General features: G+C 45.2%; 3 protein-coding genes and 1 non-coding gene across 6 annotated transcripts; 2 read left to right on the forward strand and 2 right to left on the reverse strand.

Moving 5' to 3' along the window:
- Positions 1 to 5,820: 5,820 nt before the first annotated feature.
- Positions 5,821 to 25,268, reverse strand: LOC119975902 (stress-associated endoplasmic reticulum protein 1). 3 transcript variants are annotated; one of them, XM_038815837.1, is made up of 4 exons: positions 25,056 to 25,268; positions 20,523 to 20,639; positions 19,653 to 19,728; positions 5,821 to 6,871 (listed from the first exon to the last, which is right to left on the reverse strand). In XM_038815837.1, the coding sequence occupies exons 2-4, from the start codon at positions 20,604 to 20,606 to the stop codon at positions 6,831 to 6,833; spliced, it is 201 nt and encodes a 66-aa protein (XP_038671765.1). In that variant the 5' UTR covers positions 20,607 to 20,639; positions 25,056 to 25,268; the 3' UTR covers positions 5,821 to 6,830. The 3 variants fall into 3 exon arrangements, with proteins under 3 accessions (XP_038671765.1, XP_038671763.1, XP_038671766.1); XM_038815835.1 differs by having other exon boundaries at positions 24,965 to 25,230; XM_038815838.1 differs by lacking the exon at positions 25,056 to 25,268 and adding an exon at positions 22,868 to 23,078.
- A 327-nt stretch (positions 25,269 to 25,595) lies between these two features.
- Positions 25,596 to 80,764, forward strand: eif2a (eukaryotic translation initiation factor 2A). The gene is made up of 14 exons (XM_038816066.1): positions 25,596 to 25,658; positions 37,779 to 37,848; positions 40,067 to 40,141; positions 40,586 to 40,704; positions 48,293 to 48,392; positions 50,020 to 50,102; positions 52,773 to 52,846; positions 56,296 to 56,440; positions 60,840 to 60,956; positions 66,194 to 66,765; positions 76,326 to 76,436; positions 76,668 to 76,775; positions 76,963 to 77,028; positions 80,578 to 80,764. Exons 1-14 carry the CDS (start codon positions 25,631 to 25,633, stop codon positions 80,641 to 80,643), a joined length of 1,734 nt encoding a protein of 577 aa, XP_038671994.1. The 5' UTR covers positions 25,596 to 25,630; the 3' UTR covers positions 80,644 to 80,764.
- An 18,060-nt stretch (positions 80,765 to 98,824) lies between these two features.
- LOC119975913 (thioredoxin reductase-like selenoprotein T) lies at positions 98,825 to 133,850 on the forward strand. Its single transcript, XM_038815852.1, has 6 exons — positions 98,825 to 99,020; positions 120,355 to 120,465; positions 122,951 to 123,077; positions 125,873 to 125,960; positions 129,837 to 129,990; positions 131,622 to 133,850. The coding sequence occupies exons 1-5, from the start codon at positions 98,887 to 98,889 to the stop codon at positions 129,953 to 129,955; spliced, it is 579 nt and encodes a 192-aa protein (XP_038671780.1). The 5' UTR covers positions 98,825 to 98,886; the 3' UTR covers positions 129,956 to 129,990; positions 131,622 to 133,850.
- LOC119976878 lies at positions 114,729 to 114,928 on the reverse strand. Its single transcript, XR_005463039.1, has one exon. It is a non-coding gene; the product is annotated as a U2 spliceosomal RNA (small nuclear RNA).
- Positions 133,851 to 142,762: the final 8,912 nt, after the last annotated feature.

The raw sequence follows: 142,762 nt of genomic DNA on the forward strand, positions 1-142,762 counted from the left end.
TCGAATCTGCTTCTACCTCTGTTTCAGACGCTCAGAATTATTTAAACTATGTTCCAGTTTGGTTCAAAGATTAACTAGATTGTCATGCATAGAAACGGTGCTATGTCTTTTCGTCCGACGTCATTTCGTCCAACGACACTTCGTCCACGTCTTTTCGTCCAACGTCTTTTTGTCCGCCCGTCTTTTGGTCCTACGTCATTTTGTCCGGTGATTTTTTTCGTCAAAGATTTTTTGTGACTTTTTACGTGTTTTTGCTGGATGATTTTTTTTGTCAAAGACTTTTTGTAACTTGACTTTTAGTAACTTGCTTAGTAGCACCACTCCACTTTAACTTTTGTACATGGAAATCTTCTCTAATGCACATAATATACAATAAAGGATCTTTATTACCGGCCTCTTTCCTTTAACGAGCCTCGTTAAAGGATAGTTATTATCGTTCTCTCCCCTTTAACGAGCCTCGTTAAAGGATAGATATTATCTGTCTCTTTCCTAATCCCGAATTGGCCCATCCCGAAATGGCAAAGTTCATTGTGTCAACGAAGAGTAAGCAGAAGGTGGCTGATGGAAATAACTATATCTACGATTTTCATTCGAGCAGTGCAAACCTAGGAAAAGAATACTGGAGATGTGAGAAAAGAAGGCTATGTTCAGTGCGGATTCACACGGTCACGGAAAACAATGAGCCTAAAATTATTTATTTCTCTAATGAGCACCTTCATCCAGCTGATGTTGATTCGTTAAATGCTAGAAAAGCAGTTGCAGAAATAAAGCATGAAGCAGTGGAAAACATAGCAGCAAGTTCGCGTAGCATACTAGCGGCCAAGTTTACGCAGCTATCAGAAAATACCTGCTCTCAACTCTCTAGGTTGCCCGTCGTCTCAAGGACTATTCAAAGGTGCCGACAAAAAAATTCTGGATTTCCCGCTAATCCAGCGGCTAGACACGGTTTTGAAATACCTGACAAATATTGCAAGCTTGACAATGGCCAGCAGTTTCTGAGGTTCGATTCGGGCGTCGAGGATCAACAGCGCTTACTAGTATTCGCATCAGAAAGTGCTCTTCAGGATTTAGCATCATATCGTCATTGGGCATGTGATGGAACATTCAAGATTGTGCCACAACAGTGGTTTCAACTGTTCTGCATTCATGTACAAGTTAAAGGTAGCAGTCTACCATGGGTCTTTGCATTACTGCCGAATAAAAGGAAGCAGACATACGAATTATTCTTTGACCAATTGAAAATTATGCAACCTGATGCAGATCCGATTGATATCATGGCAGATTTCGAAGCTGCAGTTCACAAGGCAATTAATTCATCATTCCTTAATGCATCTGTCGTGGCATGTTTGTTTCATTTGAGCCAATCTGTTTCGAAAAATTACCGATTTAGGCCTCAAAGAAAAATACAACACAGACTCTGAATTCTGTCTTAAAAGTCGATGTTTTTCAGCATTAGCTTTCCTCCCCGTTGAAGATGTCGAAGAGGCTTATGAAGATTTGATAGACGATGAAGAAATACCTGCTGAATTCATTGTTTACTTCGACTTGACTTACATAGGCATTGTGAGAGGACGTGGTGCCAGACGAAGGAGAGAAACACCTACGTTCCCGACAGCTGTATGGAATGTTAATCAGCGTGTTCTACAAGATCTACCGAGAACAAATAATGCTGCTGAGGGGTTTCATTCTGCGATAAAGCGTTCGGCGGGTGGAGCTCATTTGAATATCTGGAGGTTAATCAAAACTCTGAAGAAAGAGGAAGGGTTAATAATAGGCAAAAAGGCTCAAATTCTTCGGGGGGATCAGGCGACTTCATGTACGCGATATAAGAAAATAACTGAACGCCTCAAAAGATTGGTCGTTGAATATGATCCCACAGCGAAAATTGATTTCTTGAGGAATGTTGCTCACAATTTACATCAATTTTAAGTAATTTCGGGAATTCATCAGTAGTAAACTTTTAGATCTTTTTAACTGCATTTTTAGATTTTTAAACTTTTTAACTGCATTTTTAAGCTTGCATTTTACTTGAATTTCATCAATTACTTGCATTTTAGCAATTAAATTCACTTGCTGTATTGTGCCTGCTTTCTATCAATTAAATGCTTTTATACGGAGTTGATTTGCAATTGGTTAATTGGACGAAGTGACGTTGGACCAAAAGACGGGCGGACAAAAAGACGTTGGACCAAAAGACGTGGACGAAGTGTCGTTGGACGAAATGACGTCGGACGAAAAGACGCGACACGATAGAAACACATCTACTCCCACCTCCCAAAACAAAATTAAAATCCAGTAAAATTTTCCGATGTTGCTTAAGGATGAGGCCACTTTATGTACTTAAGGGTGTGACAATACATTGTGTTTATTTAAAAAAACACTCAGTCTAGGGCAGATCAGGTCAATGCTACAATTGAGTGAAGAATCCAGTCTTATTCTTAGAATCATAGAATCCGGGTGGGACAGTGGCTAGCACTGCTGCCTCAGGGCGCTGAGGAACCAGGTTCGATCCCGGCCCTGGGTCACTGTCCATGTGGTTTGCACATTCTCCCAGTGTCTGCATGGGTTTCTCCCCCACAACCCAAAGATGTGCAGGGTAGGTGGATTGGCTATGCTAAATTGGCCCTTAATTGGAATTTATTTTTAAATAATTATACAGAAACAGAATCATAGAATTCCTACAGTGCTGAATGCCATTTGGCCCATCGTGTCTGCACCGAGCCTCTGAATGAACACCCTGCCCAGGCCCACTCCCCCTACCCTATCGTGTCTGCACCGAGCCTCTGAACGAACACCCTGCCCAGGCCCACTCCCCCTACCCTATCGTGTCTGCACCGAGCCTCTGAATGAACACCCTGCCCAGGCCCACTCCCCCTACCCTATCGTGTCTGCACCGAGCCTCTGAACGAACACCCTGCTCAGGCCCACTCCCCCTACCCTATCCACGTAACCTGATGTCCACATTATGAATATAAAGTGGCCAATTCTTTTTTTTCCCCCCAATTAAGGGGCAATTTTAGCATGGTCAATCCACCTACCTTGCACATATTTGTGTTGTGGGGTGAGACACCTAACCTCCACATCTTAGGACACTAAGGGGCAATTTAGCCTAGCCAATCTACCTAACCTGCACAGCTTGGACTGTAGGAACACACCGGAGCAGTTGGAGGAAACCCACACAGGCACAGGGAGAACATGCAAACTCCACAGTCACCCACGGTCAGAATTGACCCCGGGTTCCTGGCAATGTGAGGCAGCAGTGCCAACCACTGTGCCACCATGTTGCCCCACTAAGTCGCCAAAGACTGGTGATGATCATTCGTATCGAAGATGCTCTGGACTGTATTTTGGGAGCTGCACCCCAGAATACTTGCAGTTAATCGGCATGGGCTGGGAATTGGAGGTTGCTACCCAATTAAACTGTATGTTACAATTACAAGGTTCAAAAACTATATTTTGGGACGGTAGGTCTAAAGTGTGTGTAAATGCAGGTGACATGTAATCATATTTGAAGTCTACCTGACAGTAAGCCTGGGTGGTTTGATTGTTGGAGATCAAAAGGTGGCTTTTTTCTTTAAACCGAGAATGTGCAAAGTATTTACACTTGGAGGAGACGACAAAAGGCTCTAAATTTATGATGAGCAGATTCAGAGTTCCCCAAAGTTCCAGAAAGGTGTTATAGGTATCGGGTTGTAAATCAGGCTGCCTGTTCACTAGTAAGAGGATTTGGGATAAAAGATAGTTAGCACTGCTATAAGAGAGCAGAGGAAGCAATTTCTGAGATCGGGGTGGAATTCTCCAGCCCCCCCAGCCACGTGTGGCACACCGTTCGCTGGCAGGAGGATTCCCTTTTCCCACCACTTGTCAATGCGACTTCCCATTTAAGCCACTCACACCACCGGGAAACCTGCAGGCCTGGGTACGCTGCCAACTGGAAAAGAGAATCTCAACAGCCAGATGGCTATTACAGACTTCCCTACAACTCAATGAATATCACAGACAGCAGAGGTTCTGTGTGGTCAGCAGAGGTAAAAGGTTACTTGATTTTTATGAGCTTTGACAGCCAGATGAGGGAGGGAGACAGCCTCCAATCAAAGATGCATTCTGCAGCCTTCAACAGCTTCCAGGAGATTTGTTTTGACATGGCCAGGAGGGAAATTGGTTGAAACATGTTTTTTTGCTGGTGCGAAAGTTAAGAAACTTCCTGAAAACGGAGGAATACACCTGAAAACAACCACTCAGTTTTTACTCAGCGAAGCAGGGATACAGAAACCCATTCAAAGCTGGGAGCAACTATAAACTGTTGCTACAAACTACTGCAATTCCGTGGAGAGTATAATGGGCAAAAAAGATAAAGGGGAATATTCCTCTCTGTAAAATCTAAGCCGCCGACAAAAAGATAGTTTTGGTCAGTGATTTGCTACAGTAGAAGTCCAGTAGGTGAAATCTTGCTGCATCATTCTTTCAGCCGTTAGCTGGATGTCTGAATTATTTTTAAATGTTATCGGTTTCTACAGAGATCGCAACACCCAATGCACCCTCCATGTAACCAAACAGGTGCCAGAGCGCAGCGACTGGGGGATTTTCACAGTAAATTCATTGCAGTCTTGAGATACAAAAACATAATTATTCAAATCACTAACACCTGGCATAGATTTCTTTCCATAAATTTAAAGTACCCAATTCTTTCTTTTTTGATTTGGATTTGTTTATTGTCACATTCACCGAAGCACAGTGAAAAGTATTTTTTTTCCCAAATAAGGGGCAATTTACTATGGTCAATCCATCTCGCCTGCACATCTTTGGGTTGTGGGGATGAGACCCACACAGACACGGGGAGAATGTGCAAACTCCACACAGACAGCGACCCGGGACCGGGATCGAACCTGGATCCTCGATGCCGTGAGGCAACAGTGCTAACCACTGCGCCACCGTGCCGCCCAACACCTGTCATTGTTAAAGGATCATAAACTGGGGTGAGGATGGAAATATTATGAGAATTTAAATACACAAAAAAGGCAACTTTATTGGCAAGTATAACTTATTTTTGTGAATAAAGTCATTTTCTTTATTAGTTGTTGCAAACCTTCTTCACACTTTTCAGAATTTCTGAGACAGCAAGATGGAAGTTGACAGTGTTCTCAAAATAAAGGTTATCACTGCACCATTCGTCCCCCTTTTAAAAGGTTGTCTTCATGCCTCCTTGGTACTGCTTGATTGGAAGGAAATGGGAAGATAAACTACATATTTATTAGAAGAGTCCCTGTCTGTTCAGTTGTTTGGCTAAAACCAATCAAGTATAAGAGAGACATGCCAGTGCAATACAGGCTTGACAGCTGCAATACCACCACTGGTGGGACAATTTACATAAGGTAGATGGCACAAGCAGGCCATTTGGCCCAACCAGCCCATGCTGGTGCTCCACTCAAGCCATTTGCATTATGAATTCTTAAATCCACAGTTTAATAACAAAAACAAATTAACGAGGACTGAATACGTGATATAAAATGAGGATTGAATTACATTTGTCTGCCCTGTTTCAATGGTTCCACTATCCTTTAACCCCAGAAAACTACTGGCCTCAACTCCAAATGAAAAATCAGTATTGAGTCAGAGTTTTTACAGCAGAGAGGTCCTTCGGCCCATCGTGTCCGTGCCAGCCATCAAGCACCTATTTACTCTAATCCCATTTTCCAGCACCAGGTCCGTAGCCTCGTATGTTCTTATTAACTGATCCAAAAAGTCATTTATATTGGAGACTTCCATAGAATGGTACACTTCTATAGTTCCATGAGGGTTAAATGAGTACAATCAGTCAAATCAAGCAAAAATATATTTATTTGGGCGACAAATGCTGCAGCTGCTTACAGTCAAACACAATCGACTGGACCTGATAAGACAAAGCAGCAACCAAGCAGTCAAGAAATGTGGAGATTATCAGCATGCCGTGATTTACAACATTATCAGACAGTACAGTGTTGACAATGGAGAAGTTCCTTATATTTTGCTCATTTCGATTACCACTGTGGACACAACTTTGAACCGGCTGCTCTTGTTCCTCAAGAGAAGCTGTGGACTCCAAAGCCGCAAGGGTGAATGTGTTCCGCACCCGACTGCCGCAGGCCTCTTAAAACAGAACCCAACCTCACCAACCATTCTCATCTCCCTCCCAAAAGAATTGGAGCTAGTTATTAGATCGATCAGACACAAACATTTTAAGACATGAGATTGAACACCCTTTTAACCACCACTCCACGAAAACAGAAAGAAAAATCACAAATCAATTTGCGTTCCAAAATCAGAGACGTATTCCCTTCCAAGTCCTAAAATGGTTGTACATTTTAATACACAAAAGAAGGCACTTTTCCGGAATTATAAATTTAATTTAGAAAGATGCACATTTTGTATCTCAAATTGGACAGGGAGCAAAACCATCTTCTCTACAATTTTAAAGGATTTATGAAAGAACGGGGGAGGAGGAAAAAATCTGCATAAACCAAGAGGGTCCTTACCTACATACCGACTATATATATGATAAAGTATTCACATTAAATATGATCTTACAAACTATTTCCCTGATTAAAATATAAAATTAAACTGCTGGATGGCTTTTACTGTATCCTTGCCTTCTTGGGAGACACGAAGGAATGAACTAGACTTTTAGCAACACCATGGAATTAAAAGTTTCTTCAAAAGCAATTACAGAAAAGGTTAATTCTGTAAAATCCATCGTTTGTATAAGACAAAGGAAGTGTTGGAATGGTCAGACTCACAGCTGGAATTAACAGCAAGACACTTAAAAAGGTACAGAGATTTGAATTTTGTCCATTTCACATGCCCATCCGGATACTCTGAATAATCTGGAAGATAGCTGCGGGGTGGAAAGAAGAGAAAATTCAGTTTAACAATCAAGTGAAAAATAAGTTTCAAAATCTTGGGAGAATTAAGATTCGCCAGCGGGACTGGCAGATTTGCATAAGTACAGACAACATCAGCAGAGAGCTGACTTGAAGGAATCCTGGGGCTGCCAGGGAACTGAATTAGTTAGCACCTTCCGAAATGTGAAGGCTGGAGCAGCTTTACTTGATGCATTAATCCAATATTTTCACACTTCTGGAATGAACTACAAATGTGATCTCAACAACCCAAAGGGAGCTTCAAGTGTAAGACACTGTGCATGACCCCAGCTTCAATTAACATTTAGAAAGCTGCTACTGTGCTAGACAATGGTAGGCGACAGTGCAGGGAGAGGAAATACATGCTGTGGAAGTTAATGGCCATCTGTCGATTTAAAATAGGTTCCTTAGTGTAGAGCAGCAATAGCCACGAATTGCAGGATTTCTGGTGGGCTAATTCAAGGCGCACTCTTAGCAAGCTTCAAATGTCAAAAAACACTATTCTGCAGGAGGCACTGGAGAACCAAAGAGCATAAACCGGACCTGGAAGAATAATTCTGTAAGATGCTATCATACTACCATAGAATCCCTACAGTCCAGGAGGCCATTCGGCCCATCAAGTCTGCACCAACCCTCCCAAAGAGCACCCAACCAAGGTGCAAGCCCCCTCCCTATCCCCTACTAATCTTTTTTGGAGAAACACGGGGCAATTTTTCCATGGCCAATCTACCTAACCTACACATTTTTGGGCCTTGGGAGGAAACCCACGCAGATACGGGGAGAATGTACAAATTCCACACAGACGCAGTCACCCAAGGCCAGAATTGATCCCAGGTCTCTGGCGCTGTGAGGCAGCAGTGCTAACCATTGTGCCATCCTGCCGCCCCATCTAGCATATTTTGAAAAAAACTGAAGGAATTCATCTTCAATGTCAAACATGCCTTTAAGATCAGGGATAAAACCAACATAATGATGTATTTATTGGCTACTGAAACAAGCTAATGTTATTATATACAGAATCAGTGCTTTTTTCAAAGCATCAAATGCATGAATATACATTTAAAGCAATTCTTTCCCCAAAGGAAAAGTGGTCAAAAGATCCCAAAATGTGCTGATCTCTGCTCTTGTCAACTCACCATCTAATTGTGGAAGATGGGGCCTACAGCAAATTACTGGAGGATGAAAGAGATGGATATGAAGCTCTCTTCTTTTTAAATTTAGAGTACCCAATTCATTTTTGTTCCAATTAAGCGACAATTTAGCATGGCCAATCCACCTACCCTGCACATCTTTTGGGCTGTGGGGGCGAAACCCATGGAAACACGGGAGAATGTGCAAATGCACACGGATAGTGACCCAGAGGCGGGATCGAACCTGGGACTCAGCGCCGTGAGGCAGCAATACTAACTACTACGCCACCGTGCTGCCCGATATGAAGCTCTCTTGATTACAAATCTATTTATGGTGACATTGCCAGACAGTGGGCACGGATTCCACTATCGGATAATCAGATGTGACAAGGCCAGAAAAGGTTGCATTACTAGCGATGAATATATCCCAGAATCTTTAAAGTGCAGGAGGCCATTTGGCCCATTAAGTCAGCACTGGCTCTCTGAAAGAGCATTGTACCATACCCCACTCCTCCGTGTGATCCCCATAACCTTGCAATTTCTTCCCTTTCAGATAGCAATCCAATTTTACCTCGATCGAATCTGCCTCTCAGGAAGTTTGTTCCAGATTCCAACCACTCTCTGGATAAAAGAAGTTTTGCACACATCACTTCTACTCCTTTTGCTCATTATTTGGAATCTGTGTCCTCTAGTTCTTGAAGTACTCTTGAATAGAAACCGTTTCTCACTATTTGCCCTTCCACACCCCTCAGGACATTGAATACCACAATTCAGGCTCCTCTCAAGCCTTCTTACTCAAAAGGAACACAGACCCAACCCCTCACATCTATCCTCAAAGCTACAATTGTTTATCTCTGGAATTCTTGTGAATCTCCTCTGTACTCTCACCAATGCCTTCACATCCTTCGTCAAGTACGATGCTCAGAACTGAACTCAGTACTCCAGATGAGTTCTAACTAGTGTCTAATATAAGTTCATCTTCCAAACCCACAACCACTACCAACTAGAAGGACAAGTGCAGCAGATACTGGGAACACCACCACCTGGAGGCTCCTCTCCAAGGCGCTCACCACCCTGACTTGGAAATATATCACCATTCTTTCACGGTCACTGGGTCAAAATCCTAACAGCACCGAGGGTGTACCTACACCCCAGGGACTGGAGACGTTCGAAGTACAGTGAAAAGTATTTTAAAGAATTTGGCAGTAAATTCTGGCCTAGCCAGTGACATCCCATAAATTAATTGTGCCTCACCCAATTTTCCTATTATTAAAACCTAGGACACTATATGTTTTATTAACTGCTCTCTCAACCTGCCCTGCCACCTTAAATGACTTATGTACATATACACTGCAGATCCTTTGTTCATGCACTCTCTTAAGAGTCTCTCCCTTTATTTTATACTGTTTCATTTTTCCTGTCAAAATGAATCACCTCACACTTCTCGACATTGACCTTCATCTGCCTAATTCACCAATACATCTGTATGCCTTTGACGTTCAAGATTGTCCTCACCACAGGATCAACATTTTCCACTTCATATCATCTGTAAATTTTGACATCACACCCTACATACCACAGTCCAGGTGATTCTGTACGTTATCAGCCAGCCGACGTTTACTCAAAGCCTTCAGTAAGATGCTGAAATAAAGCAGCATATCACTGTGAAGACGTATATTCGGCTCACACTGTGAAAATAAACACTGGAAAAGAACCTCATCCATAATTGTTCTACTCCATATTGTCCAGTTTCCCATCCCTTATATTCTATGGGGCAACATGCAAAGGAGCAGGGAACCGTACAATCTTACTTCGAACCCAGGGTTTACTCCAATTCCACACATTTATGGCTTCTGGCACTGGGATCTATTCAAGATTTGGTTTTACACCCAACTGCCACATGGCAAGTTACTCAGCAAAGTAATGCAAGGTAACATCACCGTGACCAAGTAATAGGTCATGGATTGATCAACAGAGAGGAAAAGAGGTCCAGTTTGATCTGCTTGTTCACAGCACCCTCCCAGGACAAGAGCCTCTAACCCCCACACTCTTATACAACTTCCGAAAGACATTTTCCAGAGGGATGGAATCAATGCGCAGCTACAGCAAGGGGATACAGGAGTGGAAGACAGAAACAGGTGGTCAAAGGCACTCAGCTACATTTCAACAGAGCAAATTTCTGACTCCCATCTCCATGAAGGTAGGCATTCAGAAGGAGGATTCAATACCTTGACTATTGGAAGCATGCAGACAGTGCAGTGCTTTGTCTGGTGTTGGTGCTGCTTTCAATGAGTTCACAATAATACTGACAACGCATGGGAGCAAGTCTCTAGCCTATTCTTCACCTAGGTAGTGAAGGAAGACATTGGGAAGGAAACAAAATAAGGAAATAAATTGAAGAAAACTGTTCTTTGGGTAATTTAGGTAGCGCAGGATAGGTATACTGGAAGTATTTTACTTAACGTACCAAATGATTACTCCCTCGTACTCAATGGACAGTGTGTCATCTCGGTCCATTTTCCTGCACCCTCCCCCCCCCACCAAAATATTTACTACATAGAAACAGGAGTAGGCCATTCTACCCCTCCAGCATGTTCCATCATTCAATGGCTAATCTGAATCTCAACTCCATCTATCCATACTGACTCCATATTCTCTTCTAACCTGGTACTGCAAAATTCTGACAATCTCAAATTCAAAATTATTAACTGAGCTAGCATCTACTGCATTTTGTGTGTTCCACAACTCTACCTTGCTTTGTATGAAGAGATGTTTCTGGCCGTCTCTCACGAATAACCAGGCTCTAATTTTAAGGTTTTGTCACTTGGTAGTACAGCACTTTAATATTGCACTGAGAAGACAGACCTGTTGCACTGAGCGAGAGAGATATTGCCAAAGCTTTTCACCTTGCACTCACAGGACAAATGCAAGAATGCCAAATTTCAAACGATCACGACAATTTACTTGCCCCTTGCTTCAATCTCCCCCACCTGCGGAATAGTTTCTCTCTGGCTGCCTTGTCATTCCCTTTAAAATCCTTTTCTTTAAATTTAAAGTACCCAATTCTTTTATTTTCCCATTTAAGGGGCAATTTAGCGTGGCCAATCCACCTAACCTGCACATCTTTAGGTTGTGGGGGTGAGACCCATGCAAACATAGAGAGAATATGTAAACTCCATGTGGGCAGTGTGAATCGAACCAGAGTCCTCGGCGCTGTGAGGCCACAGTGCTAACCACTGCGCCACCATGCTGCTCGTCCCTTTAAAATCCAAAATGCTTTGAGCAAGTCACCCCTTAACCTTCAGTATTCCAGGGAAAACAAATAGCTTCATGTAATTTCTCAACAAACTTAACCCTGGGAGCTTGGATAACATTCTGTTGAACCCATCCAAGGGCAAAGGTAACTGTTAGTTGGGTATGAAGAGATCTGCGAAAATAGCAGAAAGCTGAACGTTTATTTGCAAATTATTTAATGTCATAAGTATTTAGTTTGAAAAACAGCAAGCAGATACGTGGCAAAGCTGTTACTGCATCCTGGGCAGAGAACAAAAATATCAATAAAATAGCATATTATGATAGGGTCAATGTGACCTTGTACACACAGCAGTAATGTTTAAACAGCAATGGGAAACCTTTGCCAATGAACACACATGACTATTAAAAGGAGAACTCCTACTCTAATCACCAATGCCTCCAGCTCCTATTTTAAACAGGTAAATTTTAACAGCCACTTACTTGGTGTGAAGAAATTCAGTTTTATTAAAACACTCTTCTGACAATAGCATTGACCCTTCCTTCAGGGTCTGCTTATTTCAATAGAAACTCATACAGGGGTGACACCTGCACAAATGTTCCTTCAAAGTGAGGTGACACTACTAATATAAGTAAACAAAATATTATTAACTAAAATGAACTGAATTAACAATATTCCTGGCATTGATGAGACACTATTCCCTACAATACCCACCAGTTTTAGAAGGCTCCAAGAATACTGTAGGTTTCCTCTCCAATGCTACCCAGATATGAATTAGACAGCAGGTAGGCAGTCAGAGTATCAATACCCCGCAGGCCACATTCATATCCTGAGCTCATGAATGGTGGTCTTTAGGGGCGGCACAGTGGTTAGGACGGCTGCTTCACGGCGCTGGAGACCCGGGTTCGATCCCGACCCCAGGTTACTGTCTGTGTGGAGTTTGGACATTCTCTCCATACCTGCGTGGGTCTCAACCCCATAACCCAAAAGATGTGCAGGGTTGGTGGTTTGGCCACGCTAAATTGCCCCTTAATTGGAAAAGAAAACAAAAAATATAGCGCCAAGTCAAGATGGTCAGCGGCTTGGAGGGGATTTGCAGGGGGTGTTACAAGAAACAAACCAGAGAACACAGATTTAAGTAAGTGCAAAAGAATCAGCAGGGTAAAGTAGCATTTTTTTAATGCAGCAAGTTATGATCTGGAATATATTGGATGAAAGGATAGCAGAAGCATATTTAAGAACTTTTCAGACAGGAAGTTTGACGAAACTTAGAAGAGGATAAAATAATAAAGCTACTGGGAAATATCAGGGAAGTGGAACTAATCAGACTCTCCCTGCACAGGCAGCATGACCTCCTTATATGCTGCCTGAGTCAATGATCAATGTATTCAAAATGAAACCAGTTTGCAATTAGTGGCGAAGAAAGAGCACTCGCTGCTGACTTCAAAGTTAGCCTCACTGACAGATCCAGTGATCTCTGCTAAGAATGACACCTCTACTGCCATGCAATACTAGTGCAACTAATTTTTGTGTTCCGACTGGACCAACACAGGTCCATGCAACCAACCACATTAAAAGGTTTTTCCCAAGGACACAAAAAGCCCTAAAATAAAATCACTTCAAATGTATTTAGTTTTTAGACTGAGCAATTTAAAGGTTGGAACACGTGTGAACACTCAAATATCTGTGGGAGAAACAGAGTTAACGTTTCATGTTGATGAAGGGTTGGCTCTTTCTCTTTACAGATGCTGTCTGATCTGCTGTGTATTTATAGCATTTTCTGTTATTTCAAATTAGTAGCAGCTACAGTATTTTGCTTTTGCATTCACATTTGCAAACTTCCTTTAAAAATAATAGATGAAAAATCTAATTCATCTTTCAATAGCACTCCACATTCATAAAGTTATTTTTTCAGGGCCAGCTCTGCTGTTATTTCATTAATCACATCACCATTAAAAATCCAAGTACATCTGAAGGGATAAAGGAGGTTTCAAACAGCGATGTGAAAAGTGGGAACATTGAAATCCGCATGACTGATGGCTCTGGGGTCAGCCACAGAACAGCCTCAAGGGACAGGCTGCAACTTCAGGATTTCTGCACTAACCAGGCACGTCCAACATCCTGAAGTTGCAGTAAATTTCAGAGGGACAATGATTGATTGAGATATTTATTGTCACATGTACTGAAGTACAATGAAAAGTATTTTTCTGCCGCCAAGGGAACATACACAGTGCGTACATAGTAGACAAAAGAATAATCAACAGAGTACATTGACAATGGTACATCAACAAATAGTGATTGGTTAGTGCGGAACAAGGGCCAAACAAGCAAGACATGAGCAAGAAATGAAAAAATGAAATGAAAATCGTTTATTGTCACGAGTAGGCTTCAATGAAGTTACTGTGAAAAGCCCCTAGTCGCCACATTCCGGCACCTGTCTGGGGAGGCTGGTATGGGAATCGAACCGTGCTGCTGGCCTGCTTTAAAAGCCAGCGATTTAGCCCAATGAGCTAAACCAGCCCCTAAGCAGAGCAGCATAGGACAATGACAGTTTGCCATCAATGCCCCCAGTGCCACCCAATCCTCACAAAATCAGGGATGTTAACCTATCTTTCTCTGGTCATCAACATCAGGAAGTGAAGCGTCATACACACCCATCTGCATCAATGGTACCGAGGTGGAGATGGTTGACAGCTTCAAATTCCTAGGTGTGCACATCACCAAAAATCTGTCCTGGTCCACTCACGTCGATGCTACGACCAAGGAACCATAACACCGCCTATACTTCCTCAGGAGACTAAGAAAATTTGGCATGTCCACGTTGACTCTTACCAATTTCGACAGATGCACCATGGATAACATCCTATCTGGCTGCATCACAGCCTGGTATGGCAACTGCTCGGCCCAAATCATAAGAAACTACAGAGAGTCATGAACACAGTCCAGTCCATCACGCAAACCTGCCTCCCATCCATCGACTCCAACTACACCTCCTGCTGCCTTGAGAAAGCGGGCAGCATAATCAAAGACCCCTCCTACCTGGATTATTTTCTCTTCCAACCTCTTCCGTCAGGCAGAAGATACAAAAGTCTGAGAACACACACTAACAGATTTAAAAACAGCTTCTTCGCCAATGTTACCAGATTCCTGAATGATCCTCTCATGGACTGAACTGATCTCTCTATGCATCTTCTCTACTATTGTTAGCACTACACTCCGTATGCTCACCCGATGTCTATGTATTTACATTGTGCATTTATCATATGGTTTTTATGCATGCAACGATCTGCCTGGATTGTACGCTGAACAATACTTTTCACTGTACCTCGGTACACGTGACAATAAATCTAAATCTTTCAGATGCTGATCTGATGTCAAGTGGAGATTCAAATGCGGATCAATGCACACAGATCTATGTCAGCTAAAGCTGAAGGTTCATGGAATTGAAAGTAAATTATTGACCTGGCTAGAAAATTGCTTGAGCAGCCACAAGAGTAGGGATAACAGACATGCAGATACTATAAATGGCAGGATGTGACTAGTGGTGTTCCATAAAGGTGTGTGTGTTGGGACCTCAACTATTCACCATATTTAATAACTTTTAAAAATTCATCTACAGGTTGTGGATGCCGTTGGTTAGGCCAACATTTATTAAATAGAGTGACAAGCCACTTGCTCAAGTTTGCCCATGACATAACAGGAGGTGGCACTGTAAACAGTGTATATAGAATCACAGATAAATAGATATGAAGAGATTGTGCAAATGGGCAAAACGGTGACAAATTGATTTTAATGTAGGTGAATGTTAGGTCACCCATTTTGGACCGAAGAAAAGAAAGAATTGGGTACTTTCTAAATGGCAAAGCTAGAAACTGAAGCAGTCCAAAGGGACTTGACAGTCCAGGTAAATAGATTAAAATATGCATAGGTACAAAAATAACCATCAAAATGTCTCATGGAATGCTGGGATTTCTATCTGGAGCACTAGAATACAAGGGAGTAGGAGTTACACTACAATTATGATCAGACCACACCTGAAGCACCATGAGCAGTTCAAGAGGCCACATCCCAGGAAGAATCTTTCGACCTTGGAAGGAGTGTTGCATAGACTTACCAAAATGATCCCGGGATTCCAACGGTTAAATTAAGTGGAGAAATTACACAAACTAGGAACATGTTCGCTGGAATTTATACGGTTCAGGGGCAATTTGATAGTTCTCAAGATATACAAGAGATAGAAATAGGTAATCCCAATCTACCCCACGTTTGGGAATCTAGCACTGAGGGACATTATTGAAAATAATAATAAGCTTTATTAGTGTCACAAGTAGGCTTACATTTCCACTGCAATGAGGTTACTGTGAAAATCCCCTAGTCGCCACACTACGTCGCCTGTTCGGAAAAGCACGCAGGCACGGGGACAACGTGCAGACTCCGTACACTGACCCAAGCCAGAAATGGAATCCGGGTCCCTAGTGCCCTTCGTCCTGATGCCCATCACTGGGATTTTGCATTTGTAATTAGTTGGGGCAAAATTTTGTACAGCAGTTTTAAAGTGGATTTACTGATTAAGCAGGTATTTCTGGGAGGAGGAGCCACTACCTTTGTGAAGAAAAACAGATGTTGCACAGAAGATATTTTTCCCAGGAACACAGAACACAAGAGTAGAGCCACAACAAGTAAGCCTGTCAACATTCACCATTCTAAACCTGACTTGTTTTTCCCCCTCAAGGTCACTTTTAGATAAAGCTAGTGAAATCAGGGGGGGGAAAAAAAAGTCAAGGTGACCCATACATATTCCAAATGCGAACAGTGTCATATTTAATATCTATGCTAATTAGCCATAGAATTAGATCAGCTTAAGGAGTATTTGATATTAGCGGTGCTATCAGAAAGGCAGCCAAGCAGAAATTAAATACTTCCTCAGTGGGTTGGCATGCTGAAAAGAAAGGAATTAAGTGATAAATGTCACAGCACAGAAAGAGGCCATTTGGCCCATTGCGTCCATTCTTGCTCTCAGTCCCTTGCTCTCCCCCATAGTTGAACAAATAATTCCTTTTCATATATTTATCCAATTCCCTTTTGAAATTTACTGGGGAATCTACCACTTCTACCATCTCCAAATCATGAGATAGCGCTGCATAAACAAAATGCCCACCCTTCTGTTTTTGTGTTAATTATCTTAAATAATTGGTTCTGACCGCTCCTGGGCGGCAGGGTAGCACAGTGGTTAGCACTGTTGCTTCACAGCACCAGGGACCCGGATTCGATTCCCGGCTTGGGTATGCCTGTACAGAGTCTGCACGTTCTCCCAGTGTCTGTGTGGGCTTCCTCCGGGTGCTCTGGTTTCCTCTCACAGTCCATCTTTGGATGTGTGCGGGTTCGGAGCTTTTTGCCCGTAGGGTTACTGGGATAGGGTAGAGGTGTGGGCTTAGGTAGGGTGCTCTTTCAGGGGCTGGTGCAGACTCGATGGGCTGAACGGCCTCCTTCTGCACTATACTTTCTGTGCATACCATACGGACCTCCTGATGTAAGGGGAGGATTTTCTAAAGTCTGGTGAACCAGCCCAGCCTTTTATCCAAAGAATAGCACATTTCCAGCTTGGAAAAATAATGAGAGCCTGATAGTCCAAGGGAACAGAAGCGAAGACTCTAGGGATTTGGACAATGGAGGTAACTAATATCTTCACTAAACCTGTTGCCAGTTATTGCTGGTAGCTTAATTTCACAGTCCAGGTGAAAGGTTTATACTATCGAGATCTAGATAGCAAAATGGCAATCGAAAAGCAATGCGTTAAAAGATGTGTAGAAGGTTCAGTAAGTCAATGGTTAAAGAAAAGTAACTGATTAAATTTTACGTAATCCTGGAATGGAACAATTTCCTCAGTTACCATTAAAACCTTTACATATTTAAAAAATGAAATCTCCATCAGCTCTAACTAAGTGCGATGTTTATCAGAATCCTCAGAGGGAAAAATGACATGCACCAAAAACAACCTGCACTGCTGCCAAGTTTCAAACAGATTGTATCATGTGCATGACCCAAGTATCCTGGTTAAAAAAATACAAATCTACCCTGTCATGCCAATTATTTACTTTAATGTCTTCCCAAGTCACATTGCAATGCAACGTGGCAGAAGTCAGGAGCCAAAATGGCAAAAAAATGCAAAACAATTTAAAAATCTTAGGTCGTTTCAATTAACTTAGCCACCTGTAACTTAGTTACAGGTTCACAAAGATATGTTTGGATGGGCAATAATTCCTAAACAGCCACAAACTACCTCTTGAATGACTCTTGTTAACACACGGAACATTTTTCCAGATAATAGCCAATGCATGCAAAGAGATGTTTTCCAGTTAACTTGTGCGGCACGGTAGAACAATGGTCAGCACATATGGCTTCACAGCAGCAGGAGCCCGGGTTTGATTCCTGGCTTGGGTCACTGACTGTGTGGAGTCTGCACGTTCTCTTCGTGTCTGCATGGGTTTCCTCCGGATGCTCCGGTTTCCTCCCACAAGTCCCGAAAGATGTTAGGTGAATTGGACATTCTGAATTCTCCCGCAGAGTACACGAACAGGCACCGGAATGTGGCGACTCTGGGATTTTCACAGTAACTTCATTGCAGTGTTAATGCAAGCCTGCTTGTGACACTTATAATGATTATTATCTTCTAAACTTACCTCTTATTGGTTTGCATCCATATCCCCATATACTGCAGTTATAGTTTAACTTGGAATAGTGTTCAGGATTAATTTCTATTCCATTTAGTTTCTTACAGAATTGTAAAGGTCCTTGTTTCATACACCCCCACCCAATGCTCAGGGTAGAATTTTCGAATCAACCTTCGCAGCTTTATTCACTTCTTTACTCCCTTTGTATCACTTCCACAGATTTTATGTTCATCTTTTTTGCCCAGACCTCAATTCAGTGTTCCTGGAATAGCTTAACTGGAATGCTATACATCGCACACGAGGGCCTCAAACATTTAACTCTACTCTCCACCTCAGCTCATCTAGCGTTGAAATCCTCATACATCGCTTCGGCACCTCCAGAATTGACTATTCTAATACTCTCCTGGCTAGTCTCCCACCTTGGACCTTTTGTACAACTTGAGCACATCCAAATCTCTGTTGCCCATATCTGATGTGCAGCAAGCCCAGTTCATCCATCGCTACTGTGCTTGCTGACCTAGGCTGGCTCCCCATCCAACAATGCCTTGATTTTAAAATTCTCATCTTAAGTTTTCAAATCCCTCCGTGGCCTTGCCCCTCACAACTCTGTAACCTTCTTCACAACCATCTGCAATTTCTGCTTTCCCCCAGTCCTGGCCTCTTGTGCATCCCCGATTTATATCGCTCCTCCATTAGTGGTGGCATCTTCTGCTCCATACTAAGCTCTGAAATTCTTAACCATTCCCCACTCTCTAATTCTTCTCCTTTAATATACTCGTGAAAACCTCCCTCTTCAACAAATGTTTATCCTAATGTCTTGTGTGTCTCAGTCAAATCTTGGTTGAAAACAGTACCACGAAGTGTCTTGAAACCAATTAATACATTAAAGGTGTAATACAAACGTAAATAATTGCTGTAGATTTGGCCACATGCTCAGCATTCTGCTTGCTTTGGCAATTGCTGATTCTCGATAACTGGACATGGTTCATCTCATATCAGATCTCTTTATGCCTCTCAATTTTTCATCACCATTCGTTAATTATGCTTCCTATCCCGTTCTCCCCAATTTAATACCTTCTAATACAATGCAATATCTGAATCCAGGTCACTTATAGAGTTAAACAGCAAGACAAAAGAAAGTCCAAAATTAAAAGATCTAAATGCAAGTCAGAGACACCAATAAATTCAAAAGGAATTGGAGAAACTTCTTAACTAGAGAGTGGTGAGAATGTGGAACTTGCTACCACAGGGAAAGAAGTAAATAACAGATGCATTTAAAAGGGAAGTTAGATAAGTACATGGAAGAGAAAGGAATGGAAGATTATGCAGAGAGGATTTGTTGAAGGAGGAGTGGGAGGCTCACGTGGAGCAAAAAGACCAGGACAGACCTGTTGTGCAGAATGGCCTTTGCTGAAAAATTCTACTGCAAGTGCCCCTAGAAACTTAGAAAATAGGAGAAGGCCATTCGGCCCTTTGAGCCTGCTCCACCATTCATTATGATGGCTGATCATCCAACTCAGTAACCTCATCATCCATGAACACTTAATTTCATCGGCTATTTTAATCTGTCCCGTCTTCTACTCTTCTGTTTGAGGGTTCTTGGCAGTTTTAGCCAGATTTAATGCACAAATGAGCAAAATGTCACACACTTTAAAATGTTAATTCAAACACCAGTTGAGTTTTAAAGAATAAGAAAAGTTACCTGATCCACAAACAACAAAAATGAAAAGTGCCAATAGCCAAGGACCAACCGATGATTTTTCATCTGGTGTTGTTTTCTGTAATGACAGATACTTCACTAATTATTTCACAACAGGGAATATGTACTCACTGAAATAAAACAGAGACTGGATAAGCTTACAATGCCAGATTCTCCGGAATAACTAGACAGGTTCAGTTACAAAACACATACTGCTAACTCTTATTACTGAAATACACAGATTAGATAATAAAACAGGACAATTCGACACAGAGCATTTTGACTGCTTGAGATGATGATGATGGGCAAAAATACAAGATCACTGTCAGTTCATCACAGAACCATTTTGGGAAGCATCAGGTTTTAACCGATGGGTATTGTGAACAATGTGGCAGGGATGCAGCTGAAAATCTCACAAATTTTATTTAATTTCTTTCCACCCTCCTGCTTGTATGAGAAAGGGAATGGTGACTAAACAGTGACAAATGGGCATGGAGTGTCTTTATTAATGAGATATTAGTGAGACATTAATAACTATCTTTCCATAAGCATATTTTTCAGATGCTTTTAATTTTCATTTTTTGAATTATACTAGCATTTTTAGACAGTACTTCAGTGCTGCCTGAAACTTCCTAAGCGGCAGAAAATCCCTGTTGAGACATGGTATATGAAAGGGGAAAGGATTTAGACTTAAAGCCCCAATTATTGCACAGTCTAATTATTGAACCACTTTGGAGATGTATATTTAATTGAGGCTTCTTTTATAATTAGCCAGAAATCACGCAATTCCACAGAACAAAGGATACACGTACACGAGTGACTTAAAATCAACTTTTACGGCACATTTGGAGAGAGACTCAAATCAATCCTTACCGAACTTTTGGGAACATTCCCTCGCTGTGTGATGTTTTTACTGTGCTTCTCATTTGCCATCCGGATCCTCTGTTTGGCCACCATTGTTTTGCAGGGCCAAAATGCCACACAAACTGACTAAAATTTAGCAAAGAAATTAATTAATTCCAAGTTCAAATGAAAGGAAACAAGGTTTAACATTTGAAGTGGTTATTTACACTTGCAGTAGAAACTCGATGTATTTTGAAAAGGGAAATGGCAACCTCAAAAGACCCACACTAATCTAAAGTTTACTCTCATTCTGTTCTTTTCTTGGATTCCACCCCCCTCCCCTTCCACTCTGAGCAGTTCCAAACCTTTACTAAAGTTGCTCTAGAATACACAAGCAATCAAATGCTCAAGGATGGTCCAATGATTTTTTTTTCAACCCTCTTGGGAAAAGTGGCTGACCTTTTACTTGTCTTCCCCTACAGTGGCAGCAGAGGCTGGGATCTACGTAGGAAAAACCAAGTATAATCCCAAAACCCATTTACATGATATGGAAAATTGCGGTGGGGGAGGGGGGTGAGGGACAACACCCCACCAGACTTCATTAACCTTCCTTCCACAAATGGAGCCTCTCACACAATTCTGCTTCATGTCCTGCCTCGCTCTGAAGAGTTCATTTGAATTTGCCCAGTAACGTTTTACTCAAGTCTATTGCAGTTTTTCATGACACAGATTGGTTAGTGTTTATGGAGATCGAAGGTAGCATTGTCAAAACTCAGTCTGGGCATGACAAGGCAGTCAACGCGGTTGGGAAGTAGCGAGGAGGGAGGCAAATAACCCAGAACCAGTGAATAAATTACTTGAATAACCCAATAGTTAAAAACAGACTGTAATTCCTCTTCCATTTTGTAGGACTGGTCTTGTATGATTTAACTTCTAGAATTTAGCGAGCAACTTTAACATTAAGTTGAACTTTGAACAAAAGGTATAAAATGGGGAGATAAAATGTATAACGAGACAAATGGTAAGAAGTAAACAAAATCCAAGATTTAGGGTGGGACATCACAGACTGGGCTCCAAACAGCTGGTGGCACAGTCACCAACTCAGGGGTGTGAAGCGGGTGCATGAAGCACCAGAGACAGACGAGTACACTAGGGCCATAGTGGGATAACACCTTGAAGCGATTTAATCATGAGAATGAAAATATAAAATGGGACGCGTGGGATTGGGAAGGGGAACCGGGAGCCGACACAGGTCACCAAGAACAGGGTTGGGTCAGCAAAACACATGGTAGGAAGAGTTTCGGGTGAATGGGAGGCATAGCGAGGACCTGGCCAGGTTAGCTATGAAGCAGTCAAAACTGGAGGTGACAAAGGCATGAATGAGTGCCTCGTTGACAATGTATCAGGAATTCTTATGTGAGAGGATATATGAGAAAAATACAGAGTACAGAGATTGCACTGTGCCTGGTTCAGCCCGAGACTGTGACCTTGGAGAGGGATGAGAAGGCAGTGAAGATATTCCACATTTTAACTGGAGGAAATTGCAGCTCATCCATAACTGAATATTGGACAAGTGGTCTGATAACAATGGTGATGCAGGGCACGGAATTAGAAATTGGTGGCCCCAGTGTAGTTGTGGAAGGCGGACCCAGGGTTGCAGATTGTGTTGCCAAAGGTCAGCCTGCAGCCACAGATTCAAGTGGGACTCCAGAGGTAACAAAGATGGGTGGAAAGAGAAACCATTGCTAGGAGATTCATTTATGATTGAGCATATGAGTGTGAAACTCATTTTTTTTTTGTTCATTCATGGTATGTGGGTGCCACTGGCTAGTTCAGCATTTATTGTCAATCCCCAATTGCCCTTGAAACGGTGGCAGTGAGTTGCCTTCTTGAACAGCTGCAGTCCACGTGGTGTAGGTACATCCACAGTACTGTCACGAATTTTGACCCAGTGGAAACAAAGTAAGGATATTGCCACTGAGCTGGATGGATAATGAAAGAGCTGAATGAGGGTTGTGTGGTCAACGGTGTCAAAGGTTGCAGAGGTCAAAGAGGGGTAATGCAGCATTCACAAGGGGCATAACATTAATCCTTGGTTAGGGTTGTTTCAGTGCTGTGACAAGGTCAGAAACCTGATTTGATAAGAGTTTATCCACCTTCACATGCAGCTGATTGTCAATTTGAAAACAGCTCTTACAAACTAATCGAAGAAAGCAGGAATTAAACTTTAAAGTCAAGATCTTTCCAGATGAAGGTGGCATATTTCAATGGAGGTTAGTCACATGAGCTAAACTGACTGACCCAAGGTAAGCATAAATCTCCAAGAATAAAAATAGGAATATACATCTCTCCAATTCCACGTGGCAAATTCCTACCTTCAATCAATTTCACGTTGGGCAGGGGAAGACATACAAAACAGATTCCAAATGTCAGACAGACACTTTCTCCAGGTTTTCACCCTCCCGCCTCCAAGCAACTGATTATAGAGCAGCAACAGCGTTCGGTGGGGAATGATACATGACATTTGAAGTGGGAAAGTAGTTCATTTAAACATAAAATCTGTTAGCTTTCATTTCATTTGGTGAAATCTCCCCTGCTCTTCCAAAATAAAAATACCAGAAATGTGTTTCCTCTTCTGGGGAAGCTTGTTATTGTGCTAGGAGGCTCACAAGTTCGACAACCACAGACCATGTGGGCACACACATGACCATCTTGGTTCAACCTCTAAACCATTGCACAGTCACAACTGACAGCTGCCGATAGCCAACTGTGTACAATACTCCATATGCGAAGAACACTCAAAAATCACACCTAGAAATAGAGGAAATATTGTCACAACCTGAAGCAGATTAACAGGTTTGGCTAAATTGGAAGGATATTTTTCATCAGAAGCAGAAGGTTAAGACTCCACGATCTGGGTACTTAAATACACTATTGAATAGTGGTTATCAAAAGTTTCAATCTTCGAGGTAATACAGTAAACCAAAGCGTCAAAGGGTTTTCTTGATTGCCCTGACAACATTGCAACCAATACCCACAAATAGCACTAACTGGTTATTCATCTTTTGTCATTTGTAGGATCCTGCTGTTGCCAAATAGTATTTGCTCACATTCCAAGAGTAACAGTCCAACATAAACACATTCTACCTGAAACTTTCTCAAAGTCAGGAGAAGGTAGCACACAAATACAAATTATTCAGTTTTGTCTTGCCTGCCTTGCCACCTGCGCAAAAACACGGAATACGGAATTATCAGTACACCCCTACTCTCAGCACTCTAATACAGAAAGATCCCAAAAGCATTGGGCAAAAGCAATTTCTAAACACAAGCAATGCAAAACAGAATGAAGATGTTAAACAGACAAATGAACACACTGATCTCTAACCACAAGCATGCTGTTAGTCAACATTAACACTGATATTAAGGAGTAAACTGGTCGACTAATTCCACAAGGAGTAAAACAAATTACGCGGATGCTAGAATATGAAACAAAAACAGAAAATGCTGGACAATCGCAGCAGGTCGGACAGCATCTGTGGAGAGAGAAATGAGCCAATGTTGCAAGTCTGGACGATTCTTCGTCAAAGTGTCATCCCGACTCAAAACGTTAGCTCTGTTCTCTCTCCACAGATGTTGTCAGACCTGCTACGATTGTCCAACATTTTGTTTTTGTATTTGTTGCAACTAATTCAACTATTGCACAAATAATTCACAACACAATGTCTTTATAGGCGGAGTGGGGAATTCTTAAGGCATTATTTAAAAATCTGCCCAATGTTGGTATCTACTGATTATTTGGACAATCTCAGCCCCTGAGGCAGGTTTCTATTGATTATTTGGACAGTCTCAAGCCCCTGAGCCCGGTTTCTATTGATTATTTGGACAGTCTCAGCCCCTGAGCCCGGTGTGTATTGATTATTTGGACAGTATCAGCCCCTGAATCCAGTATCTATTGATTATTTGGACAGTCTCAGCCCCTGAGCCCGGTTTCTATTGATTATTTGGACAGTCTCAGCCCCTGAACCCGGTGTCTATTGATTATTTGGACAGTCTCAGCCCCTGAGCCCAGTTTCTATTGATTATTTGGACAGTCTCAGCCCCTGAACCCGGTGTCTATTGATTATTTGGACAGTCTCAGCTCCTGAGCCCAGTTTCTACTGATTATTTGGACAGTCTCAGCCTCGGAGCCCGGTTTCTACTGATTATTTGGACACTGTCAGCCCGAGCCCGGTTTCTACTGATTATTTGGACAATCTCAGCCCCTGAGCCCGGTGTCTATTTATTATTTGGACAATCTCAGTCACTGAACCTGGTATCTATTGATTATTTGGACAGTCTCAGCCCCTGAGCCCGGTGTTTCTTGATTATTTGGACAGTCTCAGCCCCTGAGCCCGATGTCTATTGATTATTTGGACAATCGCAGCCCCTGAACCCGGTGTCTATTGATTATCTGGACAATCTCAGCCCCTCACCTTCGCCTCTGTCTCTCCCGCTGCCGCTGCCGCCCGGAGCTCGAGGAGACTGAAAGCCGTGACCCGCCGGAACCGGAAATATATACCTCACCCTCCCTCCGCCGGGAGAAAATAGTCCCTTCCAGCCTCACTCAACATCCCCGGGCGCGTGATCCCATTTTAAAATCAACTCTGACTTATTTCGGACGGAATGATATTATTGAGGGCCCTGCGTCTTCGGCTGACGCTGTTCCTCATCAGCCTTCCCCAAAGGGCTATCAGAAGAGGCGGATGGAGAGACAAGGAGACGCCGCTCGAGCGACGTGTTGTTTAACCTGAGGATGGGGGGGGGGGCGTGACCTCTCAACCCGCGGAGGGTGGGCGGGGCCGCAGCGAGGGGGCGGGCCGCAGCGAGGGGGACGCGGCGGCTGGAGCGGCCGCGGGGCGGCAGTCGAGGGGGCGGGGCCGTAGCCAGGGGGCGGGGCGAAGGCTGGGCGCGTGGCGAAGGCTGGGCGCGTGGCAAGTCGGAGGGGAGGGCTCGAGCAGGCAAGGGAGGAAGCCGTGGAAAGAAGTTGTCTGAGAGGCGGAGCTGCGGGAAGGGGGCGGGGCTTCTGGCAGGTGTGGGGGTCGCGACCTCGGAATTTGGCCGGGGGAGGGTGGGGCGAGTGACGATATTTCCGGTCAAAGATGGCGCACTCCACGCCGTTGTTGGCAGGTTGGTCATTTGAGTCAGTGCGGGTTTATTCAGCGGAGCTGCCCGGCTCCAGTTTCCTGCAGTTATCTATATCCATGTACCGTTTGTACTTTGTGAATGTCGGAGAGGTTGGCGAAAATGAAATATGTGTTTTAATTGAATATTTCCACAGCGGTTCTTCACTGCAGTAGTGTGGTTGAGGTCGGGGAGGCTGCAGCCTTGCAGTGGGGTTGAATCTCGATTGGGAGGCCCAGGGACCGGCTCGTGATGTCTTCGTGATTACAGGCCGGTCACTCTGGGCAGGCGGAAGGGACATCGAGTGGCCATTGAAACGTATAACGTTCTTCCAGGAGTTTGAGAGGGTTGATGCTGGAGAGATGGTGTCCTCCTGGATGGAGGATCTGGACCAGGGGAACGCAGTCCCAGGCGAAGGGGCATTCTCTCCAGCGCTGAGATGAAGAGGAATCTCTTTCAGCCAGAGGAGCAGTGGATCTTTAGAATTCTCTATCCGAATAAGACTCAGGGAGGCTCTGGCATATTCAAGAGAGATAAAGCTGTCTAGATATTAGGGATGTCCAGACAGTGTGGGGAAATGGCATGGAGGTTGAAGATCAGCCAGAATCTTAGTTGAATAGTGGTGCAGGCTCGAGGGTTTGTATCTCCTGCTCCCTATGTTCCTATGATTAACCTGGGAGAGGGTGGGTGACATCCCATTTAGAGGCCGGAAGTCTGGGTGAAGATTTGCTTTATTTTAAGAGGCAGAGGTGAGAAATAAGATGCCTAATGTTTGCTGAGTTGAAAAGAAAGCAGGCAACTCGATGGTCTGTGAAATGAAAAAGGAAAAGAAATGCTGGAAATACGCAATAGGTCAGACAGCATCTGTAGAGGGAGGGAGATGAATAAAGTTTCAAGTTGCCAACCTTTAATCAGAAGGAGAATTTGTATCTTGGGTTCATTTTTTCCCTATTTGTTTTTGATGTGAGTGAATTGAAATATTTTAATTGTTTCAGATCACCTGACAGAATAGTAAAGGAGCTTAGCCAGGTTCTAGTTCTTTTTAAATAAAATAATAAAGACTTTGGCTTCATGTTTACAATACATTTCTGATCTGGTCAATCCTTTATTGAATAAAATGTAATTTGCAATTGATGGGTGAGTCCAGCAAAGGTGTTTGTTCAGAATACATTAAACTTTGAAACTAAATAAACTGTAGAGGGCGTACAGGGATGCAGCATAACCCAGAAATAAAATCAGTGTTACTGATCTATATTTAGCACACAAATGACAATGGCAGGTCTACACTGATTGTGATGAAAGGTTTTTGGGCCATCTCTGTCTGACACTGGAACTTTCCTCTTATCACCCTCTGTCCCACTATTTAATGCTGCTTAAAATCCATCTGTTTGCTTTGGATCATCTTTTGAAATTCCTCTAATACTTTTCTGCTCTTTCCTTGTGTGCTTCCTTGTGTTGTTTATGCTATATAAGTGTGAGTCATTACCTTTGTTCAAATGGGTTAGTGTGTCACAGTTCTGATATGTGAAAAAAAGCTTCCTGACTCCCAAATTGATAAATCACAATGTTTGTGATTTTTAAAAATCACCACATTTGGAGATTTCCCATAGTTCGCTGGTGGCCTGCCTTGATGAAGATCTGCAAAGGCTGAGCCTTTCCATCCACATGTTTGTGATCTTTTGTAGTCTGTAATAATAGCTGCTGTCCCACTGCCAGTAATGTCTACACTCCAGGGACACTGGGTGGGATCTCTTTAAGCAGCAGGGGACCAATTCACTGACAAATTGGCAGCAAGTGGTTTGAAGATTCATGTTTATAAGTTATAACCAGGCTCCCAAAGGTCCTTCGGATCTCCTTCTCTTCCCAGCCCAGATCCTTCAGGGTCAGCTGATAAACCACAATGTTATTTTTCAAGAATGGGTGTAAAATCAGAGGAACAGGTAGTATTGAGGAAGCAGGAGGGCTGCAGAAGGGCTTGGGCAGGCTAGGAGAGTGGGCAAAGAAGTGGCAGATGGAATAAATGTGGAAAAGTGTGAGGTTATGCACTTTGGAAGGAGAAATGGAGGCATAGACTATTTTCTAAATGGGGAAATGCTTAGGAAATCAGAAGCACAAAGGGACTTGGGAGTCCATGTACAAGATTCTCTTAAGGTTAACGTGCAGGTTCAGTCGGCAGTTAGGAAGACAAACGCAATGTTAGCATTCATGTCGAGAGGGCTAGAGTACAAGAGCAGGGATGTACTTCTGAGGCTGTATAAGGCTCTGGTCAGATCACATTTGGAGTATTGTGAGCAGTTTTGGGCCCCTTATTTAAGGGAAGATGTGCTGGCCTTGGAAAGGGTCCAGAGGAGGTTCACAAGAATGATCCCTGGAATTAAGAGCTTGTTGTATGAGGAACGGTTGAGGGCTCTGGGTCTGTACTCTGAGTTTAGAAGGATGAGGGGAGACATTGTTGAACTTACAGAATACTGCGAGGGACTAAGCTTTAAAACAGAAATGAGGAGGAATTTCGTCAGCCAGTGGGTGGTGAATCTGTGGAATGTTTTGCCGCAGCAGGCTGTGGAGGCCAAATCACTGAGTGTCTTTTACAAGAGATAGATAGGTTCTTGATTAATCAGGGGATCAGGGGATGTGGGGAGAAGGCAGGAGAATGGGGATGAGAAAAATATCAGCCATGATTGAATGGCGGAGCAGACTCGATGGGCCGAGTGGCCTAATTCTGCTTCTATGTCTTATGATCTTAAACATTGAGAGTGGTGTGATTTACCTCTGAAGTAGTTTGTATGTGACTGTTACAGATGTAGTAAAGAGGAAGTGGCAGTTGTATTGTTTTTGAGATAACATTTTGTACATTGCTTCCTTTAAAGAAAACAAAATTTGTAGAAGTGGTATTTGTCTCACACCGTAAGTTTCAAAACTTTTGCAGGCAGTGACTTATTTTCACAATCCAAATAAATAAATATTTTACGTAGACTGTTAAGGAGGCAAATTGTCTATAGATAGTTTGCAGTCATGTATTGTTCATTCTGGTGTAGGGGCTGCATAAACGTTAACTGCCTCTGTGGAGCACGTGAACCCACAGTTAAGCAGTAGCTGTGCTCAATGTGGGCAGATGTTTTAAACCATTTTTAAAAAAAAAAATTGTTTTTATTCAAAATGTTTCAATAATTTTTGCAAACCACAAATAAAACAACAAAAAGAAAACATAGCAATAAAACAGAAAACAACTTAACCCTTTAACAATTTAACACAATAAGGTGGGATATCTGCCCTTTACAAATGAAATAAATCCTCCGCCCAAGCCGCCCCCCCCCCCCCCCCCCCGCCCCCCCCCCCCCCCCCCCCCGCCCCCCGGTGAGAAAGTCAAGGAATGGTTGCCACCGCCTGGAGAACCCCTGCAAGGACCCACGCAAGGCAAACTTTACCCTCTCCAACCTGAGAAATCCTGCCATGTCACTGACCCAAGCCTCTATGCTTGGGGTTTTGCATCCCTCCACATTAACAAGAGCCTTCTCCAGGCTACTAAGGAGGCAAAGGCCAGAACTCCGGCCTCTTTTAACTCCTGCACTCCTGGATCGTCTGATACCCCAAATATCGCTATCGCCCAGCTTGGTTTTACCCAAGTGGCGTCAGCCCACAGCTCCTCACCCAGCTCCTCCTCCCACTTGCCCTTCGGCTCCTCCACCGAGGCCTCCTCCGCCTCCTGCAGCTCGTGATATATTTCCGATATCTTGCCATCCCCTACCCACACACCCGAGACCACCCTGTCCTGTATCCTCCGGGCAGGCAGCAGTGGGAATTCCCCCACCTGCATTTTCACGAACGCCCGAACCTGCATGTACCTAAAGGTGTTCCCCGGGGGTAACCCAAATTTGTCCTCCAGCGCCCCCAGACTAGCAAAAGTCCCATCGATGAACAAGTCCCCCAACCTTTTGATACCCACCCTGTGCCAACTTCGGAACCCCCCGTCTATTGTACCCGGAATAAACCTGTGAGTATTCCGTATCGGGGCCCAGACCCCTGCCTCCCCACTGTGCCGTCTCCACTGCCCCCAGATCCTCAATGTCGCCGCCACCACCGGGCTCGTGGTATACCGCGTCGGCGGAAGCGGCAACGGTGCCGTTATCAGTGCCCCCAAGCTAGTATCTTTACAAGATGCTGCTTCCAACCGTTTCCACAAGTTCGGCAGCGCCAATCCCCCCCCCCCCCCCCAACCGACCGCGCTCCAAGAACAGTCTCTTAACACGCGGGGTCTTGTTTGCCCACACAAATCCCGCAATAATCCTATTTACCCGCTTGAAAAAGGACTTGGGGATGAGAATGGGAAGGCACTGGAAGACGTACAAAAACCTGGGGAGGACCGTCATCTTTACGGACTGCACCCTGCCCGCCAGGGAAAGCGGCAGCATGTCCCACCTCTTAAAGTCCTCCTCCATCTGATCCACAAGCCACGCTAAATTGAGCTTGTGCAGGACACCCCAGCTCTTAGCCAATTGAATGCCCAAATAGCGAAAGCTCCTCTCCACCATCTTAAGCGGTAGCTCTCCCAGGCTCTTTTCCTGGCCCCTCGCATGTACCACAAAAAGCTCGCTCTTTCCAACATTCAGCTTATACCCCGAAAAGTCTCCAAAATCCCTAAGAATCTGCATGACCTCCCCCAACCCCACCACCGGATCCGCAATGTACAGGAGCAAGTCATCCACATACTGTGAAACACAATGCTCTCCCTCCCCCCCCCCCCCCCCCCCCCCCCCCCGGCCCCCGCCCCTCTAACCCCTTAACCAGTTCCTCCATCTCGATCGGGGCCCCCAATCCCTCTACTCGTCCCTCCTCCACCTGTGGAAACCTCAGCTGGTCCAGGAACTGCCCCCCCCCCCCCCCCCCCCCCCCCCCCCACTTCGCCGGCGGTTCTGACTCGTATAGTTTGCCATAAAAGTCCTTGAAGACCTCGTTAATCTTTGCCGAGCTCAGCACCGTGTTTACCCCCCCCCCCCCCCCCCCCATCTCTAATTCCCCCAATCTCTCTGGCCGCCTCTCTCTTCCACAGTTGATGCGCCAGCATCCTACTTACCTACTCCCCATACTCGTACACTGCTCCCTGTACCTTCCTCTGCCTGCAGGCTCCGGCGCTCCTTCAACAACCCCTCCTCGGGGGATTCCACATATCTCCTGTCCACCCTAAGTATCTCCCCCACAATCTCTCCCTCTCCATCCTCTCCCTCTTCTCTCTGTGGGCCCGGACCGAAATTAGCTCCCCTCTGACAACTGCCTTCAGCGCCTCCCAGACCACACTCACCGAAACCTCCCCATTGTCATTGCTCTCTACATAGCTTTGGATACACCTCCGAACCCGCCCACAAACCTCCTCGTCCGCTAGTAGTCCCACATCCATTCTCCACAGTTAATCATAGATATCATAGAATTGGCCTCTCTCCTCCCTCGGCCCCAACACCCATTGCGGGGCATGTTCCGAGATCACAATGGCCGAATACTCCACTCTCGGGATTAGCGCCCTACTTACCACGAAGAAATCAATCCACGAGTACGTTTTGTGCACATGGGAGAAGAAGAAAAACTCCTTCGCCCTTGGTCTGGCAAATCTCCACGGATCCACTCCCCCCATCTGGTCCATGAACCCCCTCAGGACCTTGGCCGCTGCCGGCCTCCTACCCGATCTCGACCTAGACTGATCCAGTGCTGGGTCCAGGACCGTGTTAAAGACCCCCCCCTTTACCAAACTACATGACTCCAGATCGGGAATCCTACTCAACATACGCTTCATGAACCCTGCATCGTCCCAGTTCGGAGCATACACATTCACTAGCACCACCCGGGCCCCCTGAAACCTGCCACTCACCATAACATATCAACCCCCTTTATCCGCCACTATACCCGCCGCCTCAAATGCCACCTGCTTGCTCACCAAAATTGCGACCCCCCCTGTTCTTCGCATCCAGCCCTGAGTGGAAAACCTGGCACACCCATCCTTTCCTCAGCCTAGCTTGGTTCGCGATCTCCAGGTGCATTTCTTGTAGCGTGGCTACGTCTGCCTTTAGCCCCTTTAAGTGCGAAAACACACGGGCCCTCTTGACCGGCCCATTCAGGCCTCTCACGTGCCACGTGATCAGCCTGGTCGGGGGGCTACCCCCCTGCCGACTAGCCATCTTTTTTAGACCGGCCACGTGCCCGCGTCTCCCACACCCTCCAGCCCCCAAGGCGGAGGCTCCCCGTCCCGACTCTCCTCTTTAAAATCGATTCCCCCCTCAGTCAGCACAGCAGCATCCTAGCCCCACCCCCCCTCACCCCAGGCAAGCATCTGCTTAATCCCCCTACCCCCCCATTGCACTCCCGTAAGTCAGCTGACTCATTCTGACCCCAGCCGCACCCGTCTCCACCTCCTATACCCCTGTGGATTCCCCTTACAAGTCTCCAACCCCTCCCCCCCCCCACCTAAGTGGGGTAGAGAGAGAGCCCCCCCCCCCCCACACCCCATGTGAACAGAGAGAAAGACAAAACAAAGTACCGTACACTCAAACCCCGAGCTTCAGGTGCCACCCCCACCATTTCACGGGTAAACCGCGCTCCCTATCTGGGCCGACCCCACCTCCTGTGACGCAGCTCTTCCCAACTGCGACCTCGCCCAAAGCCCGAGGGCCCAGGATAAAGGGGCCACAAAAACACAAGAAAACACAGGGTAAACCCCAAACTAACATTCCCCCCCCCCCCCCCCCCCCCCACCCCCTTCCCCCACACCAACAACATACTGCAGTCCATTAACTCGAGTCCAGCTTCTCATTCTTGATGAAAGTCCACGCCTCATCCGGCGTGTCAAAATTGTGGTGCTGGTCCTGATATGTAACCCACAGCCTCACTGGTTGTAACAGCCCGAACTGCACCCCCTTTCCGTGAAGGACCGCCTTGGCCCGGTTGAATCCCGCACGCTTCTTGGCCAGCTCTGCACTCCAGTCCTGATAAATACGGATCTCAGTGTTCTCCCACCTGCTGCTTCGCTCCTCCTTCGCCCATCGCAGGACACACTCCCTGTTGATGAAGCGGTGGAACCTTACCACCATAGTTCTCCGCGGCTCATTCGCCCTCGGCTTCCTTGCCAGGACTCTGTGCACCCCATCCAGCTCCAAGGGACGCGGGAAAGCATCGTGGTCACATAGGCCCCAGCATCCGACCCCTCCACACCTTCAGGGAGACCCAGAATCCGCAGGTTCTGCCTCCTTGACCTATTCTCCAGGTCCTCCAGCTTCTCCTGCCATTTTTTGTGCAGCGCCTCGTGCGCCTCCACTCTAACCGCCAGGCCTTGAATCTCGTCCTCGTTGTCAGAGGCCTTTTGCTGCACCTCCTTGATTGCCGTCCCTGCATCTTCTGGGTCTCCACCAACCTTTCAATCGACGCCTTCGTAGGGCCAGCATCTCCGCCTTTAAATCCGCAAAGCAGGTTCTTAAAAACTCTTGCTGCTCCCGTGACCACTGGGCCCACGCTGCCTGATCTCCTCCCGCCACCATCTTGCTTTTTTGCGCCCGTTCTCCTCTCTTCTCCAAAGCCGCTTTTTTGACCGCCCCACTCCTGGTCCACCCCATACAGCGCTGGGGAACCCTCACTGTTTCCTTCGCACACCGGGAATTGTCGCCAAAGTGCCGTTGGAGCTCCTTAAAAGGGCCCAAAAGTCCATTATCGGCGGGGAGCTGCCGACCGTGCGACGTACCGAGGCATAGCCCCAACCGGAAGTCAGTTTTAAACCATTTGACCACTCAAAGTTTGTTTGACCCACTATAATTCTTTTGTAGGAAAAAGCTGTATTTTGGGGAAAAAAGCACATGTCCCCTGGTGTGTAAGAGACAAAAATAGGTTTCTCTGCAAAGATTACCTGTCCTAGATGCAACATGATTGATATTGAGCAACTTTAGAGAGGTTTTTGTTTGTACTCTTGAGATAAGAGGCTCATAATATTGCTCCTTTAACATATAAAATTGAAACGTTTAATCTTTTTTTGAATGTTTCTGTTGACTTTTTTTATTCATTGGAAGTGTGTAGCTGACCTCATTGATAAACTGAGTGGTAGGAACTCTCACTTTTAGTTAAGTGACTCCCAGTGAATAACTTAATTTTTACTGAAACTAATCCAGGTTCTGTACACTATTGCACTTTGTGCCTTTAAAGATTACCTACAGTGCAGAAGGAGGCTATTCGGCCCATCAAGTCTGAACCAACCCTTTGAAAGGCCAATCCCCCACCCTATTCCTGCAACTCCACCTGAGGGGCAATTTAGCATGGCCAATTCACCTAACCTGCACTGTGGGAGGAAACCGGAGCACCCGGAGGAAACCCACGCAGACACAGGGAGATTGTGCAAACTCCACACAGTCACCCGAGGTTGGAATCAAAACCGACCCCATGCAATATGAGGCAGCAGTGCTAACCACTGTGGTACCGTGCCGCCCGCCTCTGAATTAGTTTTTCCAGTGATGTACTAAATTTGTCTTTAAATGAAACTGCAAAAATAGACTTGACTATTCCAAAGCTCACCTGGCCAACCTCACATTTGCCACCCTCTGTGAATTTGAGCTTTTCCAAAACTCTGCTGCCCACACCCTAACTCGCACAAACACGCTCACCTCTATTAGCTTCCTTTTACTCAACACCTCAATTTTACAATTCTCATACTTGTTTTTGAATCCCTCCATGGTCTTGCCTCTCAAGACACGCCATCAAACCTACTTGTTTGAACAAGCATTTAGTCACTTACCCTGTTATCTCCTAATGCAACTTGGTGTCAATATTTTGTTCAGCAATCATTTCCACAAAGCACTTTGGGATATTCTACTACATTATGGGGTTCTATATAAATACGAGTTGTTATTGGAAAGTTGCTCAGGTTTCACCACTATTCTTTGTGACTTTAGTTTAACCAACAAAGCTGTTGTTTAAAACAATATCGTGGATGGTGGAAATGCAGTGGATATAATGTACGTCGAGTTTCAGAATGCCTTTGAGAGGTTGCCACACAGAGGACTTGTGGAGAGGATTAGGAGTAGAGTAGCAAAGTGGATTAAAAACTGTTTTGAAGGGAAGAAATGGGTTGGAGTGATGGTCAGTTTCTGAGAGTACGTGGAAATGAGTAACTGTGTTGTTTAAGATTGCACCATGTGAATTTAGAAGGATGAGGGGGGGGGGATCTTATAGAAACGTAGAAAATTATGACGGGAATAGATAGGAGAGATGCCGGCAGGTTGTTTCCACTGGCAGGTGAAAGCAGAACTAGGGGGCATAGCCTCAAAATAAGGGGAAGTAGATTTAGGACTGAGTTTAGGAGGAACTTCTTCACCCAAAGGGTTGTGAAACTATGGAATTCCTTGCCCAGTGAAGCAGGTGAGGCTCCTTCATTAAATATTTTCAAGATAAAGATAGATAGTTTTTGAAGAATAAAGAGATTATATGGTGTTCGGGCCGGAAAGTGGAGCTGAGTCCACAAAAGATCAGCCATGATCTCATTGAATGGCGGAGCAGGCTCGAGGGGCCAGATGGCCTACTCCTGCTCCTAGTCCTTATGTAGTGTGTTACCAGCCAGCTGGTTTAGCTCAGTGGGCTAGATGGCTGATTTGTAATGCAGAACAAGGCCAGCAGCGCGGGTTCAATTCCCGTACCAGCTTACCCAAACAGGCGTCGGAATGTGGCGACTCTGGGCTTTTCACAGTAACTTCATACTTGTGACAATAAAAGTTTATTATTATTATGTTATCACAAACTGTATTCCTATAGCGTGAAAGGCTTACCCTACATTCATCTCGCACTATCTTTTTCCCCAAATCTGTACGTTTTCCGTTTCCAATTTCCTTCCCTTTTCTCCATTCCACAATGCACTAACCCATTATGAGGTAACTTTCCATGGGGAAATGAGTGGCCCTCCAATAGTTATGCACTAGACCTTTGGGGGCATTATAAGTCTTTCTTTAGATTGATTTCTGGAAGGAGAGGATAATCCTATGGGGAGAGTGGGTAATATGCTGCAGACTTTACAAGAGTGAGAGGTGATCTCATTGAAATGAATGGCATTCTTAGACGGCTGCTTTCCCTGACTAGAGCATCTGGAAGTACAGGCTAGAGTCACAGGATATATTTAGGATTGAGGTAAGGAGAAAATTCTTCATTCACAGGGTTGTGAATCTTTAGAATTCACGATCCCAGTCGGCTTTGGATGTTCAGTTGGTGAGTATGTCAAGATTGATAGATCCTTGAACATGAAGGGAATCTAGACATAGTGAGTGGCACAGTGGTTAGCACTGCTGGCTTACAGCGCTAGGCACCTGGGTTAAATTCCGGCCTTGGGTGACTGCCTGTGTGGAGTTTGCATGTTCTTCCTATTTCTCTGTGGGTTTCCTCCCACAGTCAAAGATGTGCAGGTTAGGTGGATTGGCCATGTTTAAAAAAGCTGGAAGCCGGAGAAAATCTACGCCGACACGTGGAGGACATGCAAACGCAACACAAACAATCGCCTAAGGCCGGAATCGAACTGATGTCCCCGGTGCTAACCACTGTGCCGGCGTGCCACCCAGAATTTACAGTGCAGAAGGAGGTCATTCGGTCCATCGAGTCTGCACTGGCTCTTTGAAAGAGCACCCGACCCAAGCCCACACCTCCACCCTATCCCCATAACCCAGTAACCCTACCCAACACTAAGGGCAATTTTGGACACTAAGGGCAATTTATCATGGCCAATCCACCTAACCTGCGCATCTTTGGACTGTGGGAGGAAACCGGAGCACCCGGAGGAAACCCACGCAGACACAGGGAGAACGTGCAGACTCCGCACAGACTGACTCAAGCCGGGAATCGAACCTGGGACCCTGGAGCTGTGAAGCAATTGTGCTAACCACAATGCTACCGTGCTGCTTTGTCACTGGAAACCATCAATGAGTTCTCCATAACTGATGAGCTGAACGTCTATACTGCTGGTTTACTCTGAAATGTTGTATTAGGCCAGGAGGAATCATGGAGGTGAGGCAAATGTTCAACTGCAGTCGAACACTGCAGCAACAACACTTTTAATAATATGATAGTCACTGCAGCCCAGAAGGTATGAGGTGGTTTGAGATGCTACAAGAAAAAATATATTTTTATTTTCTATTTCCTCTTTACAATAATATTCCTAAAAGCAGAATAATACAATTTGCAAATGCTTTTTTGTTTTTAACCATATTTCCATCAGGATTTTGAGAACGTTAATTAGATTACATAGAACATACAGTGCAGAAGGAGGCCATTCGGCCCATCGAGTCTGCACCGACTCACTAAAGCCCTCATTTCCACCCTATCCCCGTAACCCAATAACCCCTCCTGGCCTTTTTGGACACCAAGGGCAATTTAGCATGGCCAATCCACCTAACCTGCACGTCCATGGACTGTGGGAGGAAACCGGAGCACCCGGAGGAAACCCACGCAGACACTGGGAGAACGTGCAGACTCCGCTCAGACAGTGATCCGGCGGGGGATGGAACTGGGATCCTGGCACTGTGAAGCCACAGTGCTGACCACTTGTGCTACGTGCAGATTCTAGTGAATGTTATTGGTTTGCTATTTTTTCACGCCTGGCTGATTTCCAGGTTATTGGATTGTACACATGCCTCTGAACAAATGGTTCTCAGAATTCACTAAGTAAAGCACAAGTGGTGAAAAGTAGAAATTGCCGGGAGGAGGAAGGGAGTTGTTGACGAGGGTTGCTTAACAGCGTCAAATATTATGCTGTTTAGTTTTTGGTAGAGTACCAACTTTCAAAGACACAAATCCACATTTTCTTTTGAAACCACTGGATAAAGTGTCAGACGTTGTTTTAAAAACAAAACGATGAGCAGTGTTCTGAAGAGAAAAAGTTTGAAATGAATATGTTTCAGAGCTGGAATGACTTGGTGCTGCCCTGAATCTCCCAATCAGCGAACCTCATATTGATAAATTACACGATCCTTGGCCTGTTAATGATCTTCTGACCAAACATATGTTATCGCTTGACTTGCGGCCATATTGATTGCCAGTTTTCACCCTTTGCAATAGTTAAGCCATCATTTTACGAATGGAGTGTGAAATATTTTTACAGTGGATCTTTCTGATTTTGTATTACAGTTCGAGGCTCTGAAGGAATATATATGCTCAATGGCCCTCCAGAGTACACAGAAAATACCTCTTTCACAAGGTATTTTGGATAGCTTTCTCATTACACTGGTGAATCGCTCATGAATTGTGGCACAACATCTCGATGAAAATGGCTTCAGTGTCAGCTGTGGGGCAGCACCCTGAGTCAGATGATTGTGGGTTGGAATCCGCACTCCCAAGGGCTTGAGCACAAAAATCTAAGCTGAGGGAGGACTGCACCGTCAGCCGTCCCATCTTTAAACGAGGCCTCATCTGCCCTCGTAGGTCCTTTGGCACCGTTTTGGAGAAAAGTAGGGGAGTTCTTCCCAGTGTCCTGGCCAATATTTATCCCCACTTAAACATCACGAAAACGGATCATCAGATGGGGATGATCACATTGCTGTTTTGTGGGAGCTTGCTGCCCGCAGATTGACTGCCCCATTTCCTACATTACAGTAGATAGAACAGTGATAACAGTAAGAAGTCTTACAACATCAGGTTAAAGTCCAAAAGGTTTATTTGAAATCACTAGCTTTCGGAGCGCAGCTCCTTCATCAGGTGAAGCTCCTGATGAAGAAGCTACTCCTCTGAAAGCTAGTGATTCCAAATAAACCTTTTGGACTTTAACCTGGTGTTGTAAAACTTCTTACTGTGCTCACCCCAGTCCAACACCGGCATCTCCACATCAGTGATAACAGAGACAACACTTCAAAAGTACTTCACTGTCTGTAAAACAGTTTTGAGAAAATTTTATATACCTTTCATATGGGCATAATAAGTAGCTAAAATTACAAGTCTCCCTGTCTATTTTTTTGAAGTTAAAACTTTGCCCAGTGGTACAGACCATTTGAGTGCTTTAGTATCAAATAACGGTAGAGGTAATTATTATTTTTTTCCAATTAAGGGGCAATTTCACATTGCCAATCCACCTACCCTGCACATCTTTGGGTTGTGGGAGTGAGACCCACGCAAACACGGGGAGAATGTGCAAACTCCACACGGTCAGTGATCCAGGGCTGGGATCGAACCCAGGTCCTCAGCACTATGAGAAAGCAGTGCTAATCACTGCATCACCATGCTGCCCCAATATGGGGAATTGTAACCGTGGTCCCAAGCCATAAATTCCTCATAATGATGGGGAAAGGGATCACGCGGAAGAATCAGCGGGTGGTTTGCTCTACATCTCTCTGATCTAGTCACAGTCAGATAAATGACAAAAGTTCACTGGTAGAAAGTTAAATTGGCAAGGCACTTAAATGCAGCCGGATTCGAAGAGGAATGGGTGACCGACAGGAGGAGGTGCAGAAGGGTGATCAGCCAACATTGTGACGACGCAGAGTAAAATTGGCGAAACCAAAAGTATGAGAAGAACGACAGAGGTCCAGAAGTAGACCAAGTGTCTTTCTGCCCCTCGGGCTGAAAATCATGGATTCTGTGAAATGCCACCTTCCGCTTTTGATCACAAGAAAGCCAGAATTAAATTAAGTTCAAAGATGCAATTGTATTGATTAGAACATAGAACAGTACAGCACAGAACAGGCCCTTCGGCCCTCAATGTTGTGCCGAGCCATGATCACCCTACTCAAACCCACGTATCCACCCTATACCCGTAACCCAACAACCCCCCCCTTAACCTTACTTTAATTAGGACACTACGGGCAATTTAGCATGGCCAATCCACCTAACCCGCACATCTTTGGACTGTGGGAGGATACCGGAGCACCCGGAGGAAACCCACGCACACAGGGGGAGGATGTGCAGACTCCACACAGACAGTGACCCAGCTGGGAATCGAACCTGGGACCCTGGAGCTGTGAAGCATTTATGCTAACCACCATGCTACCCTGCTGCCCTTATCATTGCTTATCATTTTACTTACAACAAATCTGTGGAACTCTTTGCCGCAGAAGGCTGTGGCGGCGAAATCACTGTCTTTAAAACAGAGGTAGATAGGTTCTTGATTAATAAGAGGATCAGGGGTTATGGGGAGAAGGCAGGAGAATAGGGATAAGAAACACTTCAGCCATGATTGAATAGCGGAGCAGACGAGATTGGCTGAATATCCTAATTCTGCTCCTATGTTTTATGGTCTTGTGTTCAAAATCATACATCGCCTTCCAGATGCTACTTCAATTGATTTCCTATTTTTTCAAATATATTGACATTTTAATGAATTTACTTGGGAAAAATTGTTTCTTAGAGGAGGAGCTTGGAAGAATATTTTCAGTGCATCCCATTTTGAATTCTCCCGGTAATTATGTTTCTTTTGTATTTTGCAGAGATGACAGGAGGAATTGCAAAGCCTTCACTTTCAGCAAAGATGGTTCTTTGTTTGCTTGGTGCAATGGGGAAACGTTAGTAGCGACCTTCAATTTCTAGTCACAAAGCCTTCTGTCTGTAAAATAAGTCACATACTTTAACTGTCCTTTCTTTAACCATGTTCCAGTCGCACCAAAATAAGTACGAAAATTGTTGAGCCTTAAGCTGATTAAAAGTCTCAATTTTTGGGGTGAGCGCAGCTTGATCGTGCCGCTAGGTTTTAAGGTGCTGTGTTGACGTCTGAATGAGGAGAAGAAAATGAGACGTTGGCAAACTGACAGACAAGATAACATTAGATGGACAAGGAAACCATTCTGCATGCATGTAACACTATTGCATTTATATATTTCAACATGTTGTAAGCATCTCCCAAACCAATTAGCCAAGTCCTTTCCTTTTTCAGTACCGTGTTATATTGATCACGCTGCAACCAATTCTGATAATCTTCCTTTGACAAATTTCTCCTCTTTTTTTTCCAGTGTCAATATCGTGGGTACCCTAGACGGTCAGTTGTTGCACTCTCTTGACCTACCTCGAGTAGCTTTGCTGGCATTCTCTCCTCAGAGCCACGTCTTGGTGACATGGCAACCTTATATTAGTGAGTAATTCAGTCTACCAGTAAGCCTGTGTTTGGCACTTTGTTGTGCCAACTAGATATTTGACATGATTGCTTGAAGGCAGGTGGGGTGGGTTACCGCTTGCTCAGTAATTTTTCTTTTGGTTTCGGGAAGTGTCAAAGCAGCAGTTTTTACTTTATTTCAATGCTGTCATGCTCCAATAGAATGGTAGAGTGTGACTGCCCCGTAAGGTGAATGCCTGACCTGTTGGGGGGAAAGTAATAAGCCAAGTGCTTCCACCAAGTGAGAGTGGGCAGCCAGAGAGCAAACGCCTTAGCCACGGCTGTCCAGATATTTTGTTTCCAACGACCACGTAAGTGGCTTGGGAGGGATAGATAAAGTTTAAACCCATGTTCTCGTTAACTTGTACATGTCTCGGGGAGGCACGGTAGTGCAGTGGTTAGCTCTGCCGCCTACACCGCTGAGGATCCGGGTTCGATCCCAGCCCTGGGTCACTGTATGTGCGGAGTTTGCACATTCTCCCTGTGTCTGCGTGGGTTTCACCCCCCACAACCCAAAGATGTGCAGGGTAGGTGGATTGGCCGCACTAAATTGCCCCAAAATTGGAAAAAAATAATTGGGTACTCTAAATTTATTTTTGTTTAAAACTTGCACATGTCTCAAGTTGGCTGAGCTGACACAAATGGATCTGACTTCAGATTTGTGCAGCAATGAACCAACAGTGTTTTAAAAAAAATAAATTTAGAGTACCCAATTAATTTGTTCCAATTAAGGGGCAATTTAGCATGACCAATCCACCTACCCTGCACATCTTTGGGTTGTGGGGGCGAAACCCACGCAAACACAGGGAGAATGTGCAAACTCCACACAGTCAGTGACCCAGAGCCGGGATCGAACCTGGGACCTTGGCGCCGTGAGGCAGCAGTGCTAACCACTGTGCCACCATGCTGCCCCTTTGGACCAACAGCAGCCTAATCCACCTATCAAAGCCCAAAAAGTGCAGAACAGGGTTAGGATCAGGCTCAGCTGTGGTGGTGCCTGTAGTTGAAGTATCTACTTGTACTCCCTTCAAAGTAAATGATAATGTTCAGTTGAGTAAGGCACTGTGGAATATATGTGAGCTGAGGAACTATACTCGAGCCCAAGGAATCCGTACCTTGAAGAAAGATAGGCCATTAACATGAAAATGAGAAATTTATTTTTGCTCTTCGTAACATGAAAGTACAAAAACGTCACACCTAAGTCACCATTGAACAAATATTTAGTCCAAACCCTGAGAAATGAATTGGTAACATTTTCAAAACCTTGTCAAAATTAAATGTATTTGGCAAAGTGGCAACCTATTTATTAAGTGTACAGTACAGACTTTATCTTCTTGTGAAATCCAGTGTCCCTGAGCATTTCCAAGGTCATTTAATGGAAAAACAAACATTAGTTATAATTATTCACTTTAGAGCTGCTAAAACTTGCAGCTTTTAGATTTTGCGGGAATAGCATTGTTTACAGCACATTGTTATTTCAGATTTACTTTGTCAAGTGGTCCGATAGATTGTGCAATTTTATTCCTGTTATTTATTGCATGTAGCTTTTGAAAGAAATGTGAAAAAGATGTGAGTAGTATGAGGGAATTCCTAATCATGAATCATTCCAGAATGATGGCATAGTGGTAATGTCATAGAATCAACAGTGCAGAAGGAGGCCGTTCAGCCCATTTAGTCTCCACCAGCCTTTGGAAAGAGCATCCCACCTAGGCTGCTCCCCACCCTATCTCCGTAACCCCAACTAACCTGCATATCTTTGGACACTAAGGGGCAATTTAGCATGGCCAATCCACCTAACCTGCACATCTTTGGACTGTGGGAGGAAACGGAAGCACCCGGAGGAAACCCATGCTGACACGGGGAGAAAGTACCAACTCCACACAGTCACCGGAGGCCGGAATTGAACCTGCGTGCCTGGAGCTGTGAGGCAGCAGTGTGCCCATTACTGAACTAGTAATCCAGAGGCCCGGGTTAATGTCTTTGTGTGATTGATTTAGATTCCAACTGTGATTCTGTTGTGCTCAGAGAGGGCGAGGGCGTGAAGAGTAAATAAATCAGCAGTGATTGCTTAGTAACGGGAGCCTTTAAGATTGAGATGCTTTTTAGTTTTGAATTTAGCTAATTTGATTGCAGTTGGAGATAGGTAGTGAGAGAAAGAGAAGGCTGTTCCCACAGCTCTGCTAGAGGCAGTTGGTTTTAATAATAATAATAATCATTTATTGTCACAAGTAGGCTTCAATTAAGTTACTTTGAAAAGCCCCTAGTCGCCACAATCCGGCACCTGTTTGGGGAGGCTGGTATGGGAATTGAACCGTGCTGCTGGCCTGCCTTGGTTTGCTTTAAAAGCCAGCTATGTAGCCCAGTGTGCTAAACCAGCCCCTTTTAGAAAGCTGGTTTTAGAAAGCTAAAGAGGAAACATCGCTCTCAGCCTTGCTAGAAGAAAAGTCAAGCTGTGGAGTAATGGTCAAAAAATCAGATACTGAAAATCTAAAGTCCTGCCAGTTAAGGAAACTAGAGAAATGAAAAGAAGTTTCCAAGATGTTTGGAGTTAAAGGAACAGAGGAAATTGGGAACGAGAACAAATTTAGTGAAATCACAGAGAGTTAAAAAGACAATGGATCATGAGAGGCTTGAAAGATATCTGCAGTAATGGTATGGTTTGAGAAATTACTGCAATTTGGGAGACAGTATTTGAAATAATTGGGGAAATTGGTGGCTGGGCGTCGAGTTTGTGTAAAAGACAAAGGAAACCTGAAGGAAGAGGTGTAAAACCTGAAAGCAAAACCTTAATGGAAGCAGTGGAGGGAAAGCATAATTTAAAAGCAGATTTGAAAGTGTCAGATTTGAAAGTGTCACCTTTGAAAGTGGAATTTGAAACCACTCATGTTGAAGCAAGAGTTGAGTGAGACAAGGTGACTCACAGTATAAGAATCATCTGGGAGGATGCTCACCTGAGTTCAGAGAGGAGTGTGTTTTACCACAGTTATCCTGTGTGCTTAAAAGGGACTTTGTGTGTTAATGAGACCATTGTAGCATAAAGTGCACTTTGTAATCCATGCTAATCTTAAAATCTGTGTGGAATTGTTAAAATAAGGGGGGAGTAAAGGAATATTGTGTCATAATCCAATTTTATCATGTTTAATAAAAACAAATTTTCGTTGACAAAATTAATTCGCAGACCTGTAATTCTGTTCCTCCAGGTTCTGTTTTTTAAAAAAAGTTACGGTCCTTTGAGTCAGGATGGCATTCTGCGAGCTTCCTGTCCAGTTATAACAGCAACAGCAAGAGTAGTAAGGGCGCGGAATGCCCTGCCTGCAGCAGTAGTGGACTCGCCAACATTAAGGGCATTTAAATGGTCATTGGATAAACATATGGATCATTAGGGAATAGTGTAGATGGGCTTTAGAGTGGTTTCACAGGTCGACGCAACATCGAGGGCCGAAGGGCCTGTACTGCGCTGTAATGTTCTGTGTTCAACTGGGATTGTTACAGCAAGAGGCGAAGATCTAGAATGCGGTTCCTGAAGAAGGGGGGAGGGGTGGTTGGGATGTGGTAGATAAATCCTTGAAGAGGAGAAGGTTTTCCAAGTTAAGAGGAAAGAGCAGGGGTGCAGCCTTAATTGGAAAGGTTTATCACTGGTCTACTGGGTTACGGAGATAGGGTAGATACATGGGCTTCAGTAGGCTGCTCTTTGTAAGGGCCGGTTGTTATGGGCCAGGGTTTAGAGAACCCCAAAGTGTATCATGGAGTTCACCTGACCCACAACTTTTAATAGATTGTGGTATGGGGAGCACACGGCCCACTCTACAGGTGTGGTACAACAGAAATGGAAAAGTATTTTTTAAAGCAAAACGTGTTTATTCTATGAACTCAAGTTAACCTTCTTTAAAACATACAGTGAACATCTTAGCAACCATTAATTCAAATACAACCCCCAAAGACTACAACACTAAGTAAACCTTTAAGCTTTCCTTTTTAACATCCATATGACCTAAAACACCGTTTACCAGAAGCACATCAGATTCAAGTCACTAGTGTTATTAGTTTTAAATCACCAGGATCAATTTACAGTCGTTAGAGTACAGAGAGAGATTCATACACCTTCTGGCTGTGACTTCAGCTATCCAGCTCTGAAACCGAAACTAAAACACACCCTGCAGCAAACAGCTTAAAACGAAAGTAAAAAGCTGACAGAAAGCCCAGCTCCACCCACACTCTGACATCACTGATACACACCCATTTCTTAAAGGTATATTTCTTAAACACCCATTTCTTAAAGGTACTCTCACTACGGATATTTATATACACACCCATTTATAAACACCCATTTCTTAAAGGTACTCTCATATGACACCAGTGCAGACTCGATGGGCCAAATGGTCTCCTGCACTGTAAATTCTATGATCAAAGAGCTGCCACTGTGCTGGATCATTCTATAAGACCAAGTGAATTAGGAAATAACAGTCGGGCGACACCAATACTGGGGGAACAGGTCAGGCCATTTACTTTCTGGAGTCCCTGGGAAATAATGAATGAAGGTAGGCATTGCTATATAAACAATGAAGTGGTGTTTAGCTACTGGTAAATTACTGCTGTGTGGCCATCTTAATCTTGCTGACAAATAGTGTGAGAAATAGTCGAGCCTTGAAGATAATGTTTTTTCCATTAGTGCAGAGAAGTAAATGGATTTTTTGAAGATTTCTTAAGTGCATAACTTTGATCGAAACCATGGGAATCCCATTTAAAACTCCATGACTGCAGATTTCCACTAATTACTATTTGTGTCTGATTTTATTGAACTTCAGATTAAACATGGAGGGTAGACAGGGTAAATAAATATTGAAATGATAAATCTAACTTTTTAGATTATTCCATTTATTTGATATTCTCAAAGGCGAGACAAAACCTGTGTATGGGTACATTATTAATCGGTTAATATTAATTAATGTTTCTTTGCATAATTAGCATTTCTGCCCTATCCTTGGCCAAAATAGTAACTTTATCTTGAGGCATTTATACTCATGAATATAAATTGTTCTTCTAAGTATCACACAGGAAAACAGTCAGTATATTTTACCAACTCTGCTGTGCTTTAACAGCACAGCAAAATAGCTACAATTTGCAAAACGTTCAATATTAGAAAGTTTTCCCAAGACTTTTACATTGTTGCATGTTTACCTGGGCAATTAGATTGCCATGCCAACTTTTTGTAAGAGAAATCCTGAGCTCTACAGAAATTAAACGTTAAAATTGAATTCTTAGATTGATATGAGATCAGTTGTATAAACTCTTATGAATGCAATAATAATCTTTATTAGTGTCATAAGTAGGTTTACATTAACACTGCAATGAAGTCACTGTGAAAATCCCCTAGTCGACACACTGTAGCGCCGTTCAGGTGCACTGAGGGAGAATTCAGAATGTCCAATTCACCGAACAAGCATGTTTTGCGGGATTTGTGATAGGAAACCAGAGCACCCAGAGGAAACCCATACTGACACGGGGAGAACGTACAGACTCCGCACAGACAGTGAACCAAGCTGGGAATCAAACCCGGGTCTCTGGTGCTGTGAGGCAACAGTGCTAACCATTGTGGTACTGTGCATGTATAGCATGCTCTTTCCTTTCTCAGTGTAAATATACTTGCAATAAAGCTTTACAAGCACACTGCGGGGTGGGATGCTGACACAGTGGTTAGCACTGCTGCCTCACAGCGCCAGGGGCCCAGGTTCGATTCTGTCCTCGGGTGACTGTCTGTGTGGAGTTTGTATTTTCTCCCCGTGTCTGCGTGGGTTTCCACCCACAGTTCAAAGATGTGCAGATTAGGTGGCTTGGCCGTGCTAAATTGCCCCTTAGAGTCCACAGCTATGCAGGTTAGGTGGGGATACATGGTTAGGGTGGGGAGCAGCCTAGGTGGGGTGCTCTTTCAGAGGGTCAGTGCAGATTGATGGGCTGAATGGGCTCCTTCTGCACTATAGGGATTCTACGATTCTCTGAATACCAGAACTAAGAGATTATTTACCAGGATGGACTGAACTGGACAGGGCTCATTTCTCTATAAATAAAAAGATTGAAGGGAGCTCCTTAAAATTTGATAGGATCGATATGGCAACGGTGTTTCCACCTTTGGGACCGATCAAATCTAAGTAGCAGATGGTCACCAATAAATCGATTCAGCAATACAAGCGAAACTATTTTACCCCAATAGTGGTAAGAATGCAGACTTCGGTGACAGAGGAAGTAGTTGAAGCAAGTGGCATTTATGCATTTAAGGGGCAGTTAGATAAAAATATGGGAGAGGAAGGAAGAGAAGAATATGTTGGGAAGGTGAGATGTGACAGTGTAAATGGTGTAATAAAGTCAACTCAATTTACTTATGGTCAGTATATTGAGTATATTGAGAGTGTCCCCTGCTCTGTTAAGCAAAGGGGACTTCCCAAGTATTAAAATGACTTGGAAATTTCTGTTCGCATTCATGTGTGGTAAAAGCACCGGAAGGGCCCAATATCCACTCCCCACCCTTCTATGACCAAGACTAGCTGAGTTGCACATGCAGGAAGATCCCAAACTTATTCTGTATTTGCTGAATGCTTCATTTGGCCTCCACAGGCCTGTTTTCGGGAGAAAATCTTTGCCTGGGGGTTCCTGCTCTCTCTCTCTCTCTCTCTCATCATTATCCAAGACACGCTTCTGGAACTGCATGAGTGAGAGCAGGATCAGGCTCGATTTTAATTTACAATGTGTATTATATTATCACAGCATGTGCAAGGTACTTAAATGACGCCATGTGACTTAACTTGATTGCTTTCTTCAATTATGGTGGACAAATGAAAAATAGTTTATATAATCAACAAATAAGGTTATGTTGAACTCGTATAAGAAACTGGAACGGTTGAGAGGAGGTATTCAAAATCATGAACGGTAGGGACAGAGTAGATCGGGAGAAACTGTTACCTAATGAAAAGCTCGGGCATAAGAGGGCACGCAGATTTAAAGTAATTGGCAAAAAAGCGATATGAGCAAAAAATGTTTACACAGCGAGTGGTTAAGGCCTGGAATGCACTGGCTGAGAGTGTGGTGGGGGCAGGTCCTATTGAAGCATTCAAAAGGAACTTAATTTGTTATCTGAACAGAAAGAATGTGTCGGGTTACAGGGAGCAGGTAAGAGTATGGCACTAAAGGAATTGCTCAGTCAGAGAGCTAGTGCAGACTCAGTAGGCTGAATGGCCTCCTTCCGCAGTGTAACAATTCTATGATGCTCCCCTTGTCAACTTCCCTGTAATACTCATCTCCGAGGCAAGTAATGGCCTCAACTCTAGAGCTACATCCCAGCAACAAATCAAATATAAAATGGAAAGGGGGTGACAATTGGCAAAAAAAATGATTTTTGAAAAGGTAGTACTGCTTAAAGTTTGATAACGTTTTGGAGGTCTTCAGTTTTGAGGAGATAAATGGTGTGCACGTGATAGAAATGTAGCTAAATGGAAGCCATCAAAAATAGCAACATGCCTTTACACAGCAAGAGGTTTTAAAGTTCATTGTTCTGAAATGCTTTTCTTGTCTTTAGCAAGCAAAAATAATCCACAAGGAGAACCAAACCTGCAGATTTGGGATCTTAAAACTGGACAATGTCTCAAATCATTCTTCCAAAAGAAAATGCAAGGCTGGTAAATATGATAGATTACGTGTCGATTATGTTATCACAGCAGAAATTGTTGTCAATGTGCACTTAAATGATATCATGGGACTTTGAACCTGATTGCTTTCCTCAATTATGATGTAGAAATGAAGGTTTATAACCTACTGTGTTGATTATATGTTGAACCTCTGTAAGGCATTCCAAATTCATGCTTTGGAAGACTATCTGTGTGGAGTTTCCACACTCTCATGTCTGCATGGGTTTCCTCCGGGTACTCTGGTTTCCTCCCACAGTCCAAAGGTGTGCAGGTTAGGTGGATTGGCCAAAGATGTGAAGGTGAAGTGGATTCGCCATGATCAATGTTATGAGGAAAGGCGAGGAATGGGCCAAGTGCTCTTCCAGAGTCAGTGCAGACTCAATGGGCCAAACGGCCTCCTTTTGCTCTGTATAGATTCCATGAATATTCATCTGAGATTACTTTAAGATGTGCATTTTGAGGAACAAAGGAATTGCTAGATGGAAAAGACCAACGCCCAAGATCTGTTTAGTTAGCCTTCTACAGGCCTGGTGGTTGCACGATTCCGTGATGGTTGAGTTGTGAACTAATCAAAGCATTCGGTTTCAATCACGTTCCTCTATAACAGACCCAGAAATGACACTGGAGAAATCTCTGGTTGTGCAGAGCTTTGGAAACCATAACGCCTGTTTCCCCCTAAACATGCTCAAATGGGGGCAGCACGGTGGCGCAGTGGATAGCACTGCAGCCTCACGGCGATGAGGTACCAGGTTCGATCCCTGCTCTGGGTCACTGTCCGTGTGGAGTTTGCACATTCACCCCATGTTTGCATGGGTTTCGCCCCCACAACCCAAAAGATGTGCAGGGTAAGTGGATTGGACATGCTAAATTGGCCCTTAATTGGAAAAATGAATTGAGGGACTATAAATCTTTTTTTTTTAAATGCCCAAATTACCATATGCCATTGCTCAGATAGCATATGTACTACATTTTAAAAAGTTTACATGTGTAATTACTTTTGTATTGGGAGGATGTTTTACATGACACTTTTTTGATTGTCGCCTTTTGCCTTCCCAAGAGCAATCCAGCACAAGTGCAGCAGAATATAACTTGGTTGTAGATCCTCACTTACTTACTTGGAACATCAGTATCAATGGCTGTCCTTCCATAAGCTACAGTGGAGCTGACTGCCTGATGTGGGAACTTCAAAGTAGTGAGGGTTAGGTAGACTGCCAAAATATACAGATTAGAGGACAATGAAATATCAACTGCAAAATCCAGATAGAAACTACATAGAGATTTCCAATTGACACACACTCTAAAACAACTTAGATAGTTTAAATTGATACCCATTCACATCTTAGAGCCTAACTAACTGTAGCAATGTTCTTACTTACCTGGGTCAAAATAGTTGCTCCTTCTGACCGATTTGAGCATCCATGTACTAAAGTAGGAAGCAAATTTTAAAAGATTTTAAAGAAATGGTGATTAGATAGCGGAGAATAATGACAGAAAAATGGAGAAATTATTTAACAGTTCTTCGTACATAGTACTAGCTGAGCAATTTTGAAAACATCATCTCTGCTGTTTTAGCAGTCTGTGTTAAAGGTGTTAATAGCTGCATTTTGTCTGGGTTTAGGTGCCCTTGTTGGTCAGACGATGAAACTATTTGCGCTCGAAATGTGAACAACGAAGTGCAGTTTTTTGAAGGCAATGAATTTGGTATGTGACCTTCTCCAGCTCACTAAGAAGCAGAATATTTTTGCAGAATATTAGTCAGTGAATATTATTGGTACCTTGTAGAAGCTCCAGGTTTAGGTCCCCACCAGGGCTTATTGGCAATGGAAGAAGCATCTATGACACAGTCCAATCATCCCGCGATCCTGTCACCACTTCCCACTATTCCCCAGAGGAAAACAAAGTGTGCGTGTGAAGATACTCTTAAAAGTAAATTGATAGAAAAAGTGAGGGGATGGGTACAAGAACCGGACGCAGATTGGGTACAAATGGAGGAGGCATCCTGTAAAGGAACAACCCTCGGACCCTGGCCACAGCAGCACTCCCATCCTCCTCAACAAGGTACACAACGAGCTCAGTGGTAGCGGCCACGCTGAGAACGTGGACCCAGTTGAGACAGCACTTCGGGATAACCAAAATGGCCCCCATCTGCAGCAATCACAGATTCCCCCCAGCTATGCTAGATACCACCTTCAAAAGATGGAGGCGGGATGGGGGCACACTGACGGTTGGGGACTTCCACGTAGGGCGCAGACTGGCGACACTGGACGAACTGACGAGGAAGTGCAAACTATCAACGGGACAGGAATTGAGACACCTCCAAATAAAGCACTTCCTCCGCAAAGAGACAGTAGGGTACCCTGGGGCCCCAGAAAGCATAGTACTAGAGGACCTGATAGGCACAAGCAGCAACAAGGGGGAGCTATGTCTGAAAATATATGGACAGCTACTGGACAGAGCCCGAACACCACTGGACGGGACCAGACAAAAATGGGAGGATGAACTGGAGACAGGTGGGATGGGGACTCTGGAGCGAAGCACTGAGCAACTGGCCAACCACACCCACATGTTTTGGGAAATGGGGAAACCACAAGGGAAAAGGAAGGGGAGGAGAAAGGGGGGTGGGAATATCATAGACCAATCCAGAGGGCAGCAAAATGTATGTACAGTTAATTAAATGAAGGACAAAACAAACCTCTCTGTAAAATAAAGCAAATTAGCGCGGGCAAGAAAAATGTAATGTATATAAGTAACAACTGTTTATAAATATGAGAAAAGCCAATAAAAAGATTTTCAAAAAAAAAAGTAAATTGATACGTCTTGAAGTTCTTTTCAGAACTGTTCATTGTTGAAGATCCATTCCCTTAATTAATTGTTGGCTTTTAGATTTATTAAGAAGCACAAGGAAAATTTGCGTACTGAGATTGGTGAGCAGATCAGATGACTGAAGCTCCCAAGAACATTCCCATGTTTTTAATATTCCGATACTGCTGGGCTGTCGGAATTATTTGTACTTGATTCCTATTTTGAGGATGTAGCGAAAGGACAGTGTCACTATTAAACACAGTGCAAGTCCTACCAATGTCTGCATTTTAAAATAGATGTTTTTTTCCAATGATGGTGTGGTCTCACTATAAAAGTGCTCATATATTTAGTCGTTTAATGGCCACCACCTAAAATAAGTGTTTTTTTTTTCAAAATATGCATTGTGAATTTTGTAAATATTCACCACTTAGCTCTCGACAAAAATGGCCCAAACATCCTTTACAAAAACTATATGAGCATCGTGCCCGCAATGTAGCGAAGTGTATCATCTGGTATAAACCATACGTAGCAGAAGATCGTTTAATTCAGTCCACAAAAGGGCGGCACAGTGATGCAGTGGTTCGCACTGTTGCCTACGGCGCTGAGGACCTAGATTCAATTTCGGCCCTGGGTCACTGTCCATGCGGAGTTGGCACATTTTCCCCGTGTCTGCATGGGTTTCACCTCCACAATCCAAAGATGTGCAGGTTAGGTGGATTGGCCACGCCAAATTGCCCCTTAATTGGAAAAATAAAATTATTGTGTACCCTTTTAAAACAAAAAAAATGTAGTCCACAATCTGCACCGAATTGATTGATCGCATTTGTTGGAACACCCTCTCTATACCTGAGTTAGAAGGAGGAAAGCAAGCCATCAGCCAGGATTCCCATTGCTGCTCGAGATCCTGTTGATATTCACTGGCTGTCTCAAAGAGGACCTCGGAGCCTGAGTACCTTCACAAGAAACAGCAAATTTTAAAGCAAGGCTGGAAGAAAATTAAGATTTTTTTTTTAATGGTCACTCAGAAATAATTTTTTTAATTCTAAAATTAAAATCAATTTGTGTAGATAAGAGATTTGGTGGAAGCTGATGAGAGACACATTAAAATTACACTTGTAAAAGACCTGATAATTCTCATTTGGATGGTGTACCCACAATTCTACGATTCCCATCATCCACTCTATTCCATTGCTTCTCTCCTACAAAGTCCCTGCGGAGAATTTGACACAATATGTATTATAAAGCTATTGGACAAAATTCACTTGAAATGAAATGAAAAAATGAAATTAAAACCGCTTATTATCACGAGTAGGCTTCAAATGAAGTTACTGTGAAAAGCCCCTAGTCGCCACATTCCGGCGCCTGTCCGGGGAGGCTGGTATGGGAATTGAACCGTGCTGCTGGCCTGCTTGGTCTGCTTTAAAAGCCAGCGATTTAGCCCAGTGTGCTAAACCAGCCCCTGTACATCTAGTGATTACTTCTAGTAATAGTTAGCTTTATATGATTTAGGAATTTAGTAAAACAATATTCGGTGGAGGATTTTAATTGATGTTGGTTTGCCCCGCCCAGGTAAAATAGCGAACAAACTCCATTTACAGAAGGTGTCAGATTTTGCACTGTCGCTAGGACCCCAACCCTGCAAGGTACATTTCCAGTTGTTTTCCGTGTCCGCTGTGTGTTTTGTCCTGGTATTTGTACTGATGATTGTTGGGTAAAGGTGTTTCTAAATAAAATAGCAATTAGAATTCTGATTGCCTTTAAGCTTGGCTGATTATTTTGATCAATTTAGCTGCCACATTCGTATTGATAAACTTGTTTATGTAGAAAATGAGGAAGGGAACTCTGGTCACCCCAGCTAAGATTACCCACCACACCTCCCAAAGCCTTCTCACCAGCCCAATCAGTCCCATCGCAGCATCTAACTTCTAAGTTAATGAGATCATAAGATAGCAGAGCAGAATTAGGCCACTTGGCCCATTGAGTCCGCTCCGCCATTCGATCATGGCTGATCTCATCCTGCCCTTAACCTCACCGTCCTGCCCATTTTCCATAACCTTTCAACCCATTACCAATTTAAAATCTGTCTAACTCCTTAAATGTACTCACTGTCCCAGCATCCACAGCATTCTAGGATAGTGAATTCCACAGATCCGCAATCTTTTTGGAGAAGTAATTTCTCAGTTGTAAATTTGCTACCTCTTATCCTAAGACTATGACCTCTTGATTATGACCTCTTGTTCTAGAATGCCCCACAAGAAGAAGCATCCGCTCCATGTCTACTTTTTCCATATCTCTGCTCATCTTGTATATCTTAACTTGACCTCCCCTCATTCTTCTAAACTTGAGACAGTATAGGCCAAAACTGTTCTATCTCTCTTCATACGACAAACCCTCATCTCTGGAATCAATCTAGTGAACCTCTTCTGAACTGCCTCCAATGCCACTACATCTTTCCTCAAATAAGGGGTCCAAAACTGTGCACAATACTCCAGGTGCAATCTCACCAATGCATTTTATAGTTGCAACAACACCTTCTTACCTTTCTACTTTATTCCTTTAGCTATAAGTACCAAAATATTTTTATTTATTTTTTTTCAAATATTATTCGCTTTTTTTGTTATCTGCTGTAGCTGCATGCTCGCTTTCTGTGACTCATGAACGAGAATCCCCAGATCCCTCTGCAACGGAGCACCGTGAAGTGTCTCCCCATTTAGATAAATTGCCGTCCCGTTTTTCCGACCAAAGCCCTAATGCCTCACGGCGCCGAGGTCCCAGGTTCGATCCCGGCTCTGGGTCACTGTCCGTGTGGAGTTTGCACATTCCTCCCATGTTTACGTGGGTTTCGCCCCCACAACCCAAAGATGTGCAGGCTAGGTGGATTGGCCACGCTAAATTGCCCCTTAATTGTAAAAAATTTATTGGGTACTCTCATAGAACATAGAACATAGAACATAGAACAGTACAGCACAGAACAGGCCCTTCGGCCCTCAATGTTGTGCCGAGCCATGATCACCCTACTCAAACCCACGTATCCACCCTATACCCGTAACCCAACAACCCCCCCTTAACCTTACTTTTATTAGGACACTACGGGCAATTTAGCATGGCCAATCCACCTAACCCGCACATCTTTGGACTGTGGGAGGAAACCGGAGAACCCGGAGGAAACCCACGCACACACGGGGAGGACGTGCAGACTCCACACAGACAGTGACCCAGCCGGGAATCGAACCTGGGACCCTGGAGCTGTGAAGCATTTATGCTAACCACCATGCTACCCTGCTGCTCTCAATTTATTAAAAAAAATTCCGACCAAAGGCATGACATGACCTCGCACGTCTCCATGTTAATCTCCATCTGTCATATTTTGGCCCACTTTCCTAACCTGTCTATATCCATTTGGAAGATTCTTATACCCTCATTGCAACTTACTGGCCCACCTATTTTTGTATTTTCTGCAAATTTGGCTATAGAACCTTCTATCCCTGTATCCATCCAAGTCATTTGTATAAATTGTAAATAGCTGGGGCCCAAGTACTGAATCCTGTGACACCCCACTAAAAAGACCCGTTTATTGCGACTCTCTGCCTTCTGTCTATCAGCCAGTCTTCTATCCAAGCTAATAAATTGCCCCTAATCCCATGTGATCTAAAAAAAATTAAAATTAAGGGGCAATTTAGCGTGGCCAATCCACCAACCCTGCACATCTTTTGGGTTGTGGGGGCGAGACCCACGCATACACGGGGAGAATGTACAAACTCAACACGGACAGTGACCCAGGGCCGGGATCGAACCCGGGTCCTCGGTGCCATGAGGACCTACTACTGCCACAATTTAATGTGAAGTAGCCTTTTGTCTTTACCATTCCCATATTATTGATATTTACAAACGTAATATTGACAGGACAGAAACAGACAATTTGGCCCAAGACATTCACTTTGTTGAGGTCCCCTCCATTCAACAGCGGAAAATCCCAATTTTGCCATAGATTATCATAGAATTTACAGTGCAGAAGGAGGCCATTCGGCCCATCGTGTCTGCACTGGGTCTTGGAAAGAGCACCCTACACAAGGTGAACACCTCCACCCTATCCCCATAACCCAGTAACCCCACCCAACAGTATGGGCAATTTTGGACACTAAGGGAAATTTATCATGGCCAATCCACCTAACCCGCACATCTTTGGACTGTGGGAGGAAACCGGAGCACCCGGAGGAAACCCACGCACACACGGGGAGGATGTGCAGATTCCGCACAGACAGTGACCCAAGCCGGAATCTAACCTGGGACCCTGGAGTTGTGAAGCAACTGTGCTATCCAAATGCTACCATGCTTCCCCTTATCATTTAATCTTGTAACGCCAAGGGCCAGCCTCATGGCTCTTCTCTGCACAACTGCCAGAACTATAAAGAATCCTTATGTCTCAACAAGCAAATCTTATTCATGTTGACCTGGAAAAAGGCTAGGGTTTTTAATCAATTAAAGAACTGAATTTGGAATAAAAGTTCTATAGGTGATGTTAAACATTATAAAGCAATGCTTTTTAAAAAAAAAGAAATATAAGTTAGTATTAGAACTATCCCTCATTCTGCTCTCTTTCACAAGCTGCCTCCCTTTTCTTTATCTGGGCTTGAATGTTGATAGAGATTTCCACAGCGTTTGTCAGACACATTTCAAATTGCCCATTTGGAGCTGTGCTTTCCACGGCATTATTTGCCCTTTCACGATTGACATACTTCAAAACATTCACCTAGCGTGACACATTTCACGTAAAGAACAGGAGGACGTTGTCTATTGAAGTTGGTGATATTCCGGGCAGACTTTAAACTTATGTCCACATGACAGAATTGCATTGACCGTAACATACTACAGACGAAAGCCAGAGTGGAACGGTGCTGATGTCTGTACGTGATGTGGTGATGTCTAAGCATCTGTACACGAAGTAAGGATGTTTCGAAATAGACTGGAAGTGTCAAAATTGGGTGGTGAAGTGGGGCGATCTGTACATGAGATAGCAAATGCCTGTGTCGATGATACTTTGAAATACCAATTCAAGATTGACCAGAACCAACTTTTTTCTTTATTGTAAAAGGTTGCCGTTTATGTGCCTGGATCTAAAGGTGCGCCATCATTTGTTCGATTGTATCAGTACCCAAACTTTGACGGTCCTGCCTCTGCCTTGGCAAATAAAAGTTTTTTCAAAGCTGACAAAGTGACTATGATTTGGAATAAGAAAGGTAAGGCATACTTGAATTGGGACTAACACTTTTAAGTTGCCATCCTTGCAATTCTGGGTTGGAATAAACACACATTACTTTAAGTTGAACAAGTATATAGCCCGACTGAGTGCTCAATGTCACAGCATACAAAGTAGAGGGAAAAACTCTGTACTGTCACTTGGCCCTTGAAGGAGCATGCACATAGAAAATAGCTGAATGCCAGGGTTTGCTTGATTGACTGGGATGATCCGTAGTAGTAATAATAATAATATTTATTAGTGTAACAAGTAGGCTTACATTAACACTGCAATGAAGTTACTGTGAAAAGCCCCTATAACTTTCAGAAGAGAGTAAGCACAGATTTTGGAAAGAATTGATAAAGTGTGCTTCACTTTAACATCCCCCAAGGCTTATTCTGAATATTCCAGCCTTTGTTGCACTTCTTTGGACTGCTTTGTGGCATGCATCATACAATGAAAGAGAGGGTGGGGAAACGAGCTGTTTGTAGGTTGAGGCAGCCAGTAGTAGATGTGTAGATTTGTCTTGCCCTCTGATATGACCTCCTTCATTTTTAAACACCGCCCCTCTCAGGCTGTCCTGCTGCGATTTCTATCTGTGGATATGAATCCACTTCTCCTTCCTCTGCTGCCCATCTATTGACCTTTTTGTGGCCTCAAACCTGAATGAAATGAAATGAAAATCGCTTATTGTCACAAGTAGGCTTCAAATGAAGTTACTGTGAAAAGCCCCTAGTTGCAACATTCCGGCGCCTGTTCGCGGAGGCTGGTAAAGAATTGAACCCCCACTGCTGGCCTGCCTTGGTCTGCTTTAAAAGCCAGCTATTTAGCCCTGTGCTAAATCAGCCCCTTTTAAAGACTTAAGATTGAATCATTTTATTTCATTTTTGCCTGTGTTCATTGATTATTGAAAAGTTACAGTTTTATGTAGTTACTTGTCTGGAGTTTTTGGTTCGGAGAAAGCAACCACTAAAACCCAATGATGGAATAGTGGCTTTTTCAATGAAGCCATTCCCCCATTCTAGTACTGAGCCACATGGACCGCAAGGTTCAAATTGACGACTATAGAGTGCTGCAATTGCCCATTGATTAGTGGGGAGAAAAACATGGCGGAATTCTTGCTTCTGGTTACTATCCACTGAACCTGCTCGAAAGTACATGTGTGTAGATGGTGGATGAGAGGAGGATCAGGGTTAGGAGTTATGACTGGGATGTCTTCATTCCCCTCCCATTGTTTTTTATTAGAGTACCCAATTCTATTTTTTTTTCCAATTCAGGGGCAATTTAGTGTAGCCAATTCACCTACTCTGCACATCTTTTTGGGTTGTGGGGGTGAGACCCACACAGACACGGGAAGAATGTGCATACTCCACACGGACAGTGACCGAGGGCTGGAATCGAACCCAAGTCCTCGGCGCCGTGAGACAGCAGTGCTAACCAGTGTGCCACCGAGCTGCCTTACCCCTTCCATTGTAACGTAGGCTGACAAAACTGATTCAAACCAGAATGGCACCTTTGGTCAAGTATCAAGTGTTTCAGATACTCGAGTATGAGTCAACATCCTCAGTGCAGGAACAGGCTGTATTGGGCAGAGAGGAGGGATAAATAGAGAGCAAAACAAAGTTTATTTTGTGAGGCTTTTAACACATTGGAAGTGTCCCATGATTCCCTTTAGTCTTGTGAAAACATTGAGAAGGCTCAAAGCCATTGCCTTTGTTTCATGCCACAGGCTGGGCTGTGTAGCCATTGGCTCCGTTCATTGGGCGGCACGGTAGCATAGTAGTTAGCACAGTTGCTTCACAGCTCCAGGGTCCCAGGTCCGATTCCCAGCTTGGGTCACTGTCTGTGCGGAGTCTACACGTTCTCCCCTTGTATGCGTGGGTTTCCTCTGGGTGCTCCGGTTTCCTCCCACAGTCCAAAGATGTGCAGACTCGATGTGCTGAATGGCCTCCTGCACTGTAAATTCTATGATTGCCTTGGTAACTGGTTGAGAGTAGGCTAGACTGTGGTTGCTATCCTATTTGACACAAAAGTATGATTTTTGCCACGTACCTGCTCCGTCGCCAAGACCACCAACTTACGTTTCCACAACATTGCCCATCTCTGCCACTAGCTCAGCATCTGCATAGCTCGCCAAGTTTTTTTTAAAAATGTTTTTATTCTCCATTTTCACATTTTCCTTCAAAATTTACACCCCGCCCACAGACAGTAAACGGTAACAAATATAAAATGTATCCCCTTAACAATAACAACAATCCCATCATCCCACCACCCCAAACAACGGCCCACCTGTCAATATATGCATCCAATAAAACAAATCCTCCCCCCCCCCCACACTCAATGCCATCCAACCTCTGAAAGAGTGCCGTACATGATACCCAAGAGTTGTCAACACCCCCACTTCTCCAGCTCCTCCCCTCCACTGCCTCTTGTGAAACTCCTCCCCCCAACCTCGGTTCCTTCCCCCCCAACTTTCCACCCCGACTAGACCCCTCAGACCCTGTTCTGCCAGGCTCCGATGGCCGCAGCCCTTCCCCCCCCCACCTCACTCCCGTTCACTGGCCGGCTTAAACCGGCCAGCGTGGAGGTCCCCGCCTGGGTCTCTTTCCCCCTTGCCCGGCCATAAGAAAGCCCAGAAATCCCCTTTTAGCACACAAACCCCGCATATCAACCTACACCCAGAAGAGCCCTCATTTCGAGTGAAAGTCCCATCACTTCCCTTGTCCAAATATAGCATGGTGGTTAGCATAAATGCTTCACAGCTCCAGGGTCCCAGGTTCGATTCCCGGCTGGGTCACTGTCTGTGCGGAGTCTGCACATCCTCCCCGTGTGTGCGTGGGTTTCCTCCGGGTGCTCCGGTTTCCTCCCACAGTCCAAAGATGTGCGGGTTAGGTGGATTGGCCATGCTAAATGGCCCGTAGTGTCCTAAAAAGTAAGGTTAAGGGGGGGGGTTGTTGGGTTACGGGTATAGGGTGTATACGTGGGTTTGAGTAGGGTGATCATTGCTCGGCACAACATCGAGGGCCGAAGGGCCTGTTTTGTGCTGTAATGTTCTATGTTCTATTGGCTCCTTTAGCCCATTCACCCGCACGCAGTGAAACAAAAAAGAAGAAAATACAATCATGAGGTTACATCGGCACATGGCCATTTCTCAATTTCTCAGTTCTGCCACAGTCCTGCTTTCGCAAACTCCTTCACTGCTTCCGCCGTTCCAAAATAAAAGTCCTTGAGCTTGCAAGTCACCCTCAGCTTCGCTGGATATACAATGCCGCACTGCCACTGCACCTTGCTACTGTACAGTGCCCTCTTCACCCGGTTGAAGGCAGCCTGCCTCCTCGCCAGCTCCACCGTAAAGTCCTGGTATACACGTATACCAGCTCCAGCCCACTGTACCACCCGCTTCTGCTTGGCCCAGCACAGGACCTTCTCCTTCACACTGTACCTACGGAAGCACAGAGTCACTACCCTTGGCGACTCACTCGCCTTTGGTACAGGTCTCCACGACCGATGAGCCCGATCCAGTTCATATCGGGAGGGATCCTCCCCCTCCCCCAATAGTTTCGCCAGCATCGCGACAAAATACTCCGTCGGCCTCAGTCCTTCAACTCCTTCGGGCAGCCCCACAATCCTCAAATTCTGTCGCCTGGATCTGTTTTCCAGGTATTCCATTTTTCCTCGCAGATCTTTGTTAATCTCTATCACCTTCCACATCATCTTCCCCATCGAGGTAAGTTGATCACCGTGCTGCAATAATGTCTCCTCCACTTCCTTCAGCGCCTCCCCTTGCTCCCGCATCTCCGCCACTGCGCTCGCCACCACCGTCATCACCGGGGAAATCGCCTCCTCCACCAGCACACTCAAAACCTCCTTCATCTCCTTCCTCATTGTCTCAATGTATTTTGTAAACTGCCTTTCGAATTCCGCAGCCATCACCTTAGTCATTTCTTCAGCCATAAGCAATGCGGCCTCCCCTGGTGCTCCAGCCTCCATTTTCTTTGGTGACCCCGTGGTGACCTTTCCACTCCCCGACGGACCTTCAGCTGTTTTTTTTAACAGCCGTTTTTTTGCTCACCCTCGGCGTTTTCCTTTACTGTGCCTTCACTGTGCCTCCTCTGTGCCTTCTCCCTGCTTTTGCCACCTCCGTGGTCCCTGGGACCGGGCTTAAAGCCCCGAAAAAGCCGTTCCCGAATGGGAGCCCTCCGTTGTGCGGCTGCCTCCAGCCCGCCGTCACTGGAAGTCCTCTTTGACCAAGTTTAAGGTCACCTGTCCTAACATCTCCTATGTGTTTTAGTGTTTGATCAGGATCATGTGAAGTTGGGATATTTTGCTGTGTTAACGGTAAAATATTAATATAAATTGTAGCAGTTTTGAGACTTTTGATAAGTGTTGTCTTCCTCCAGGAACTGCTGTATTGGTAATTGCCAGCACGGAAGTGGATAAGTCTGGAGCATCGTATTACGGTGAACAAACCCTGCACTATATTGCATCCAATGGAGAAAGTGCATTGGTGCAGCTGCGTATGTATTCTTTTCGCACTTCTTAAATAAGTTACAAAAACTACCGATGCCTGCCCACTGCTTACGTAGTAAATACAATCAAGCTTTTTTTTTGCTTAAGTAAATTAATTTTCCCAAAACAATGTCTAACATACTCTGTGAATGTCGAGTCTTCCCCTTAACAAATAAAACTTGCACGTTATTTATAGATAACGGTTACCTTACTGGAAAAATCGGATCGTAGGAATGACAACGTTTGAGTGCTAGGAAATTGAGTCCCCTCCACCAACGCACACATTTGGTCAAAGCAAAATGCTGAGAGTTATTTGAGTTGAGAGATATTTGAGTTGAGAGATATTTGGATTGTCCTTGATTGTAATCCAATAATTCAAAAAACTTTAGCGATTGCTAATTGATTATTGTATATATTCAAGCAGCATTATTATCCAGCATAAAGAGTGCAGCTTTTCTCTGAATGTGTGAAAATCAAGGTAATTGCCTTGCTTCACGCGCCGAGGACCCGGGTTGGATCCCGGCCCTGGGTCACTGTCCGTGTGGTGTTTGTAAATTCTCCCCGTGTCAGCGTGGGTCTCACCTCCTACAACCCAAAGATGTGCAGGCTAGGTGGATTGGCCACGTTAAATTGCCCCCTAATTGGGGGGGAAAATAGGGTAAATGCCCTGCGGCTTATTTATTTAATGTTTTAATATGGTGGCAGAGTAGCTAGCCTCCTTAATCACCTGGGAGTTTCTCAGAATTTTAAGGATGCATCTCCCGAGCACGATTGCGTTTGTGGTCCGCCTCGATCTTGTGGTGATTGTAGATCTGAGTAGATGCAATACAACTGAGCAAGCACTAGAGGGAGCACGGGAGAGCTATAAATACACAGGGACAGGAAGTGAGGACACACTTCACGGAAGGCAGAACTGGTAGCAGGACACAGACAGGCAGCATTTGAGGTAGCCGTAAGTTAAGCTCTGAAGACAGAACAAATTCACAATAAAATATCTTCTCCACCTTTGAGACTACGAGCTTTATTAAGACACGAGGAACAACACAGGTCTCTTTGTAGTTAGTACTTGCAGTTCCCGCACATGATCTGACCGTCTTCTGGCTCAGGAATTGCCTCCCTACCTTGTGAGTGTTTCAGCGTTGTCCATTGTTTTATTTTTTAAAAATAAATTGAGAGTACCCAATTCATTTCTTTCCAGTTAAGGGGCAATTTAGCGTGGCCAATCCACCTAGCCTGCACATCTTTGGGTTGTGGGGGCGAAACCCATGCAGACACGGGGAGAATGTGCAAACTCCACATGGACAGTGACCCAGAGCCGGGATCAACCTGGGACCTCGGCACTGTGAGACAGCAGTGCTACCACTGTGCCACCGTGCTGCCCAGCGTTGTCCATTGTTAACAGTAACATTCACACATTGAGGTGAAGTAAGTCAATTAAATCCTCCTGGTATTTGTTCACTTTGTTATGACTGCTAATGTTGCAACCTTTTAGTAATTTACTAAATGTAATAATTTAAAGCTGCTAGTATCTCTGAATTAAGTTTAATTAAATTTGTTTAGTTTTTCATTACACTTTTGGTTCGAGCTGAAATAGAATGGATTTATTGCTGATCACCAGAAATCAATATAATAATTTCCAAACAGTGCAGTTGAAATTTAATGGAAATACCTGGGCTTAGTATCAATATAGCAGATTCAAGAAATTGGAGAGTGGTGGCATAGTGGTTACCATTGTTGCCTCACAGCACCGGCCTTAAGTGACTGTGTGGAGTTGGCACGTTCTCCCAGTGTCTGCATGGGTTTCTCCGGGTGCTCCGGTTTCCTCCCACGGTCCACAGCTGTGCAGGTAAGGTGGATTGTCTGTGCTAAATTGCCCCTTAGTGGCCAGGTTAGGTAGGGTTACAGGGGTAAGGCGAGTGAGTGGGCCTAGTTTAGGGTGCTCTTTTGGAGAGTTGGTGCAAACTCGATGGACTGAATGGCATCCTTCTGCACTAGAGCGATTCAATGAAATGTGTTGGTGATTACAAGGTGCTCAATCTTTATACAGTAAATGCAACATTTGCAATCTGCAGTAAAATCATGTGATCAGGTGTCACATGATCAACCCTCCAGGAATGTAACCAACCAGAGTTGAGGACTCTGTAAGTTTGCTGTGAGTGGATGGAGATTAGTGCCCATGATTTCCCACTCAGCGAGTTCCCCATCCTTATGCTGTCGGGGAAAACATCAAACAAAATCTATGCACTCCCTTACAATAAGGAAAGTGAAATGGAGGGCAAGTCATCTCAGTTTGACTTTGTCTACACCTAGAGGTTGGCTCAAGATTAGCATATTCAAGACCCAGCTCACGTGGACTGCAATGTTTGGGGGAGGAGGGGATTTCTCACTATTGTATTAATTCCTTAATTCAATAAAACCTGTGCTTAAGAGAGCAGTCATGCATTGCAGTGGAATGATAAGTGAAATACTAAGATTGATTTTGCTTCATGCCATAGTAGAATAGATGTTCCTTGTACAGCAAAAAAAGTTCCTGATTCTACATCTGTATGCAAACGTCAGGGACCAGGCTATTTCTGATTGATGTAAATATTATAGTGTGGCCTGCAAAGAGCCATTTCTATGATCTTGTTACAGAGCAGTCTAGCAAAACTGTACAGGAACCTTAAATATAGAACACTGCTCCAATTAAAATGTGAGGGAAGGCAGAAGATGTGCTCAAATGAGCAGCAGCCAGTGTTAGGATCAAGAAGCAGCTAGATGCTGTTATGAAGCTGGTCCATGGATGGGTGAGCAAGGATAGGCTGAGTGACTCCCTATCTGTATCTACCTTGTGAAATATGAATGACTTTACAGAAACTGTTCACCAGGATACTTTTGAGTGCAATATGTTCCATTGAAAGGGCAAATAAAAAAGGGGGAAGAATTGCCATATTGTTGGTTGTGATTTTCTTCCACTATGCCAGCGAGACAACTTCAGGCCTCCAAGAATTTACTGGTTGAGTCATGATGCCAGCTGTGCCTCGAACAGACAAATAGCCACTTCCTCTTCTCTGCCTCCCTTCTTCTTTAGCTGTATGGTGCCATTTTTCATTGGTTTTGGGCTGTTCTATAGCGAAGAACCTGGAAGAGACCAATTCAGCCTGTCTGGGTACTGCAAACCTCTAAAACCCGATGTACCTGTATAGCGTGTAATGCATTTTGCTGCTTCTCAAGCTGAATTTAGTAAAATGCCCCAAGATGCTGCAAAGTTTGGGCGCTGAGACACATGAGGGATAATAGGGAAAATGACCAAAGACCCAGGTTTTAATACATTTCTTAAAGAGAGCGAGAGAGAGAGAGGTGGAGAGGCTAAGTAAAGGAGGCAATTCCAGAGCTTAAGCTCCAGCCAGCTGAAGACACAGCCGCCCAAAGGTGGAGCAATCACATTCAGGGATGCTCAAAAGGCCGGATTTAGAAGAGCACAGAAATCTGAGGGTCGTACAGAGGGGTTACGGAGATAGGGAGGGGGCGAGGGTTTGGAGGAAATAAAAATGAATATCAAAAGGAAGGTGTTGCCGGACTGGAAGCCAGTGTTGGCCATCAAGCACAGGGCTGATGGGTGAACTGAACTTGATGCAAATTAGGATATGAGCAGCTTAGTTTTGGGTGAGTTCAAGTTTATGAAGAATGCAAGATGAGAGAGTAGAGAAGAAGCATAAAAATAGTTGTACCCAACAGGGTATAGATTGAATGATCCTTCATTTAGATTGTGCCTTCTCAAACCATTGTAATGTCCCAAGGTGCTTCACAATTTATGGATTACTTTCGAAGTTCAGCCATTGTTGTTATTTACAAACATGAGAACCAGTTAATGCAAAGCAAAAACCCACTAATAACAACTGAATTGATGATCAGACAATCTGCTTTTCCTTACTGGTTATGGGGTTGGTCAGAGCATTGGGAGAACTCCTTCTCTTCTGATAGCTGTCATTGGATCTTTGACACACAATTGAGCAGGCGGGACCTTTGTTCAACATTTAATCCCAATCTGGCATTTCTCTCGAGTACATTTTTGAGGGTGTTCCAACCTCCAAATCCGTGAGTCTGCACTCACTTAATATTAATTGATTCTTTTGGGACTTTAACCGTTCGGGCCATAGGAGACAAGCTGGCGGTGCATCTCGGGAAATGTTTATTAGGCAACAAAAGGTAATATTTAACAAATTATGGCAACGATTTTCCTTGGGTCTTGCTTCCTTATTCACCATACGGTGTAACACATGATGCAGCATGATAAATTTGATTTAGTGAGAGTCAAAGGACTACAAAGCTGTAAAAACTGATTACAGAACTTAATGGATACATGGGACTGTTATACAATTTAACATAAAGTAACTGCTTCTCTTTCAAAGCATTACAAGTTAAAGACGACACTAATTTAGGACATAAGGCTGGATGTTCAACAATCCGCATCTGTTTCCTTACACGGTAGGCCTTTCTAACTCCCCTCTGAGTCACGGGTATCGAGTACCACTGATGAGTTTTAATTACCAGAGAGTACGATGGTCCCACATTCGGACTGCTCAACCTCGATGGCTTTGCAACATTTAATATGTAATTAAACCATAAAAGTCTGGCTTACAATGGCATGAGGCCATGTGGTGTGTCTCCCTTGTCACTACCAAGCGTCAGTCATATAGTATCTGGCATTGATTACAATTAAGCAGAACATAGTATTAGGTTAATTGATTAGTCTGCTTCAAGTACTTAATCCTTACACAAATCTAAGACAAAATCAGTTGTTAAACATTGACTTCTGGGCGGCATGGTGGTGCAGTGGTTAGCACTGCTGCCTATGGCGCTGAGAACCCGGGTTCAATCCCGGCCCTGGAGTTTGCACGAGTCTCACCCCCACAATTGAAGATGTGCAAGTTAGGTGGATTGGCCCTTAATTGGAAAATATAATTGGGTACTGTAAATTATTTTTAAAACATTGACGTCCTTGCAGACATATCAATCTAAATTATGTGTCGAAGTAAACGAGGAGGTTTGAGCTCACAATCCTCTGATTCAAGCAAGAATGCTACTAACGCACCCAAGCTTCTTCTTTAGCTTGACATCTCTTTAGATTACCCCTCTGTGAAGTGCCCTGGACAATGTTTTTCTCAGTTTAATTTGCTGTGTGAATGGAAGCCATTTTTACTGTCATAATGCAACTGAAGTAGAGTAACAGCATCTTATTGTTGAAACAATTCTTCTCTTTCAGCAAAAAATGGCCCAATCTACGATGTGGTCTGGAATCCAAACTCACTCGAATTTTGTGCAGTGTATGGTTTCATGCCTGCTAAAGCTACAGTCTTCAACCACAAGTGTGACCCAGTCTTTGACTTTGGCACTGGTCCTCGGAATGCGGCGTTCTACAGCCCTCAGGGACACATCCTCGTGCTGGCCGGCTTTGGAAACCTCCGAGGGCAGATGGAAGTCTGGGACGTAAAAAAATACCAGCAGATTTCTAAGCCCCAAGCCGCTGATACAACCTTCTTCTCATGGTGCCCGGACGGGGAGCACATTGTAACCGCAACCTGCTCACCGAGACTACGGGTTAGCAATGGCTACAAGATCTGGCACTACAGTGGCGCAGTTCATCACAAAATTGAAGTGCCGTCAGATTCTGAACTCTGGGAAGTGCAGTGGCAGCCATTTGTAGAAGGCGCTTTCCCAGAAAAGGCTATCAAATATCAGAATGTTCCCAACGATGTTCTTAGTATTGACATCAAACCTGCACAGGCTTACAGACCCCCAGCATTGAGAAACAAGCCAGTAACTAGCTCAAAATTGGTGAGTGTGATTCAATACATTTGCTTATTTGCAAAAAAAAGGTATCCTTTTTAAAATTTGTGCCAACTTTTAGTACTCTTTGCTTTGCAGTAAATCTCCCATCAGAAGTCTCTTCTGACTTTTTTTATTATTTCGCGGAATGTGGGCATCACTGGCAAGACCAATATTTGTCCATCCCAAAAGCCCTTAGACCGTGTGGCTTGCTAGGCCATTTCAGAGGGCAATTAAGAGTTAACTAAACTGCTGTGGGTCTGAAGTCACATGTAGGCCAGACCAGGTGAGGACGGCAGATTTCCTTCCCTAAAGGGCGTTTGTCACCCTTACTGAGATGAGCTTTCAGTTTCAAGATTTTATTCATTGAATTTAAATTCCACCAGCTGCCGTGATGGGATTTGAACCCATGTCCCCAGACCATTAGCCTGGGCCTTACCACTATGCTGCAGTCTCCCGTATGTGCTGAAGTCAAATTAATATTTTAGAGCGTAGTATGAGAGATTCATAAAAATGTCCAGGATTTCTGGCCCTCCTCAATGTTGAAGAGCAAGGTCTGAATGTAACGACACACAGGAAGCTCAACACCATTTAGGGCAAAGCAATCCTTGGCACGCTATGTGCCACCTTGAAAATTGGCCTGCTGAGTTACCTGTGGGCGCACACATCTTGAAGCCTGGAAGAAGTCATCCCCATTTTGAGGGACAAAGGACAATGAGGAATGAACTAAACTTTGCTCTGAATGGGTTAAATCCATAGGATTGAGGGCAGCACGTGGCACAGTGGTTAGCACTGCAGCCTCACGGCGCTGAGGTCCCAAGTTCGATCCCGGTTCTCTGCCACTGTGTGGAGTATGCACATTCTCCCCGTGTTTGCGTGTGTTTCGGCCTCTCAACCCAAAGATGTGCAGACTAAGTGGATTGGTCACGCTTAATTGCTCCTTTAATTGGAAAAAATGAATTGGGTACCTTAAAAAATCCATAGGATTGTGTGGTGGAGTTAATGGCCGGAGTTCGCCAATCGTTGCCGCTCCGGTGTAGGAAGCTTGGCGGCCATTTTGCACTTTTGCGCTCCATTTTCCATAAAAGGTAACGAAACAATAGGGTACGATAGCATTATGGTCAGCTTCCTGGCGTGGTCATCCAGAGGGTGGGTGAATGCTCCAGAGACGTGAGTTCACTTCCACCATGGCAGCTTGGGAATTTAAATTCAGTTAATTAGATAAATCTGGAGTTTAAAATCACAAATTTCAGCAAAGGTGACTGTGAAAGTGCCAGGTTGTCATTTAAAAACCCATCTGGTTCACTGATGTATTTTGGGGGAAGATAGTTTTGCCGTCTGTATTTGCTTTCACCATTACGTGGCACAGACTCTCAGCAATGTGGTTGCCTCTTAACTGCCGTCCAAAGTGTCCAGCAAGCCTCTCAATTGTATCACACTGCAACAGGAAAGTCAAAGAGGAATGAAACAGGATTGAAAACCCGGCATCATCCGAGGCACCAGAAGCAACAAAAGCAAACCTGGCCAGTCAGTGACACAAAGTCCTCCTCGTGAGCATCTTGGGACTTGTTCCAAACCTGGGAAAGCTGTCCCACAGAGTAATCGGGTAACATACCGACGGGCATACTCACCAAAACGTACCTTGCAGGCAAAGTCCCTGATTCCACCATCATCATCATCATCACTGGATAGATCCTGTCCCTATCACCATAACCCCATCTAACTAGTACATCCCTGGACACTTAAGGGCCAATCCAACTAACCTGCACAACTTTGGACTGTGGGAGGAAACCGGAGCATCCGGAGGAAACCCGCGCAGACACGGAGAAAGTGCAAACTCCACACAGTCGCCCAAGGCCAGAATTGAACCCGGTTCTCTAGCGTTGTGAGGCAGTAGTACTAACCACTGTGTCACTGTGCAGCCCCATGTTCAGTATCATTTGCAAGACCTCATATACTGAAGCAGTCCATGCCAGGATGCAGCAAGACTTAGATGACATTCATGCTTGGGTTGGTAAGTGTCGATAAATATTCATGTTGTGCATGTGGCAGGCAATTCCAACAATGTAACCATCTCCCTTTGACATTCGTGTGAAAGGGAGATGAGATTCTATTCTACCGTGGAATGTCAAATGCAGAAGTTATTTTTTGTATAAATCCTAAATCAGAACACCCAAGATTTGTTAGTAATCCTGATTTGAGATGTATAAAACTTGATTGGAACACAAATTCATATGTGATCCACAGAGCTCAGTCAAGTCACAGTCTCCGAATAAGGGGTCAGTCAGTGAAGCATACCCATATGGCCCACAAAAGCTTACACATCGCTTCTAATTTTAAAAATTAGTTTGCGAAATGAGGTGCCGAATTGGCGATTTCACTCCAAAGCTGTCAGAAAGATCAGTGGGAATTGGAAAATGAGCCAGCTCGGGCAAATGTGCTATCTTGCTTGCTCCCAGTTTGTAATGATAATATTTTGTGTAATTAATATGACCTGTGACTCGCCCTCCTAATTTTAGTCCTCCTTGAGGGAAATATCAGGCCTGTGCCAATCCTGTCAAATTGAAGAGATCCGTCAAAGCTTAAGAAATAGGTGCAGAGGGCAGCACGGTGGCGCAGTGGGTTAGCCCTGCTGCCTCACGGCGCCGAGGTCCCAGGTTCAATCCCAGCTCTGGGTCACTGTCCATGTGGAGTTTGCACATTCTCCCCGTGTTTGCGTGGGTTTCGCCCCCACAACCCAAAAGATGTGCAGGCTAGATGGATTGGCCATGCTAAATTGCCCCTTAATTGGAAAAATAAATTGGGTACTCTAAATTTTTTTTTAAAGAAATAGGTGGAGGAGTCGGTCATTCAACCCCTTGATTGGTGCCCTTTTGTCAATAGATCATGATCAACTCAACTTCCCACCTGATACGCATATCCCTTGATCCCCTTGAAATCTAAAATTCTATCAATCTCTGTCGTAGGTAGACTCAGCAGCTAAGTATCCACTGCCTTCTCAAGCAGAGAATTTCAAAGATTGACAATACTCAGTGAATGAAGATGTGTCTCCTCCATTCAGTCCCAAATGACCGACCCCTTATTCTGAGACTGTGACTCCTTGTTCTATATTTTCGATTCAGTGGAAACAGCCTCTGTGTCTCCTCTGTCAAGCTCAGAGGACCACATATGAATTGTATAAAAATTGAGTTGAATACATCTGTGAAACAGGCGCAGCACCTTGGATGTCACAATGAGGTGACGTATCATTCTTCAAAAATCCATAGTATGGGCCCATTCGACTCAATTGCTTCCCCTCCAGGAAAACTATAGTTACTCTTGTTTTCAAAATGTTTGGCCTTCAAAATGTAGAAATGGATATACATTTAAAGTTAATAAAAATTAGCTCCCTTGTTGACACTGCTCGTAATCGTATTGTCCAGTATGCTACCCAGCTACACAGATGAGGAAGAGATCCGCTCGTGTAGGTTTGCTGATCTCAACTGGGACAACTGACAATGCATTTGAGCCAGAACTTGGAGAATCTCACAGGGATTTTGTGCCCCCAGCGACGCCTGTTTGGTAGTGTGACAGGTGAGGACAGGTCCTGACTTAACAATAATGCAGCCAAAGACCAAATAACCTGCTGACATTCAATGTCAAAAGTGAGGTGCTGGAGGACTACCTGGCATTTCAGCCGGCAAGAATTACCAGCAGGGGAAGGAAGGAAGGAAGTTGGGTTTATAATGAAGTTGGTTCAGAAATGCTGCACAGCTGACTTCCGGTTGCGGTGATGCGGAGCTAAGCCGCACGTTCGGTAGCTCCCGCTATTTTTGGTCTTTTGGGCTCTTTTAAGGGCCCGCAGCGGTGCTGGTTGGACTTTTCCCCGGGTGGGAACACATCCACTGCGCTTATCTGCCGGTTGTTGGACTGGACCAGGAGCGGAGCGGTCAAAAAATCGGCTTTGGAGCAGAGAAAGGTGTGAGGCAGGAAAAACAAGATGGCGCCGGGCGGGGAACCGGCAGCGTGGCAGCAGTGGGCGCAGGAGCTGCTCCAGCACTGCATCAGAGAGGTGAAGGCTGAGATCCTGGAACCGTTTAAGGCCTCCCTGGACAAGCTCATGGCGACCCAGACGGCTCAGGGTGCGGAGATCCGTGAGCTACGGCAAAAGGCCTCGGAGAGCGAGGATGAACTCCTGGGCCTGGCAGTGAAGGCGGAGTCGCACGAGGCGCTTCGCAAGAAATGGCAAGCAAGGAAGGAGGAGATGGAGAACCCCTCCCGTTGGAAGAACCTGCGAATTCTGGGCCTCCCGGAGAGGCTGGAAGATTCGGATGTGGGGGCCTATGTGGCTGTGATGCTGAACTCGTTAATGGGCGCGGGGTCGTTCCAAGGATCCTTGGAGCTGGAGGGTGCCCATCGAGTGCTGTTGAGGAAGCCCTGGCCGAACGAGCAGCCTAGGGCGGTGCTGGTCCGTTTTCACCACTTCGTTGACCATGAGTGGGTGCTGATATGGGCGCAGAAGGAAAGGAGCAGCAAGTGGGAGAATGCAGAGATCAGGATCTATCAGGACTGGAGCGCGGAGGTGGCGAAGAGAAGGACTGGTTTTAATCAGGCGAAGGGAGTGCTTCACAGGAAAGGGGTGAAGTTTGGCCTGCTACAGCCGGCTCGCCTCTGGGTCACTTACAAGGACCGCCAGCTCTATTTTGATTCTCCGGAGGAGGCCTGGGCCTTTGTCCAGGCACAGAAGTTGGACTCGAACTGAAGACTGGGGGGCTGGGGAATGATGTACATAGTCCGGAGGCTCGGTCCTCCTTGGTATCCTTTCGTTTTTATTGGCTGTGTTTGAGGTTGCCTTTTTGCTGTTCTGATTTTTCGCTTTTTGGGGTTGTTATTTATTTATGATGGTGCTTTTTTGTTTTTTCACTGGTGGAGGGTTGGGGAGCTGTTCCGCGGTCCCGCTGGGTCATGTGCCCGTCTCTTTCCCGCGTGTTGGGTCTGGGGGGGTGGGTTTGGGATGGAAGCGCAGGTTTCCTTCCCGCGCTGGAGGAGCAGTGGGCGGGGCGGCACTGGGAGGGGGGAGTGGTGGTTGTGTTGCATCGGGGGGGGTCGTTGGGATGGCGGGAGCAGCAGGAGTCGGCTGACTTACGGAAGTACAATGGAAGGGGTTACGAGGCTAGGGGGGTCCTGGCTTGGGGAAGGGGGGTGGGGGGGGGGATAGTGGGGGCACTGGGTTGCTGCTGTAGGGGAACTGCTGGTGAAGGGGGAGGTTGGGGTGGGTCTGCCACCGTGGGGAACGGGCCTGGGGGGTTCTGCGGGCACATGGTGAGCCAAGGGAGAGCTATGGCTGATAGGCGCAGAGGGAGGGGGAAGACCCCCCAGATTCGGCTGGTCACATGGAACGTGAGGGGGCTGAATGGACCGGTGAAGCAGTCCCGGGTCTTGCCGCACCCTGAAAGGGCTGGGAGCGAATGTGGCTGTGCTCCAGGAGACGCACCTTAAGGTGGCGGATCAGGTGAGGCTGAGAAGAGGCTGGGTGGGGCAGGTGTTTCACTCGGGGCTTGATGCAAAGAATCGAGGGGTGGCGATTTTAGTGGGCAAGAGCTTGTCGTTTGTTGCGTCGAGTGTGGTGGCGGAAAGTGCAGGTAGATACGTAATGGTGAGTGGTAGGCTTCAAGGGGAGCGGGTGGTTCTGGTCAATGTGTACGCCCCCAACTGGGACAATGCGGGCTTCATGCGGCGAATGTTGAGCCGGATCCCGGACCTGGAGACGGAGGGCTTGATCTTGGGAGTGGACTTTAATACTGTGTTGGATCCGGCTCTGGATCGTTTGAAGTCTAGGACGGGCAAGAGGCCGGCGGCGGCCTCGGTGCTGAGGGGGTTCATGGATCAGATGGGAGGGGTAAACCCTTGGAGGTTTTTGAGGCCCGGAGGTAGGGAGTTCTCCTTTTTCTCCCAATTCCACAGGCTTATTCCCGGATTGACTTTTTTGTTCTCAGCAGGACGCTAGTCCCGAGAGTGGTGGGGGCGGAGTATTCGGCAATAGCCATATCTGACCATGCTCCGCATTTGGTGGACCTGGAGCTGGGGGAGGGGAAGGATCAGCGGCCGCTGTGGAGGTTAGATGTGGGGCTTTTGGCAGAGGTGGAAGTATGTGGGCGGGTCCGTAGGGGTATAGAGGGGTATTTGGAAGCTAATGATAACGGGGAGATGCAAGTTGGGGTAGTTTGGGAAGCGCTGAAGGCGGTGGTTAGAGGGGAGCTGATATCCATTTGGGCGTACGGGGAGAGGGTTGAGAGGGAGAGGTTGGTGGAAGAAATGGTAAGGGTGGACAGGAGGTATGCGGATGTCCCGGAGGAGGGGCTTTTGAGGAAGCTTCGCAGTCTCCAAGCGGAGTTCGACATACTGACCACCCGGAAGATGGAGGCGCAGTGGAGGAGGGCGCAGAGGGCGGTATATGAGTACGGGGAGAAGGCAAGCCGGATACTGGCCCACCAGCTCCGGAAGCGGGAGGCAGCGAGAGAGATAGGGGGAGTCACAGATGGAGGAGGGAACTTGCGCGGAGTGGCAGGGACATTAATGGGGTGTTCAGATCCTTTTACGAGGGGCTGTACCGGGCGGTGCCCCCTAGGGAGGTGGGCGGGATGGACCATTTTCTGGATAAGCTGGAGTTCCCAAGAGTAGAGGATGAGCGGGTGGAGGGTCTGGAGGCCCCAATCGAGTTGGAGGAGCTGATGGAGGCGCTGGGGAGCATTCAGACAGGGAAAGCACCGGGACCTGACGGGTTCCCGGTGGAGTTTTACAAGAAGTTTTCAGATCTGCTGGGCCCGCTGCTAGTGAGGACCCTGAATGAGGCAAGGGAGGGGGGGGGCTCTGCCCCTGACGATGTCTAGAGCAATAATCTCACTGATCCTGAAGCGGGATAAGGACCCCCTTCAGTGTGGGTCTTACAGGCCGATTTCGCTCCTCAACGTGGACACAAAGGTGTTGGCGAAGGTACTGTCCAGAAGGGTGGACGATGTGGTCCCGATGGTTATCCATGAGGACCAAACGGGGTTTGTGAAGCGGAGGCAGCTGAATGTCAATGTACGGCGGCTTCTTAATGTCATGATGATGGCGTCGGCGGATGGGGAGGCGGAAATAGTAGCATCGATGGATGCGGAGAAAGCTTTTGACAGGGTGGAGTGGAGCTACCTGTGGGAAGTGCTGAGGAGGTTTGGGTTTGGTGAGGGATTCATTAGCTGGGTGAGGCTGCTGTATAGCTCCCCGGTAGCGAGTGTGGTGACGAATGGGAGGAGGTCGGAGGACTTTCAGCTGTCCGGGGTTCGAGGCAGGGGTGCCCCTTGTCTCCCCTGCTCTTCGAGTTAGCGATTGAGCCCATGGCACTGAGGGATTCGAAGAACTGGAGGGGAATTGTGCGGGGCAGGGAGGAGCACCGGCTGTTGCTGTACGCAGATGATTTGCTGTTGTACATCGCGGATCCGGCGGGGGGGGGGATGCCAGAGGTGTTGAAGATACTTGGGGAGTTTGGGGTTTTTCGGGCTATAAGCTCAACGTGGGGAAGAGTGAACTGCTTGTGCTGCACCTGGGGGACCAGGCGAGGGAGATAGGAGAGCTCCCGTTGAAGAGGGCGGAGAGGAGCTTTAGATATCTTGGGGTCCAGATAGCTAGGAGCTGGTGGGCCCTGCATAGGATAAACTTTTCGAGGCTGGTGGAACAGATGGAGGAGGAGTTTAGGAGGTGGGATGCGCTGCCACTCTCTTTGGCAGGTAGGGTCCAACAGTTAAGATGACAGTGCTCCCGAGGTTTTTGTTTCTTTTCCAGTGCCTCCCAATATTGATTCCGAAGGCCTTTTTTAAGAGGGTTAATAAGAGTATTCTGGGGTTCGTGTGGGCACGGAAGACCCCGAGAGTGAGGAGGGTTTTCCTGGAGCAAGGCAGGGAGGTAGGCGGCTTGTCGTTGCCCAACTTGTGTGGGTATTACTGGGCTGCGAACGTGGCAATGATTCGTAGGTGAGTGATGGAAGGGGAGGGTGCCGCATGGAAGAGGTTGGAGGTGGCGTCCTGTGTGGGTACGAGTTTGGAGGCATTGGTGACGGCCCTGCTCCCACTCCCCCCGGCAAGGTACTCTACGAGTCCGGTAGTGGTGGCTTCCCTCAAAATTTGGGGGCAGTGGAGGCGGCATAGGGGGGCGAAGTGAAGGCGTCAGTGTGGGCCCCGTTATGGGGCAATCACCGGTTTGCACCAGGGAGAATAGATGGTGGGTTTTTGAGTTGGCATAGGGCAGGCATCAGGCGGATGGGGGACCTTTTCCTCGATGGGAAGTTTGCGACTTTAAAGGAGTAGGAGGGGAAGTGGGGCCTCCCCCTGGGAATGCTTTCAGGTATATGCAGATTAGGACGTTTGTTAAGCAGCAGGTGGCGGAGTTTCCGCTACTGCTACCTAGGGGGGTGCAGGATAGGGTACTCTCGGGGACGTGGGTCGGTGAGGGTAGGATCTCTGCAATTTATCAGGTGATGCAGGAGGAGGAGGAGGCCTCGGTGGAAGAGCTGAAAGCGAAATGGGAGGAGGAGCTAGGGGAGGAGATCGACGATGGGACGTGGGCGAACGCCCTGGGGAGGGTGAACTCGTCCTCTTCTTGTGCACGGCTCAGCTTAATTCAGCTGAAGTTGCTGCATAGGGCACACATGACGGGGGCAAGGATGAGCCGGTTCTTTGGGGGAGAGGACAGGTGTTGGAGGTGTTCGGGAGGCCCAGTGAACCACACCCACATGTTCTGGGCGTGTCCGGCGTTGGAGGGGTTTTGGAAGGGGGTGGCGGGGACTTTGTCCAAGGTGGTCGGTTCCAGGGTGGAGCCAGGCTGGGGGCTCGCGATCTTTGGGGTAGCATCGGAGCCAGGAGTGCAGGAGGCGAGAGAGGCCGGTACCCTGGCCTTTGCGTCTCTAGTAGCCCGGCGCAGGATTCTTTTACAGTGGAGGGACGCGAAGCCCCCGAGCCCGGAGGCCTGGATTAATGACATGGCCGGGTTCATCAGGCTGCAGAAGGTCAAGTTTGCCCTGAGGGGGTCGGTACAAGGGTTCTTCCGGCGGTAGCAGCCCTTTCTCGATTTTCTGGCGGAGGGTTAGAGGGTGGTCAATCTCAGCAGCAACCGGGGGGGGGGGGCTGTCAAGGGGGTTTGTTTGTTTTTGCGACGGTGCGTTTGCTAATTTCTTCTTTTTTGTATTATTAATTTTGTATTATTAATGTATTGCTTTGTATTGGGGAGGGTCCTTCTTTCTGTTTATTTCTACGCCTTGTTTACTTCATTGTTGGGAGAAAATTTGTTGTTGAAAAATTTGAATAAAAATTTTTTTTTTTTAAAAAAGAAGAAATGCTGCACAGCCAGCTTGAGGTTGAAAAATGGCACTGTGCTGGAAACATTTTCAGATGGAAGAATGAACATATCTAAGTTTTGACTCAAAAGCTGTTGATGGCGGATGTAGTAAAGGGCAAAAGTCATTACAATACCATGTACACCTGCATCTAATGCAGTGCTCTGTGAGGTTGCTGGGCTGAGATTTGATCTGGTGCATGACTTGTTTTCTTTCCCAATAGCACGAAGACGAGCCACCGCAGAACATGAAACCCCAAATTACAGATAAGCAACTTTCAAAAGCCGCTTTGAAAAATCAAAAGAAACGGGAGGCTCGCAAGGCCGCAAAGCAGGTATTTTCACATGCCAACCCGGTGTCCATAAAACACCATCATAACCTCCAGTACTTCCCCAACTTTTCTTCACACTGTTGCACCCGGTTTGGTGCAGGTTGTTAAACAGAGAACAGCATTGATTTCCGGGGGGGAGGGGGATGGGGGGGAATGTGCATGGGACAACACCACTGATCGGCAAGCAGAGTTTCTTGAGGTTAATGGCCCTCTTTCCCTGCCTCCCACCCGCAGGAGAGCAAGTCCGAGATTACGCCGGAAGCACCGTCTGACCAAGAACCTAGAGCTGTACAATATTCTGAGGACCCAGAAGTCGATAAGAAAATCAAGAACATCAAAAAAGTAAGCTCTCGGGAAGGAGTGGGGGGGGAGGGAGAGAAACAGCAGCACAAGCTTCTGTACATTTGTTGTCGTGTTTCTGTTTCGAAGAGTGAGTCCATTTATCACGGAAATGGGTTTCTGAGATTGTTGGTTACATCGCAAAACCAGCGACTGTTCTCCACTTTACAAACTGATCTTTTTGTTGCAGAAACTTAAAGCAATTGAACAATTAAAAGAGCAAGAAGCATCTGGCAAGCAACTAGAAAAAAATCAGGTACTAAGAGAAGTTAATGTTTTACATCTAGGGGCTTGCATACTGCTAGCAGGTAATACCAAAAATCTCTGTTTGGTGTCTCTCCCCTTTAGGATGTTACCTAAAGGTTCCTGTTCTTTGCCTCATGAAAGTGTCTTCACAATTTGAGGTGCTGAAACAGAAAACCCAGTGACAGTGACATGTTGATTCCTCATTAGGGTGAGCCGGGCTGCCATGAGGCACTCATTTATCCCTCCAGGGAGCTGCAGAGGCACCAGAACAAGCTCATTTGTGAAGGCGAAGCCCACCCCCATGAAGCTATTGTCCCTGTTCGGGAAGACCCTTCCAGAGAAGGGCATACCTGCTGCCTCGTTCCTTCAGCTGGCCTTCCCCTGCACATCGTGTCTTATTCAGGGCCTGAGTTCTCGAGCTGTGATGGCGGTGCAACGCTAAGGAGTGTCCATGAGGTTCCGAACATTCCAGCTCCCAGACTTGCTTTATTTTCAATTGGTTCTTTCAAATAACCCAATAAATCCTCAGGGATGGTACTGTATAGAATAAATGCTTCCAACGTAAATGAATACAGAAAAAGACTTACACGCATACACTTGAGAATGAGGGAAAGAGGACATGGTAAAGGGGCGCACACCTTCACGTGTAGCGAATATTCATCCAGCCAAAGAAGGTATAGCATAAGAATTTCAAGCCATGAAATGAAATGAAAATCGCTTATTGTCACAAGTAGGCTTCAAATGAAGTTACTGTGAAAAGCCCCTAGTCGCCACATTCCGGCGCCTGTTCGGGGAGGCTGTTACGGGAATTGAACCGTGCTGCTGGCCTGCCTTGGTCTGCTTTCAAAGCCAGCGATTTAGCCCTGTGCTAAACAGTCATGTTCAGATATGCACCAAGGCACGTCTCCCCAAACCCCAATTATACCGGAGGGAACAACATGTTATAATACCTTTTTCACGGATAAAGATCTGCCTTACCTTTTTAGGGGCCAGTCAATGATTCTTTAACCTCAAAATAATGGGGACAAAATACAGAAAAATTCACGAAGATATTCGGTCTAAGAGGATATTTTACATATAACCGCAAGACTCAACAAATCCCCCAATATCGGCTCAATACAGAGCAATCATCATCCCATATCGTTATACAGATATGGTTGGTTCAGATCAAAATCATTGTGGTCGGAGTCTTCCTTGTTAATAATCGTTTATTGTCACAAATAGGTTTCAATGAAGTTACTGTTAAAAGCCCCTAGTTGCCACATTCCGCCGCCTGTTCAGGGAGGCCGGTACAATGACAGGGTAAAAGATACTACCAAGAGTAGCGGATCTCAGGATGGTAGGATACCAGGATATAACCATGACCACCTGATCCGATAGTGCATGCCCTCCTCCACAAGACAAAAAAGAAAAGGGAAAAAGCTGCACACACAAAACCTCACTCAGCAAAGCGGAATGACAAGATACCGACCACAGTACAAACATGGTCCGGCACTGCACACTCTTGTATACACAAGCCAGCAACCCAAGGATACCCATACCATGCCAAGATTGGCTGCACAACAGACCTCACTCCTCTTGAGCCAAATCAGAGGCACCGCTCTGGCTCCACCGAAACTGGAAAATTTACGCCATCCTCCACCAAGGAAATCCTACCAACGAGGAGAAAAATCGTCAAGTCACCCAACACTGGCGCCTCGGGAGGGGTAGGTAAGACAAAATAAACCACATCGAAGCCCACCAGCACCCCTCCTACCTAACTAAAGAGAGGAGACCCCAAAAAAGAGAGGGACACCAGGATTAACCAGTAGACACCAGACAAGGTTTTGCACCATCCACCTTCACAAAATGGACACCAAGGACCAAACAGCATAGCCCCAGAAGAAACAAGGCACCACCTCCACAGGGGAGTCCAGGCCTCAAGAGCGAGGGCAACCTGGAAATCCATATAAGACCACTTGGAGGAGGGCGCCTCACTCTCCCATCCAGCCCGCCCTCTAACCGAATAATGTCCATACACAATACTCAGATTCGCACTCAGACCTTGTAACTTACAAGTAACTACCTCCCCATCTCGAGAAGGGGCTACCACAAATAGGGACCAACAATGACGTTGGCGCTGAACTTAAAATGGTGTCTAAATGCTTCCATGTGCTCTGAGTAGACACCACCATCACCGGGTTTGAAGAAAACCTTGCCGGGGAGGAGAGAACGGAAGCGAGGCAGTTGTCAAGGTGCCCAAACTGGAGCTTCTGCAAGAACTCCCCTCCATCGGTCCCCATATGGAACCTGGATCAGTAACCCACCCCAACAGCTTCTCAATGTTGGCTGCCCAGTAATAAAATAGCAAGTTGGGTAACACTAAACCCTCCCCAACTGTCTATTCCCCTGGAGAAAAGCCTTCCACGTCTTTGTGGTCTTGTCCGCCCAAATAAAGTAGGGTGCCAACTTGTTAACCCCAATAAAAAAAGGACTTGCGGGACATTCAAATATAAATAAAAACCTCGGGAGGACATTCATTTTAATAGTCTGGATCCTACCCGCCAAGGACAAGGGGAGGTTATCCCACTTTTGCAAGTCAGATTTAACCCCACTCACCAGACTAATATTGTTCAGGTTGTGAAGTGAGGCCCAATTATGGGCCCCCCAGACTCCGCCAAATGGCTAAGACTCCAGCAAGCAGCCATTTCCTCCAGCAAGCAGCATTGTGAAGTCGCTGAGTCCTTCAACAAATTTATATCTGGGTTTCTTTTCCCTGGCCATCCTTGGTATTTCTTTAATGGGGGCACCTTATATCTTGCTGATCGGAGTTTTTGAAAAAATAATCCCAGAAACGGGGCAGGACCCCCCCTCCCCCGCTACATGCCGCCACCGGATGCCCGTGCGTGATTTTTGTTAATGTGGGATGGTCATTGCACACGCCTGCCACCCAGGCTCAGCAGACACCTGGTTACAATGACAAGAGTGGTCCATGTTTTTTTTAATATACATTAGTATCCAATTCTTTTTTTCCAATTAAGGGGCAATTTAGTGTGGCCAAGGGCAGCACGGTGGTGCAGTGGGTTAGCACTGTTGCCTCACGGCGCCGAGGTCCCAGGTTCGATCCCGGCTCTGGGTCACTGTACGTGTGGAGTTTGCACATTCTCCCCGTGTTTGCGTGGGTTTTGCCTCCACAACGCAAAGATGCGCAGGGTAGGTGGATTGGCCATGCTAAATTGCCCCTTAATTGGAAAAAAATGAATTGGATACTCTTTAAAAAAAAAAAAAAATTCATTTCTTTCCAGTTAAGGGGCAATTTAGTGTGGCCAATCCACCTACCCTGCACATTTATTTGGGTTGTAGGGGTGAAACCCACACAGACACGGGGAGAATGTGCAAACTCCACACGGACAGTGACCCAGAGCTGGAATCAAACCTGGGGCCTCGGCGCTGAGAGGTAGCTGTGCTAACCATTGCACCAAATCTATCTGGTCTTTCTGAGTTTTTCTGGCTACCTGGCTATAATTGTATCATTACCATAAACTGTGATTTATTCAACTCTATCTCTGTCTATTTACAGATGGAGAAAATACAGAAAGAAGATGCTCTTTTGAAGGAGCTAGAAGACCTGGAACTGGGTCTGTAAATACACCCCAAAAGGAGCTGGTTTTACATGCCATTGGAAAATTATTTTCATTGTTAAATACTATGCAATGTAAAAGATTTGGACAGTATTAAAATAAATTAGTATAAGAGAATAAAAGAAACTGTGTCCTGTCAGTAAAATGGACTTCTTTAGTCCTATGGTCAATGACTACCATTTAGGTGTTCAATATAACTGTGCTTATATACCGCCTCTTGCAAACTCGGCACATTGCAATGATTTTACAGCCAATAAAAGGTTAGTCATTGTTGTAATCTGTTTTGGTTGAGGATTGAATGTTTGGCAAGATATCAAGGAGAACTCTCCTGCTCTTCTTCGAATAGTACCATGGTCTCTTTTATATCCACTTGTGTGGGTAAATGGCACCTGAGTCTAACATCTCATTGAAAAGTGGCACTGCATCAGTACTGCATTATAGTGTTAGCCTAGATGATGTGCTGATGGCTCTGGCAGTTATTGAACCCTCAACATTCTTGACTCTGGGGCAAGAGTGCTGCCATTCAACTTACTGAAAAAGTAACAAATATTACGTCCAAGTTTTAGTATTTTTAAAGAATTTTATTTTATTTATTTTAACAAGATTGCCTTATGCTTACAAGCATCTGCCACTTGATTTTTTTTGCCATTCCACTGTCTTATCAATTTCCTCTTGCTGTTGTGGGGGGTTTAAACTAATCTGACCAGGGAGTGGGATCCTGAGAGAAGGTTCAGTAAGGGGAGATGCACAGCCAAAATTAGAAGAGACAGCAAGTGAGTCAGTGGAGAATTTTAGATATGAAAAGATGGGATTGTTTTCCTTGGAACAGAGGAGTCTGAGGGGGGACATGATTGAGATGTATAAAATTCTGAGGGGCACAGATAGCGTAGACAGGAAGACACTTTTCCCCTTGGAGGAGGGACCAATGACCAGGGGGCATGGATTTAAGGTAAGGGGCGGAATGTTTCGAGGGGATGTGAGTGAAAACCTTTTCACCCAGAGAGTGGTGGGAACCTGGAACTCACTGCCTGTAAGGGTGGAGGAGGAAGAGACCCTCATAACATAAGTACTGCGATGTGTATTTCCGAAGACAAGTGCTGGAAAATGTTAGCGTAATTATGTGGTTGTTTTTGGCCGCGCAGACGTGATGGGCCGAAGCACGCACCGCTGTTCACTTGGGCTGTAGACCTCTGTGACTCATTAATCTGTGCAGTAATTTGGAAAAAAGTAAAATCGATAAAATAATGATTGATTAATTAAAAATAAATAGATTTGGGGGAAACATGATTCCTAACAATGGACTTCTGCTGCAACATATGTGTGGTTGGATGTTGAATGAGATAGAGATAGAGAAATACAGCACAGAACAGCCCTTCGGCCCACGATGTCGTGCTGAACTTTTGTCCTAGGTTAATCATAGCATTTTGGACACTAAGGGCAATTTATCATGGCCAATCCACCCAACCTGCACATCTTTGGACTGTGGGAGCACCTGGAGGAAACCCACGCACACACGGGGAGGATGTGCAGACTCCACACAGACAGTGACCCAAGTCGAAATCAAACCTGGGACCCTGGAGCTGTGAAGCAATTGTGCTACCCACAATGCTACCGTGCTGCCCTTAAGAAGAAATTAATCTACACTCCATTATTCTACCCTAATCCATGTACCTATCCAATAGCCGCTTGAAGGTCCCTAACGTTTCCGACTCAACTACTTCCACAGGCAGTGCATTCCATGCCCCCACTACTCTCTGGGTAAAGAACCTACCTCTGACATTCCCCCTATATCTTCCACCATTTACCTTAAATTTATGTCCCCTTGTAATGGTTAGTTCCACCCGGGGAAAAAGTCTCTGACTGTCTATCTATTCCCCTGATCATCTTATAAACCTCTATCAAGTCACCCCTCATCCTTCTCCGTTCTAATGAGAAAAGGCCTAACACCCTCAACCTTTCATTGTAAGACCTACTCTCCATTCCAGGCAACATCCTGGTAAATCTCCTTTGCACCTTTTCCAAAGCTTCCACATCCTTCCTAAAATGAGGTGATCAGAACTGCACACAGTACTCCAAATGTGGCCTGACCAAGGTTTTGTATAGCTGCATCATCACCTCACGGCTCTTAAATTCAATCCCTCTGCTAATGAATGCTAGCACACCCATAGGCCTTCTTCACAACTCTATCCACTTGAGTGGCAACTTTCAAAGATCTATGAACGTAGACCCCAAGATCTCTCTGCTCCTCTACATTGCCAACAACCCTACCGTTAACCCTGTATTTCGCATTCATATTTGTCCTTCCAAAATGGACAACCTCACACTTCTTAGGGTTAAACTCCATCTGCCACTTCTCAGCCCAGCTCTGCATCCTATCTATGTCTCTTTGAAGCCGACAACAGCCCTCCTCACTATCCACAACTCCACCAATCTTCGTATCATCTGCAAATTTACTGACCCACCCTTCAACTCCCTCATCCAAGTCGTTAATGAAAATCACAAACAGCAGAGGACCCAGAACTGATCCCTGCGGTACGCCACTAGTAACTGGGCTCCAGGCTGAATATTTGCCATCCACCACCACTCTTTGTCTTCTATCGGTTAGCCAGTTCGTTATCCAACTGGCCAAATTTCCCACTATCCCATGCCTCCTTACTGTCTGCATAATCCTACCATGGGGAACCTTATCAAATGCCTTACTAAAATCCATGTACACTACATCCACTGCTTTACCTTCATCCACATGCTTGGTCACCTCCTCAAAGAAGTCAATAAGACTTGTACGGCAAGACTTACCCCTCACAAATCCGTGCTGACTATCCCTAATCAAGCAGTGTCTTTCCAGATGCTCAGAAATCCTATCCCTCAGTACCCTTTCCATTACTTTGCCTACCATCGAAGTAAGACTAACTGGCCTGTAATTCCCAGGGTTATCTGTATTCCCTTTTTTGAACAGGGGCACGACATTCGTCACTCTCCAATCCTCTGGTACCACCCCTGTTGACAGCGAGATTGGATTGGATGAAACTTTTCTGTACCAACTCTGCTCCTTCATAGTCCAATTGCCTGCTGACCCTGACCGGCAATAGATTGAGAATTGTTGACATGTGAAACCACTTAGCTGAGATACAGGATGGTCGTCGGCCACTGGTTGCGGAAACATGCATTGAGTCAGCTAAATTCGGAGAAGCAGGGGAAAATATATAAAGGGACCGCGGTTGTGCTATAGCTTCTTCCACACTGTAAAAATTGGTTAAAGGTTCAGAGCATCTGAGGTTGAGATGTTTTAACAATCCAAACACTACCAGCAGAATTTCATCACATCGCTTCGAACAAAGGTCCTGCATATGCCGAGGAGGATTTTCAGTTGGCAGAATGTGAATCGAAATTTAGTCTGTTCATATATTAGTGAAGACATTCTCCATCTGTCTTGAACGATTCATGCTCTGGACCACTGATGGGTAACCTAGGCTGGTGAGTGGGCCGCATGAATGGCCCTCCTTCATCTCAGTGGGCTGCAAGATTGAAATCGGGCTTGTTCACTGACCATGACTCATGAATAAGATTAAATACGTTTAATACACACCAAATATAAGGGCAGCAGGGTAGCATGGTGGTTAGCATAAATGCTTCACAGCTCCAGGGTCCCAGGTTCGATTCCCGGCTGGGTCACTGTCTGTGTGGAGTCTGCATGTCCTCCCCCTGTGTGCGTGGGTTTCCTCCGGGTGCTCCGGTTTCCTCCCACAGTCCAAAGATGTGCGGGTTAGGTGGATTGGCCATGCTAAATTGCCCGTAGTGTCCTAATAAAAGTAGGGTTAAGGGGGAGGTTGTTGGGTTACGGGTATAGGGTGGATACGTGGGTTTGAGTAGGGTGATCATGGCTCGGCACAACATTGAGGGCCGAAGGGCCTGTTCTGTACTGTTCTATGTTCTAAATATCTTTTAAGATATCGAAAATTCTTAATTTATAGATTGGGCAGCATGGTGGCGAAGTGGTTAGCACTGTTGCCTCAAGGCGCCAAGGTCCCAGGTTCGATCCCGGCTATGGGTTACTGGCCATGTGGAGTTTACACATTCATGCCGTGTTTACGTGAGTTTTGTCCCAACGACCCAAAGATGTGCAGTCTAGGTCGATTGGCCACGCTAAATTGCCCCTTAATTGGAAAAAATGAATTGGGTAATCTGAATTTAAGAAAAATAATAATTTGTATATTAATAGGATTATCATCAACTTCAATAGTAAAAGCAAAATAAATATTTATGTTTTTATTGGACGCAGAGGGAGCGCACAGCTCTTGATTGTATGCAATCAGCACACAACTCTTGTCACATGCCCTTGCTGTATGTGTACATCACTTGAGTCATAGTGAAAGGAAGCAAACTACACAGGTGGAAACCAGAGGAATGTGGCAACCCTGCGGATGGGCAACGGTCAACAAAATGTCTCGTGGGCCGCACTCAGAAAACTGAGGGTCCGCATGTGGCCCCTGGGCTGCAGATTGCCCACCACTGCTCTGGACAATAACAGATAAGTGCAATCGGGCTTTGTGTGAGGTGGAAAGAAAGATTACGAATTTTTATTATAAGTTTTATTCTGAACAAATGTGATGTGCAGCTTTTGTTCACAGCTGTGCTGTTTTCACTCTGAATGAAAAGAAGATTTAAATCTGCTCATCACAAGTTCATGTTCTGTGCTTTATTGCAGCAATTTTACTTCTATTTTGCTTTTCTTTAAAAAACTAAACAAAAAATAAAGCCCCGCTCCATAAAGTATGGATTTGGTGCAACAAAGGCACTAATTGGAGCTTTGAAAATCATAAAACAGAACCACTCTGATATCTGGGGTAGCGAATTCCACAGATTCACAACCCTTTGGGAGAAGTAGTTTTTCCTCAAATCTGTTTTAAATTTGCTATCTTTTATCCTGCGATTATGACCTCTTGTTTTAGAATGCCCCACACGAGGAAGCATCAGCTCCACGTCTACTTTATCCAGACCTTTAACCACCTTGAATACCTCAATATGATCTCCCCTCATTCTTCTAAACTCTAGAGAGTATAGGCCAATCTGTTCAATCTCTCTTCATACGACAATCTCTCTTCATACGACAAATCCTCATCTCTGGAATAAATCGAGTGAACCTCCTCTGAACTGCCTCCAATGCCACTACATCTTTCATCAAATAATGGGACCAAAACTGTGCACAAAACTGTGCACAATACTCCAGGTGCGGTCTCACCAATGCCTTGTATAGTTGCAACAACACTTCCTCACCTTTATACTCAATTCCTTTAGCTATAAATGCCAACATTCCATTTGCTTTCTTTATTATCTGCTGCACCTGCTTCTGATCCTGCTTCTATCCTGCTTTCCCATTTACACACCGCCCAGCAAATTTCGGGAACCTTGGATAATGAGAGATATTGTAGGCCTTTTCAAAAAGAAAAAGGAGGCATTTGTCAGGGCCAGAAGGCTGGGAACAGACGAAGCCTGTGTGGAATACGTATAAGGAACGTAGGAAGGAACTTAAGCAAGGAGTCAGGAGGGCTAGAATGGGTCACGAAAAGTTATTGGCAAATAGGGTTAAGGAAAATCCCAAGGCTTTCTACACGGACATAAAAAGCAAGAGAGTAGCCAGGGAAAGGGTTGGCCCACTGGAGGATAGGCAAGGGAATCTTATGTGTGGAGCCAGAGGAAATGGGCGAGGTGCTAAATGAATACTTTGCATCAGTATTCACCAAAGAGAAGGAATTGGTGGATGTTGAGTCTGGAGAAGGATGTGTAGATAGCCTGGGTCACATTGAGATCCAAAAAGACAAGGTGTTGGGAGTCTTGAAAAATATTAAGGTAGATAAGTCCCCAGGGCCTGATGGGATCTACCCCAGAATACTGAAGAATGCTAGAGAGGAAATTGCTGAGGCCTTGACGGAAATCTTTGGATCCTCACTGTCCTCAGATGATGTCCTGGAGGACTGGAGAATAGCCAATGTTGTTCCTTTGTTTAAGAAGGGTAGCACGGATAATCCAGGGAACTACAGGCCGGTGAGCCTTACGTCAATGGTCGGGAAATGACTGGAGAGAATTCTTCGAGATAGGATCTACTCCCATTTGGAAGCAAATGGACGTATTAGCGAGAGGCAACGCGGTTTTGTGAAGGGGAGGTTGTGTCTCACTAACTTGATAGAGTTTTTCAAAGAGGTCACAAAGATGATTGATGCAGGTAGGGCAGTGGATGTTGTCTATATGGACTTCAGTAAGGCCTTTGACAAGGTCCCTCATGGTAGACTGGTAGAAAAGGTGAAGGCACATGGGATGAGGGGTGAGCTGGCAAGATGGATACAGAACTGGCTAGGCCATAGAAAGCAGAGAGTAGCAATGGAAGGGTGTTTTTCTAATTGGAGAGCTGTGATTCGTGATGTTCCGCAGGGATCAGTGCTGGGACCTTTGCTGTTCGTAATATATATAAATGATGTGAAGGAAACTGGTCTGATTAGTAAGTTTGCAGACGACACAAAGGTTGGTGGAATTGCGGATAGCGATAAGGACTGTCAGAGGATACAGCAGGGTTTAGATCATTTGGAGACTTGGGCAGAGAGATGGCAGATGGAGTTTAATCCGGACAAATGTGAAGTAATGCATTTTGGAAGGTCTAATGCAGGTAGGGAATATACAGTGAATGGTAGAACCCTCAAAGAGTATTGAAAGTAAGAGAGATCTATGTGTACAGGCCACAGGTCACTGAAAGGGGCAACACAGGTGGAGAAGGTAGTCAAGAAGGCATATGGCATGCTTGCCTTCATTGGCCGGGGCATTGAGTATAAGAATTGGCAAGTAATGTTGCAGCTGTATAGAACCTTAGTTAGGCCACACTTAGAGTATAGTGTTCAATTCTGGTCGCCACACTACCAGAAGGATGTGAAGGCTTTAGAGAGGGTGCAGAAGAGATTTACCAGGATGTTGCCTGGTATGGAGGGCATTAGATATGAGGAGCGGTTGAATAAACTCGGTTTGTTCTCACTGGAACAACGGAGGTTGAGGGGCGACCTGATAGAGGTCTACAAAATTATGAGGGGCATAGACAGAGTGGATAGTCAGAGGCTTATTTTCCCAGGGTAGAGGGGTCAATTACTAGGGGGCATAGATTTAAGGTGTGAGGGCAAAGTATCCAGACAGGTATGCGAGGAAAGGTCAGCTCAGTCACACCCGCCCTGTTAATGGCCCCTGGACGAATTTACAGATTGATTACATAGGACCACTACCCCTCTGCAAAAATGGTTTTAAGTATGTGTTGGTAGTAATCGACACCTTCACGAAATGAGTGGAAGCTTTTCCATCCAGGACTAATAGGGCTAAAACGACAACCAAGATCCTAACGCAGCACATCTTCACGAGATGGGACCTTCCCCGTAGTATAGAGTCAGACCAAGACTCACATTTTACAGGACGCGTCATGAAAAATGTCCTCACAATTTTCGGCATCCGACAAAAATTCCATATTGCCTATCACCCCCAATCAAGCAGAATTGTAGAGCGAATGAATAGAACCCTCAAGGCAGCCCTCAGGAAAATGGTGCAACAGCACAATACCACATGGGACACAGTTCTCCCCTTTGCACTCATGTTCATAAGAAACATGGTATCCACTTCGACAGGATACACCCCCCACACCCTCATGACCAGACGACCCATGAAGGGAACAGAATACCTGTTAGGGCTTGTTTTGGCCAGCCCCACAGTCATCGCCCTCACCTATGAGAAAGCAGTACAGCAGATTCTTGATAATGCTAAAGCGGCCCAGCTCGCCGCAGCTGTTAGGCTTGGTACACAAAAGAAACAAAGTAAGGTATGTTTCAACAAGCCAGTACACGCCACAGAATTGTCAGTGGGGCAGCAGGTCATGCTCTCCCTGTACAACCCCAGTTCATTTATTTCCCCCAAATTCACAGGACCCTACTCCATTTCAGATTTAGATTTAGAACAGTACAGCACAGAACAGGCCCTTCGGCCCTCGATGTTGTGCCAAGCAATGATCACCCTACTCAAACTCACATATCCACCCTATACCCGTAACCCAACAACTCCCCCTTAACCTTACTTTTTAGGACACTACGGGCAATTTAGCATGGCCAATCCACCTAACCCGCACATCTTTGGACTGTGGGAGGAAACCGGAGCACCCGGAGGAAACCCACGCACACACGGGGAGGACGTGCAGACTCCGCACAGACAGTGACCCAGCCGGGAACCGAACCTGGGACCCTGGATCTGTGAAGCATTGATGCTAACCACTATGCTACCGTGCTGCCCACATTTTGTTTAATACAAAAACTAGTCCTGGTCTTTGTGAACACTACGACAACCATCCTAGGATCTGAACCATATAGAACACTGCACAATCCAAATTATTTTATGCCCTTCCGTACTCAAAATGTCTGAAGGAAAGTGTAACAATGCCACTTTTAATTGTGCAACAAATGTGCCGGAGCTGTTCCCATCGATGAGACTGGTCAGGCAAGTCTTTGACTATTGTTGATATTTAGCTGACAGGTTTACAGTGGAGTTTGATTCCCTCAATGTTGGCCAGTTTCCATGTGCTGCTCTTCTGAAAACCAGCATTGAAATCAGCCCACAACTGTTGATAGTTTGCAGGTTGCAAAATTACCAGAATGGTTCAAAGAAATGAGTGCTGCCAGGCCTGTGAAGTTTTAATTAATTTATTGATTCACAGGATGCGAGCTTCCCTAACAAGGCTAGCATTTATTGCCATCACGAATTTTCCTCACGAGGGTTCCCTTTCAAGTCAGACACCATCCCGAGTTGGAAATATAAAACTGTTTTTCACTGGCGCTGAGTCAGACACTTGGAACTCCATTCCTAACTTGGATTGAAGTGGTTCAAGAAGGCAGCTCACCACCACTTTCCTGAAGGCAATCGGCTGCGCAGTTTATGCTACCCAAACCAGCAATTCACACGTCCCATGAATGAATTTTTTTAAAAGTCGCCTTCTTGAATGCTGCAGTGCATGCGACGAAGGTAGTCCCACAGTGCCAGCAATATTTTGATACAACTTAGATTGCTGGGCCATTTAAGAGTCACCCACATTGCTTTGGATATGGTGTCACATACAGGCCAGACTGGGTAAGGGCAGCAGATTTTCTTCCCCAAAGGAACAAGTATACATAGGAATTAGGAGCAGTGGTCCACTCGGCCCTTGGAGCCCGCTCTGTCATTCAATAAGATCATGGCTGATCTAATATCAACCTCTACTTCCTGCCTATTCTCAAAAAACCTTCATCCCTTTGCTTATCAAGAATCCATCTACCTTTAGGGACGGCATGGTGTTGCAGTGGGTAGCACTGCTGCCTCACGGCGCTGACGACCCAGGTTCGAACCCGGCCTTGGACCTCTGTACGTGTCGAGTTTGCACATTCTCCCCGTGTCTGTGTAGGTCTCACCCCCACAAACCAAAAAAGGATGAGCAGGGTAGGTGAATTAGCCACGCTAAATTGCCCCTGAATTGGAAAAAATATATAATCTATCTACCTCTGCGTTAAAAATATTCAAACACTCTGCTTCCACCAGCTTTTGAGGAAGAGAGTTCCAAAGACTGTCTCGACCCTCTAAAAGAAAGTCAATTCCTCATCTGGCTTAAATGGACGACCCCTGATTTTCTTACTTCTAGATTCTCCCACAAGTGGAAACATCCTTTCCACATCCACCCTGTCAAGATCTTCTCAGGATCTGATATCTTTCAATCAAGTCACCTCTTACTCTCTGCTAAACGTCAACGGTACAAGCATAGTCTCCCCAGCCTTTCCTCATCAGTCACCCCGCCCATTCCAGGTATTCATCTAGTAAACCTTCTCTGAATTGCTTTGAATACATTTACATTCTTCCTCAAATCAGGTGACTGATACTGTACACTGTACTCCAGATATAGTCTCACCAATTTTCTGTGTAACTGCATCACTGTCATAATTTATTTCCTCATCACCTAGGGCCAGTTTAGCTCAGTGGGCTAGACAGCTGGCTTGTAATGCAGAACAAGGCCAGCAGTGTGGGTTCAATTCCTGTACCGGCCTCCCCGAACAGGGGCTGGAGTGTGGTGACTCGGGACTTTTCACAGTAACTTCATACTTGTACCAATAAAATATTATTATTACTTTTCAAACTCCCCAGCAATCACCTCGGTCACCTTCTCCCCTCTGAAAGACCCGGCCCCACCCAGCGACCCAGCCTCCGCCATCTTGCCTGCTGCCAGGTTGACCCACTCGCTCGACAGCAAACCTTCGCTTGCCCCTCTCTTCCCGTCGGCTTTTTTTCTGGTTCGTCGACATCCCTCTCCTTCCTCATGTCTTCCTGCTCCTGTTCATCCTAAAACTGCCCCTGGAGCCGGGCATTAAATTCCGAAAAACCGAGCCTGGAACAGGAGCCTTCCAACGTGCAACTTTCACCGACATGCCGCCACCGGAAGTTATCAAGTTGGTGCAGTTCTCCTTCGAGAAGAGAAGGTTTGAGAATGGAGATTTTTCAATTTAAGACAGGTCTGGACAGAGTAAAGAGTGAAAAGCTGTTCCCATTGTCAGAAGGGCTGAGAACCAGAGAAGATTGATTTAAGGTGATTTATACAAGAGCCCGAGGCGACAGGAGGATTTCATTTTTTTACGCAGTGAGTGGTTAGGATCTGGAATGCAGTGCCTGAAAGTGTGGTCAAGGCAAATACACTCGGGGCTTTCAAAAGGGCATTGGATAAGCAACGGAAAAGAGAAAAATTTCAGGACTGTGGGAAAAGGGCAGGGAGTGGGATTAACTGTTGCTCTTGTAGATAACCACACAGGCAAATTCGGACAAGTCATTCTATGATATCAATGGTGTCATTCATATTGAATCATCCACTCAAAATTTGGCACTTTGTTGTACCTTGATAACTCCCAAGGTTGCTGCTTTTAATTGGGTTATTTAACTCGACACATCTTTTTAACATCCCACTTTTCAGATTATTTTAATCCATTAGCTGCCTGGTATGAAGCAATGTGCACTGCCTTTTTTAAGGGGCAATTTTGTAAAAATCAATTTACGGGATGTGGGTGTTGCTGGTTAGGCCAGCATTTATTGCCCATCCCTGGTGGCCCTTCAGAAGGTGGTGGTGAGTTGCCTTCTTGAACCACTGTAGTCCCTGAGGTGTAGGTACACCCACTGTGTTGTTAGGGAGGGAGTTCCAGGATGTTTCCCCAGCGATAGTGAAGGAGCAGCGATATATTTCCAAGTCAGGGTGGTGAGTGACTTGGAGGGGAACCTCCAGGTGGTGGGGTTCCCAGGTATCTGCTGCTCTTGTCCTTCTAGATGGACGTGGGTTTGGAAGGTATTGTCGAAGGGACTTTGGCGAATTACTGCAGTGCATCTTGTAGATGGTACACATGGCTGCCAATGTTCGTCGGTGGTAGAGGGTTTGAATGTTTGTGGAATAGGGAGCAATCAAGCGGACTGCTTTGTCCTGGATGGAGTTGAGCTTCTTGAGTGTTGTTGGAGCTGCACCCATCCAGGCAAGTGGAGAGTATTCCATTACACTCCTGACTTGTGCCTTGTAGATGGTGGACAGGCTTTAGGGAGTCAGGGGGTGAGTTACTCGCCGGAGGATTCCTAGCCTTTGACCTGCCGTGGTAGCCACAGTATTAATGTGGCTAGTGTGAACAATCCGCCTAACCTGCACATCTTTGGGTTGTGTACCCACACAGATACGGGGAGAATGTGCAAACTCCACATCAAACCCGGGTCCTCAGCTGTAGGCTGCAGTGCTAACCACTGAGCTATCGTGCCGCCCTCTATCATTTCCTTTTGATCACCAGCTCTTTTCGAAAAGTTAACTGTTTCTCTGTCCACAGATGCTGCCAGACCTGTTGAGTTTATCCAGCATGTTCTGTTTTTGTTAGCTATCTGCAAGTGACCTAGAGCCGGGATTGAACCTGGGACCTCAGCGCGTGAGGCTGTAGTGCCAACCACTGCGCCACCGTGCTGCCCTCAGAATTCACTTTCTGATTTTATTTTTCCATATTTAAATATCATGGGAAATGCTCTGATGTGTTTTGTTTTAGCACCAGCATCTCTTTTTTTGATTACTTTTTACAAATTTAGTGTATCCAATGATATATTTTTTCCAATTAAGGGGCAATTTAGCGTGGCCAATCCACCTAACCTGAACATCTTTGGGTTGTGGGGGTGCAACCCACGCAGACACGGGGAGAATGTGCAAACTCCACACGGACAGTGACCCAGGGCTGGGATTCGAACCCGGGTCCTCAGCGCCGCAGTCCTAGAGCTGTCCACTGCGCCACATGCCACCCAGCACCAGCATCTCTGATATGTAACGACATAGGAATCATGGATACGAAGGAACATTAACAGATAGTAACCTGACCAAAGATATTATGTGACATAATTAAGCACCGGAGGGAAGCTGAGGCTTTCATAATGTTCGTTTGTGCTCAGCATTTAATTGAAATCTGAGATTAGTTTACAGCTCAACCCAGTTAATTACTCATAAGTAGAAGACATGCATATGTGTAAGATTATACATTTTATAGACCCCTTGATAAAACACACTGCAGTATTAAAAAAAGAGGAAACATTTGATCTCAAACCAAATCATCGAATGGTCACAGGAGGAGATCCATCCAGGTTGAGCCCATGCTGACTCATTGTATGAGCAATTAAGCTAGTGCCGCTCCGTCGCCCTCACCTTGTAATACTGCACAATTTTTTTATCATCAGGTGTTTAGCTAAATCCCTTTTGAAAGCCACAATTGAATCTGCTTGCGCCGCACTCAACACATTCCAGATCCTAAACACTCATTGTGGGAAAAAAAATGTTTTCTGATACTGCCTTTATTCCTTTTGCCATTCACCGTAAGCCTGCGTCCTCTGGTTCTTGACCCCTCTACCAAAGGGAACCATTTTTCTCTGTACTCCCACTCGACCTTTCACGAATTTGAACCTGTATCAAATCTCCTCTTAACCTTGAGAAACGATCTCCTCCATGTGCTATTTGTAGTGAAAAGTTGAACACAATTAGGTAAAATCATACCAAAGGCACAAATTGATACAAACATCCTGTAAAGTCAAAGACTGCTTTAGATTCCCATAACTAATGAATTGCCACACAATTAATATATTCTATTCTAGTCTAAGTCTATTCTGTTCTAATATATTCTATTAATATATTCTGTCTCGTCTGGTTTAGCACACTGGGCTAAATCGTTGGCTTTTAAGGCAGGCCAGCAGCATGGTTCAATTCCCATAGCAGCCTCCCTGAACAGGCACTGGAATGTGGTGACTAGGGGCTTTTCACAGTAACTTCATTGAAGCCTACTCGTGACAATAAGTGATTTTCATTATTTGATTACAATATATACCAATTCCAGTGAATGGTCTGTACCCTAAATTCTTTGTTTGGATACTTATTTCCAGTATTCATAATCAAAAGCGCAGAAGAAAGCCATTGTGTCTGTGCTGGCAAAAACAACTATCCAGCTTGATCCCACTTTTCATTCTCTGGACCGTAGCTATTTAAATAATGGCATTTGCATATTCCAGTACTTTTTAAATACGTGAAGGGTTTCTGCCTCCTGCACCCTTTCAAGAAGTGAGTTACGGACTCCCACCATCTTCTAGGTGAAAATAAATTCTTAATTCGCCGATCCTTTTACCTAATCTCTTAAATCTATGCCACTTGGCTATTGCCGACTCGGCTTAGAGAAATGGGTATTTCCTATCCATACTATTTCAGCCCCACATAATTGTATCTATATCTATATTAAAATCTCCCCGCAACTTGCTGTTTTTTTTTCAAATACCTGTGTGAATATAGAACCTATCGCAACTAAAGCATGTGCTTTCCAGTCAATCGAGTCCATTTCAAGTATAGTAACTGTTGCAATTTTCTTTTAAGTGAATTGACGGGATGTGGCATCATTGGCTAGGCCAACGTTTATTGTCCATGAGAAAGTGGTGGTGAGCCACCTTATTGAAGCACTGCAGTCCCTGTAGTGTAGGTACACCTACATCGCTATTTGGGAGGGAGTTCCACAATTTGGACCTTGCAACAGTGAAGGAATGATGATATTCCACGTCAGGATGGTAACTTGGAGGGGAACTTCCAGGTGGTGGTGTTCCCCATATGCCAGCTGCCCTTGCCCTTCTAGATGGTATTGGTCCTAGATTTGGAAGGTGCTGCCTAAGGAGACTTGATGAGTTCCTGCAGTGCATCTCGTAGATGGTGCACACGGCTGCCACTGTTCATCAGTGGTGGAGGGAGTGAATGTTTGTGGAAGAAGTGCCAATCAAGTGGGCTGCTTTGTCCTGGATGGTGTCGGGCTTATTGAATTTTGTTGGAGCTGCACTCATCCAGGCAGGTGGAGAGTTTTCCAACACACTCTTGACTTGTGCCTTGCAGATAGTGGACAGACTTTGGGGAGTCAGGAGGTAAGGTTTTAAAAAAATAATTTAGCGTGCCCAATTCTTTTTATTTTCCAAATTAAGGGGCAATTTAGCGTGGCCAACCCACCTAGCCTGCACATCTTTGGGTTGTGGGGGGTGAGACCCACGCAGACATGGGGAGAATGTGCAAACTCCACATGGACAATGACCCGGGGCTGGGACAGTACCCGGGTCGTCGGTGCTGTGACACAGCAAAGCTAACCACTGCGCCACCATGCCACCAAGTGCTAACGGTCTAGTCAACCAAGCTAACTACCCTTAAATGGCCTGGCAAATAATTTTAAGATTATATTCCCTTGTTTAGAACATAGAACAAATAGTGCAGAAGGAGGCCATTCGGCCCATTGAGTCTTCACCGACCCATTTAAGCCCTCATTTCCACCCTATTCCCGTAACCAATAAACCTTCCTAACCTTTTTTTGGTCACTAAGGGCAATTTATCATGGTCATGGTCCTTGCGCTGTGAGGCAGCAGTGCTACCCACTGCACCACCGTGTCAAACATGGATATTGTCCAGGCCTTTCTGCATTCGGACATAGACTGTTTCAATACCTGATTTGGATTAGTTTATTGCCACGTGTACTGAGGTACAGTGAAAAGTATTTTTCTGCGAGCAGCTCAAACAGGTCATTTAGTACATGAAAATAAAATTAGAAAATACACAATGTAAATACAAAGACACCGGCATTGGGTGAAACGTACAGGAGGGTAGTATTAATCAAGTCAGTACATAAGAGGGTCATTTAAGAGTCTGGTAACAGCGGGGAAGAAGCTGTTTTTGAATCTGTTTGTGTGTGTTCTCAAACTTTTGTATCTATCGCGTCGGCGGCATGTAAAACCGGCATGTGCACACATTTAAATGTGATTATTGAGTTGGACACAGTCTGCTCCACCCTTCCACATGGCTCCACTCATGCAGAAGACTCATGGTCGTGAATTAGTGCAAGTATTTACAAACATGGACTGGGTGCCATGGCTGCAGAGGGGGAGCGGGAGGCTAAAAACACTGAAAAAACATTGAAAACTGTCGGGCTTGCTGGGGGATAGCAACCCCAGCTCGGGGCAGTAGCGGGTAGTGACTTGGTGTCACGTCTGTAGATTTGGGATGTCCCCCTCAGGATTGGGGTGGCCTGGCTTGAACCATCATTGCTGCAGGCTTTTTTTTAAACACACCAGTTTGGTGCTACTTACAGGGCCCTAGCTGCTCACACTGCTAAGAGGTGCCTGGTCTTTTAAATGCTCAGAATGCCTCTGGTCAACTGAGCCAACTCAGGCTGCCCCTCTGGACACCCTCATACCCCAGCCTTATCATCAAGGGCCAAGCTCAATCAGGAGTCCACCAGGTGCTGTCACTCGTCAGAAGCGCTGCCCCATTGCAGAGGAAGCAGGTAATCAGCAGAGCTCGCCATTGAAACCCTCCGTGGTTCTCTCTCCCTCTCAGGGCAGAGGACTCACCAGTTACCCCCACCCCTCCAGATCACCAGCTGTCTCCTCCTGGTGAAGCTGGCAGTGCTGATTGCCTCTGCCACCACCTCCCAGGCACAGTTCAGGAGGGCAAGCTTGAGTCTGCGGCCCACACTGGGGAAAAGGGGTGTCCCTCCACTCCTCACTGGCATGGAGCTGTGGGTCCACCTTGGGCTCCTAACCTTGGGGGTAGTTTGTTTTTTATAATCTTTATTGTCACAAGTAGGCTGACATTAACACTGCAATGAAGTTACTGTGAAAAGACCCTAGTCAGCACATTCCGATGTCTGTTCGTGTACACTGAGGGAGAATTCAGAATGTCCAAATTACCTAACAGCACGTCTTTCGGGACTTGTGGGAGGAAACTGGAGCACCCGGAGGAAATCCACGCAGACATGGGGAGATGTTGGTGGCTGCAGTGAGTGTGTGATAAGTGGACTGCTTACAAACAGCTCAGGCTGCCAAGCTCTTTGGTGCTAACTCCGGCCCCAGCAGTTAGAATGCCCGCTGGGCTGGGAATTGCTCTCAATTCGCGCCGATAGAGTGATGTCCCATTTGTATATCCTGACCCGTTTACTGAATAGCGCCCCCAATGAGAATGTGAACTGCACGCAATTCAGTTCCGGCGTCAACACTTAGTCTCCCAAACGGAGAATTTTGCCCTCTGTTTTTAGATCAGCTTTCCAGCCTCTGCAGTATTTGTTTGTAATTTTGGCAAAGAGTTCATTCTGCCCATTGTGTCTGTACTGGTTCTTTAAAAGAACTATCCAGTTGTCACCTTTATTCATAGCTTTTTTAAAAGTAATTCTTTATTCTCCTCCTTTTTCACATTTTCTCCCCAATTAACACCCACCAACAATAAACAATAATCAGTAACAAATATGCCAATCCCCATATCAATAACAACAATTCCACCCTCCCACCAAACCCAAAACATTCACCCACATGTTCACATAAACAACTGACAAAAAGGAATCAGGAATCCCCCAAAGCCCCCTCCCCCCAGCCCCCCCCCCCCAACTAATGTTCAGTGTCACCCAGTTCGTGAAAGTGCACACTGAATAATGCCCAGGAATTGTAGTACCCCTCTGTCCTTCCCCTCAGTTCAAACTTAACCTCATCAAGAGAATTCCAACAGGTCCCCCTGCCACGCCAGGGCACAGGTTGGAGAGGCTGCTCTCCAACCTATCAGGATATGCCTTTGGGCGATCAACGAGGTGAAGGCTACAACATCTGCCTCCGCACCCGTTTCCAACCCTGGCAGGTCCGACACCCCGAAAATGGCCTCCCGGGGACCTGGGGCCAGTTTCACGTGCACCACTTTAGAAATTATCCTAAAAACCTCCTTCCAGTAATCCTCCAGCTTTGGACAGGACCAAAACATATGAACGTGGTTAGCGGGGGCCCCCCGCAACGTTCACATACATAGAACATAGAACATTACAGCGCAGTACGGGCCCTTCGGCCCTCGATGTTGCACCGACCCGTGAAACCATCTGAAGCCTATCTGACCTACACTATTCCATTTTCATCCATATGTCTATCCAGTGACCACTTAAATGCCCTTAAATTTGGCGAGTCTACTACTGTTGCAGGCAGGGCGTTCCACACCCCTACTACTCTCTGAGTAAAGAAACGGCCTCTGACATCTGTCCTATATCTACCACCCCTCAATTTAAAGCTATGTCCCCTCGTGTTGGTCATCACCATCCGACATCTTCTAGTCCCTCAAAGAGCCGGCTCATCCTTGCCCTTGTGAGGTGTGCTCTGTACACCACCTTCAGCTGTATCAGCCCCAACCTCGCACACGAGGTGGAGGCATTCACTCTCCGGAGCACCTCACGCCAGAACCCCTCCTCCATATCCTCTCCCAACTCTTCCTCCCACTTTGCTTTGATCCCTTTATTCATAGCTTGGCATTTTTGTTTCCTTTTCAAGTATTTATCCATTTCATCTACATACACAGGTCAAGTTATTGAACAGTGAGTGTGGAAGGAAGGGGGGGGGGGTAGTTATTGAACAGTGAGACTGAATGTGGAGTGGAGGGGGTTCAAAGTTGCAGCTTTCTGGATTGAGTCACGTGCTGCCCGGCCAGCCGCGCAGGCTCCCCTCCGGCTGGGCGGTGACGGCACCCGCGCAGGCGCACAGCCTCCCCTCCGGCTGGGCGGGGACGGCACCCGCGCAGGCGCACAGCCTCCCCTCCGGCTGGGCGGGGACGGCACCCGCGCAGGCGCATCTCGCCCCCCCTCCGGCTCGGTCTCCGCGGTGACGGCACTGGATCCGCAGCGAGAATGGCGCCAGGCACCGTCGCGCTCTCTTTCCTGCTGCTCGCCTTCACCTGCTTGGGCAACTTGGGCCAAGGGCTGGCCGACAAGCGGCTGAAGATGCAGTATGTCACCGGGCCGGTGTTGCGCTTCCAGATCTGGTGAGTGAGTGGCCTGGCCTGGCCTGGCTCCGGGGGGCGCGGGGAGTGTCTGGCGCGTCTTCAGGGCTCGCCGGTCACTCACGCTCACTCAGAGGCCAGGGCTCAGCTTGGAGAGGCGCTAGGCCCGAGCCCCGGGTAGGAAGTGGCTGAGTGTAAGTGGTGCTGACACTGGTCCTGGGGCAGGGCGGGGGAAGGGATTGCATAAGATGCTGACAGGAGAGGGACTACAAATACAATCTGAGTATGGAATTGAGTTTATATTTCACATCTTGTTAACTGATTTTTATATTTTGCATTGTGTTGACTAATTTATTTTGCTCACTATAATTTCATTTACTATTTTGGGAAAAGATGTGTGTATTGTAAGATTTAACTTTTATTTTAAATACATCGATGCATTCCCCTGGCTAAAATTAATTATTTATCCAGTAAGTTTTGATTTTTCAATCAAATTCGTATACATCTGGTTTATGGGGCTGGTTTAGCACACTGGGCTAAATCGCTGGCTTTGAAAGCAGGCCAGCAGCATGGTTCAATTCCCATACCAGCCTCCCCGAACAGGTGCTGGAGTGTGGCGACTAGGGGCTTTTCACAATAACTTCATTGAAGCCTACTTGTGACAATAAGCAATTATTATTATTCATGAATAACCGCAGCCAGTACGGGAATTGAAGCGGGGCTCTGCATCATGAACCAGCTGTCTAGCCAACTGAGCTAAACCAATCTCTGCAGTGCAGAGGGAGGCCATTCGGCCCATCAAGTCTGCACCGACCCTCTGAAAGCACTCCTATGCTAAACCCAGTCCCCTGTAACCACACCTACCTTTAGACATGAAGGGGCAATTTAGAACAGACAATCCACCTAACCTGCACATCTTTGAACTGTGGGAGGAAACCGGAGCACCCAGAGGAAATCCACACAGACACGGGGGAGAATGTGCAAGCTCCACAATCACCCAAGATCAGAGTTGAACCTGGGTCCGTGGTGCTGTTGAGGCAACAGTGCTAACCACTGCCACCATGCTGCCCTTGTGGAAGACCTGATTCTTAACATGAGAGCAAAGTTGAAAGGTTGGGGTAACTTAATATTTGGAAATTTCCAAAGCATAATACATTCTAACACATCAGTATTTTAACACATAGAGACTAAAAATAAGAGTATGTGAAATTGGAGCAAGTGTAGGCAATTTGGTCCATCAGTCCTTCAACAAGATCACAGGCTGATCTGACTGTGGCCTTAACTGCACTTTCCTGTCGGCCGCCCATAACCTTTGACTCACTTGGCGATCACAAATCTGCCTAACTTCACCTTGAATAAATTCAATGACCCAGCCTCCACTACCCACTGGGGGAGAGAATGTCAAAGGCTAATGAGTCTCTAGGCTTCTCCAGTCCCCCAGCCATGTGTTTCTCGGCCATGAGCAGTTTGCTGGGTGTGGGATTCTATCCTCCTGCCGCTTGTCAATGTGACTTCCCAATCAAATAACCCCCACGTGTCTTGAAACCCATGGGTGAAGCTGTGCTGCCAGCGGGAAAAGTGAATTCTGATGACTGCAACTCTACAAGTCATTGGTGAGAACACACCTGGAGTATTGTGCAGTTTTGGTCCCCTTATTTGAGGAAAGATGTAGTGACATTGGTGGCAGTTCAGAGGAGCTTCACCAGATCATCCCAGAGATGAGGGGGTTGTCTTATGAAGAGAGCTTAGAAGAATTAGGGGAGATCAAATTGAGGAAATGAGGAATGGATAAAGTAGACGTGGAGTGGATGATTCCTCTTGTGGGGCATTCTAAAATGAGAGGTCATCATCTCAGAACAAGGGATAGAAAATTTTAGAGATGAGAAACTACTTCTCCCAAAGGGTTGTGAATCTGTGGAATTCTCTACCCCAGAGTGTGTGGATGCTGAGGCAGAGAGTAAATTTAAGGAGGATTTAGACAGATTTTTAATTAGTGATGGGTTGAAGGATTATTATAATGTTTATTAGTGTCACAAGTAGGCTTACATTAACACTGCAATGAAGTTACTGTGAAAATCCCCTAGTAGCCTCACTAAGTTACCTGTTTGGGTACACAGGGAGAATTCAGAATGTCCAATTCACCTAACAAGCACGTCTTTTGGGACTTGTGGGAGGAAAGCCACACAGACATGGGGAGAACGTGCAGACTCTGCACAGTGACCCAAGCTGGGAATTGAACCTGGGTCCCTGGCGCTGTGAAGCAACTGTGCTACCGTGTCGATTTACGGCGAAAGGGCAGGATGGTGGAATTGAGGCCATGAGATCAGCTATGATCATATTGGATGATGGAGCAGGCTCGAGAGATTAAATTGCCCACCCTTGTTTCTAGTTCTTGTGTTCTAAGAAAGAACTATTCTGTCTAATTCCACCTTACAGCTCTTTGTCTGTAGCCCTGTAGGTAACAGCACCTCAAAGAGAAATCTGGTGTTCTTGATTAATATGGAATTTCTGATTAATAAGGGGGTTATAGGGAGAACGCAGGAGAATGGGGATGAGGAATATATCAGCCATGATTGAATGGTGGAGCAGATTTGATGGGCTGAATGGCCTAATTCTGCTCCTATATCTTACGGTCTTATGGACTGAGAAGTCAGGACTCAAGAGAAGAAATTGCTCTGCATAACTGCCTTAAATGGGAGATGCTGTATCACTTCCCTCACCTGCCAAGTTCTTGATTTCCCCACCCGGGAAACATCTCTCAGCATCTGACCTGTGTAAGTCTCCCCAGAATCATTTGTTTTAATCTAATTGTGGTGAATGTATCCACCATAATACCTGCATGATCCCATAACCTGTGACCTATGACCTGGAAATGGTGATATGAATGCTTCCAGGTACTGTCCTGTAACCCTGGTATGGCTTCGCCTCTTGCTCTCCCCATACCGGGGCTATATATAGGCCAACCTCTTGTGGGCGGCATTCATCTGTACTACTGACTCTGGCATGACAAATAAAGCCTCTTGCTCTCTCTGCCTCACTGAATTGAAGGTATATCAATTTATTAGTCATCGACAGCACTATGGAAGCTGTTCTAAAGCCACACAGGCTCGAACTCAACGCCCGCATGTCCGAAGCCAAGGCAATATTTAAACATTGGCTCCGATGCTTCGAGGCCTACCTCGACTCCTCCACAACGCTTCCCACAGAGACTCGAGCTGCGACTCCTCCATGCCCCGGTGAGCCATCGAATCTCGGTAATGATCGAAAGAGCAGCCACATATGAGGCGGCGGTCGAAACTCTCAAGGCACATTTCGTGAATCCCCTAAATGAGGTGTTCGCCAGACACCACCTCGCTACTCGCCGTCAACGTGCCGGAGAATCGCTGGACGAGTATCTCGAAACCCTGACTCTATTCGCGAGGAACTGCAGCTATCGATATATTACGGCGGAGGAACATATGAACTCACAGATCCGGGACACCTACGTGGCGGGGGTCTGCTCGAACTATATCCGGCAGCGCCTGCGGGAAAATGGGACCTCCGACCTGCGGGAAACGGTAAAGCTAGCGACCTCACTAGAGGTGGCCTACCAGAACCTCAGCGCATTCCCCGCAGGCCTGCCGAACCCCTCGTGGACACCCTCGTCGCGACCCCCGTCAGACCCAACTACGTCGCAGGCCTGTGCTGCGCGTCTGCCAGCCCAGCCCGGGGAACCACAGTGCTACTTCTGCGGTCAGGGCCAACACCTCCAGAAGCGCTACCCAGCCTGCACAGCAACGTGTAGTGATTGTGGGGAAGAAGGGGCACTTCGCTAGAGTCTGTCTGGGCCTGCCTAAGGCCCAGAAATCGAAAACACACCAGGTCCGACCCATGGACTCGCAGACCCACAGACCCAGCAATGCGGCTGCGTGCCTGCCCAGACGGAACTCCTCTGTCAGATTTGGCATCGTGCGACTTGTGGAGGCCGCCATCTTGGTCACCAGCCCCAACACTGACCGACACGTGCGACTCATGGAGGCCGCCGGCCCCGGCACCGACCGGCACGTGAGACCGATGGGGATGGCCATCTCGGTTGCCACCTTTGCCCCAGCCCGACTCATGAGAGACGTGCGACTCATGGGGGCCGCCATCTTGTGACTCCACTGACCACACAGGCTACGCGCAGCTGGGTGCAGTCACCCTCGACCAGTCGCATAGAAAGCAGCTGAAGAACTCCTTGATGGTCATCAGGGTCAACGGGCACGAGACCCCCTGTCTTTTCGAATCCAGGAGCACAGAGAGCTTTGTCCACGCTGACACGGTAAGGCACTGCTCCCTCCGTACCTACCCAGCCTCCCAAACAATCTCACTTGCCTCTGGGCCCTATCTGGTTCAGATCCGGGGGTACTGTATCGCCAGTCTCGTGATGCAAGGCGCAGAGTACACTCGTTTTAAGCTCTATGTCCTCCCCCACCTCTGCGCCCCCCTACTGCTCGGATTGGACTTTCACTGTAACCACTGAAGCCTGACCCTACAGTTTGGCGGACCCTTGCACCCCCACCCCCCCGCCCCTCAAGGTGTGCAGCCTTGCGGCCCTCAAGGTCCCCCCCCCCCCCCACTCCCACTCCTCACTTTTTGCGAACAGTACTCCTAACTGTAAGCCCATCGCCACCAGGAGCAGCCGGTACAGTTCGCTGGACATGACGTTTATCAAGTCGGAGGTCCAGCGCCTGTTGAGTGAAGGGATCATCGAGGCCAGCAACAGCCCCTGGAGAGTGCAGGTGGTGGTCGTCCGGACCGGGGAAACTAATCGGATGGTTGTGGGCTACAGCCAGACAATTAACCGATTCACGCAACTCGATGCATACCCCCGTCCCCGCATAGCGGAGATGGTCAACCAGATTGCGCAGTACGGTTTGCGGGCTACATACCCGTACTTGGACAATGTAACCATCTGCGGCCATGACCAGCAGGACCATGACGCCAACCTCCAGAGGTTCCTCCAGGCCGCCCAATATCTCAATCTCACATACAACAAAGAAAAATGTGTCTTTCGTACTACCTGACTAGCCATCCTCGGCTATGTCGTGGAGAACGGAGTCCTAGGGCCCGACCCTGACCGTATGCGTCCCCTCACAGAACTCCCCCTCCCCACAGCCTCAAGGCCTTAAAACGATGCTTGGGGCTGTTCTACTGCGCCCAGTGGGTCCTCAACTATGGGGACAAAGCCCACCCACTTCTTCAACCAATCACTTTACCCCTGACGGATGAGGCCCGCGCGACCTTCAGCCGCATCAAGGCCGATATTACCAAGGCTGCAATGCACGCGGTGGACGAGTCCATCCCTTTTCAGGTAGAGAGCGACGCGTCAGACGTCGCACTGGCCGCCACACTCAGCCAGGTGGGCAGGCCAGTAGCATTTTTCTCTAGGACCCTCCACGCTTCCAAAATTCGACATCCCTCGGTCGAGAAGGAAGCACAAGTCACAGTGGAAGCCGTGCGGCACTGGAGGAACTACCTAGCCGGTAGGAGGTTTACTCTCGTCAATGATCGGTAGCCTTCATGTTCGACAACGCACAACGGGGCAAAATAAAAAATGATAAAATCTTGAGGTGGAGGATCGAACTCTCCACCTACAACTACAATAGCAAGTATCGTCCTGGGAAGCTCAACGAGCCCCCAGATGCCCTGTCCCACGGCACATGCGCCAGCGCGCAAGATGACCAAATTCGGGCTATCCACAATGACCTCTGCCACCCGGGGGTCACCCGGCTCACCCACTTAATTAAGGCCCGCAATCTGCCCTTCTCCGAGGAGGTCAAGGCCATGACCAGGGACTGCCAAGTCTGCGCGGAGTGCAAACCGCACTTCTACCGGCCAGACGAGGCCCACCTGGTAAAGGCCTCCCGGCCCTATGAGCGCCTAAGTATTGACTTCAAAGGGCCCCACCCTTCCACCAACCGGAATATATACTTTCTCACCGTCATCGATGAGTACTCCTCCTTCCCCTGCACCGTCCCCTGCCCCAACATTGGATTGGATTTGTTTATTGTCACGTGTACCGAGATACAGTGAAAACTATTTTTCTGCAAGCAGCTCAACAGATCATTCAGTACATGGGAAGAAAAGGGAATTAAACAAAATTCAAGAAAATACATAATAGGGCAACACAAGTTATACAATGTAACTACATAAGCATTGGCCAGCATAAACATAAGCATGACCTCAGCCACCGTAATAAAGGCGCTGCACAGCATCTTCACGCTGTTCGGTTTCCCTGCCTACACCCACAGTGACCAGGGCACATCGTTCATGAGCGATGAGCTGCATCAGTACCTGCTCAACAAAGGCATCGCCTCGAGCAGGACTACGAGCTATACCCCGCAGGGAAACGGGCATGTGGAGAGGGAAAACGCAACGGTGTGGAAGGCCGTTCTTCTGGCCCTTGGGTCTAGAAGTCTCCCCATTCCCCGCTGGCAGGAGGTCCTCCCTGACGCCCTCCACGGCATCAGATTGCTCCTCTGCACGGCCACGAACGAGACCCCTCACGATCGTTTGTTTATCTTCCCCAGGAAGTCCATCTCCGGGGTCTCGCTTCCATCTTGGCTGAAAACTCCGGGACCAGTCCTTCTCTGGAGGCACATGAGGAGCCATCAGACCGATCCCCTGGTTGAGAGGGTCCAGCTGCTCCACGCTAACCCCCAGTACGCTTACATCATGCACCTGGACGGACGGCAAGATACGGTCTCCCTATGGGTCGTGGCCCCCCCCCCCCCCCCCCCCCCCCGCATCACCCCCCTCCCCCGTTTCCCCCGCCCGCTACCATCCACAGCGCCCCGTATACTCCCCTGGGTCTCCTGTATTGTCCCACGCTGACACTGCCGCCACCCTATCACCCCCCCACCCTACCTCCGCATCCCAATTGTCTCCGACACCCCGGACTGAGGCTCAAGCTCCAGACACAGCGCCCCTGGAGTCACCACCTGCGATAGCTGCGGAGGTCGAAGAGAACGATCCGGCCTCCAGATAGACTGAAGATGTAATGACCCCACGTCACCCCCGCTGGACTTGATGTTTTTAGCAGGGGGTGAATGTGGTGAACGTATTCACCATAATGCATGCATGATGCCATAACCTGTGACCTATGACCTGGAAGTGGTGATATGAACTGCTTCCAGGTACTGTAACCCCGGTATGGCGCCGCCTCTGGCTCTGCCCACACCGGGGCCATATATAGGCCGACCTCTTGTGGGTGGCATTCATCTGTACTACTGACTTTGGCTAGGCAAGTTCATGACTAATAAAGCCAACTGTTCACTTGCTCTCTCTACCTCACTGTGAATTGAAGGTATATTACTAATAAATTCTGATTCTTCTATCAGCCTTGTCTTTTACACATGAACATTTCTGTACGTTGGTAAACATGAGGAAAGAGCTACAGAGCTGATTCTTAACATGAGAGCGATGTGGAAAGACCAGCGAAACACAGTGACTAATCACTAATCTGAAAAAGGCATATGAACATTGGTAAAATGGTGAATTTGTTTACATATATAGTGTGCCTATTTACATTGTGGAATAAACTGGGTTGAATGCTGTACACATGATTTTTACTATGAAATCTGTTGTTAACAGGCACCCACTAAATTAGGACACAAAAATCAGAAGAAAATTTCCTCTTTTGGTGGCTTGGTATCATAATATTGCTTAGTGTCACAAATAGGCTTACATTAACACTGCAATGAAATTACTGTGAAAATCCCCAAGTCGCCTGTTCGGGTACACAGAGAGAGAATTCAGAATTTCCAATTCACCTAATAATTATGTCTTTTGTGACTTATGGGAGGAAACCGGAGCACCCGGAGGAAACCCACACAGACACGAGGAGAACGTGCAGACTCCGCACAGTCCCTCGCTGGGAATTGAACCCGGGTACCTGCCGCTGAGGCAGCAGTGCTAGATACTGTGCCACCATGCCACCCATATTGTCTCTAATCAGATCTTCAATTAAATATGAATTAGGTTTCCTTAAAGTTCATCCATCCAAGAAGGTCTATATTTGTTTCCTTCCCCTCCCTATTGCAGCATCCAGTTATAAATATTCCCAAAGTTTTCACTTCCACTACTCAACAGCTCAATTATTGTTGTATCATACAGTTACCAGAATGGTAGAAGGTGACTACATGACTACTAGTCATTATTTGTTCAGTAATTTCTGAACAAGTTTATTCCATTTGATGTGAAGGGTTGTGAAGAAGGCCTATGGTGTGTTGGCCTTTATTGGTAGAGGGATTGAGTTCCGGAGCCATGAGGTCATGTTGCAGTTGTACAAAACTCTAGTACGGCCGCATTTGGAGTATTGCGTACAGTTCTGGTCGCCTCATTATAGGAAGGACGTGGAAGCTTTGGAACGGGTGCAGAGGAGATTTACCAGGATGTTGCCTGGTATGGAGGGAAAATCTTATGAGGAAAGGCTGATGGACTTGAGGTTGTTTTCGTTAGAGAGAAGAAGGTTAAGAGGTGACTTAATAGAGGCATACAAAATGATCGGAGGGTTAGATAGGGTGGACAGCGAGAGCCTTCTCCCGCGGATGGAGGTGGCTAGCACGAGGGGACATAGCCTTAAATTGAGGGGTAATAGATATAGGACAGAGGTCAGAGGTGGGTTTTTTACGCAAAGAGTGGTGAGGCCGTGGAATGCCCTACCTGCAACAGTAGTGAACACGCCAACATTGAGGGCATTAAAAAATTTATTGGATAAGCATATGGATGATAAGGGCATAGTGTAGGTTAGATGGCCTTTAGATTTTTTCCATGTCGGTGCAACATCGAGGGCCGAAGGGCCTGTACTGCGCTGTATCGTTCTATGTTCTATGTTTTTTTTTGTACAAATAATTACTTCTGGCAGTGAATCTAAATGTACTTTTTATTAGTTTGAAGTTTCTATTTTCTTCATCTAGTTTGAAATGATTTCCATACCATTTTACCAGCTTTTGTGTGCCTCTTTCAGTTTAGTTCTTTTTTCAAGCTACCTTTCTCCTCTTTCCTCGTACTAATTACGCTAGGAATCAGCTGATGTGTCTTCCCTTGGCTGTCTTCAGGTCTTGAATATCACTTTTGTGCCTCAGTATTCAGAAAACTCCACAGTATGGAAGGTGTGGTCTGACCAAAACAGTACGTGGTTTGAGTGTGACTTCCTGTGATTTGTGCTTCATGGAGTTGAGCATTCTGGTTTCATTGACTGCCGCTGTAAAGTGCCTGGATGTATCAGCTAAAATCCGAATCTCTTGGCTTTTTTGACAACATTTTAGTGCATATGTTGTGCAGTTTTTCTTTGTGTGCAGTACTTCCTATATTACATTTCACCTATTTTATATCCAATTACATAGTTTGTATTTCCTGAATGGTGCTCTGTGAATCGGGTAGATGGTATCATCTGCAAATTTGACCAGCTTTTTATTGGGATTATGAATCAGTCGTTGATAAAGAATCTGTAGTTCACAAATTAAAATGCGGTGATGTTACTTGGGAAATGCATCAAACAGCCTTCATCAGCGATGGCCAGTTTATTACCTATTTTAAGGTTATATTGGTACAGCAGGGCACATTGGTCAGGATGCTGGAGGAGGTTTTGGCTCTTTTTTGAATAATGCATTGTGATCATTAACATTCACCTGACCTTGCATGGTCTTGGTTGGATATCTCCATTGCGGTACCTTCAATATTGCTACCACTTTACAGACCATGAAGATAGATAGATAGAAAAATACAGCACAGAACAGGCCCTTCCGCCCACGATGTTGTGCTGAACTTTTGTCCTAGGTTAATCATAGATCATAGAATTTTGGACACTAAGGGCAATTTATCATTGCCAATCCACCCAACCTGCACATCTTTGGACTGTGGGAGGAAACCGGAGTACCCGGAGGAAACCCACGCACACACGGGGAGGATGTGCAGACTCCACACAGACAGTGACCCAAGTTGAAATCGAACTTGGGACCCTGGAGCTGTGAAGCAATTGTGCTATCCATATTGCTACAGTGATGCCCTTAAGAACAAGTTAATCTACACTCCATTATTCTACCCTAATCCATGTACCTATCCAATAGCCGCTTGAAGGTCCCTAACGTTTCCGACTCAACTACTTCCACAGGCAGTGCATTCTGTGCCCCCACTACTCTCTGGGTAAAGAACCTACCTCTGACATCCCCCCTATATCTTCCACCATTTACCTTAAATCTATGTCCCCTTGTAATGGTTTGTTCCACCCGGGGAAAAAGTCTCTGACTGTCTACTCTATGTATTCCCCTGATCATCTTATAAACCTCTATCAAGTCGCCCCTCATCCTTCTCTGTTCTAATGAGAAAAGGCCTAGCACCCTCAACCTTTCCTCGTAAGACCTACTCTCCATTCCAGGCAACATCCTGGTAAATCTCCTTTGCACCTTTTCCAAAGCTTCCACATCCTTCCTAAAATGAGGTGACCAGAACTGCACACAGTACTCCAAATGTGGCCTGACCAAGGTTTTGTACGGCTGCATCATCACCTCACGGCTCTTAAATTCAATCCCTCTGCTAATGAATGCTAGCACACCATAGGCCTTCTTCACAGCTCTATCCACTTGAGTGGCAACTTTCAAAGATCTATGAACATAGACCCCAAGATCTCTCTGCTCCTCTACATTGCCAAGAACCCTACCGTTAACCTTGTATTCCGCATTCATATTTGTCCTTCCAAAATGGACAACCTCACACTTGTCAGGGTTAAACTCCATCTGCCACTTCTCAGCCCAGCTCTGCATCCTATCTATGTCTCGTTGCAGCCGACAACAGCCCTTCTCACTATCCACAACTCCACCAATCTTCGTATCATCTGCAAATTTATTGACCCACCCTTTAACTCCCTCATCCAAGTCATTAATGAAAATCACAAACAGCCCCCCCCCCCCCCCCCAAACAAGAGAACTTAACCATAAATTAAAATTAGATAAATCAAATTTAAATAAAATAAGCTAACATAATCAACGTCTCTCTCCCCCCCCCCCCCCCCCCCCCCCCCCCCCCCCCCCCCCCGGGTTGCTGCTGCTACTGTCCCAGTACCCTATCGTTGAGCCAGAAAGTCGAGGAAAGGTTGCCACCGTTTAAAGAACCCTTGCACCGATCCTCTCAGGGCGAATTTAACCTTCTCAAGCTTAATGAAACCCGCCATGTCATTGATCCAGGTCTCCACGCTTGGGGGCCTCGCGTCCTTCCACTGTAGCAAAATCCTTCGCCGGGCTACTAGGGACGCAAAGGCCAGCACACCGGCCTCTTTCGCCTCCTGCACTCCCGGCTCTACCCCAACCCCAAAGATCGCGAGTCCCCATCCTGGCTTGACCCTGGATCCCACCACCCTTGACACCGTCCTCGCCACCCCCTTCCAGAACTCCTCCAATGCCGGGCATGCCCAGATCATATGGGCATGGTTCGCTGGACTCCCCGAGCACCTGGCTCCCAAAGATATCTTCACCCCCAAAGAACCTACTCATCCTCGTCCCAGTCATGTGGGCCCTATGCAGCACCTTGAATTGGATGAGGCTAAGCCGCGCACACGAGGAGGAAGAATTTACCCTCTCCAGGGCATCAGCCCATGTCCCGTCTTCGATCTGTTCCCCCAGTTCCCCCTCCCACTTCGTTTTCAGCTCCTCTACTGACGCCTCTTCCTTCTCCTGCATAAGCTTGTAGATATCGGATATCTTCCCCTCCCCGACCCAGACCCCCGAGAGCACCCTGTCACTCACCCCCTTCGCGGGGAGCGCAGGGAATCCCTCCACCTGCCATCTAGCAAATGCCTTTACCTGCAGATATCTAAACATGTTTCCCGGCAGGAGCCCAAATTCTGATACAGTCATGGTGGACTTTAATTCAAACTATTCCATATCCCAAATCAAACTGATTAGAGAATTTGAGAGTCGCATGATAGATGGGTGTGGATTTGAGACGTGCAGACATTAAAAAAAATTAATTTAGAGCACCCAATTTTTTTCCCCCCAATTAAGGGGCAAATTAGCGTGACCAATTCACCTATCCTACACATCTTTTTGGGTTGTGGGGGCGAAACCCACTAGACAGGGGAAGAATGAGGAAACTCCACGTGGACAGTGACCCAGGGCCGGGATGAACCCGGGTCCTTGACACCGAGAGGCAGTAGTGCTAACCACTGCGCCGCCTTGCTGTCCAAGAGATGTACAAACATAAGGACTCCGGAGTTGAAAGAGAAGACACAAGTAGTGTGGTAATTTGCAAGTGATGACAGCAAATTTAAAAGGGAGTGGGGACAGTACCTGAGAAGAAGGAACCATTTACAATTTTGGCTAGCAATATCTCCGCCTTTCTTCTTGGAAAAAAACCCTGCATGCCAAATTATAGAATGGTTTTTGACCCAATAATTATTTAGGCATTGTGGCTAGAACATATTGCTGTCTTCCATGATGACATTGACGACGCAACTCGATTCCACTGGGTGCAATTATCAGCGAGTATGTAGCTGCTTTGAGGCTTTCAGTTTCAGGTGCTGTTGTAGACCTTGAGATGTTTTGGTTAGTGCAGCAGTATTGTGACAATGCTTGCTTGTTTTTTTCTTTCATGGCTCCGTCAGTAAGTTGAGAAAGCAGAAGGATTGTCCGCGTTAACTGAGCTGATTACTAATCGGCATAATTCTGTAGATTTATGCAATAAACTTTGTTCCCAGTTCTCTAAATAGTCAGATTTTTCTCTTTGTAAGCATGAACTTGAGTTTGCAAACTAAAATAAACACTATTGCCAGAAACGTAAATCTCTTACTTGCCGTAGTTCACTCATTTCAGGAGGTTACATGAGTAAAATGTAGTGGCTGATCCAGTAGCTTTTATAAAAGGTTTCTCTCCCATCCTCCACCTGGCAAAAAAAAACATTCTCCAATAGCTGAACCAGCAAAACATGACTAATGATGCGGAATGAAGTTCAAATAACAACCGAGACTCAGGCCTTCCATGTTTTTCAACACGAGCAACCAGATTGTTCTAATTATATTTTATGCCGCATCTACTTTAATCAGCCCATGAGGTGCCACCATCATGCAGGCTATTTACAAATTCTTTCCATACTTCATACACGCAGAGCATAAATGTGCTGAATGGTTAGAGTCCAGCAACACGCGGAGTCTCCCTCTGTGTGCTCCAGAACAGTAAACAGTCCCTCCGCAGCTGCAGTGCAATCTGTGAGCAGGAGCCCCAACATTTCAGCTTGATTAAATATCGTAGAGCTTGCAGTTGGGGTTGCAATTTCAAGATCAATAACATTTTTGCTCGCTGAAACGGCAGCATATTTTCTTGTCACTTTGCTATCTTTCCAGAAATAATTCTTTCAAAAAAATGTATTTTGATGACTTCGGAGTTGTTTGGCTGGTGGATGTGACCAATTTGGTCAATGTTTGCGATGTAGATTCTGATGCATCATGCGTCAAATTGATTCTTGTTTATTTTTAGCCTCTCCCAAGAGATTGATGGGTTAAGGAGTGGATAAATGGTACTTGTAGTTGCACCGTATGTGCATAGGCCAGGTTTATATTACCCATCCTTTTTACATGTTCGTGCCATGCAAGATGGTAATTTTAAACATTAAAAAAATACTTTATATGGTGCTTTTCACAACCTTGAACATCCCAACTCGTGTTAGTGAAACCTTTGGAGATTTTGAGGTTGTAATTAGTGGGCCAGATGCGGGGGAACCAGTGGCTGTAGCATATCTGAACTTTCAAAAAGCAGTGAATAAGGTGCCACAAAATAGGTTGTTGTATAAAAGTAGGGTTCATGGGATTGGGAGTAGTATATTAGCATAGATTCAGAATTGGTTAACAGACAGAAAACAGTAGGAATAAATAGGTAATTTTCAGACTGTCATGCTGCAACTAGTGGGGTACTGCAGGTACTTGGGCATCTCTCCCTGTACTCCCTGTACACACACAACTGCGTGGCAAAACTTGGTTCCAACTCCATCTACAAGTTTGCTGACGATACAACCATAATGGGCCGGATCTCGAATAACGACGAGTCAGAATACAGGAGGGAGATGGAGAACCTAGTGGAGTGGTGCAGCGACAACAATCTCTCCCTCAATGCCAGCAAAACTAAAGAGCTGGTCGTTGACTTCAGGAAGCAAAGTACTGTACACACCCCTGTCAGCATCAACGGAGCTGAGGTGGAGATGGTTAGCAGTTTCAAATTCCTAGGGGTGCACATCTCCAAAAATGTGTCCTGGTCCACCCACGTCGACACTACCACCAAGAAAGCACAACAGCGCCTATACTTACTCAGGAAACTAAGGAAATGCGGCATGTCCACATTAACCCGGACCAACTTTTACAGATGCACCATAGAAAGCATCCTATCGGGCTGCATCACAGCCTGGTATGGCAACTGCTTGGCCCAGGACCGCACAAAACTTCAGAGAGTCGTGAATACCGCCCAGTCCATCACACAAACCTGCCTCCCATCATTGACTCCATCTACAACTCCCGCTGCCTGGGGAAAGCGGGCAGCATAATCAAAGATCCCTCCCACCTGGCTTACTCACTCTTCCAACTTCTTCCATTGGGCAGGAGATACAGAAGTCTGAGAACAGACTCAAAAACAGCTTCTTCCCCACTGTCACCAGACTCCTAAATGACCACCTTATGGACTGAACTCATTAACACTACACCCTGTATGCTTCATCTGATGCCGGTGCTTATGTAGTTACATTGTATATCTTGTGTTGCCCTATTATGTATTTTCTTTTAATCCCTTTTCTTCCCATGTACTTAATGATCTGTTGAGCTGCTCCCAGAAAAATACTTTTCACTGTACCTCGGTACACGTGACAATAAACAAATCCAATCCAATCATCACCCATTTGCAAGTTACATCGATAGCTTAAATGAGTGTAATGTATCCAGGTTTGCTGCAGATGCAAAATTAGGTTGCATAAATAAACTGAGGGGAATGCATAGTCATTATGGCATATGAGGAGGCATTCAGCCCATTGAGGTTGCAGAGATATATAACCAGATGACGTGAATAGGCTAGAACATGGCAGATCGAAAATTATGTTCCATAGTGTGAAATTATCCACTTCCAAAGAAAATTGGAAGAGCATACCCTTCTTTGAATGGAGGTACTAAGAAATGGTGGTATTGGGAGGGATCTGGGTGACATTTGTACAAGAATCAAAATGTGCAGGTTTAGCAAACAATTAGAAAAACATTTCCACGGGATTGGAGTACCAAGAGTGAACAAGTCTTATGGGTACTTGTCCTTTGCGGAAGGATACCTGGGCCTTTGGGGGCGGGGGGGGGGGGGGGGGGGGGGGGATTTTGTTTGAAGAGCAATTGAGTAGATCAGGCCAATACTCAATAGAATTTAGAAGCAAGAGATCTTTGGATGATATAAAATTATCAAAGGGCTAGATGCTGGGAGGGTGATTCTTCTGGTTAGGGTGTCTAAAACCAGGGGTTAGTCTCAGTTGAAGAGGTATGGTGTTTAATATTAACGAGGTGAAATTTCTACACTCAAAGTTTTGAATTTTTGTTATTCTGCACTCTGGAAGACTGTTGAAAGTTCAGTTGTTGATTAGAAGCCGATAATTATTTGGATTTTAAGGGATTTGGGAATAATGTAAGAATGTGGAGTTGAGGTAGATGATTGGCCATAATTATATCACATAGCAAAGCAAGCTTGAAAAGTTGAATGGCCTAAATCCATTTTTTTTAAAATAAATTACTTTTTCAGAGTTACAAAGCCAGGGCTCAGAGTGTGGACAGGGGTCAACCCCTAATCCAGCTCCTTGCCTGCTCTAAAAACCAATTCAAATTGAATCCAATTCATGGTCCCCAGAAGAGAGACATACCAGATCTTAGCCAAAAGGCCGAGCAGATACCACACTTGATCTTAGCCAAAAGGCCAAGAAGCGATCCTACTTCCATTTCTTATGTTCTTTACAGACAATTAAGTACTTCTAAAGTGTAGTTACTGTTGTAATATTGGCAATGGCAATGTATTAAAGGTTCAGAACTCATTTGTTGAAAAGAAATCTCATTTTGAGCAGAAGCTGGGGGAAAAACAGCAAAATAGTTTGTGTTGATCCTAGCTCCGTCACGTTTCAAAGTAAACTTGTTGATTCTTGATGCCGTAATATAGTGGCAGAGTAAGACACAGCGCAAGTTATGCTTTGGTATGTAGGGGCAGCACGGTGGCACAGTGGGGTAGCCCTGATACTTCACGGTGCCGAGGTCCCAGGTTCGATCCTGGCTCTGGGTCACTGCCCGTGTGGAGTTTGCACATTCTCCCTGTGTTTGCGTGGGTTTCGCCCCCACAACCCAAAGGATGTGGAGGCGAGGGGATTGGCCACGCTAAATTGCCCTTAATTGGTAAAAATGAATTGGGTACTGTAAATTAAAAAGAAATGTTTAGGTATGCAAGAAAGATATAAAGCTCAGCTTTTACTCTGGTACTATTTGAAAAGCAGAGAATATGTTGCAGCTGAACGTAGGAAAGAAGCATTTATAAATGTGTGAGAGTTTCTGTAACGTTGCCTAGGGCATACGCAGGATCTGAAACATCAACATTCTAATTGATTCTGTACCTAGTTTGTTCTTGCTTCCCATAGGAAATCAAGCAAGTCAGGTCAGACAGGATGACTCGCTGTTGATCAGCCAGTGTATCATATACATTATTTTGTATTATTACATGTATCAAAGAAAGAACCTAAAGCTTGAGCGACTAGCCCTTTTTTCAGAACTGGTGATTCTGTCAACTTTGCGAGTAACATTTTAGTTCTCAAATTTCAATGTCACACCTGAAGCCCAGTTTTTCAATCTCATATTCATCATTTCCTTTGATATTCAAATATCCATTTTTAAAAATGTCTTCTATTCGTTTATCTGGTGTTTTATATTACTTATTTCTTGAAAAATCAAGAGTTGTTTGTGTTTGGTGAGCTGCCACTCCTGTTTCCTCCAGCAACTCCCTTTTGAGTCTACGTAAAAGACAGAAACATAGATTTCCGCTTTTTTTAAGCACTCGTTACATTTGGATCTTAGAAATGCAGTTTATCTTGTCACCATTTGTATCATCAGCAGTTATTCCACCATTTTGTGATTACCTCACCCTCCTAAATTAAGTGCAGATGAGACGGTTGCCTCACCAACCCCTGAAATGCTTGAGTCAGTCTCCTGCAATGTCTGGGGATCTGCATCTGTAGATGTGATACCTGTTAGCTGTTGGATTGTCTGTTACCTGGATCGAACCACTTTCAGACTGACACCTATATTTGAACTAGAGCTAATCCAAATCTCACTTTTCATATTCTCAGAAACATCTTGTACAAATGACACTTAAACATTTCTCATATATGGTCAGTATATCTCTTAACATCTGTAATGGTCTGCCCTGTCAGAAACTTCCTGGGATAATTATTTCCCCAGTGTCTTCAACACAAATTTGCATTAAAAATATATTTTATAGTAAAAGAATATAATGCAGATTTTAGATTCTCAAATAAACCTGGATTTCACCTAACAGCACGTCTTACGGGACTTGTGGGAGAAAACGCATGCAAACACAGGGAGAACGTGCAGACTCCACACAGTGACCCAAGCCGGGAATAGAACCTCGAACCCTGGCGCTGTGAAGCAACAGTGCTACCCACTATGGAGGCAGCGGTGCTTGCCACTGTGCCACCCCAATATCTGCTGATTAGTTTGCCCTATCTTTAATCCTCAAATTACAGTTGAACTAAAGATTAAATAAGTGCCTTTCTGATCATTGGTATTAAACAACATTTAAGTTGTCAATTTTAGACCTAGTCAGGGGCCCAAATGCTTTGATCATGATTATTAGCATTAGCTCCGAATACCCGTCCACCCCGCTGAACCCTAAGCGGCATTGCCAGCGGCTCGATTGCTAACGCAAAAAGCAACCCAGACAATGGACATCCTTGCCTTGTTCCCTGGCTGAAATACCTCAAGCTAATATTCTTGTGAACACTTGCCATGGGGGCCCTGGACAACATCCTAATCCCTGCCCAAATCCAAACCGTCCAATACCTTGAACAAGTAACCCACTCAACATGGCCTTCATCCCGTCCATAGATAGTATCACTTCCATATCCTGACTCCCCCAGAGGTGGCATAACCACATTTAACAGCCTCCTAATGTTAGCGGACAACTGCCGCCCCTTCACGAACCTTGTTTGGTCCTCATTTATTGTCCCTGGCACACAGTCCTCTATATGTGTCGCCAGCACCTTAGCCAACAACTTTGCATCCACATTCTACAGTGATATTGGACGAATAATGTGCACAATTCTAGTTGCCACACTATCGGAAGGATCTGGAGGTTTTGGAGAGGGTGCAGGGGAGGTTTACCAGGATGTTGCCTGGTCTGGAGCGTGTTAGCTATGCGGAGAGGCTGAATAGACTCAGACTGTTTTCATTAGTGCAACGGAGTTTGAGGGGCGACCTGATGAGGGTCTACAAGATTGTGGGGGAGATGGATGGAGTGGATGGGCAGGCACTCTTTCCCAGGGTGGAGGGGTCGGTCACTAGGGGGCAAGGTTTAGAGGAGATGTGCGAGGCAGGTTTTCTACACCGAGGGTGGTGAGTGTCTGGAGTGCGCTGCAAGGGGATGTTGTAGAAGCAGATACATTAACGGTGTTCAAAGGACACCTCGACAAATACATGGATAGGTTGGGTATGGAGGGATACAGCTCTAGGAAATGCTGAGGGTTTTAGCCAAGGGTGGTATCAGGCTTGGAGGGCCAACGGGTCTGTTCCTGTGCTATATTGTTCTTTGATACGATCCACACTCCTCTGGGTCTTTATCCTGCTTCAAAATAAGTGAAATTGATGCCTGTGCCAATATGGGCAGAAGCTGCCCCTTGCCAACCGACTTGTTGAACATCTCTACTACAAGGAGTCCCAATTCTGTTTTTTATAAAACTCCACTGGGAACCAGCCCGGACCCAGAGCCTTCCCAGACTGCATCGAACTCACGCATCCCATTAATTCCCCCAGCCCAATCGGAGCACCCAACCCCTCCTCCTTCACCACCGGAAAATCCAGGCCACCCAAAAGCCACCTCCCGAGTCTCCCCCCAGGGACTCTGACCTGCATAGCCCACAGTACAAGGCCTCAAATACCCCATTCACCTTCCCTGACTCAGTGACCACCCTAACCCCCCAAATTCTTCATCCGCCCAATCTCCCTTGCCACCACCTGCCGCCTCAACTGGTGAGCAAGCGACCTGCTGGCCTTCTCATTCTCGTATAGTGCCCCCGTAGCCTGATGCAACTGCTCCACAGCCTTCCCCACAGCCATAAGCCTGAACTCCATCTTGAGCTTCTTCCTCTCCTTCAATCCCTCCACAGGGGTCGCCGATACCTCTGGTCCACTGCTAGAATGACCTTCACCAACCTCTGCCTTTCCAATCATTCCACCTTATCACTATGTGGCCGGATCAAAATAAACTCCCTCCTAATTCCACCTTCAGCGCCTCCCACAGCATGGAGGCTGAGACTTCCTCACTTTGATTGAGCTCAACATAAGTGCATATAGCTGCCCCTATCTTTTGACAAATCTCCCTTATCGGCCAGCAACCCCACATCCAGCCTCCACTGCGGTCACTGGGAGCCCCTTCTCTATGCACAGGTCCACAAGATGCGGCGCATGATCTGACATCATGACCACTGAGTACTCTGTCCCAACCAATACACCCAAAATACATGAGAAATTAACGACAATTCCTTCACCCTCGGCCTGCCAAACTGACACGGTTCACAACTCCCATCCACTCCATAAACCTCAACAATTCTCTCGCCATCGTTGACAGCATCAAGGACTTGGGACACGACTGATCCAATCTAGGATCAAGAACCCCCCCCCCCCCCCCCCCCCCCCAAAACCTAGCATTCTGCTAGCAGGATGGTCCCCACTGCAGGCAAAAGACCAACTTCCCCAGTACCAACCCCGCGCGGGCTCCACCAAGCCCCACACTCTCAATCCTTGGTTTATTTTTATTGCACCCTTGCATTGAGTATGTGCCAGATCTGTTACTCTTGATATGAAGGATCCAAACTCCTGATTTACCAGCATTCTAATCAAGCAGCGACATGATGTGTGCGAAAGCAGCTTGTTAGTTTTCATGCTTGCCAAAAATTCACTTCCTGATTCACTTCATCTCCTTGGCCTGGTGTGGAACCTACACACCAGCTTTCTCAAATTTTTAACGCAATAAAAAAAGGACCTACAGAAATAACTTTGTAAAATTGGAAAATGCTGAGCAAAGGCTACTGATACGCATTTGAGTTTTCTTCCTCCCATCACCTGGACACCAAGGCACCATCACTGCGATCATCTGTTTTCAGATGTGCAACTACCGAAGGCAATTAACATTCTCTCCGCCCAAATGGGCTTTCTCAGTAAATAGAAAACATCACTTGGTCACTCATCTCTCCCCTGTCGATCGTGTTAGGAACTAGGCACAGGCTCAATGCTCTCAACATTAAATAATAATTTGGAACCTATGTTTTTTCCACTTTCAGCATCTGTTGTGCTGCCATGCTGAGTGTTGGTCTTTGATGTGTAATTTAGATGGCTGCTTGCTATTTTTGCCACCGTGGCAATAAGAATCCAAGTGTTTTGTTTTCCATGTGTAATGTACTGGCAGAGCCTATTCATTTCAACGGTATTTAATCTTTTTTTTGCCTCTGTTCGTTTTTTGTGGTTTCATGATTAATGAAATCAAAAAAAACTTTCAGTTTGCTGCTTTGTCCATTTTCTCATAATGTAAACTATGTAGTTCCCTTCTTTAGATTGTACTGCACTATGTCAGAGGGCAGAGCATGTGGCCTGTAACTATAACCTATGCCATTTGTTCAATTTCCTCCCCATCCCCCTTTTCTGCAGATGCTTGATGCTTGCTGGGACGTGCTGGCAGCTTCCTGGTGCATCGATATATTAGTCCGTTCTCTTGACTATGTGGAATATGCAACCGTGGAAAGCAGTGTAGCAGACTCTGTCCAATTACCAGAATCAGTAATTAATGACCATCAGGATAGGAAACCCTTGTTAATATTTAAATCCAGTACATTGAGATCAGCAGATGCATCAGATTTGGCGCCTTCTGCTCCAGACTTATGTTGTATTGAATGAGCAGTGTCATTATCCGTAAACCTTTCAGCAGAGCTGCCAATTATAAAGCTAATGTTATAAAGCTGGTTTGATAGCTCATAATCTTCAAAGTTTTGCATTGATGTCCAAAGAAAACAACATATAAAGAAGACATCCTACAGTGACAGATAATTTAGTCCATTCAACTAATTATATTTATTTTCTCACCAGTATCTCCTGAGGATACAGGAAGGTGTTTGAGGAGTATACGCGGGTTATTAACCAGCGGTATCCCGACATCCGTATTGAAGGAGAAAATTACCTTCCACAACCTATCTACAGGTAATTTCTGTTTTATGTTTTTTTTTAAATATGGTTGAGTTCTTTTGTTTGGAAAAGTGACTTCCCTTTCTCCAACGTCGACTGTGGTAGCTGTCTCCCTGGATGGTGAGGGGCAAGTGCTCAAGTGCTATCCCCTTTGAGAGATAGCTGACTGGTGGCGATTTAACTTGAGGGTCACCACATCTGAGACAAGGCAAGATTGAGAAGGCGAGGCCTTCATGGATCACGTCAGCCAATATGGGAATTGAACCCATGCTATTGGTGTCACTCCATATCACGAACCAGCCATCCAGCCAACTGTTCAAGTATACACTGTCAGCATTGTAAGCATATTTAGTTTCTTTTTATATGAAGACATGAATTTGTCTTTTGAGACATTGGTGTGATCAACTGGCCGCGTCCCACCTGAATAGGGGGCGTGGCCTGCAGATGCCAAGAGAGGCTTCCCAATGTTCATTGCACCCATGTCTCGTACGGCTAAGTGGGTGTGAGAACCCACTGCCAAGGTGCTTGGGTGGCACTGCCAAGGGTCAGGGCCTGAGGGGGGCCATGCTCATGAAAGGAGTGATGAAGGACCTCTGGAAGGTGGGAACCTGTTAGGAGGGGCCAGAAAGGGGGCATTTGAAGGCACTAAAAGGGGTCCCTCAGAGGAGTGTCCTCACTTGGGGGATGTGGGGTAATGCCTATGCGTGTGTGGGGTGTGGGGGACCCTCGAGCTCACTTAGAGATCAGGGCACCCTTTCAAAATGATGGCCTGATCACTGAGCAGCTGGTCTGGCAGCAAGTTCAGCTCCCCAGTGATGGAAAAAGTTGTCTAGCCCGGAGAGAAACTCCCAGGGCCCGAAAATGTGTGGTTGGATAGCAGTGGGAAACTCGCCGACAGCCGGGAAGAAACCCCCAGCTAAACCCACCTGAATGATACGTAGAAACTTTTCCATTAAATCACGGCCATTAATTCAACGATATCTGTAGAGTTTGGATTATAATTTTTCTAACTGTTTGAAGTGGAAGGTAATTTCCTCCGAAAATAAGTTTTGCCATTTAGTGAGACGGCAAAAAAAAAGTGGCTGTATAATGAAAACAAGGGTGACAGAGCATAAAATCTGCGGAAGGGTTTTGACTGACTGGGGCATTTAGTAAAGGCCTGGCTAATCTAACTGACTGATCAAAGACATGTTTTGAATGTTGGTTTGAATCAAGTTACCAAGAGAAACTTTTGAAACAATCATGTTCTTAGGGTGATAAATTTACTAAATAGTTTGTTTTGTTAAAAAGTTGAAGATGTAGTGTCAAAAGAGTGAAATTTCCTTAAGCTATGCTTTAGCTTTGCCATTCACTGCACAGACCCAGAACAATGTGTTCATTTATGGTTACTATCATGATAAACATGCAGGGAAATGCAACCAGAGATATTCCAGGTGTGAAGCTGCAACTGTAATAAATGGCTCATTGATGTTTGCAAAAATACTAAATACAATAAATGTCAAATATTACTTTCTAATGTAAGCCAGGAGTGTAAACCTGAGAACATATATATTTAGTGGAGAGGAGATTTTAAATTGGTATGAAGAACATTTTTGTTCAAAGTTGGCTAAATGCTTGAAATGTGGCATGCAGGGTAGCAGAGACTGAAATTTAAAGGTGTCCAAAATGCAGCCGGATGCTCTCTGAACAAAGTTTTGGGAGACAAAATGAAGCCTTGACTTGGGATGTTGGAAGGCATTTTGTAGCCATTTTATTTGAAAAGGCAGTCACTTTCATGTTAGCAACCATCATAGCAAAATTTACACAGTACGGTTTCTAAATTTAGAGTACCCAATTTCTTTTTCCAATTTAAGTGTCAATCCACCTAACCTGGTGGGTTGTGGGGGTGAAACCCACACAGACACGGGGAGAATGTGCAAACTCCACACAGACAGTGACCCGGGGCCGGGATTGAACCAGAGTCCACAGTGCCATATGCAGCAGTGGTAACCACTGCGCCACCGTGCCGCCCTTCAAATAGCAAAGTTAAAGAAATAATAAATATCTTATTGCTACGGGATATTGTTGGCCAAGATACTGAGAACTCCGTCTGCTTCTTTGAATAGTGCCATGGGATTATTTATGTCTTAACTATTCAAGCAGATGGGATCTCCATACAATGCCTTGCCCAAAAGATAAAGCAATGCACATGCAGAATTAGTACGGATTGAACTCAGAACTTTGACTCCAAAATGGGGGTACTTTCGCTGAGTCAAACTAGTGTTTGATGAGTGATGATTTGTTCCTCAATTTTTCATGGAATGTCTTATTAATCCAGTAGTTCAATGAACTGACCGATGAGAAGCTTTGACTGTGCTCCAGCCGTCACTTGCAGCCTGTTTTTTTTCTTTTCTGATGGCTTAGTATCGATGTGACAGAGCACAGTATAGAAAGCAAGACCATGTAAATAACATGCAGCAAAGCATTTCACATCAACTGTTTTGTATTTTCTTATTTACAGACACGTAGCATCCTTTCTATCAGTCTTCAAGCTGGTCTTAATAGGACTAATTATAGTTGGTAAAGACCCCTTTCCTAGTTTGGGCATGGAAGCACCTGGCATCTGGCACTGGAGTCAGCAGAACAAGGTAAAAATAGTAGCAGGAAAAAAAACTGCTACACATATAGAAAATTTCTCCTCAAATGTTTAAAAACAATTTGGGCATCAGAATGTAAGTTGTGCTTGTATTGAAAAATACTCTACTTGTGTAACATGACTAGTCTGGGTTGTTTAAGGAGACTTAACTAGGGTAATTTTTTAAAATTCCAAGTCATTCTTTTCATTGAGTTTTCATGCCAGGGGCAAACAGTGACTGGGGTGGTGGTATCGTATTGTCACTGGACTGACAATCCAGAGATCAGGGGACCCGGATTTGAATTTGAATTCAATAAAATAAATCTGTGTCAAATAAATGTGTCCATGAAACCATCATCAATTGTTGTAAAAACCCATCTGGTTCACTCATCTCCTTTAGGGAAGGGAGCCTGTGTCCTTCCCTGGCCTTGTCTACATGTGACTCCAGATCCATCGCAATGTGATTGACTCTTGAATGCCCTCTGAAATGAACTAGGAAGCCACTCCGTTAAAGGGCAATTAGGGATGGACATCCACATCCCATGAATGAATTTTTAAAAAAAAAATAGAGATACAAATGTCCCTCTTGAGCCATTTGGTTGGAGGCACATGCCCACAGAAGCATAACTTAGACTGGTAACTCAGCAGTTAACTTAGACTAGTAACTCAGCAGTTAACTTAGACTGGTAACTCAGCAGTTAACTTAGACTGGTAACTCAGCAGTTAACTTAGACTGGTAACTCAGCAGTTTACAAGATCGTGGATTCTACATGTTGTGCAACATGTTAGTTTTAGCATTTGAGAACTAACTTTTGGTTACTCTTGCTCAATCCTGCAAATAGCATTTGTGTTCATCTATTAATAAATCATTTACAAATTTCCTGCTACAGGTTATTGACTGGAAATTTGTTAAACTTCTACTCAAAGTCACTGAAACGATTCTTGTGGTATTGAGGTAGAAACTTAGAAAATTTACAGCATAGAAGGAGGCTGTTTGGCCCATCATCTCTGTGCCAGCCTAAAGCCCAGCTTAATCCCAAACTTTGGGTTATAGCATCTGAAGTTCATATCAACGTATTTTTAAAAATATGATGAGAGTTTCCGCCCTGACCACTTTCAGGTTATGACTGTGGAGCGTGATGGAATACTCTACACTTGCCTGAATGAGTACAGCTCCAACAGCACGCAAGAGGCGTCCAGGACATCCACTTGATTGACACCCTATCCAGATGCATTTATTCCCTCCACCACTGACTCAGGCTGGCAGCAATGTGCAACATCTACAAGTTACCCTGTAGGAACTCACCAAGTCTCCTTGGACAATAGCTCCAAGCCGTTTAGAAGGATAAGGGTAGCATGGGAACACCACCACTTGGAAGTTCCCCTCCAAGTCACCCGCTGTCTTGACTTGGAAATGTATCTCTATTTCTCCACTGTCGCTGGGTCAAAATCCTGGAACTCCCTTCCTAATGTGGGTGTACCTGCACCCCGTGGACTGCAGTGGGTGAAGAAGGCAGCTCATTGCCACTTTAAGGGTGATTGGGGATTGACAATAAATGCTGGCTTCGCCCGCAATGTCCACATTTCGTGAATGAGTAAAACAGTTCCTTGCCGTAGCTGCTGCAAACCCGAGATCTTTTCCTGCCACAATCAGCGGATAATGGTAGGGCCACCTGCATGGACATTCCTCATTAAAAACCAGAGAAGACAGTCTGGTTTGTGTTGTAGAAGCAGAACAACACTCGGCTAAACTTTTACTACTGTTGCCTACCACCAGATGGTGCCTGCTTTCCAGGCTTGAACAAAATGGACCGCTTCAGGCAAGGGGGCATGTAATTATTTATGTGAATAAGTATTTTTGATGGAACTTAAATATTTAAGGTGTATTAGACATTTGGGCCAGGACCTCTTGGCAGAATATTTTGATAGAACACGGAGAGTATCCAATTCTCTCATTTAGCATGGCCAATTCACCTACCCGGCACATCTTTTTTGGGTTGTGGTGGTGACACCCATGCAGACACGGAGAATGTGAAAACTCCACAGGGACAGTGACTTGGGCTGGACAGAACATACGGAGTTCTTCCCGTAAAACCTTATCTTTCTGAACTTTTTCATATGTGAGATGCTTCTGTGCCAAGATTTCTCTCTGATTTTAATGCATTTACATGATCAAAACATGACCCTGTCAACTTTGAGTTTCTTTCCAAATCTTTTCTTTCTTCCCTCCACCATGCTTACTACCTCTGAAGGTGCTGGCCACAGCACTGTGTTAGGACACAGTTACAGCAGAAATCATTATTTCTGCTGCCTAGGTGGTCATCCTTCATGTATGAGGTGAACAGGAAACATCTGATTATTGAGGGATGGCATCATGGCTGAGCATGGTGCCAACTACAACTGAACCCTTTTCTCACAGTAGTCACTGGAGTGTAATTAGCAGCGAGATCCTGGGCTGATTGTCTTGGTCAGCCCTGAAATATTGACATCAATTGCTGCATCACTGGTTATGATAATACACCACAAATTGAAAACTGTAATCTACTGTAAATAGACTGTTCTGGATATCCCCATATTCTCCTTGTCCCTATTATTGGTGCCATTCATTTGCCTTGTGCAGTATCTACACTCCTAATAAATCATTGGAGTCTGTTTCAATGCATTTCTTGTGATCTATTTTTAACCTGACTTCAGATGACATAACTACAGAAGAAATGTGGAGCTGTGAAATGTAATGGATATTGGGAAATATTTCAAATAGAACTATTGTACTAAAACTGACTGCATTTATTTTGTTTTTTTATTCAGATCTATGCATGTATGATGGTATTCTTCCTTAGTAACATGATTGAAAATCAGTGTATGTCTACTGGTGCATTTGAGATTACATTAAATGGTAAGTCACAAGATTGACACTACTGTATATTGACTGCATTTGTTTCCTAGTTAGATGTGGCAGTCCAGCAGATGAAAATAATCCTAAAACTGAGCTAAATTGTACATCAGTGAATAGCACAGGTCAACATGAGTTAATGTCAAGTCATTTTAATGCCATTATTAAAAATTCCAGGAGTGCAAAAAGGAAGAAAAGGCTGATTGCAGTTTACATCACAATTTCGTCCTGTTCTGCTGGTGTTCCAATATTTGTTTCTTTTTGTGTCTTTCCATGGCTCACCAACAGAATAAGGGTAATTCTCAATCACAGAACCACAAACATTTACCATAACCCTTCAGTAACTCTCCACTGAGTGTGTGCTCCTGTTCCTTGTTTTTCCTTCACAAAATGCATTATAGAAACATAGAAAATAGGAGCAGGAGGAGACCATTCGGCCCCTCGAGCCTGCTCCGCTATGCATGTGATCATGGCTGATCATCCAACTCCATAGCCTAATCCCACTTTGCCCCCATATCCTTTGATTCATTTTGCCCCAAGTGCTTTATCCAACTACTTTCTGTGGTAACGAATTCCAGAGGCTGATCACCCTCTGGTGCCAAAATTCCTCCTGATCTCTGTCCTCAATGGTCGACCCCTATCCTCAGACAGTGACCCCTGGTTCTGGAAACACCCACCATTGGGAACAACCATCCTGCATCTACCCTAAAGGTTGGCAGTGCCAATCCCCCCCCCTCCCCCCCCCCCCCCCCCCCCCGGCTCCGCTCCAACAGCACTTTCCTTACTTGCAGGGTTTTACCCGCCCACACATACCCAGAGATCACTGCATTAACCCGCTTTTAAAAAGCCTTTAGTATAAAAATAAGGAGTACACTGGAAAACAAAGAAAAATCTCGGGAGAGCCGTCATCTTTTCAGTCTGTACCATCCCTGCCGGTAACAATGGGAGCACGTCCCATCTTCGAAAGTCCTCCTTCATTTGCTCAACTAACCAGGCCAGATTTAATTTATGCAGCTGCTCCCAACCCCGTGCCACCTGGATTCCTAAGTATCGAAAACTCCCTCCCACCACTTTGAACTGCAACTCCACCAGCCTCCTTTCCTGCTGGATCACAAAATCCTCACTTTCCCCATATTCAATTAATACCCCGAGAACCAACCAAATTCCCTTAAGATCCGCATAATCTCTCCCATTCCCGCTAACGGGTCAGAAATATACAGGAGTAGGTCCGCATACAACTGTGCTCCTCCCCCTCCCGGACTAGCCCCTTTCAGTCCTTTGACGCTCTCAGCGTCCTCGCTAATTGCTCTATAGCCAAGGCAAACAACTGTGGGGAGAGTAGACATCCCTGCCTTGTCCCCCGGTGTAGTCCGAACTCACCCGGTTCATCCGCACACTCGCCACCGGCGCCTGATACAGTGGTCTACAAAGCCCTGACCAAACCCAAACCGCCCCAGGACCTCCCACAAATACTGCCACTCCACCAGGTCGAAGAACTTCTCCGCATCCATAGCGACCACTACCTTCACCTCCCTCCCCTCGGAGAGCATCATGATGACATTCATGAGCCTCCTGCCGTTGGCTGTTGACAAATCCCATCTGGCTCTCCCTGTTACGCAAACCTCTATTCTCGAGGCCAGCATCTCGTCTTCTGACGAGGCACATTAATAATAATAATCTTTAATTGTCACCAGTAGGCTTACATTAACATTGCAATGAAGTTACAGTGAAAAGCCTCTAGTCGCCACACTCCGATGCCTGTTCGGAAACCCAAGCAGACACGGAGAACATGCAGACTTCGCACAGAGTCGGGAATCGAACTTGGGACCCTGGAGCTGTGAAGCAACAGTGTTAACCACTGTGTTACCATTCTGCCCACGGGGCTCAATGTTGAGTTCGGCAACTTTAGACTATAACCTTATTTTCTTCAGTAATTTAGACTGCATCTCATCAGGACACATTGACTTTCACGCTGTTGCTAAAAGAATAGGCTAATAATGTAATAAGCTATCTCCCAAGTAATTAAAGCAAAAATTCTTTGACATTCAAGATCTCTAATCTGACACATTTCTGTTGTGAAAGTAGATCCAATTTGGATAAGATTTCGTTTTGTACAATTTATGTTTTCTCTGCTGTACTACAATTTTAAATATATATTTTTATTGGGTTTTTAGCATAAGTAATTCAAACTATAAAGCATGTATCAACAAACCCTATCATAAGAACATAAGTACTAGGAGCAGGAGTAGGCCATCTGGCCCCTCAAGCCTGCTCCGCCATTCAGTAAGATCATGGCTGATCTTTTGTGGACTCAGCTCCACTTTCCGGCCCGAACACCATAACCCTTAATCCCTTTTTTCTTCAAAAAGCTATCTATCTTTACCTTAAAAACATTTAATGAAGGAGCCTCAACTGCTTCACTGGGCAAGGAATTCCATAGATTCACAACCCTTTGGGTGAAGAAGTTCCTCCTAAACTCAGTCCTAAATCTGCTTCCCCTTATTTTGAGGCTATGCCCCCTAGTTCTGCTTTCACGCGCCAGTGGAAACAACCTGCCGCATCTATCCTATCTATTCCCTTCATAATTTTAAATGTTTCGATAAAATCCCCCCTCATCCTTCTATATTCCAACGTGTACAGTCCCAGTCTACTCAACCTCTCGTCGTAATCCAACCCCTTCAGCTCTGGGATTAACCTTGTGAATCTCCTCTGCACACCCTCCGGTGCCAGTACGTCCTTTCTCAAGTAAGGAGACCAAAACTGAACACAATACTCCAGATGTGGCCCCACTAACTCTTCTCCCCCCCCCCCAAACAATTATAACCTTCCCCCCTCCCCAACAGCGAACAGTGACCAGATCCTTAAAAAGCAATATAAACGGATGCCATCTGCGATAGAACCCGTCAGGAACTTCACCGTTTCGAGATGCAAAAACCCAATTGTCACCCAGCTATGCTGCGGCACTGGGTGATGTTGCCTGCCTCCACCTCAGCAGGATCCGCCGCCAAGCCAGCAAGTAGGCAAAAGCAACAAACCCGCCACCACACCCGTCCTCCATTCCGGCTGGTCCGACACCCCAAACTTAATACTCTGAGGGCATGATGAGTTAACGAACCGCTATCCTTTTCTTGGAAATTACTTTTTTGACCCAGCTGTCTGGGGTTGTCTGATGACACCAAAGGGAGACTCTCTTTGCTCCCCCGCCCCATCTTCATTGTCACGTGTCTCTGCATATCTGGGGAAACCACCAGTTTTCGTTTTTCTACACTTCAAGACTCAGCTTAAATTGAAAAATTGCCAATTGTGTATAATAGTATGAGTGAAATTATGCTGCAACGTTCTATAGGATAACCTACCATCAATGCACAAGTGCCGTCCCAGGGCATCAGTTGCAGAGCAATATTCAAACAGATTTTCTGATGAACCATTATTTATACAAATTGTACCTGCATTTAGATGCAGGAAACCAATGATAAATACCTTCTTCATAAAGTCATGTCTGTGAAGAATTGGGTTCAACTGTGTGATAAATCATGTTAGCACAAATTAGTGAACAAAGTTTCCTGAACACACAATATCCACATGATCAGATCGATTTGTAACTCTCAGCAGTAGCTTCCCTTGTGAATTGGACTTTTTCTTCCAATATGTTTTTCTTAGTGTAGCATGATGCTTGATTTACACAGCAAAGCTAGACCTCAGCGCAAAAACTTCATTACAGTATTGTGTGTTTGTATTAAAAGTCTATTTTGGGAAATAACTTCTACATTTTGTTTTGTGTTTGAACTAGTTATCCTATCAGGCCTGACATTCTCCTTTTGGTCATATCGAAGGTGCCGATGATTATTGTTCAACAAGCTTTTTATTCTCCTCTTTTAGATGTCCCAGTGTGGTCCAAACTCGAGTCCGGCCACCTTCCATCCATGCAACAACTTGTGCAGATTCTGGACAATGAAATGAAACTCAATGTACACATGGATTCAATCCCACTTCATTGATCTTAGCTAGATCTTAAGGCATTAAGGCCTTTTCTGTGAGTAATCCTATCAGGTGTAAACATTTTAATGTGTGACCTATATTTGGAGAAAGATATTTTGTTAAGTACGGCTCCCATTTCAGCCTAACTACCATTGATTCCTTGGGATATTTTACTGAAATTACTTTTTATCATCAACTTTCTTAGGTACAAATGAAACAGAACTAACTGCTTTAAAAAGTCACCTACCCTGTACTTATTTCTTGAGGGGAAAAAGTTGGATTTTGAGCAAGGGAAATCATCGCGAGGGACAGGGAAAACATTTGAAGTCATGGTCAAACATGGATTGTTGAATGTAGGGAGTGTAGAGACATCCATGGGGTTCTCACTGGATAAGTGGCCATGGATGGCATAGTAGAAGGGGGCAACAAATAAATTGCTGTTGACAAAACAGGGTGCATAGGCATGGTCATCGAGGTATGGAAGCAAGGATGAGAATCTTGAAATCAATTTACAGGGAATATGGAAGCCAAGCCATGGGATAGTACACGTTTGTGCGGGTGAGAACACAGGCTGCAACATATGAATATATGAATGAATTATAGTTTGTCACCAATTGAGGGCCCCACTTAAGCAAAGTGGAGTAATATGCAGGAGATGAATGACCAGTTAATCTAATTTTGCCGGTCATATTTGGGAACAATGTTGGCTCGGACCCAGGAAACAGCTTCCTGATTTCAAATGGTGCCATGAATCTACTTATAAAAAAAATTTAGAGTACCCAATTACTTTTTTCCAATTAAGGGGCAATTTAGCGTGACCAATCCACCTAATCTGCTCATCTTTTAGGTTGTGGGGTGAAACTCACGCAGACACGGGGAGAATATGCAAATTGCACACGGACAGTGACCCAGGGCCAGGATTCATAGAATCTACAGTGCAGAAAGAGGCTATTCAGCCCATCGATTCTGCACTGTCCCTTTTTTAGAAAGAGCACCCTACCTAAGCCCACATCTATCCCTGTAACCTATCCCTGTAACCCCACCCAACCTTTTTGGACACTAAGGGCAATTTAGCATGGCCAATCCACCTAACCTGCACATCTTTGGACTGTGGGAGGAAACCGGAGCACCCGGAGGAAACCCACGCACACACGGGGAGAAAGTGCAAACTCCGCACAGTGACCCAAGCCGGGAATCGAACCTGGGACCCGGGAGCTCTGACGCAACTGTGCTAACCACTATGCTACCGTGCAAACTCGGGTCCTGAGCGCCATAGGCAGAAGTGCTAACCACTGCGCCACCATGCTGCCCCCAGGTTTAGTATTTTATCCGAAGGACAGCACTTCTAATGATTTAGTACTCAGTATTGCACTAACCTAGATTCATAACCAAGTGAGTGTCGAACCCACTGCCTTTGGTCCACAGGTGATCATACTACCAGTTGAGCTAAGCTGACAGTTGATTTGCAAACCTGGGGTGATGCATGAGAAATATTTTATATTGGTGACATAGATGATATAAATATCATGAAATTATTTGGCTACCTATTGGCATCTTATTACTATTTAAATGCATGAACAACGTCTTGTATTTTATAGTGTACATGACTAGTTGTGCAACATCAGTTATTGAAAGGTGCAAGGCAAATGTTCTCATTTCTTACTCTACCTCTTTTTAATCCTGCAGGTATTTTAGTGGACGTTTTCTGAGAAGGGTAAGGCTGATGGCTATGAAGGACTGCACTTAAAGCAGCTTTGACTGTTTGTGCAGACTGGATGTTCCCCACATCAGTCCTACCGAGCCTTTGAAAACTTCCCCTGAAAAATGGAAAGGACTTCAGTGCTCGGATACACTGATCATGTTCACCTTGCAGTGTACTGCACATATATCAAATTGTAATATGAAAATAGTTTCTTTTTTATATGTAATTTAATATGACTTTGTGGCAACAAATAATACAGATGGCAAATAACAGTTCTGTTATTTTGTGTTTTAAATGAGTGGTATACTATAAATTTTATGTTTGATATTGTAATTTAGAATTTAATTATAATTTAAATGCAGGTGCCTTTTAACCTGTAGTGAGGGTGAAAATTTATTCAAGGCCCCTCGAGTCGGCTAAGGTTTATCTTGTACCTAGTTACAAGTGTTGTTAATTTGAAACTATACCCTGAAATATTTGCCAACAAGGAAAACGCTCTTTTTTTTTTTTAATGCCCTATCCCAGAGCTTCCAAATAGCGTGAACACTTTTTCACCAGATGGAGCAAATAACCATTCTGTCTGTCTTTTTTTAAGAAACTAAACTTGGGATTTAATTGTTTCAGTCTTGCTTCAGGAGGTGTAACTAGCCAGGTAGGAAAATTAACATCGGTGGAATGCCTAAAGTCAGTCTAAATATATCTTTGATTGTACATGGAATGATATAACCAGAGGAGAGAACACTCAGCTTAGACAATTGGCAAGCTAACAGATATAAGAATCAAAATATCAAGTTTTAACACACTTGAGTGTTAGAAGTTGAAATTGGAATTTAAAAGGGTGGAGAGGAAGAAAAATCCCTCAAACCTGATTGGCATGCACAATTAATCCGTGACAACTTTGGATCAACTATAAACTGGCCAATGAACTCATTTGTAAGAGTAACAAAAGAATAAATCACGTGGCCAGCATTTCTGAAATCTATTTTGAATTAAAATGGAGGACACATTTTTGTTGGCCAAAATTCAATTTGATAATGCCACTGCTGCGCTTTGGGATTTTATATTTTCCATCTGCTTTTGATTATTTGTGTATCTACGGCAGAATTTAATATGAACATTTGCAAATGTGTCAGATATTTCTTTGTGAATCGCCTGATTCACATCTTATGTTTTGTTGGAAATGGAGATATCCACAACATTCCCTGAATCCCTTGAAGGGTGCACTGTGCTGAACTTTGAGATGAGGCACACAATCCCAATTGAATATTTTGAATACTTCTAAAATTCCCCAGACCACTTCTAACAGTCTGTGTCAATTTGCAATATCAAATGGAATATAAAATAAGTCAATTCAGTGAATTATTGGTTACCACTCACGACACTTTGAGGGATAGATGGAAGGAAACCTGAGTAGCTCCGGGGCACTATGCCCTGTAGTGTCATAAATTCTCAACAGATCTTCTCACCCCGCCATTTAAGTTTTTTTTGAGGGGGGGGGGGGGGGGGGGGGAGGAGAGAGAGAGAGAGGGAGAATAGGTGAGTGACGATGGTGAGAAACGAGGATAAACATCACAAAATACATCTCAAGTCAAAGTCAAAGTTATTCGTCTTACAGTAGAATCGGTTGCATCATGATGCATCAGATTATTTTGTACTTGGTCGCTGTGCTGAAAGACTTATTGTCGGCATGTGACTTTTGAAGTTTGAGTTTACTTGCTGTATAATATTTTCTTCAATATAGATGATTTCAAACAGCACGTATCTTTGCATTCTGTACTATCTTAAATCCATTAGAAAATGCACTTTATTTTTAAAGAGTATTTGATACCTTTCCTTTTTGGAAAAAAACCATCCTGTCGTCATAGCTCCACATATGAAAATAAGAGAAAAGTACCATTGTTCCTAATACTGCTGAAAGATTTGAATTGCTTTAAATCTTTGAGTTCACATGATGCAAGAATGTGTTGTCAATGGAGTGTATTTTGAACTTTCATATGTTGTGTTGCTCTCCTTGGCAATTTACTTACACTTTATTTTCCCTCTGCTATATCTGAAATAATGTTTTGTGTCTCGCCTCGGCCATCTTAATGATCTTGTTGTTTTGAGTTCTCATCTTTTGCAGAACAAGTTATAAAATGTCATCCGTAATAAATTTCTTCACAAACCTTTCAATAAAGTCAGCTTTTAAGACACAAGGGCATTGCTCTCACCAAGATGCTTGATTATGATGATTTTTCTAAAACGAGTAAATTGAACAAGACTGTATTTACCGTTGTGTCCTTGTTTACTCCCGTTCTTTCCGCCATCAGAAAGTTATGACGCAATACATTTTTCTTCGCTGATCTGGTATGAGCATAATTCAGTCTTAGGGCTTGATTAAAGTATAAATAAGCTGATCGCCTAGATATTATGTTGAGTGCAGTCAGATTTAGGGTAAATTGGTGTTTTATATTTAACCATGCAGGTGAGTGCTCATTCTTAATGATATAGTCATGTATTATATTTAAAGACATCTCAACCATTCTGCTTTTGTCCAGACAAGACAGTCAGGGTTTTGGTGTTCAGGCTGTAACAAGTTAATTAAAGCCAGTTTGTATTGGGTGAATCAATTGGGTGAGTCCAAACTTCCATGATTTTAATGGCACAGAAGTTTAAACTAGTTGTGCCCCCTCTACCAGATCTAAAACGTGAGCCCGTTTTACTCTTCACAATTGCCATTTGGGTGTTATTTTTTAAAAGTCTTCTGGAGAATGACATCATCATTGAAAATGTTGGTCATTCTGCAATCTTCTGGAGTAAGGATTTCAATTTTTAATGAACCAATTCTCTTTGCATTTACTGATTTTGATGTTTTGAAGAGTCCATTCAAGAACAGTTTTTAAAGGTCGAAGGAGAAATGTCCTAGCACTATAACGCGTGCCTCTTGGCCACTAAATGCTCAGCGGAAATGTTAACCATACTGTTATACATAATGTGTGTACTAGAGGAGACTGCTTTGTGCCATCCACATCAGTACATCTTAAAAGCTTTGTGCCCGAAGGGATAATTTACTGGCTGTCTTTGTGTTCCTGTACGTTTGCATTCATGCCCAGTGGTTCCTGGCCTCAAACAAATTTGCAGGAAAGTACTGTGTTACACCCTTGTATGACCCTAAAATGGAACCGTCCATTCTGTCCAGTGCCTTTTTATGCTTGCAACTTATCAACGGCTTTTAATTTATAAAAATCCCCAACCATAAAAGAACTCAGTTGAATTGTCTTTTCACAGTCAGCTATTTTGTGGATGCTGTTTCAAGCCTATGCTCTACTTAAATTTCTAATGTTAATGTAACATGTCCTTTCCGCCTGACACATAATTAACTAGACTAGGGTGAATAAGGCAGTTAATGACTTTGTACAATTCAGGCTTTTCCTTGTGTTCACAGCATGGAGGCTCATCTCCCATGAAGAAAATCTAGAAAGCTCGTGTGTGGCTTCAATGGGATAAGTAAATATTTAACATTGCAATTGTATCTGCTGCCTACGGCGCTGAGGACCCAGGTTCGATCCCGGCCCTGGGTCACTGTCCGCGTGGGGTTTGCAAATTCTCCCCGTGTCTGCATGGGTTTCACCCCCAAAGAAATGCAGGGTAGATTGGCCACGCTAAATTGCCCCTTAATTGGGGAAAAAAAAAGAATTGGGTACTCTAAATGTATTAAAAAAAACATTGCAATTGTATGGAAGATGACATGAGCTATCAAACATGCTTCTCTGTCCGCTTTGGAAGGCAGTCATTGTGCCTCTGCCATCAGTTCACTTAAAAACAAAAATGAACTTATTACAAATGAAAGGTGGGAAGAAAACTTGCATTTATATTACCTCTTTTGGAAAGTCTCAATGAAGTAGTTTTGCAGGGATACCGTGATTAGTGATGGCAATTGAGAGATAAATATTGGTCAGAACGTAGAAGTCGCCTGGTCATCTTTGATAGCGCAAGATTGATTAAGTCCTCTGAAGAGGGCAGATTGAAATGAAAAATGAAATGAAAATTGCTTATTGTCACAAGTAGGTTTCAAATGAAGTTACTGCGAAAAGCCCCAAATCGCCACATTCCGGCGCCTGTTCGGGGAGGCTGTTATGGGAATTGAACCGTGCTGCTGGCCTGCCTTGGTCTGCTTTCAAAGCCAGCGATTTAGCCCTGTGCTCAGTTTAACATCACATCCAAAAGGTGGCACCTCTGACTCAGTATCCAGCACTGCACCAATGTATGTGACCATATTTTGTGCTCAAGGCCTTGGAGCGGGATCCACAATATTCTGATGTCCAAGGCACAAGTGCTCCCATCGAGCAATTGCTCATGCCTGTGACTGTGACACAAAAACAGAAACATTCTTGAATGTGTAAACATTTTGTCAATGTTCAATCCCCCCACCCCCAAAGCAATCAATTGAACTGTAATTCAGATGAATTTGTTACTTGGCAAAGAGCTCTTATGGAACTCACCTGTGTCCTAAGGGAATAAGAAAATAACTATGGATTCCAGGAAAAGACAACACCGTTTGAATATATTCCTGGGATTTAAAGGGCTGATTTGAATCTGCCTCCAATTCCCTTTACAGAGAGTGCATTCGGTATCATAATCTCTCGCTACATGTAAAAGCCTTTTTTACCAGTCAGCGTAAATCTATCCTTTCTGGTTCTTAACCTTTCTGCCATTGAGGACAGTTTCGCTCTACTCAGTCCAGAGGCCATATCACATCTCTCAATCTTCTCTACTTCAAGAACAATTGCAGTTCTCAAATGTATCCACATAACTGAAATCCCTCAATCCTTGCAACCATTCTCATCCTCCTCTTTCAGATACCATGCCTGAAATAGTGCTGGTGACCATGGACTTCCATAATTCCGTGATTATGCTTGGCTGCAGTGGTTTCCTGTTTCCTTAGAACATAGAACATAGACCAGTACAGCACAGGATAGGCTCTTCAGCCCTCGATGTTGTGCCGAGCAATGATCACCCTACTCAAACCCACGTATCCACCCTATACCCGTAACCCAACAACCCCCCCCACCTTACTTTTTAGGACACTATGGGCAATTTAGCATGGCCAATCCACCTAACCCGCACATCTTTGGACTGTGGGAGGAAACCGGAGCACCCGGAGGAAACCCACGCACACACGGGGAGGACGTGCAGACTCCACACAGACAGTGACCCAGCCGGGAACCGAACCTGGGACCCTGGAGCTGTGAAGCATTTATGCTAACCACCATGCTACCGTGCTGCCCTTCTGCATTATGTTTTTTTAATATAAATTTAGAGTACCCAATTAATTTTTCCAATTAAGGGGCAATTTAGCGTGGCCAATCCACCTACCCTGCACATCTTTGGGTTTTGGGGGCGAAACCCACGCCAACACCGGGAGAATGTGCAAACTCCACACGGACGGTGATCCAGAGCCGGATCGAACCTGGGACCTCAGCGCCGTGAAGCAGCAGGGTTAACCACCGTGCTGCCCACCTTCTGCAGTATGGTTGACCAGGAAACTCACCTGCCCTTACCATCTGCCATCAGAAAAAAAGGAAGGATGTAGAGGCTGATAATCAACCTGTTTGGTCAAGTTATGAACATGGCTAGAACAGGACTTGAACCCGTAACTTATGGCCCAGAGGTAGGACCACCACCACTGAGCCATGCCAGCTCCCTGGAACCAGTCTTCCAAATCATAAATTGTGCACTCTGATAAAGGGGTGAATAGTTATCCTCCGTAATCCTTCTTCATATTGAGAGGCCCCAAAGCTTGCACAAACATTCCACAGACATGAGGTAATCCTGGGCAATAACGTTGTTCAAGGCAGGGTTATCCAACTGCTAAACCAAAAGATTACTCTCTCAGCCATAGTTAATGGGCCAAATTAAAATGCATTGCACCTCCTTAATCCATGTAACAATTGTGTGCATGGTTATCTTTTTTAAAATAAATTTAGAGTACCCAATTAATTTTTTCCAATTAAGGGGCAATTTTAGCGTGGCCAATTCACCTATCCTGCACATCTTTTGGGTCGTGGGGGCAAAATCTACGCAAACACGGGGAGAATGTGCATACTCCACACGGACAGTGACACAGAGCCGTGATCGAACCTGGGACCTCAATGCCGTGAGGCAGCAGCACTGTGTCACTGTGCTGCCCTATAGTTATCTTTTTGAAGCTTAGACCGCTGCTTATTCTCCGTTAGACGATATCTGCCTTAACACAGTGCAATCAATGCTTAGTAGAAAAATAAGTCAAAACCTTTTACCTCATGTGGCTTCTATTAATGAAGCTACTTGCTGTCTTTCAAATAATAAGTACAAAATATATAATTTGAGTTGTGTAAAATAATCAGAAATGGTAAAAAAAAATGTGCATAAAACCTGGATTAAGCTTGATTGGTCCGAATGAAGTTTAGATATTCCTTTGGTTGACTTGCTGAGGATCAAATATGCACTGTCATGAATGCTCACAGGCTGTCAGCAGCTACGTCTGCAAATCTGCCGTGTCATATTTCAGTGTCTTGTCCTTTGGCTAATGGAATGCTAGCCTTTATATCTAGAGGTTTGGAGTATAAAGACACAGAGGTTATGCTGCAGCTACTCAAAACCCTGGTTCGATCCCACTTGGAGGACAGTGAGCAGTTCCGTGCACCACATCGTAGCAAGGATAGTTTGGCCTTGGGAGGGAGAGCAATGTGCTACAGGGGTTAAGTTATAAGGAGAGATTACACAAATTAGGCCTGTGTTCGCTAGAATTTAGACAGTCATGGAGTGATTTTATCGAAGTATTCAAGGTATTAACAGGGAAAGACGGTAGATATATTTCCACTGGTTGGAGATTCTAAAACTAGGAGTCATAGCCTAAAACTTAGGGCCAGACTATTCAGGAGAGATGTTAGGAAGCACTTCTTCACGCAAAGCATGATAGAGGTTTGGAACTCTCTCCCACATACAGCAGTTGAAAATAAAATATTTATTTAAAATCTGAGATAGGTAGATTTTTGTTAAACAGATATTAAGGGATATGGGCCCACGGCTTGTATATGGAGAGATTGTGTTTCCTGATTTACCCCAACCCTTGCAGGTGATGTCACAATATTCATGCCCACAAAGGGCATGAATCTCATTTCAATACATTTAAATGCTGTTCGCAGCCCCCTGCCAAATGATCCCCCCTCACTAAATATTCATACCATGCCAATGTGACATCATATTGGCGAGGTTTATGACAGATTTTGGCAGGCGTGAGAGTGGGCGATGATATAGCCCCTTTAAAAAGAGCTCTCGATATGTTTGGAGCGAGTTCCCAGCTCTGAGGCCCCACCCCACCAGAATGATGGCACACACCACATCCATTCAGTCAAAGAGTCTCAAGATTCTGTGAGAGAAATGGTCTGTGGAACTGGAGAGTTCCACGTACATTCACTTTGTAAGCTTGATACTTTCCCCAAATTCTGGTAAGATTCTGCCCATGATCTGAGGCTTCCTCCCAAACGGTTTTAATCAACAGACAGATTGTTCAAAAACAGACCCGATGAGTCAATATCTCAAATGCCAACTATGGCTAAGCATGCCTGAAATTGCAATTATTGCATAAAAAAGGTGTACTTCTTCGCTGAAGTGCGTACTCCTTACTGGGATGTTGGATACCTTCTACTGTCATGTACAAATATGTATTATTCATGAATTAACAGACTATTTGATTCAAAGACCGTATTCTGGATCTTCTCCTGAAAGGTGGTAAATAATGCACAGCTCAGTTCTTATGTTCAGGCTAAAATAAGATTTATTTACAAGTGATATGTTTCTACAGAAGCAAGAAATACAAGTTACTGATGGTAGAAATGATGATAGTTCAAAATAATTTCTTCAGAACATATTTCTTATACAGTCTGAAAGATACTTGGAGGAAATGAACATTCATGAACTTATCAATGGTGCTGTTTGGTATATGGATCTTTAATGTACCGATGGTTGCTTGCTGAAAGTTTGTTAATATTTCCTGTTAGATGCTTCTAGTGAAATCATGTGAATATGTTTAGCAGGGCCAATAATTGGCAAAACTACAAACGCAGAAATCCCAGGATATGTATTTACTGCTTCACTACTACATGTGACAACTTGAGAATTACACCAGGTTTAGAGACGGTACAAATAGAAGAACAATTCTGTACAAATATACAAAAAAAGAATTATTCCAGCAAATCAATTACAGGCTGTAAGTGGTTTAAGTTGGTTTCCTAATGGATCATTTGACCTATTCATAAACTATGAGCTATTCACTTTTAATGGCATTTAGTTTATGACCTGGCTGGAATTTAATCTCAGTTTTCTGCATTGCATCATATAAAATTTAGGTGAAATAAAATTTCAAAGATTTGAGTCGGTGTGTAACACATGGTAAAGGAGGCGAGGTGTACAGTTGGGCTGTATGAGAGCAAAGATCCTGATTTTAAGAGCACTGAAAATTTACAAGCCAACGCCATCAGATTACCCACAATTTACATGATCATAGGTTACGCTTACAAGAAACGATTCCAATTTGAACCTAGTTGAAAATGAATGTTCATTTATATTACGCCTCTCTCAACCTCCGGACGTCTCAAAATTCTTTACAGCAGCGGTGGGCAACCTGAACCCTGGGGGTCACATGCAGCCCATTTGGGTTCTGAGTGCAGCCCACGAGACATTTTGTTATCCGTTGCCCACGAGCAGTATTACCACATTCCACTGATTTCAGTCTGTGTAGTTTTCTTCCCACCAGTATGACTGAAGTGATACGTTAAAGCAAGGGCAAGTGAAGTGAGGTGCGTGCATGATTGCTCACATTGACCATGAGAGTTGTGCACTCCCTCTGCGTCTGAAGCGTAAGTATTTCTTTTGTTTTTACCATTTGAAATTGATAGTTCTATAAATGTATAGATAATTGTGCATTTTCTCTAAATCGTTGTGAAATAACCATGTATTAAATGTATTTATTCTTATTTATGGGGGTCATGGTTAGTGAAGGAGCCTGATTTCAATGTTGCAGCCCACTGAGATGGAGGTCCATCTATGCGGTCCACTCACCAGCCTAGGTTTCCCATCACTGCTTTACAGTCATGAAGTAATCCTCACTGTTTAGTCACAAATGAAATGTAAGAAATCAAACAGCCAATTTATCAATGGGAGGATTTCACAAAGGGCACTGAGATTATGACCAGATAATCTTTTATGATGATACAGGTTGAGGGATAAATATTAACCAGGAAGAATCATGGAGCGTTTACGGCACAGAAAGGGGCCACTTGATCCATCGTGCTGAAAAACGAGACACCCAACCTAATGCCATTCTCCAGCATTTGGTGCATCGCCCTGCAGGTTGCGGTACTTGAGGTGCACATCCAGACACCTTTTAAATGAGTTGAGTTCCAGACCCCCCACCCACAACCCTCTGGATGAAAAAATCTCAAAGAACAAAGAAAAGTACAGCACAGGAACAGGCCCTTCGGCCCTCCAAGCTTGTGCCGACCATGCTGCCCGTCTAAACTAAAATCTTCTGCACTTTCGGGGTCCGTATCCCTCTATTCCCATCCTATTCACGTATTTGTCAAGATGCCCCTTAAACGTCACTATCGTCTCTGCTTCCACCACCTCCTCAGGTAGTGAGTTCCAGGCACCCACTACCCTCTGTGTATAAAACAAAAAACTTGCCTCGTACATCTCCTCTAAACCTTGCCTCTCGCACCTAAAACCTATGCCCCCTAGTAATTGACCCCTCTACCCTGGGAAAAAGCCTCTGACTATCCACTCTGTCTATGCCCCTCATAATTTTGTAGACCTCTATCAGGTCGCAAGTCAACCTCCGTCGTTCCAGTGAGAACAAACCGAGCTTATTCAACCTCTCCTCGTAGCTAATGCCCTCCATACCAGGTAACATCCTGGTAAATCTCTTCTGCACCCTCTCTAAAGCCTCCACATCCTTCTGGTAGTGTGGTGACCAGAATTGAACACTATACTCCCAAGTGTGGCCAAACTAAGGTTCTATACAGCTGCAACATGACTTGCCAATGTTTATACTCAAATTGGTGCCTTTCCTCACCTTCCCTCTAATCTTTATAACAATCACTTTAAATATATGTTCCCTAGTCTCTAACCTCTCTGTTAAAGTAAATAAGCCCTTCCCATCCACACTATCCAAGCCTCCCAACTTTGCACATCTCAATTAAATCTCTCCCGAGATCAACCCGAGCCTATCTAATCTTTCCTCATAATTGCAATTCCCAGTCCTGGTAACACTCCTCTGTACCCTCGGTAATACCTGCCAAGACCTCCGCTCATCGTCTTTGAAATAGCATTGTGAACCAGCTTTTTTTTTACATACTCCCAAGTGACAAATTGGGACGTTGGTTTAACCTCTTGTCTGAATGATGGCAGCTCCAACAGTGTAGCGCAGTTGTGTACCACGGACCGCAAGAGAGACGACTGATCAGCTAACCCGACAGTACTGGCCAAGGGACTGGGAGAATACCCTAGTTTTTAAGATCATTTACATTCTCCTCCACTCTGGGATACAATATTGCATCTCAAAATGGAAAAATTAACTTCTTGTATACACACTTCCTAATACCATGGCTTCTGCTTTAATGCTGCACTGACTCTTCACAACATGATGATGCCTTTCATCTTGCCCTGGGACCCTAATATGAGATGCATATATTACAGGGTTACTTCAAGGGATCCCCACGAATTGTGACCTGCAAAAGGATCTGAAGCCTCTCCTTGGGGGAAACCAGGTCGCTCCTCAAAACCTCTCATCTAGGTTTTTCAAACCAGCAAATATTAGAGTAAACTTGCAGAACGTTTCCTAGCTTCTTGGAAGAAATATGAACCTTTGCTCCAACAATGCCAGCATCTGAAAGCACAAGTGAATCCCATAGAAAGGGTTTGGAAAAATAATTCCTCGGCGAACAAATGTTGCTCCATCCTAACCTCACAACTTTAAAACAGCCAAAACTCATTCATATAGTTAGGCATATGATATGGGGTTGATGGTGTGATATACCAGCTCTTCTTATCAAAGTGTTCAATGAGCAACAAAACTCTTGCTCTGCTTAATGAACACCAACAAGTT

The sequence above is a fragment of the Scyliorhinus canicula genome, chromosome 13 (genome assembly GCF_902713615.1).
Source record: "Scyliorhinus canicula chromosome 13, sScyCan1.1, whole genome shotgun sequence".
NCBI classification, from domain to species: domain Eukaryota; kingdom Metazoa; phylum Chordata; class Chondrichthyes; order Carcharhiniformes; family Scyliorhinidae; genus Scyliorhinus; species Scyliorhinus canicula.

Excerpts from the sequence above, each read along its gene's own strand:
- eif2a (XM_038816066.1), top strand. The coding sequence starts at position 25,631 with ATGGCGCACTCCACGCCGTTGTTGGCAG. Across the intron at positions 76,776-76,962 it reads AAATCAAGAACATCAAAAAA|AAACTTAAAGCAATTGAACA; the intron begins GTAAGCTCTCGG and ends TTTTTGTTGCAG. Across the intron at positions 77,029-80,577 it reads AGCAACTAGAAAAAAATCAG|ATGGAGAAAATACAGAAAGA; the intron begins GTACTAAGAGAA and ends GTCTATTTACAG.
- LOC119975902 (XM_038815837.1), bottom strand. The coding sequence starts at position 20,606 with ATGGTGGCCAAACAGAGGATCCGGATGGCAAATGAGAAGCACAGTAAA. Across the intron at positions 19,729-20,522 it reads GGAATGTTCCCAAAAGTTCG|AAAACAACACCAGATGAAAA; the intron begins GTAAGGATTGAT and ends CTGTCATTACAG. Across the intron at positions 6,872-19,652 it reads TTTTGTTGTTTGTGGATCAG|CTATCTTCCAGATTATTCAG; the intron begins GTAACTTTTCTT and ends TCCACCCCGCAG.